Source organism: Paramormyrops kingsleyae, chromosome 16 (assembly GCF_048594095.1).
Source record: "Paramormyrops kingsleyae isolate MSU_618 chromosome 16, PKINGS_0.4, whole genome shotgun sequence".
NCBI classification, from domain to species: Eukaryota; Metazoa; Chordata; class Actinopteri; order Osteoglossiformes; family Mormyridae; genus Paramormyrops; species Paramormyrops kingsleyae.
This window is the reverse complement of record NC_132812.1, coordinates 22,238,579-22,361,360: the sequence shown is the minus strand read 5'-3', so window position 1 is coordinate 22,361,360 and position 122,782 is coordinate 22,238,579. Positions and strand designations below refer to the sequence as shown.

The window sequence follows — 122,782 nt, the reverse complement described above, 5'->3', positions numbered from 1 at the left end:
CATGTAAAACTAGCACGATGTTACTTTGCTGGCTTAAAAAATATATTTAAATTGTGCTGACTTTATGCATTTTTGATAAAAAAGTTATTTTCCCAATAAGAAAATCAAATGTGTATATTTCATTTGCATGCAAGTGCCTCTGTATTAACTTCCTTGACTCTATTCCGGATTGCATGCTGGGGAAAATTCTGAATTACAAATTTATTTTCGCCAAATTAATCTTATTTGTAAAGAGTAACTTGTTTGTATTGCTCAAACCACTGCCGATTTGTTTTATTTTTCCAAACTAAACCAGTATTTTAAACAGTGGGAAATAAATAATGTAATGTAGATCAAAAGAATCAAGATCAGATCAGAAGAGAAGAATCAGGGCCATTTAACAGTAGTCACAAACACCTGGCCATTATTATATTAAAAATAAAGGATACATACAATTTTGCTATTCTTTTCTCCCCTTTAAAATGAATTGTTTGCCTTTCAAACAATTCTGACATGAGATTTTAATGTGTGCTTGTGGTGATTAATTCCACATTGCCTCAGGGAAGAGAGCTGAATGTTGACTGACAAGACAAATCACTGAAGGGACCAGTGGAAGAGACGACTGGCCGGCCCATATTACCCGGGGAACAATATAGAGTGTTGATTGGCTGGCCTGAATTACCAGGGGGGCACAGGGAATGCTGATTGGCTGGGCTACATTACTAGGGGGACCACAGGATCTGATGGTTAATTTTTAATAAATGCTGCAGTGATTCCCTTAGAAGGTTCCATACTATTGGGAATCTCTGAACTGTGTTAACTCTCTCCCCACAACTGTACAGTACAGAGTACAGAGGCTGTCAGTGTGGGGTCCATTAAAGCGAATTCTTCCTGACAGCTGCCTGACTTGTACGTGGACTGTTCGCTCTAGTCCATCCCTGCTTCTCAGGCAGACAACAGAGCAGATTTGACTTCACAGTAAATCCTCACTACCCTCCATCACGTCTTGATGATAATCTAATAGGAAAAAGTATTTATCAGTACTACTGTTTACACAGAGCAAGTGCGTTACTCACTCGCCTCCTGGGGAATGTCATTCGGAGTCAACGATCGTGCGTTTAATGCAAGAGCAGCAAGAGTCCCGTGGGTGAGAATTAGTGGAGAAACTCCGCCCCCTTGTGCTTTATTTGGCTTCAGTTGTTATGTCTCCGGTGGCCTAATTACTCTTTTCCAGGTAGAATCTTGTCGGAAGCCAATGTGACCTCACAGAAGTCTTTTTGCCACTGTCAGTGCTGTTATCATTCAGGTCCAGACAAAGAGCAGGGAAAAGTGGCCAGAGAGGTTCTGAATCATCTCCCCAGGAACTGGAGGGAGTAATCCGAGACCCACCCCGAGGAGACCAACGGACTAATCTGAATGCAGCCCAGAAGAAAACAGGTGGCAAATTGTATCCTGAGAAAGCCCAGTGATGCCTAAGTACTCGGCCAGGCAGCAGCGGCTCAGATAATGGAGCCTCAGCTTGCGGTTTCCCTTTGAGGTGATTCGTGAGATTTTTCACAAGTTCTCCCCTTCACAGCACCTCTGTGAAGGTGGAAAGTTCAGCTGTCCCTTCCTCCAATTAGAATTTGGAGGAGAGCTGATCAACCGGGGTTTGCGGTGCTAATTATGATCACCTGCTTCTAGTCAGAGGCTGGTGTTCTGTTTTGGTTCTGCTCCAGTAAGCCAGACATGCCTGTCCCAAGGTCTGGAGCCCTGCTGCTTGGTTCTGATTTCCTTTGCGTCTGCCAAAATGGCCATTTTTATTTTCGTGTTCAAGTCCATGTTGTGCTGATTACTTCCCTTCCCAATTCGCTTTGGACCAAAACTTCTGCCAAGCAAATGTGAAACAGAAATCACGGCCCCAAATAAGCCTGTGCTTTCTGGAAGAAACCCTTTCTTCCCACTGGACCAGTGCTTCTCACAGATTCATGTCTTAGGCTATCGACCTCTGTAACATAACTAGACATCTAGTCTTGATGTACCATGATATGCGCCATTGCTAGTGATGGTCAAATGAAGCTTCATGAACCATTTGCTGCATTTTATGACCCCATTAGATGGCGCTCTCTGTTCAAAAAAAGGGTTTAAAGCATGCCCCAAAGCAAACCAAGAGCGCCATCTAGAGGGATCAAAAAATACAAAACAGCAAATAGTTCACAGAGTTTCTTTTGTCCATCACTATCCGTTGCATTGATCCTGTGGAGAGGGGTAACACGTGGCTGGGAGACGGATATGAATATGTGTCCTGGGATGGGATGCAGTCTGCAACCCAGCCAGACAACCCCTCAAAGCAAGTTCACAAGTGGGACAGCAGACGGCCGCAGCACAGAGATCCGGGGAAATGCAGGGCTGAAAAGGCTGGGAATCTAAGGCAGCCTTACCTGCGTGGGATGCCTCCTTAACTCAAATCCAATCATATTGCCCGTGACTGCCTGCTCAGTCATGTTCATCCTTCTCTGATACACTGTTTTTCCTCATAAGCAAACCTATTATACTGTATGCTATTTAATACAGTTAGTAACCTTCACAATTTCTTAGATTTTCCGTATTTTCTTTCATGCCTTTCTTCCCTTTTCCCATTTATACTATTGTGCAATTTATCACAGGGACATCTGAGGAATCACTGTCAGGGATGCTGTTGTGCTGTGATATAAATCCAGGCTGATTCTCCAACAGGATATATAAAGTAACAGGGCACAGGACACTTGGGTAAAAAACATGTATAAATATGAATATGTAAATATAAATATTGATATGGAGATATGTATGTATCTGGAAGAATGAATACTGATTAATTGTGTACAGCATACAGCATGTAATAGGATTGGTACAAAAATGGCGACAAGTGCTTAAGCAGTGGGGAAGAAATTGTTCCTGAAGCGGGAGGTGTGTGTTCATATCGACTGCTGCCGCTCGCCAGACACCCGATTCAACTCCTTGCACCTCCTTGTGCTAATTACCACACAGGGTGAAAACTGGCAGTGTAGGGCGGCTAGTTTGGCTGCTAGTAGGGCGGCTAGTTGGGCGGCTAGTTGGGCTGCTAGTTGGGCTGCTAGTAGGGCTGCTAGTTGGGCTGCTAGTAGGGCGGCTAGTAGGGCTGCTAGTTGGGCGGCTAGTTGGGCTGCTAGTAGGGCGGCTAGTAGGGCTGCTAGTTGGGCGGCTAGTTGGGCGGCTAGTTGGGCTGCTAGTTGGGCTGCTATTAGGGCGGCTAGTAGGGTGGCTAGTTGGGCGGCTAGTTTGGCTGCTATTAGGGTGGCTAGTTGGGCTGCTAGTTGGGCGGCTAATTGGGCTGCTATTAGGGCGGCTAGTTGGGCTGCTAGTTGGGCGGCTAGTTGGGCTGCTAGTAGGGCGGCTAGTTGGGTGGCTAGTTGGGCGGCTAGTTGGGCGGCTAGTTGGGTGGCTAGTAGGGCGGCTAGTTGGGCGGCTAGTTGGGTGGCTAGTTGGGCGGCTAGTTGGGCGGCTAGTTGGGTGGCTAGTAGGGCGGCTAGTTGGGCGGCTAGTTGGGTGGCTAGTAGGGCGGCTAGTTGGGCGGCTAGTTGGGCTGCTAGTTGGGCGGCTAGTTGGGCGGCTAGTTTGGCTGCTATTAGGGTGGCTAGTTGGGCTGCTAGTTGGGCGGCTAGTTGGGCTGCTATTAGGGCGGCTAGTTGGGCTGCTAGTTGGGCGGCTAGTTGGGCTGCTAGTAGGGCGGCTAGTTGGGCTGCTAGTAGGGCGGCTAGTTGGGCTGCTAGTAGGGCGGCTAGTTGGGCTGCTAGTTGGGCGGCTAGTTGGGCAGCTAGTTGGGCGGCTAGTTGGGCTGCTAGTTGGGCTGCTATTAGGGCGGCTAGTAGGGCGGCTAGTTGGGCGGCTAGTTGGGCGGCTAGTTTGGCTGCTATTAGGGTGGCTAGTTGGGCTGCTAGTTGGGCGGCTAGTTGGGCTGCTATTAGGGCGGCTAGTTGGGCTGCTAGTTGGGCGGCTAGTTGGGCTGCTAGTAGGGCGGCTAGTTGGGCTGCTAGTAGGGCGGCTAGTTGGGCGGCTAGTTGGGCTGCTAGTAGGGCGGCTAGTAGGGCTGCTAGTTGGGCGGCTAGTTGGGCTGCTAGTTGGGCGGCTATTAGGGCGGCTAGTAGGGCGGCTAGTTGGGCTGCTAGTTGGGCGGCTAGTTGGGCTGCTAGTTGGGCGGCTAGTTGGGTGGCTATTAGGGCGGCTAGTAGGGCGGCTAGTTGGGCGGCTAGTTGGGCTGCTAGTTGGGCGGCTAGTTGGGTGGCTAGTAGGGCGGCTAGTTGGGCGGCTAGTAGGGCGGCTAGTTGGGCGGCTAGGGTCCCCCGTGCTGCGGCTCGCCTTCCTGAGGCAGCTTGTGTTGAAGATGTTATGGATCTCCTGCAGCTGTGTGCTCCTGATCCTCCATGATCCACCTGCAGGGCTTTGTGATCTTGAGCAGAGCAGCTGCCGTACCAGGATGTGACCCTCCCTGTGAGGATGGACTCCATAGCACACCTGTAGAAGGTGCTCAGAACTGTTGTGTACGTCCCAGCCTTCTTCAGGGGCACCGATGGGCCTTCCTGAGCGCTGCTGCAGCGTGATAACACCACCTAAGACTGACACCAAGGAACTTCAGGCTACTGACCTACTCCACAGCACCCCCTCAGTGTAGATGAGGCTATAGACCAGGGGTGTCAAACTCCAGTCCAGAGCCCTATGCATTTTTGTGTTTCCCCTCATTTAACACACCGGATTCAACTCCTTGCACCTCCTTGTGCTAATTACCACACAGCTCTTGAGCTGAATCATACGTGGTGGAACAGGGAAAGAACTAAGCTACACAGGGCTCCGGCTGTCCAGGACTGGAGTTTGACACCCCTGCTATAGAACGTCACCGGCCTTCTGAAGTCCATGATCAGCTCCTTCATTTTGTGGACATTGAGGGTAAAGTTGTTGTCACCACTCTGCCAGGAGTGTCACCTCCTTCTTGTAAATGTTACCAGTTCACACTTCATCCAGCAGACAGTTTTAAGCAAAGCAACATACAACTAAAAGCAGGGTCAGACAGACCCTGGAGTAACAGTTAAGGGCCTTAATCAAGAGCCCGGCAGTACAATTACACAGCCAACTCTGGGATTTGAGCCAGCAACCTTCTGATTATTGACACTGCTTCCACACCCAATGAGCCAAACACTGCACCCCAGTTTCCAGTGATTGTTGTAGTGTTCGGGGTTGATTATAGCTAACTACCCCACCTCTGTATCCCCCCCCCACCCCCCCGAAACACCACCCAGGGCTCAGGATCCAAACTGAGCCCCCGACAGGGAGTTAGTGTGACCCATAGGTTCAGAAATCAGCAGTCAGCATGGTGTGTGTTTACAGGGCGGGTGCTCGGACAAGCTGACGGCACGTGGCCTTTTCCTAGTCCCAGTCTCGGAAGATCACTGACCGGCATGGTTCTGCTCTAACCTGTTAATCAAATTGACAGTAATGGGAAAATCTAATCTACATTTTCCGTTACCATTCACTACAATAATAGGTTCTGGGGGCTGTGCTTTCCAGTATTAAAAATGGCATATTAACCACTGATATAATTATTTAACTGATCTACTTAATTAGCATAATAGCTTTATCAAATGATGCCCAATTAGCATGCACCATCTCATGAAAAGAAATATTCAGATCAAAGGCAGGCAAATGGAAGCTCTGCCACAGAATTCATATTTAAAAGCACTGGTTGGAAAAATAAACTCCAAGTTTTTGCACAGCTCTGGATATTTTGCACGCCAGGTCCTTGCAGCTCCTGTTCCCACATGGCACGGAATACTGAGGCTTGTGTTCCAGCAAATGTCCTCATTAGATGCTAATTAGCCAATTAAGCTACCACAACTGGTTTATTCTTGCTAAGGCAATTTGACTGCTGAGTTTTCCAGAAATGGTCCAACAGAGTTGCAGCGGTACTTTTCCACGTTTACAGCAAATCAGTTATCTGCCTGGCGAAGAAAAATCCATTTCTCAGCAAGGGCTGGCATTAAAACCCAAATACGCTACAACCTCGGCAGACTGAGAGTTAAAACCCCCCAAGTTGTAGATTTTGAACTTTATATTTGCATTTGCTTGGATAGCTGACTAATCAGCCGACACACAGTGCCTGCCACAGCATTAGCTTGATCTTACAGAGTAATGACAGGAACAGACATGACGATGGACAGCAGTGACAACAGGACCTGCCCCACAAACAAAACGCCGCTGCCAGTTACTTCAAGATCGCTCAACCGGGACCTTTTCAAACAAGTATTTTCAGCGCTCATGCTCCTTCTCAGAAACTGACCCTGTCTCAGGGGAGGCAGATATCCATCCATCCACCTGCCAATCAGCAACTTATCCAGCACAAGGACGTGGTAATCCTGGAGAACTGGACAGGATGCCGGTCAATCACCTGGTGCGCACACATACACACACGCGCACACATACACACGTACACGCACACACAAACACACACACATATGTACACGCACACACACACACACAAATGTACAATGTTGTGCCTTGTCCTTTTCTCAGCATCTTCCTCAACATACCCACGTACCATGGAAAGCCACAACGGCATCACTTATTGCTAGATGCAGAAATAAACCAAACCTCTTAACTATAATCCATTCAAGCTCCTTCGATTACAATCAACACACAGTTCACAGTTAGCATGCAGTTAAAAGTTCCTGTCTTCGATACTTTCATTCTTCGTATGTATTCATGCATGCATCCAAATTCGACGAAGGTTCTGCCACCCAGACAGATTTACTGGTTTTGTATGTTAGTCTGGCCCTGTCCTCTGATAGCTTGCTCCGACACCTCCCCCGTGCAGATGATTGCAGAGCTACTGAGGCAGAACAGCCATGAGGGAGAACAAAAGTGCCAAAGATGGCAGCAGAGAGCAGCCGGCGACGGCGAACGGGGGAAGCTGGTCCGAGCAGCTCAGCTACCCTCCATTAGCGCTACCCTCTGCTGGGAGGGAACAGCAGGCACATTAAGAGCCGTACAGTTAATTTAGGGGGTCAGCTTGGGCCGTGTGCTGCTGGTTATACTTGCACAACCTTTAGGGACTCCCTCTGAGGCTATGGGCTGAAAGGTGTGACCTCATTTCCACAAGGTACGCCGTCGAACCTTGAGGCGCTGCTGCTTCCAGTTTGGCCCAATAGTCGTGCGATGACTGGCGAGACTTTGTTTAAACCCCAGAGGAGCGGCACAGCAGACCTCAGCCGTCTGATCATTATTAAGGCACACAGCAATTATTCCGCATCAGGAAGGCTGTACCACTGGGAGACGGGCACCTGTTGCTAAGTTACACTTCATGCAAGCATCGTGGTCGCAGTGCATATACAAGGCTTAATTGGCAGCTCTGAAGTTTGCATTATACAGGATACAAATAGATGGAAATCTCCCCATTTCCTCCATTTGTGAGCCTAATCATGTTATTAACTTATATGTTTTTGTTCTCTGGCACAAAACTGGGATTGGAGCAGATTGATTAGTAATTGGGTGATCAGAACCACGGAAGGCAGAGACTAGCCGGGGGGAGCCAACTCTGCGGCCAAAAATACGCTCTTTCATCCTCACACAGTGGAACAAGGCCTCCAGTAACAGATACTATTCCCAGTCTCAGATAAAGAAGAGAGAAAAATCAATGTCATTTACAAATCCATGTGCTTTTGTGTCGCGCAATTCCCGCACGGGATCTCAAAGGAGCCCACAGACAAGCAAACACCACTTAAATATCATGAAAATGATTTAAAACTAAGGAAGGGCTATGCTATGGAACTGTGCGCATGACATCATCAATTACAGGGCAACCAAAGAGGTGATGTCACCGTCATAATTTGTTAGCATTAACGTTTCTTGATTTTACTGTCAAGTTTGTTTTATGTCACCTTAATTTGTGACTCTTTATTTACATAGAAACCTCTAGTTTACTTTTTTTGCCACTGTTTCTCAAAAAAAATGCACATGAATTTTTCATATATTTTTTATTTTGTCATTTCTACAATGTACATTTTCAGTATTACTGGCACCCTAACCAAGAGAAGCAGTCTGAAGATGGATGGATGGATATTTACAGGAATTGCTTAATAAATGTTCATCTGATGTAACCTGTGGGGGGCGCTATATCCAGGGACTTGGGAGGAACTGAGAGAGCTTCTAAAATGTCAGAAAAATGATGGCCAAAATTTCTTTAATAATTCTTTAAAAGCTGGATGCCCTGGTCATTAATAAGGAGAACACGCTTTTATTTACTATTCATTCATTTTTATCATTCATATGCCACTTTTCATTGCCTTGTCAGAATTATTTGCATATAATTAAAAGGTGACTACATTCTCCAAATATTGCTCCAAGAATAAAATACAGCATTTTAATTGCCATGACAGTCTTGCTCTTTAAGACCTTAATTAAAATCAATAAAACAACGTGCCTTCTCCTCAACCGTAGAAATAATGTACACATTCTTTCTGGCTTTCCTGTTATGAGACCTAAACTCATATTCCTTATCTTGCCATAAGCACAGACATTGAGGAGGGCTATCTATTAGACTCACAGCTAAGCTAAGTGCTTACCCGTCCTGCATGAACTATAACTTACAACAGCTATACACTGTCCATCTCCATCATGCAGATTCACCATGCAGCCTGTCTAAACCCCGACAGCACAATCCACACAGTTCGAAATATAAGCAGCCTGTGAGCACGATGGTTGCACAGTTACCAACTTTGGTCAGCTGGCTGGAGTGAGATTTTCAGTTCAAGACAAGTTTGCACACATATGCACACGCATTTACATTTTTGTAACAGTTTTATTACCATGCTAATAGTCAATATACCGCCCCAATGCTTTCGATGTAGCTAATGTTAGGTTTATAATGGAATAACATGGATTTCCCACAAGATTTCTTGCATGAGAGTGAGAGTCTGAGAGCCAGACGTGGTTCCGACGTAAAACCTGAGTAATTCGTAACTGATGTACAGCCCAAAATGACTTGTTTTGCTGTTCACTGTTCTCTGTTGTGTCACCACTTTTTTCCATGTGTATCACCAAACCAGAGTTGGTTTTGGTGCTTCAGGTGAAGCCAAAATCTAAATTCCTTCCTGTGATCCATTGGGATTGTTAGCTTTCGGGACTGTGCCAAGATAACCCCCCCCCCCTCCAGTGTGGCCCACAGAGGCTTGAACCGCCTGATGGATGACAGGGGTGTGAAAAGGTTCTCTTTTGGGGTGGGGGGGCTTTCGCAATTTCCCTGAAAATTGACTGTCTAAATAAAGCGTCACAGCTCACATACTCTCTGCGTGGGAAATCAATAGGAGAGACGTGAGCGGGTGCATGAGTAATCTGATTGGCCCGCCAAGCGCCCAGCCGCACAATGGACATAAATTGCTTGTGCTCGCTTTTCACTTCACCTCATAATAGGGCCGCTCGTTATATTCAGAATTTCGCCCTAATTTCTTCGCTGTGGTGTCACCCTGATTTATCCTAATTGCGTTTTAGTCTGGCTGATGGTACAAAGGCTTTGACTGACAGAACGGGAAAAGCCCCACCACTCAAATACCTTCCCTTATAACAGAAATATCACCTGTAACAAAGATGAGTCAAAACAGTCCCAACATGCTCCATTTAAAAATACTCTTTCCTTAAAGTAGGATTAAAGGGCTTCTTGAGATTTATGCCACTTGTTATGTTTACTTAACACACCCATTTAACTTCAGCAGCGCAGATGTGAGGGCTGTGGGTCTGGCTTTTGATTGGACGGTTTGCTTTCAGTTCCAGGCTTTTCCCTCAGCCTTCATGCCGAACCTCAGCTGCTCGTATCGACGTGGCTCTTGGCTGGTCGGCAAAGAACGGGGACCAGGGAACGAGAGAAGGGGATGTGAGAAAGCAGGAGTGGGGAAGACTTGGGGAAAAGAGCGGCAGCGTGGGAAGATGGGATGAGGGGGCTTCTATATGGCAGAAGGGTAGCAGGTTTAGGTAGAAACATCTCTCCAGGCTGTTTGCTGAGATTTAATGAAAGACATCAGTTAAGGGTCGGGGTCATGGGGGGACAGTCGTGGGCCATTGTGCCCCCCAGATGCCACCCACCAAAGATAGTGTCACGATCGGGCTCCGGTGATCCGAGAAGCAGGGAAACGGAGCCAGGAAGTCGAGTACAAACGGGGTTTTAATGCTCGAGAGACAGACAGGCAGGGACATCGACGGACACTACAATGACAAGTCTGGGGAAGACTGACTCAGACGAGGACTAAATACACAAGACAAGCTAGACTTAACAGGACACAGGCGATCACAATTAGGGCTGAACACGAGGTAACGAGGTGGGCGTGGCACACATCGGGAGCGGACGGAGCGGGGCGTGACAGATAGTGTCTTTTACCTTATTTTAATTTAGCTTCTTAATAAAGTGGCTACAGATGCTAATTGGAGGCAGTTTCATCTTTAATTCATTCATCATTATTTTGCCTGCTGAGGGTCACATGGCAACATGCACAGCCAATCAGACCACATGTCTTTTTCCATGACCACAGACTCTAGCTCATTTTGGGAATCTGCTGAGAAATATAATCCCTCCGGCGTGTCCCGTGTCTTTCCCGGAGTCTCTGCTCCATGGGGAGCGTCCAGGACCATAGCTAGGAATTCTGGGCCCACATGCAAAATGTCACCAGGGGCCCCCATGCTGGTGGTAGATTAAGGGCCCCCCATGCTGTTGGTAGATTATGGGGCCCCCATGCTGGTGGTAGATTATGGGGTCCCCATGCTGGTGGTAGATTATGGGCCCCCCATGCTGGTGGTAGATTATGGGGCCCCCATGCTGGTGGTAGATTATGGGGCCCCCATGCAGGGGGTAGATTATGGGGTCCCTGTGCAATGCTGGTATGTATGTCCCTCTGGTGGCCCTTAGTGTGCCTGAATCAGCTTCCATGGTGGGCATCCAGGCGGCATCCTTATCAGACACCTGAACTACCTCTGCTGGCTGCCTGTGATCCAGAGGAGCAGTGGTTCGGTCTCCCGGCCCCTTTGAATCGCTGAGCTCTCATCCAGTCACGGAGAGTGACTCCAGCAAGCCTGCGGAGAAACATCATTTGGGCAGCTTGTACCTGTGACCTTGTTCTTTCTGGCATTATCCACGGCTCATGACCACAGGTGAGGACAGGGGTGCAGATTAAATTTGTTATCAATGCTATTTCGGTTCTGTTATTACGTTTGGAGGTTGGAGACAAATTTATTCACAACTATGAGAAACACATTAAAGAGCAGTGGTATAAATTCACAGGGGTGGAAAGTTCAGGCCCAGAAAGTGCAAATCCAGGCCAAGGTTTTGTTTCAACCAACCAGCTGAGTCCTCTGTGACTGTGACTCTTTATACAGTCGTGGCCAAAAGTTTAGAGAATGACACAAGTATTGGTTTTCTCAAAGTTTGCTGCTTTAGTGTTTGTAGATCTTTTTGTCAAATGTTTCTAGGGTATACTGACGTATAATTACAAGCATTTCATAAGTGTCAAAAGTTTTTATTGACAATTACATTAAGTTTATGCAAAGAGTGAATATTTGCAGTGCTGGCCCTTCTTTTTCAAGACCTCTGCAATTCACCCTGATTGATGCTGTCAATCAACTTCTGGGCCAAAAAATGACTGATGGCAGCCCATTCTTGCATAATCAATGCTTGGAGTTTGTCAGAATTTGTGGGTTTTTGTTTGTCCACCCGCCTCTTGAGGATTGACCACAAGTTGTCAATGGGATTAAGGTCTGAGGAGTTTCCTGGCCATGGACCCAAAACGTCGATGTTTTGTTCCCCGAGCCACTTAGTTATCACTTTTGCCTTATGCCCGGTGCTCCATCATGCTGGAAAAGGCGCATTGTTCATCACCAAACTGTTCTTGGATGGTTGTGAGAAGTTGCTCTTAGAGGATGTTTTGGTGCCATTCTTTATTCATGGCTGTGTTCTTTGGTTGGTTGAAACAAAATCTTGGTCCGAATTTGTACTTTCCAGACCTGAACTTTCCACTTCTATAAATTCAGAACCATTTGACAGCTAAAGTCACCAGAAACAGGACACTAAAATTATGCCAGTAAATTCCACAAGATATATAAAATTATTTTGATAACTTAAGGTAAACGTGACTTAAACTCCCCAGGTGAGTCCTGATGAGGTAATACTTAAGTTCCTGGTTAAAAACCAGCCCTGACCCCAATGGACTCTACACCAGTTCTGCTTGTGAACCTGATCCTGACAGACATGCTGCCACAATCTTGAAAAAGGTGAATGAACATTTCCAGCTTTCATAATGTCTATGCCTTTCATTCTGAATAACACCACCCAAATCTAGAAACCACACCACAGAAGATGAAACAGCTTGATTTGCATCTTGCCGAATCCGCCTTTCCCACCCATCTCTCAGTTGCGTCCCCCAATGCTGCTGAGATTGCTGTGAGGGCTTTTGGATGCCGGTATATTACATTTTACCCTCTGAATTGTGATCAATGTGCATCACACATGAATTAAAGATGCAGCCCTAATGTGGCGTCACATTTCTCTGTACTGAGGCCCGAGGCTTCGAAAATCAACACTGTCCAATGCAGACAAGGGAGGAGATTGGACACAACTTTCATTTCTGATCATGTGACTGTGAATGTTTTGGAAAATATCAGACGACGTACTCAAATAATCACAGGCAAATGTGTGTCGCACATGAACCATAATCTGGTTTTACAATCTACAAAATCTATATCTGCATCTATCTGTATCATAGATCTCAGAGCATTGCGTGGCTCTGTGGGTTACATCCCTGTGATCGGAATGGCGTTGGTTCAAATCCTGTGGTTGGCAGAGTGATTTTACTGTTGGGTATCAGAGCAAGGCCTTTCACTATAATTGCTTTAGGGACAAGCTTCCTTTTTTGTGAATTTTATGTCACTTTGGAAAAATGCATCTTCTAAATAAATGCATGCAAATATGTCCGTTTAGAAGTTTACGGCGTTAGCCCTCTGCAATACAGACACTACACAATGTAAGGGCTGCAAGTCAAAGAGAAAGTTATGGGTTGTTTTCTTTTTCAAATTACTCTGTGCTTCGCACTATAAGCAAGCCTCTGAGCAAGCAGCTATCTTAGTAGTTAGTGAATCAATGTTCAGAGTAAGATTCAGCAAGCAAAGGCTATGGGAGCTTGTGATGGATCACAAGTCCCCTTGATGGTGATGATGACTTCAGCAGAAAAGAGTGAGTGGAACAAAGTTATCACTAGTGCTGGAAGACACAAGTACACAGGTACCAAGGCACAGCTGACTAGCCAGCTTGGTTTGGGTGGATCCAATAGTAACCACTAAACAAGGATGTGGATGTTGAATAAAATATAAAAACAATTCTGTGTATGATGTGCACAGTATACTCTCACTGTTGAAGGACTGTTTATGATTTCTAAGACTGCTTGTATTGTGTAACTCGTGTTGGACTATGAAATGGTTAGAGATGATGTCATGACGGTGCCTCTGCACTGATAAGGAGATTTACCTGCAAGGTGTCGGGTGGCTTAAGACGGGAAGCTTAAGAAAACACAGGAGGGAACATAATGTTGCTGATAAAAAAACGTAAGTATCATCCCTCATCACTGCTGCGTCCAAAGATCAGAGACCCAACAGCAAATCATGCAGAAAATTGGCCAATTGCATGTAAGTCCAATGCTGTCAATAAATACAGTTTGTTATTATTATATATGAAAGCTCCCGATTGGACGGAGCCAATGCTAAGGCCTTCCTACGTTTCAGGACAATGAAAAGCTAGGCATGTGTGGCTGACTGTCCCCTGCTTTTCTTGACATAATTAGGTCCCGTGTCCTGTAGCAGATCATGTCCATCAGCCATTCTGCAGATACTGGATTGCTGAGTTACAGGGGAAGAAGGTCGTTCTGGACTCATTGCTTGAGGAGCTCACATCAACACAGGTGAAGTACACAATTGAATCCGAATCTAGTGATCGGTACCAATCCCCCCCCCCCCACCAAAGCCGCCCCCCCCCGCCCACCTGCAAATTTTTTCGGATGCAGTTGACCTTGTGTTGCTAATGGAATTTGGCCCTCTGTGAAAAATAGTTGCGGGTCCCTGTTGTGCTAGCATGCTGCAGGTACATTGGACTGCTGTGTACTCAAAACATTGATGCACACGGACAATCTACATAAATGCCGAAATTGCAATGTGTGAATATGGAACAACTGGCAGTGTGGTGCGCGTTCTGTACAGAGGGCTTGGTGTTGGTAAAAACAAAATGGGGGTGTGGCCTAGATCCCCCATGATACCTGCCGGGGCCCGTGCTCACGTGTCCTGCCATGTGAGCGGCGTTAGGGAAAGACGGCGATTCTTTGTGAAGCCCTGCTTTCCAGCTGCCGACCCCTAATGACTATGTGCCACATCGCATCATCGCTGGTCTGGCTGCACGCCGACGGCCCGCTTTCCTCAGCCCACAGCTTCTCTCACGGACTTTCAGCGGACAGGTCCGGTCCTCGCCACATTGTCAGCAGCTCAATATCCGCACATTTCAGTTTTGGAGTTTTTGTAAAAATGTCCTGTTAGGTGTCCCTGGCCACACCTGCAGTGTTGGGGGTTATAATCTGGCCTCTGCTCCGTGTGGGTCATGTTTTCCAGCTTCCTGATCTTCTATGGGCTTTTTCTGGGTTTCTGAGGGTTTTATCCCACAGCCTGGGGGGGGGGGGAGGTCACTAGAGAATATGGGCCCAATGACAGCATATTGTCTTAGGCCCCCAACCCTGACCAATCCAATTATGTTCCAGAATTTTCAGGGCCTCTGTCACTCCCCCCCCCCCCCCATTATGGGGCTCCTGCCCACAGCCCAGGATCATGCTGGCATCCTCAATTTGCCCACAGTGTGTGTGTGTGTTTGTATGTGTATTTGTGTGCGCAACCAAATGTCCCCACAATGTGATACAAACCTGTTTTCTAAACTCAATTTTATAAAAATCTGTGACTGCAATCAAAAAACTAAAAATACCAAAATACTTGTATTTGAGTTGGTTACTTATGGTTAAGGTTAGGGATGGGTAGGGGTTAAGGTGTCGTAATTGGGATTAGGGTTTTTCCCATAGAAATGAATGGATGGTCCTCACAAACGTACGAATACAAGCGTGTGTGTGTGTGTGTGTGTGTGTGTGTGTGGGGGGGGGGGGCTGCCCATCGATGGGGGGGGGGGGGGGAAATGGAGGTGCGGGGGCTGGTCCTGATACACCAAACCAGTATATCCCTGGTATTCCTGAAAGGTCACTAAATAATAAAGTCTTCTTGTTTCTGGATGGTCCACAGAGACAAGAACAGTACATTTCAAACCTGCCTGTGAAATGCCAAAGTATCAGAATGCTGGAGAGTAAAATATTGTGAAATATCATGTTTGTTTTTACGGTGTCCTATGCGTGTGAAGTGGAAAAGGCTAGAGAAAAAGCACATTAAAATCGCACATCGCACACTGAGTCTGTGTCCCTCTGGCATTTTATCCAGCCCTGTTTACACACGTGTGTCAGTGTCCGTGCCAACTGTCCCACTGTGACAACAGCGCTTGGAAAGATTGTTTTTTCACAAGATAGCCGTCCGCGGCCTGGCTGCTTGCTGTGTGGCGGCTGCCCATCGACGGTGTGACACTGACACGCTCCCCGTGTGTCCCGCTCACACTGCCGCTGCTTCACGGGCCCAAACTGAGCGTGTGCAGCTCTCTGTCACATGGGTATAAACAAAGGAGTCAGGCCAGAAACGAGGAGAGCAGGGAAAGCGTGCGAGAAACATCACGAAGCCAAGGAGGCTCAGGATCTGAAACCTGTCGGAAGATTTGAGCATCACCATTAAATATTCACCCATCTATCACTCCATATTCTATACTGTGCCTCCAGTAAGGGCGCAGTGGTCCAGGAGTATATCCCAGCGTGCACAGGGAATGATGTCAGCCCATAGGAGGACCTGCACTCACGCAGTACGAGCAATGACAGCAGTTCACATAACCACAGGCGACTTTAAAATTTGATTTACATTTTTTTTTGGATTGTGGAAGGAAACCTAGCAAACACAAGAGAACGTGGGCACTCCACATGCAGCTCTGAGGATGGGATTCAAACCCCCCCAGCCCTGGCAACATGAGGCTATAACGCCACTTGCCTTTAAAGTCCGTCATTGCGCTTTCTGAAACCAGTCCCAACACATTTCTCGACAAGCTTCTGGTTCGAGTTGCCGCGGCACTGTTTATCGACCAGCCCGTTTGAGTTATTTTGGGCTCTGGAGTGTGATTAAATATTGGTTTTGTTCGCAGTGAGTTTGCAGCTGGATACACACAGATACTGCAGCAGGATGCTAGAACACCTTTTAATCAGGTTGTACGTGAGCACTGAGACCGTACCTCTTAGTGAAAAAACACGACATCACATCAGCGTTCTCACGGACGACATTGCTGTACCTTTTTGATCGCACCCGATCGAGCCAATGGGACGGAGGCAGCAAGCGAGCGACAGGCTTACGCACACACAGTCGGCACAGCTGGGTGCCGGCGTGCTGACGTGGAGCCTCGCCGGGAGCCGGGCACATCCAGGGCGCCACACTGCCCGGCGTGGCGGCGTCACCACGGAAACACCTGAGGCTCTGAAGCTAAAATAAAACTGGGCAAGTGCCCACACGTGTCAAGAGAGAGGGGATGGACGAGGTGGTGGGTGTCAGCCTGTCCCACACCCCCCCCCCTCCCCCGCCCCCCAGTCCCCTGGGACCCCCTCATGAGCCTGCCAGGAGCAGCTGGAGCCAGACAGCAACATATGGCTTGGGTGACCACTGCAGGATGCCCTCGGCAGCCCCCCCCACCAGGCGGGCCTGATGCAATACATAGCTCACCTGATAATCAAGAGCTCTCTCTGAGCCACGTGCATGCCCCCCCCTCCCCCAGTCTGATCTCATTTCTGAAGCAGGAGCAAAGGAAGGTGGGCCTAAAAGCCATGACAGAACGAAAGAGCGCCGTCTGTAAACGGCGACGACGGCTTCAGGTCTCTCACGCGGAATGGTCACATTGCAAGGAGACGACAGACCCGTGACGTGGAGGCGGACAAACCGCATCACAAAATCATTTCCTTACTTCTCGCAGGACCTCGTATCCTGTGCATGGAAGCAATGAGCCAGAGGCAAATCCCAAGTAACTAGTCAGAATACATACTGGGGTGGGATACACACACACACACACACACACATAGACCGAGGTTTGGTATTATATCTCTGTGGGGACTCTCCATTCATTTATATGAGGAAAACTCTAATTCCAACATAACGACCTTACCCCTACCCAGCCCTAACCTTAACGATAAGTAACCAAACAAAATACAAGACTTTTGACATTTTTACTTTTTTGATTGCATTCACAGATCTTTGTGGGGACCTGGAAAATAGTCCCCACAACTTCAGAAATTATTACATTATGGTAGCCATTTAGTCTCCACAATGTAATATAACCCTAATCCCCCCACACACACTCCAGCACACATAGGTGCACTGTAAAGGAAGGGAAACCATTCCAAGGGCTCCTGAGTGAACGAGGCCCTAAAAGGGCCCAATATGATGTTTTAATGGGGCCCGAAATCTCTAGCAGGGCCCCAGTATACACACATTGTCTAAGGGCGAATCACATAACTGCATAATGGAATGGATCACACAGAAAGCAAAGTGTACACATCTGGAGCAACAAGGCACCAAGCCAACCAGTCTCTAAATCTGTCATTAAATGATTATATTTATATTTGTTTATAGTGTGCTTCCTCATGCAGTTTCCAAAAGCACTTGTTCAGGCTCTTCAGAAAACCACGATCCCCACAAAGGGGATTAAGATTGACAGTTTTCTAGTTATAAATACTGAAATATTAGTATTCTCCACTGAAAAGCACACACCTTTACTGGAAAGCTAAATCTGATGGGGGGGGGGGGGGCACTCCTGGTTATGTGCTCCGGTCCAGCCCAGTAGAGGTTATGGAGATTACAACACACTGCGCATCACCCCTGACCTGTGGCTGAAGCAGCATGATCACCTATGGATGATTTGTCAAGGGACACTCAGACCAACCCTCATTGGCCACAAAGGACGAGGGCAGCAGACCATTAAACAGAAATTCTCAGGGCACTGCCCATTTCCCCATAGCTTGTAAATGAGACACATTGGAAAACAGGCGAATCAGATCACTGTGTCCTTGATAGATGCCAATGCCAAGCGTAAAACAGGAAGTACAGTGTTCATCTGTGAGGCCTGTTCCTGTGATAATGAAAAGAAACGTACAATAAAGAGTGTCAACAGTAAAAAGTGTAGCTGAAAATGATTAACTGTATAATGAAAAACAGATCAAAAGCGATTAAAGACAGTAAGACCACAAAGGCAGTAAGACCACAAAGACAGTAAGACCACAAAGGCACTAAGACCACAAAGGCAGTAAGACCACAAAGACAGTAAGACCACAAAGGCAGTAAGACCAGCAGCACCAGGCTACTGTGATGCAGAATTCTTACTTTCAGGAATAAGCATTAGATGCAGCACCTTGAAACAGTCGTAGGCAAACTGGAAGTTATGTTCAAATGATCTTCATTTTAATTGGTACCAGTCCTAGCTGATGTGGCACCCTAAATGAGCATCACTGCCGGTGCCCCATGTCCAAGGCAAATTGAACTTGGCTGGCAAGTTGGAACCCCCCCCCTCAGGAGTCAGTGCCCTAGGCGGCTGCCTATGTCACCTATAGTATTGATTTTAGCTGAAAACTACGGTATTATGTCTATGTTGGCTTAGCCATTTCAAAAGTTTCCATGAAATCATCTCAGTATTTGCTGCAACTACCCTATATACTCATGTGTCTGTCAGCCACTATTGTACAATGTTTGGGTAATCAGTACCCCATCACGTTATTTATCTGATTAAGCTAATTAATTCATGTGAGCTGGTGGTAAATTTAACAGACATATGGAATGTCTGGGGTGCCCCTGCGGAGAGCTTTGGGAAATGAAGCGGTGTTCATCTAGCGATCAGGATATCAGTAATGTTTTGGAGAACAGAAGAAATCCCTGCCATTTGTTACTATTATTTTATTATTGTTCCTTTGCATGTATTCTAATGTTAAATTGTTTTTCTGAGCAAATTTACACTTACTACCCAGATAAGATAACATTAAGCATTGTCTCTGACTGCGTAAGGCTTTTGCACTGTATTGTATATTAATATAAATAAATGAACATCAATGACATTGTGTAACTGCAAATGAGATTCATATTTACAAATTACCCATGTCATCCACAAGGATCAAGGATTTTTATTTGTCATTCTGCAAGTGGGTCACACAAGTACAAGGAAATTTAGTAACAGATTCCGGAACATAAATAACTTACAATCATAGCATTTTCATGCACATTTAGGCTTACATACGTAAATAATTCTTATAAAAAAATGCATATGGAATATATATGTGTGTACTGCACTCAGTCATCAGTAAATAACTGAAATATATGAGAAAGAGTATTGCAATGAGCAATAATAGCAGTCCAAAATAAAAGGGGTAACACATTACTTGAGGGGCACAAATACTTATTAGTAACTCAGTTACTTCTGAAGTACAAATAATAGTCACTACATGAGATAAAAAAAAAGATGCATCACGACTCATTAATGATGAAGAAACATGAGATCAGTATGTAATTAAGACTTAGTTTGTGGATAATCAATACATAAGTAAGAGCATAATTACATTATTTTATACACACGTTTTTATAGAATCACCATTTTCTTTCCAGGGGGTAGCATAATGTTTAAAGGCACGGTTAAATGCACACTACTAAGACTGCCAGTGTAAGTATGGGCCACTTGTCATAGGAAGACTGGGGGGTTGGTAGAAATTCCAGCCCCCCTGATAAAATGTCACCTAATAAATTCATAACTTTACATATTTTGGGGCTGCCTGAATCTGCCAAGGTATCCTTGCCCCTACTGTGCCCCAATATGTAGCTATTGTAAATAGGCAAAAAGGTCTTTGTCTAGAGCAGGGGTAGCCAATCTTATCCACAAAGGGCCGGTGTGTATGCAGGTTTTTGGGAAAACCTTTTGGGTCAGCTGTTCAAACCCAGGTGTGAGGACTCTTCAGCCAATCAGTCCTCTAATTAGTAATTTAATTAGGGAGTTGCAGCGAAAACCTGCATACACACCGGCCCTTTGCGGATAAGATTGGCCATCGTATTTAAATGAACAATGTAGCCGGGACAGAACATACTTTATCAGCCAAGATGAATCCTCCACTGATGGCTAATATCGCATTCTAGCTGTACATGCTAAAACATGCTAAAACATTTCCCATCTTTTCTTCTGTGCTGAAACACATAATGAGGTAGAACCTCTCTGTTATGGGCCTAAATTCATTTGGCACCCGGAGCAGTAAACCCGGGCCGGTGTTAATCCCAAATGATCTCGGTGAAGTAAAGCAGGATAAAAATTTAATTGTCGCGTTTGACGCAGGGCGGCGTCAGCTGAGATGTTTCCCCTCCGCTGTCACTCGAGCACGCTGGCAGGGCGCGCTGCTGTTGACAACAGACTGTATTCCTCTATTCCTCGGCGGCGTTTAATGCCAGGAAATCGCTTTCCGTGCCATTCTGAATAGGCAAATTAAGAGCAGCAGTGCCTGCCACAGAATAGCCGTCCTGCTTTGTCTGTCGAACAAAAACAAGCGCTGACGAGCACACAAAACATGCAGAGCGGTCATTTTCAGTGGGTCAGGTCATAGATAAATAAGTTATTGTTTATATATTACCAATTATATTTACTGTTTTATCAGTATATTTACATTCATGAATCACAATCCATTTTCCCTGACTGATTGTATCAGTGATTGATTAATTCTCACTCTCTGTAGGCCCTTTAGCCCTCCTGTTCACACTGTCTGCAGTGTGTTTCATTTACTGTGGAAAGTGTTGAATCTTCTTCTGTTCATCATAGTTGTGTTCTGTCTAATGCTGTTTATGGGATACTCGAGAGAGGTCCGGGTGACAGCCTGCGTTAAACTGTCAGGTTACAGAGTGAATTTCTGGGGAGAAAAATGTTCCTAACCACTGAATTATGGTATAAACTGTGCACTAAATGATGTATCACATAGTATTTTAAGTTACATCATTTGTCAATGCTCACAAATACACATGCTGCTTCAACCTAAAATTTATCTCCAAATGATTCCATTCATGGTAAATCAATTACCTAAATATGGTAACCAGAGCTGAAGATCAAGTGTCCAAAACTCACTCAGTCTGCAAGATCATTTTTTTGAGAAGATTTCTGTGCACTTTGTGAGTTTTGGACATTTAATGAAAGTTCTTTGTCGGATTACATGAGGAATGGGTAAGATTTGATCCCCAATGCTGTGACACATGACGAGGAAGCCTGACTGTAGGTCTGTGGCAGTCTCATCTCAAAAAACAACAAATAATGGAGTGAGTTTGGGAAATTTGCTCTCCACTTAAAGATATTTGATATCAGTTAAATAAATCTGGAATATGCTGAATTTGTCACATGCCAGTAGGATGATATATTATTGTTATTTAGTTCAGTAAAAATATTTTAATGATGAACAAATCAATTTCAACAATGACTATTTCTTGAAAACAGTTTTAAGCCACCGTGCTGGCCTGGAACATTAATAAAGATGATCAGACATGTGACGTTTTTGTTACACAAAAGATTACAGAATTGAGGACACTTAATTAAACGACAGTTGTTCTCTATAAGTACCACCTGAACATACTTCCTCATTTCCTAATGGAAAAATGAATTTTGTCCCTATTAAGGATAGTAGACGATTTGGTATGTGGATGAAACCTGCGACAGCATTTACGGTCCTGAGGGGCACCTGGGGAAATCTGTGTCCCCCTCCTCGCATCAGGGAAGGAAGATGACTAAGGGTGAAGCAAGATGTAAAGGGTGGGTGGTCCCCTCAAGGAGAGGGACGAAAAAAGCTCAGTCCAAAAAGAACGCCACAGATAGGAGGATGAAAAATTCATGTGCATCTCGATGACAGCTGCAGAGCACAATCAGCAAGAGGGAGAAGGCAAAAGATTGAGGAAGTGTTCTGACGCCATCCATCCACCTGGTCACTGTGCCCTTCGTTGTACCTGAAAGTTATCGTGCAAGCAATACTGTTATTATACTACTTTTGTAAAATTCTACAAGTGGTGAAGCCACGTCACGCAGGTGCACTGCTAGGATAACATCTTTCTGTCTAATGTTAAATGCTCGTCAGTATAATTCAGCTATTCTATGTAAATAAGACCTTCATATTAGATAATGTTGCATTTGTGCTGAACAGTGGTTTTTCTGTAGCTAGTTTGTGGGGCTTAGGTCTGAGTGAAGAGTTAGCAAGTTTACTAAATCATACTCTGGCATAAGAGCCACAAACCATAATCTAAGAATCGTAGGTAAAATTCAGACAAAGATCAAGAATCACTCAAAACAATGTGCATACCAAATGCATTATTTATTATTACCCAAAGTAATATACAACTGAGAAACAGACAGTCCCTGGAACAATTAGGTTTAAGGGCCTTGCCAAAAGACCCAACAGAGAATCTACTCTGCTAGCTCTGCAATATGATTGCATTTTATTAGAAGCTAATAGCATGCCGTCCTGGTTGTAAAGAACGTGAGAGCTTTGGTCATAACATTACACAGAATCCCAGAATTCACAGCTAAAATCAAAGCACTCAGTCAGCAGCATCTCACGGGGAAGCTGACGGAGGGTCATTGCTACTTGGTTAATTTAATTTCAAAACATTGTTAAAAATATTGTAATTTGCAATGTTTGCATTATATTGTTGAAAGCTATTAAGCGCACGTTTAATGGTTTTTAGGCTTCTGATCTTAGAGCCATTTGCCAAATAGTTTTTAAATGTAGTTTCTTTGTTCATAAACATTAACTTTCTGTTTTAAAAGCAATGTCATAAACTGTGAATTAAAATGTGTTGTTGGACGTAGTGGAGTGAAATTAATAAACATTACCCATTGCTGTCATCATTGCAGAACACATAAAAAGGAAACAATATCATGACCTGTGTAGGGGGGGCCCAAACATGGGGGGGGGGGGGTCCTTTGATCAAAAAAAGCCTAAGAACCACTGCAGTAGAGCAACCCCAAAAAAACGGCACATGCCTGTAAAATGGTGCAGAGGCTTGAGTGCATGTTTTCTTAATGAACCGTCTTGATGGCTCTGTCGTGGCGTGGGTGTGTTTTACTGGAAGGAGTTCGATCTGCTCCTCACCATAGAGGGCATGTTGAAGGCCACAAAGAACAAACCCTCCTGAATGATGTTGATCTTACAGACCATTTCTATTTTTATGGGAGCTGAGTCTTCAAATGCTCTCTCTCCTTACATCACAAACTTCATAAGTGATTCCATAAATTAGCTATGTGCTCTTAGGAAAACTAACAAATCTTGTCTATGGAATTCAGAATTCATTAAAATTATTAATTATAAGTCCCAATTATTCATAGGCTGTAGAAAACGGCTTTTTCGTTATGCAGGTGGATTTAATTTACAAAAGTAATTCAGGGTGAACAACAGAGTCTCAACTTGGGACTGAATCTGCAACATTCTGGTTACAAGCACTTTGGTACCTGAAGTGCACAGAAAAACATTTTTTTTAATTCCACATACAAGAGCACGGAGGCTGAACTGACGCACTGCTAGTGACGCCCAACACGCAGTGTAGCCTTGAGCTCTCCGTGTCGTCCTCACTAAAGTGAGACCTTGTCTGGCTGCCCCAACAGACGCTCCCGGGGCCGCGGACCGTGACGTCAGCAAAACAGGCTCATCAAACATAAATGAGTCTTGCCGCTGTGCCGCATAATGCCAGCAATGACATATAAGCAGGGGAAGCACATAGAGTCGGTGCCCAAAGCTAGTTAGCCATAAATAATGCATCTGGCTATTAAATAGCTAGGTGTTTAATGAGAGCTCCTCTCATACACAGCATCCATTGTGCATGCACAAGCCACTGCACTGAGAGAAAGATGAGAACAAAACAATGGTATTTCTATTGAATTAAAACTTCATTTGAGTGAGCTTCCTTTGTGCCATATATTGAACGGATGTCTAGGAGGTGCTCTTTCAGCTCATTTTCTTCTTTGGTGCGTTTCCTGGAAGTATATACTGTAGCTCTTGGCAGACCAAGGCAACGCAGTGGCAGGGATGAGACAAGGCTACACAGTTTCAACAAGATGGCTCTTTAATGATAGCTCTTAAAAGGTCTAACACAAATGGAAATCACACTCTGAACCACAATTAACGGGGAAACACAAGGAGGTCTACACTGGGCCCCCCTCAAAGGTCGACCATCCCAGTGATCACACCCAGTCCCAATCTCAGTTCTGAAACAAGTCCTAGTGGTCCGGTTGCAGCCACCAGTGCAGATGATGGGGGGAGCTGCCCTCTCGTGAGTACTGGCAAGGCTGATGAGACCGGGAGGCTGGCAGACGCTGGGCTGCTGGTGGGTCCTGGCATTGCAGGTCCCAATTGGCACCTTCCCCTTCCCCTTACACAGCTTAGAGAGATCCTGCTGCCCCTCCTGTTCCCCATATCGAGTGGCCTGGCACAGCAGCTCCAAGTCCAGATGATACTGGCCACACTGCTCCTCCAGCTCATGGCATTCCTCAGCCAGCTGGGCTTCCAGAGTGAGGCATGCCCCCTCATGGTAAAGTAGTGTATCCTCCTTGGCCTCCTGCCCCAAGCTAACAAGCTAGCTGCTCAGGCAGCTTCTCCAGGGAGCACCACCCCTTCTCCGGTCCTCCAAGCTGCGACACACCTCCCCCTAGCCAAGTAGCGAAGCTTCGGCTAACAGCCTACTGCCTCTGGCTGTCGCGCGCTTGCTCCTAGCTGGTCAGTTTGTCGCACAGCTGCTCCAACTCATGCCACTCCTGCTTTGCGGGACTCACGCAGCCACTCTTTGTCTTGCCGGTCCGCCTCCCACTGCTCGTCCAACTCGCAAAGCTCCCGATTCAGCTGGGCCTCCCATCTACGGCACGCCTCTTCGCGGCCGAGCAGAACAGCCTCAGCCTGCTGCCTCTGCTGGTTGCGGTTGTAGCTGGGGTCACACTGAGGCTCATCGCAGCTGGAGAGTCAGAAGCCCTCGATGGGTGGTGAGTGTTCGGAGTCCGCAGTAGTCCCTGCCTTCTTTAGTCACCGACATCGTCTCAGATCGGTGACCAGTATGCTGGCAGGAATAACTCGAGGACACACTGCATGAATCCAGAGCACTTCAGAAGAATAGGACAACACCTCCCTCACAGTACTACTGCTATCTCATCTGCAGGGTTGCCAGCTCTCACACATCTGGCGCGGACACTCATGTTTTCAGAGATGCTATAGCAAATCTGAATTATTCCATTATAAACCTAAAATTAGCTACATCAGTTTGTAAATCTTTCAGACTGTTTACAAGGTAATTAAACTGTTACATACATGTAAATGCATGTACAGAATTGTCTCGAATTGAAAATCTCACACCAGCCAGATGGCCAAAGTTGACAACCCCGCGTCTGTCAACAGGCTTGGGCAGAAGCCAGTTCCCCCTCTTGCTGCAGCCCCAGCAGATGAGCTTTTTCTTCTGTGCTGGTCTTGCTGTGAAACCGCCACTTCTCCACGGCCGCCTGCAGGTCTGCCAGGCTGGAGCAGGACTGCCAAACGATGGTATGAAGACCAGGCTCCAGCAGGATTGCTTCAGGCATCCTATTTCTGACACCACCAATGTATTACAGCAGCCACAACATGGCGAGTTTCAACAAGATCACTTCTTAATAACAGCCCTTCAAAAGACCAAAAACAAACACCAAAACAAATAATATAATTGGAAAACACAAGGAGATCTGATACGCTGTATGGCACACACACGGTAACTATTTACAGAGGGCACAGAAACACGCAAGTAACTGGCACAAATCTGGGCACACACAGGTAAAAACACTTAAATAAACCAAAGACACAGCACAACTATTTACAACAATAATTACACAAGGGGCTATTTACACGGTTCGCGAGCTAACAGGCCCTGCTATACGCACCCATCTCACCGGCTTTAATACGAAACTGGCTGTCCTGCACACTGAATAGTAAAACAACAAATATAACTGACACGTATGCAAAATAAATAAATAAATAGTTGATTTAAGAATTATTGCCCTCTTCACTTGGGATTTTTTAAATTGAATCTCAGACATGTTCAAGACAAAAAGCAGATGCCAGTGATCAGGAAGCTCTCTTAGGCTACCTCTGTACTCTGCATTAGGTTAGTTGTAAAAATCAGATCACCAGATGCATTTCCTTTAGGCCAAGTTTCTCCTATTTTTCCTCTTTGCGCGATTCAGACTGATAAACTCGCCTGTATATATCGCGCATATGATTAAAATAGAACGACGGACCATGAGGGCTGGGGAGTGTCTTGATTCGAGTTGCTTGGATACTGGTTTGGCTACGGTAAAAATAACCAACGTCGGTTTTTACACTCTTTTTAGACATTAATCTCAGGCACACGTCACGAGCTAAACCCATGTAGATTCCTGTGTATTTAAATCATAATCTCAAGCTGAGATGTTCTCCAAAGAGACCTGCTAAATCTGGAGCAAACTTGGTGGTCTCCTAACCGAGCAGACCCAGATGGGTCGCACTGTATTTCATGTTTGCGATGGGAGGCATGATAAGTGGCTTTTAAATAACAAATATTTGCGAACCCCTTCGGACATTTTGCCATTAATCGGACTGGACGAGCTATTATTGAAATGTGTGTCTTAAGGAAACAAAAACAATTACAAAAGCACTCATTTACCTTAAATAGCAGGTCGTTAATAACGTCGCCAGATAATAATACAACAGCACTAAACGATAGTGTGAACGCTACGGTGCCATTAGCTACAGCCAGCTAGCATGTTCATTCGGTGCAGCTTTTTAAAAGCGGCGTTTGCGGTTTTGCTGGACTTCCGGGTATCTTCGTTCAACGTATGAAAACAGACGGGAGGCTGTCGTTTCTGCTTCGTACAGCTCTCCCATTCCTTAGGCTATATGAGGCACAACTTACAAAAAGAAATATTTATAGGAAAAAATGAGTCATGAAAAATTCATAAATATCTGAGCAAAGGATACCTCACAGATTATTTATTGGAAAGAAGCTGGCTTTGTAATTAAATCGCGAATGGTTTGAATACACTCCAAAGAAATGTAACGCTACAAAGAATCGCATGGAATTCCCCGGGCCAAATATAGGCCTATAAAAACATAATTGCGTTTCATTTATTTTTAAGAGTTTAGGATATTGGTTAACAGCTGTCACTGCATCTGAAAATTGGAGAGTGTGAAGATTTCTTTCTTGTGGCCTCAGGTAATGAGGTGCATTTCAATAAAATGAGGCTATTTAGAGTTCTGAGGTTACACATGAAGGGGTTTTGAATCCTTTGTTGCTATTAGGCAAATAATCTGGAAAAAAAAACAATTAAGGAGTCTGTGACTCACCCTCAACCTGAAATAATGCTCGGAAAACAATAAAAAAATTAAATTCCAGAGGATTGTTGTGAGTCAAACGTGGTCCGTACCTCTAGATGGAATATCCAGGGGTCACCCTGTCTTAAACTGATAATCATACTGCTTGTCCACATCCAAGACTGATGATTGGCTAGTGCTGTGTGGCCAATCAGCACTGAGAGAGCTGGCCCATCAGGGGTCAACAGGTTCACAGACAGTGCCCCAGGGCAGTGCTGTCCTCAGAGCCTAAGTTACATGGGCTCCACACTGTTATGCCACATGGTGCCATGATGTAACTCGTATTAAACTGCTCTTGTGAACTTCTGTCTTTCATCTCATTTGTGGTCTTTTTGTTTCATCTGTATGTCTCCTACAAGTCCATGGAAAAAAATACAGAAAAAGACAATGGGTTTCTGTTTCCATGGAAATGGACCAGTGAAGGAACAGAATGCCTGTAAAGGGCCATTTGGGTTGTACCACTGCAAACGCTACTGAAAGTGAACTCCTTCAGCAGAAGTGACAAGACCTGTGAATTGGGAGAAGTTTTAGTTTGCTTTCGGTGAAACACAAACTTTTGACCTTGTACTACAAAAATACGCAAGATGGATGGATGGATGGATGGTTGGATGAAACTAAAATAAAACATCAAACACACTTGGTAATGTAAATAAGGTTTAAAATCTAACAGACTTAGAGCTCAAAGATATACATTCAGATGGTGTGTAATGATGCTGAAGAGGGGGCCTTGAAGCCCACTGTGTGCCGGATTACTTTGTGCTGTTTATAACAGGGAAAACAGGAGCTATGCAGTGAATGGGAAGGGGGTTAAACCTTGTCAATCACTGGCAGCGTGCGCTAATCCCACCGCCCTCCTCTGTGTCCCATCACTTATGCAACTTGCAGATCAACATCCGCAAGCAGTTTTTGCTCGGCGACATCTGGCCAGTGTGACAACACATCCCTCCCCTCGTCGTGCTCGTTAATTGCAGAAAGCGGGTTGGCTCTGTGTTCTGAGGCCCCACTTCGCTGGTGCCTGTGTTCACAGCACCGGGCTGTGATATGGTTAAGGCCCGTGTGTGGATTTATTTAAAGCAACAATCCTGCTTTGAGTGGACAATTGCTGTTGACAGTCTGGGAGATAATGATGTTTCCTTATGTCTGCGGTCAGTGATGCAATTACAGTAAGACACCATGCATGTGTTTCCATTCATGGAAAACTTTCAGGGTCAAGACTCGTGAGCTCGAGAAGCTTAACAGACCTAAAACAATCAGAAGTACCATCCTGTGAACCACACATCCATTTTCCATACTACTTGTATATGAAGTAGGCATATACTACCTCTGCTGACATTAGTACTCTGTTACTTTGCTGCAAATTACATTTTAATGCATATTGCTTCTCGGGCTAACTAGAAGCTGCATTCTGTGAAAAAGCATTCTGTTTTTCCCATCTGGATTATTTAGCAGGGTCACCGCCCAGATTTCGTGAAGCATGCAACGTGATATTGGACCATCCTGATCTGAGATGTGAAGCAGATTGTCTTCTGCTTGAAATGAAATATGAAATCAGTCTGTGATTGAAGGGTGAGAAGGTGACAGGAGCGAAAGGAATGCAAAGTGCACGGTTCTCAACAGAAAATGCTTTTGTGTGTATGTACTGTATGAGTGCGAAACAAAATCCACATTTACGTGCCATTTTGAGCGGTGCACCTCCATTTCCAGACCGTGTGGCCAATGACAGGAGAATAGCCAAATAAAGTACTCTAAAGCACTTTACCGATTGAAAGTAATTCTAGAACTTTCCAAGACATCTGGCAGTCAGTGTAATGGTGAAGGTGCGGGACACCTGGGCGAAAAACTACTATTTCAAAAATTGAAAGTGAACTCAAAAGTTACTTAATACCAGTGAATTTAAGATAATAGTTTAATGCATAAATAACTTATTTATTGACTTATTCTAGAGTCATTTGTAGCAGGAACTTCACAGTGTTGACTACCCCTGTGCAATCACCACCTGTGTCTGCCTCTCATCGCAGAAGAACCGGATACCAAGTCGATGGGTGTCCTGCTCATTACCTCACAGTGTTTCAGGTTCTTCCAGAAGCACAGAGCTCCATCCATCTCTGCTTCATTTTCTCCTTTCTGTTATGCAGAACCAATACTGTGATCTTCAGCTTCCACATCCTTTTCTCAACATGCCTGTTATGCATGGAACTAATTTCCAGTTCAGGTGGTAATTTGGTCATATAAAATGTAACCTGGCAGATATAAATACTGTACAATTAAATATTTGCATGGTTGCCTTGGGCTTTTCCTAAAGGTGTGGTTTATCACCATAAATTTCAATAAGAGCATTAAGAAGGAGAGCATTAGAACATATGACCTACCAAACTAGCAACAATTTTATAAACTTGAAAGGTGATTTTTTTTATTTTCCTCAAATGTTAAAAATAGCATTAGCTATTGAGGTAGCTGTTGTGGGGTTTGCAAACAGTGATACAAAACTAATTTTATATTGGTTCATAGCTGAGTGGTTACTAAAAATGAAATCTGTTGGAGAGCTTGTGCATGGTGTTCCTTCAGTTTTTATGGTTATTTAATTTTAAATGTTCTGTGAATAAAAATAACTTTGCGTTTAAATGTATTTTAAAACGTGCAGAATGCGAGAAAACATGCAGGCGAAAATCTTGCATTGTCGTCATCCTGTGCGAAAAGAGAGAAAGTCTGACATACGTTGGCAGTTGATAGAGAATTAAAACATTATTCAGTGTGATCAGTGCAAACATACCACATTTTCAGTGCTGGTATAAATAGTCTGACTTGTGCTACTCTGTCAAAACCCTGCAATCCTGAGACTTCATTTAATACAGGCCTCGGGAGTTGCAAAAACACACCAATTTGTCACATTCTGTCTGAAAAATATGGTCGCAGTGGCATCACTGCATTAAAAGCTAATTACGGAGTACTCAATACTGGGACGCCTCGGGGTGGGTCAGCGAGAACTTCATTATTCAGGCTCCCGGCATGCCTTGCAACGCCGCGTTAGCATGTCTGATCTGTAGTTTAATGTGTCGGATGTCTTACCATGGTCTGTGTATTTGTGTGCGTGTGTGTTTGTGTCCAGATATATGTTACATTGTGGGGATCCAGTGACCCCACAATGTAATAAAAACCTGTTATTTTGACATTGTGGGGGGCATTTTTCAGGTCCTCACAAAGATCTGCAAATGTAATCAAAATACTAGAAATGCCAAAAATATCATATTTTGTTTGGCTACTTACGGTTAAGGTTAGGGCTGGTTAGGGGTTAAGGTCGTCATGTTGGGATTAGAGTTTTCCCCATAGAAATGAATAGAGTCCCCACAAAGATATAATTAGAAACCCTACAGCGAAAACGGTCTCCTGGAGCCATACCTACACCAAAGGCTTCCCCACAGAGGGGGTGCTCCACCTGCTGCTGGCACTTCAGGTCCTCCTCGGCCTTACCCCACACGGTCAGTGGGGTGGTGTCGCTCTGGGTGCAACACTGAAGCGGTATTTCACCATTGGAAGAGACCACAGGGAGACACTGGTGGGTTGGCAGAGAGGGGAGAGCGAGTCTAGGTGTGCTTGTCATAGATCTCTTCAATTGTGCATGGTGGGGTCACCTACAATTTCGCCGAGCCATTCAGGGAGAGCCGGCCCTCCATGCCTTTATCAAGGCATAAACACCATGAGCACATTCAGCTGCGAGGGACCACCGTCACCCTGTGGCAGTGCAGGAGATCCAGGAGATGGTGGCAGCAGGTGTCATTGAGCAGAGCAGTAGTGTATGGGCTACACAGGCAGTCCTGGTTAAGGGGAAGGAAGGGCTCTGGGTTGGGGTTTGTGTGCCCTGAACACTGACCTTAAAGTGTTTGCATCCACTTCCCCCAGTTGATGATGCACTAAATCACGTCACCTGATCAATGTAGTTCAGCTCCATAAACCTCCAAAGTGATACTGGCAGGTCCAACTGGGCCCACATGCCCAACCCAAGACTGCATTCACCATTGCTCAGGGTCTGTGGCACTTCCGGGTTTGGCCATAAGTAATGCCCTGGCCACATTCCAAAGGATGATGCAGCAAGTCCCACAGAACCAGGGCACCATCCACCTGGGCAATGTGCTCGCCCACATTGACCAGTGATCAGCAACTTGCGCACCATGTTCCCTGCCATCCACGACACAGACTTGCAGTTCAACCCCCGGAAATGCTCCCTCTTGCAGTACAAGACGCAGTTCCTGGTTCATGTAGTCAACGAACGGTGAAGACTCATGTTCATGAGGGACTCATGTTCCCTACAGTTCATATGAGATAGTGCCAGCTCTCCAAACCGCTCCACTGTGGTCCGAAGCCTCCATGAGATTTTTTTTAAATGATATGACGAGAAACTTGGAAGAAATAGTAAAAAAAAAATATATATATATATCGATTTAATTTTTCCAACATTTTTATTTTCCGTGAACATTATAGTTAATTGCCCACAGACGGAAATATATAACTGTTAATTTGTTTGACGGGACACGGCGTCCTTTCCCCTTTTACTCCTATCAAAACATATAAATTTAGTCATCCGTATTTCAAACAACAGGTCTCTTAACAATAACAGTAAAATCTCATATTAAATTTGGGATTGTACCTGAGTAACTACTCAACGCTGTGATACCCAAACGACAGTCTGTCCTAAACTGGGCAGCAATTTGGTTCAGTAACCAAAGCTCCACGTAATACTTGCCGTATAAATTCTAATTACAAGTGAAATTAATCAAATATCTATTTCGACTTGATTAAATTGTTATTGGTGTGTTAATTATGACAAGGTAACACCTGTGTTCAGTGATCCTTCCCACTGAGGGTGTCGTCTCGGTTGCGATCAGTAATTGCCAGCGCCCTTGTCATACTTGGGGTTTCAGCTGCTGTGTGAAAGAGTCACATTGCTCCAAAATGGCAGGTATCGGGAGTGGTGGCAAGATTAGCCTGTGTCGGGACTCGCTAAATGTAGACAGCAGAATGTGGCAGACAGATCAACAGAGAATAGGACTGTCTGCTCAGAGTCGAAGTTTGCAAGAGTGGACTGAGTACGAAAAGGAAATATCCGGTGAACGCTAGAAAATCTTGTCTTATGTTGCATTGCACGAAAAGATGAACATACTTTAAAGTAACAAATTCCTAATTTTGGTAACAATTTAAATGTTCATAGATGGAATCTAATGGCTGCACTGTCAAGTACATTTGGCATAACGTGGTCGGTATCTGAAGTCTTCTCATTACTCACATCCCTTTGGCTGCCCTGATCTATTCTAGCCGTAAGTCTCGAGCATGATAGGTGGTCCTCAGAAAACCGTATGTCAATTAGCCACAAGACTGCTCAACGGGATGGGCTTTTCGCAGCTTCAAAAAGCATGAAATTTCTATCAATATCCACGAGTGCTCTGAGCTGACCGGGCCCAGCTTTCCAAAACATGCTTCAGCCATTTGGAAAATAAGGTGATTAGCAATGATCTCACTTGGATGGCATTCGATACAACCGTGGTGATTTTATATCGGTCTCTCGCTTGCCGTGCGACAGTTTTCTCGTGTCTCCACTGCTGCTGGGCGAACGTGCGCAAGCGGCTAAAAGGACAAGGCCGTTCAATAGAAGGTGGATAACCCCCCCCCCACGAAGTGTAGAAGCGGGGTGATGGAGCCTATATAGACTTCTTAGCAGGGAGATGGAATCAAATACTCCCAACAGCATCTGTTCATTTACAAAAGAACATGTACATTTTTGGGAATGTTGCAAAGACAGTTATGACGGCTACTGTTACATACTGTATCTAACCACTGACTTGAAAAAACGATACGGTTTGAGTTTGGCACTGAGAAAACCGTACGCGCCCTTAAATATAAGCTGAATGTCACTGGTAATTAAGTCGTGGAAGCATCGTCAGTTTTAACCATAATGGTATTTAAAACAAATAACATTGTCAGTTTCCAAATTAACAATTTGTGCAAACTGTTCATTGTTTTAAAACATAATATGAAACTTTAATGACATCCCCTCATGTCATAATTTAATTACATCAATTAAAAACATCAACAATAAATGCATTGACGTTGATTTCTGTTGAAGCAATCGCTGCAAAAGTTAATTACTTCCAAAGAAAGATTTAAACTGAATTCTAATATGCATTTATTAAAAAGGGACAGGGTACATAACTTCATTACATTTCATCATCCGTGCAATAATATATTATTATTAACAAAGGCCATAGCTGCTGAACCTGTGCCACGCTTAAATCGAAGGAAGCGTTGTCCTTGCATATTAATGAAAATGCGAGAAAAATTAACCACGTTTCAACATTTAGGACACCGCTGCTTTCGCAAAAAGGACAAAAAAAATCTGTATTAATCAACGCTTCGGTAAACATTAAAGAGAAACTTAAGTCAGATTATTTGAGGTTTCGAATGATATCAATTGTTCTCAGAACAGCTGTAATTTTATTTCTGAGCTTTCGTCCGTTGAACCGTATAACATTCTCAATAGATAAGCTTTAGCCATGAGGAAAAAAGAAAAATGAATCCCAGGAAAATAACTTCAAATTAGTGTCTCAAAGCGTTCGATCGCGCTGATACTCAGGTTCGAGAGTTTTCTGTCCAAGTCAGCACTTCACACTGGATCCCTGGTGCCGTCAGTTTCCTCACTGGATCGCCAAGCTGGATCGGCAGCGGCACTCGGTCGTCGAGGGGAAATCCCGGGATCCAGAAGTGGCATGAGCTAATACGCGCCCACTATGACAGCCTCGACCTCTTTGGATGGTCTCCTGTCCGTTACCAGAAAGTTGATCATTCCCTCCGATTTTATTAATAAGTTGCATCCCAGGAAGAAGATGCCGAACACCACCGTCAGGGAGAGGACACACATGACAGCGATTTGCACAACCCTCATGATGAACAGACTTCGCTCATCTGGTGCAGCTGCAACAAAGCCGTCATCGGTCACTATAGATGAGAAGTTACAACATTTGAAAATCCCGTCGCTCCTGTTGGAAAACAGCCCAGTGTCCGTTTCATTGAACGCTGTAGAATTCATCTTTGCTCACTTTCATGAAGCCAAAGACAGAAACAGGTGGGTACGTACTTTAAAAACAACTCATGAAATCCACATTCTAATACTGGCTGAACTGCAGTAAATCATCAACTGAAACATAAGCATAGATGTTTCTTACGTTCACGTGAGACCCGGAGAACTTCGTGCGGTGGAGCGCGCGCGGCCAACTTTTGCATCATCCCGGCCAGCGCGTGGCTATATACCTGGCCGGGTGAAACCATTGCAGCTGAGAGGAGCCTGCATCACGTTTTCAGACACGCCGGTCCGTGTAAACAGCGCCCCTCTCAGAACAAAGCAGTGCGCGAAACCCCATCCCTCCGATTGTCTTCAGGCTGGTCATTTTTGTAAAATTTCAAAAATGTACATCTTGGAAAGCCAAAATAAATCAAATATTGAAATGTTCATGCATAGTAGTAAATTTAATATAAATATAAAATACAAAAATATAAAATAATATAAAACACAATACAGTTGACAAGCGGAACTGAAGTATGTCTTACAGTAGTTGAAAAAAATTGCTATTTCTGACAGAGGAAACTAAATACCAAGTTCAAACCCCCCGTCACTTTAGCTGCGGAATATCCCCGCTAATGTGAAAATTTGCGAATAATACTTGTCCCGCCCCCCCTCAGCCCATAACAACCTGCTAGCCTGAACGATAGCATAAAGTCTATTTATTACCAGTTTACAAACAAGCAGTACTGCACTTGTACGCTTTGTATGTCAAATTACTTTGGCATTTTCCATCTAGACCTTTTTATAAATCCTCTAAGTCTAAATGATGCCCCTGTAGCCTATGTGCAAAGTTACTACTGTACGCACTGGGAGCACTATGTTTTGGAACCGTTATTAACTTTTAAATAAACATATAGTAGCCCTATGCAATTACACTGACAAATATTGCATGACACTAATTGGCCCACTGATATATTATGTAATTTTCTGTGATCCAAATTATTTTCAGTAGGCCTATTGTTTATATATTTTGGCTTATGCAACTTGGCAAGTTCCTGCGATCTTTAGGCAACCTCCAAAAATGTAATTGTTCACGGCCAACTCGCGAATAACCGAAACCTCGAATGTCAGATTCGCGAATCTGGAGAGGTGATTGTATCCTATATTTTACTCCCGGCAAAAAAACACCCAAAAAGGTGGTGGTCATAAGCGACCAAGCACTGATGCAATTTCGCTGAACATACATTACAGAAGAAAATATATACACAGCTGATCTAAAGATCACGAAAATGAGCGTGTCATTGCCGGGCCTGAAAGCAAGACGTCCTGAAGAAGACCCATCAACACACCTACAGAACAGATTAATAATGCTCTACTGACATCTGGTGGAGAAAACATTTCATAGCGGTGCTATTGTTTTTTATAGGACCATATAGTTCAGGGGTGGGCAATCTTATCCGCAAAGGGCCGGTATGTATGCGGGTTTTCGCTGCAACTCCCTAATTAGATTACTAATTAGAGGACTGATTGGATGAAGAGTCCTCACACCTGGGTTTTAACAGCTGACCTATAGGTTATCCCAAAAAACTGCACACACCGGCCCTATGTGGATAACATTGCCCACCCCTGATATAGTTGCTTCTTATTGACACCTATTAATTTCTGAACCTGCATGTTAGTGATTTATGTCGCGGACAGCTTCGCTTAATACAACACATCATGGTGAAAGTGAAGCCTTTAAGTATTTATGTATTTTATATCAAATTTGTTCTCTGTGGATCCAGATTATTCCATTTCTGCTGCATCTTATTCCAGTAAAAAAAAAAAAAAAACATTTTGGCATTTGTGCAAAAATGCAGTGCATGTTGGTCAAAGTAACTGCATGTTACTGCACTGGAATATTTTTAATTTCACAGTGACCAATTACATTATTATTACATCCATGAAGATGGCATGACCCCTGTTTTGTTCTCATGCTTCCTTTATTTTTAAGTGGTTTAAATCACGTGTTCTTTGTTCTCGCTAGCTCTGTTTAATGGACCAGGAATCGGATATAAATGCTAAATGAACAAAATCAGTGCTCTGGAAACTTTATAATAGCGACACGTCATTGATCCCTTGTGGGGAAATTCTGTCCGTGACACACAGACAAATACAGTATAAAAGTAAGAGGAAGCTTGGCAGTGAAGGGCAGCCGCCCGCGGCAGCGCCCGTCGGGCTGGGGGTTAAGGGCCTTGCTTAAGGGGGTAAACGACAACCTTCCAATCCCAGGCACAGGGATTTAGCCCCCCATGCCACACACTGCCGTTTACAAATGTTTTTAATGACTAGCGTACTAATCTTTCAATATGTCTCATGGGGTGGTGTGTTCATCAGTAGGTTAAGGGTCTCTGTATGTGTCCAGAAGGTTATGGGTTCTAATCCTGTGATTGGCAGAGGAAACATATCACCATTGAACTTTTTAGCAAGTCTTTAATCCTAAGTGCTACAGGGCACTGGATGCTAACTGACCCTGTGCTCTGATCCCAGTCTTTCCTCACTTTTAAGTCCCCTTGGACAAAGCTTCTGCTACATAAATAAATAAACATTATTTAGTGTCTGGGTGTTGACAATAGCTGCTGATCACATAACTCCTAGTTTTGCTTCATGATGCGCATGCAAATACATATTATTTTCACTTCTGGCAACATGGAAGAATTATGTAATTAATGATTCATTTAAAAATTATACACAAAAAATGTGTCACGGTCACGTCCCAGACGGCCTGAAGGGGGCCCTCGTGTGCCCACTTAAAAATTAGCGTTGGCAGTCGGTAAGGTGATTTTTTTGGAAGATAAACCACACAAATGAACGGACTCAGGCTGTACTTCTCAGATAAAAAAGAACGGATATGCAGACTTAATGGGAATATTGTATTTCCCATTGTCCATTTGAAGTTGTGTAGAACATCATGTCCTACTGTGTTACACCTGAACATGTACTCTGGTGACATTAAACCGAAGACTGAAATTTTAATTCTCATTCATTGGAAGGCAGAAAATTTAGATGCTGCCTAATAAAAATGTCATATCAGATTAACAGGATAAAGACTATGAAGCTGCATATGGTACTAAGTCATTGTGATTGATAGAAAATAGGAACAGTCTGCTGGTGTTTTTTTTATTTCTTCATATGAGAGAACGGATACATGTCAGATACACTTAGCAGCAAATCTAAAGAAGAAGCTATAGTTGATGAATCCGAATGGATTCTCTGTGCGGCTTTGGCCGCCACTATCTGTCCATGTGTTTGAAAAGGCTGGCTAGAGTTCCCCACAACCGTCAGAAAGATGTCAGTTTTTTTTTACCTGACTCATCAGAAGTGATATTTCAGTAGGATGTACAAGTTGGTATCTCATTAAAACACCTAGGCATGACTTATTGGTGGATATCTGCACGATAGCTGTACGGGTGCATCAAGCGAGTCGCCAGAAATAAATTCCGTGGTGGGTACTCTATATTTATTGCCGCCTGGCAGAGGGGGCTCCTCCTCCCGTGAAATTTTGCTTACCTTGGGGGGCCATATCCATGGATTCCGGCAACCGGGGGGCTGAAGCACGAGGTGGGGCTTCAAACTCATAATTTTACTGTATGCCTAATCCGTAATAAAACAATTCTGGGCGCGGGTGGGGGTTCCAAACCCGAAATTTTATTTAGTGGCTACCTGCCTTAAGTATTCGTGCGTCTGACCTCAGTTTTGCTACCTTTTTGATCGGCATGGTAGGACAGGAAATATGTGCCTTCTGCCCCCTGGTGGCTGTTAAGGCTAAGCGCCATCCCTGCCCACAGTGAATAATTTAAGCCGTAACCTGCTAATCCAGTCACCAGAGCAAGCATTGGGGTCATTATTCCCTCAGTGGGTATTAAATCACCACTAATAAAACATCCATACGAAAACGCTGACGTACGGCTGACGTAGGAGCAATTGCTGTTTCAGTGACACAATTTTGTGTATTACTCACAGCCCTGACCGGGATAAGGGGTTAGACGACTGATCTATGGATTGTTGTGTTTTAATCCCCTAATGAATTAAATTCAAAAGGAAATAATCGGATAATAGTTTTTTTATTGACAGGGGTAGTTCGAATGAAATTAATAACTGATGGATTCAACTGAAGCCAAGTTGGGACATGAGGCGATTTATATGCATATAAATTTTTGGTATTTTATAACTTCCTTCCATGCATGTACTGAAAGTATTTTTTCGGTTTCTGTTTTGAGGTAGGCTAGTGCGGGTGGGCTCAATGACCTTCCCTAATATGCAAATCTCGCCATTTGGCCAGTCAGAGTTGTCATTTTACTATCTGAACACAAATGACTGAAAAAAATTCCCGGAGGAGCCCAGGAACCCCACTATTCATGTCAACTGGAAATGAATCGGTCTGTAGATGTACTGTAGGCTACATAAAAAGGACAGATGTGTTTTTTTTCTGACAGCTACTTGGAATTAACTTCGGAAGGAAATCGCCATTTAGACATCGTTTCACTAGTTCTGCAAAAAAAATGAAGTATACTGTGCCAATAGACTGGACGCATCTTAGACTGCACCCTACGTACCCACATATTTGGATGGATCACGGAGTTTAAGGACGCATCATAATTTAGAAACAAATACATTTACCAGACGCCAGTTCTGCTCTGGTGCGGCATTGATTGGCAAAGGTGGAAACCAATAAAGCGCCGGAGAAGGCGTACAGATGAGCTGCTTTCTGCTTTCGGAGCACAGGAGGGCATGTCTCCGGCTTCTAGTTCAATTCCATCAGAAATCAAGGGGGACGTCAAGGCAAAAATTGCCTCCACTCCAGACTGCACAGACAACATCGATCACACACCGGTTTGCAGAAGAGAAGACGGACTGCAAGGTATTTTCGCCAGCTTCTTTTAACAGCATGCCTCTGTAATGAAACAGTATATCCCCCGCTGTATACCCGTTAGTATAGCGCACGCATTTAATTTGATGTGTTTACTATTTTTTGTTGCATTCGTTGTAAATTCTGTCATTTTTAGTTTATTGAATTTAAACGTATGCAACACGTCGGAAGACGGTACAGTAATTCATCGTCGTGTTTCTCAAATATCCTGTTAAGCGAGTACTGAAGCCTAGTGTAACTCTATAAGCGGTATTATAAATTGTACAGTTGTATGGACGGGAGTTAGCGGTAGTGCAGGTTTAGTGGGGATTGCATGCATGGTTATTTACAGGTTTTTGATGTTTGCATTGGCTGAGTGTTGTAAAATTGATGTCGAATGTCTCCGGGTTCACGAGTAACCGTATTATTTCATGGGTAATAAAAGTCATGACAAGGCTGTTGGAGCGCCATTGTATCCTGCAGCTTTAAGTTTGGACCGGAGGGGCTTTTCTGCAAGCGTGCATTGTCTGTGCATAGTTTATTCGGCTTTTTTATAATGTCAGTCTTATTACTGGCGTTGAGATTTTGGTATTCGGCAGTGAAAATCAGGCCTTATCGAAGACTGCATATGTTGGATGACAGGCAGACTGACTTGATGATAATGCACCTTTCATGGTTTAATTACCAGCGGATACAAGCAAAAAGGGCAAAATTGTCCTCGTGTTTCATCGGGTTTAAACATCGCTCCCTCTTTCATCCCGAGAAGTTATTAAATTCCACAGTGCAGGCATGTTTACCTGCGGTCTGTAATATCTTAATGGTGGAGATAATAACATTAAAGGGGGTGGGTGAAGTGCAGTTACTGTATGAGAATACTGTAACCAAACGTAGTTATCATTTGTGAAACAAGAGGGGAAATTAACGCTAGTCAAAAAAAAGTCACGGATCTCTTAAAGTTCATTTTCAAATCGTGTCCGCTCTTATATTAACACCCTCCGCACGGTGGTGTGAGGAAAAGGGGATACTGGCGTAATTCCCTTGGCCAGTTCAGACTCCTAAAACAAGTCGATGAGACTCGCAAGCTTCCCGCAGCGTTAACGGGGGTTGAAACTGGAGAAGTGATGGCCCTGGATCGGTCTGAGGGGGAATTAAAAGCCTGCAAGTGGGCAGCATCCCGTCGTCGCTCTCCATCTTATTCATCGCTCCATTGCATGACGTAGTTCAGTCGCTTCACCGTTATCCAGGGCAGCTCAAAGGACAGACACTAATACGATCTCGGGTATCTTTTATGGTACGGTAATATCAGCCTTATCCATCAATAATCAGATTTGAACCTACAGCCTTGTAGAGCCAAGTCCAGGGTGTAACAGTTGTGTCCTGCCAGCTTGCCTCATGAACTGACTGGGACACAGCATTCCCAGTTATAGGCACTCGGTATTCCTGTTGCCAGGGATACCCAGATGAGAGGTAGCTAAAGATTAAACGCCTAGTTTTATTCCTTTCTGCCATCACCTGTGTGTTTTTCTGTTGATCTGGGAAATTCCCCATCACTCTGGGCAGAAGCATATTGTTACAGCACCGACCCTGCAAAAGATGGATTCGCACAGAATTTCATTACTGTTCCAGTGATCTTATACAGAAGCAGTTTCTCATTTCTAAAGAAATACTTAATAGCTAGTTATTAATTACCTTGGCTACAGAAAATGTCTGTTTTTGTCACTATAACAGCTTTTTCAATCGCCTGTGCTGTTGAGTATGGACAAGACGGATAACTTTATATAATAATTTGTATTTTTTTTATCTGGCTTTAATTTGGTTGTTTAGTAAGGACTGCTGGTCAGTCTCTCCTCGTGGTCCTGAAATCCAGACTAAAGCACACGGGAGGTTGTGTGTTTGCAGTTATCGCTCCATCTGCATATCCAGCTGCCCCAACATTATGTTTACATACGTGTAGAGCCCATCTTAAAACACACTGTTCTTTGGCTATTAACACTGCATTGTTAGTTGCACAGTAAATGGGTATGTGTGTTATTTCAATTATACAGTACTTTGTTCAACTGCCATTGTGTGAAATGTGCTTCATAAATGAATTAAACTTAAAATCCAATGCTTTAGTGCGGGGTAGTAGTAAATGGGTGGTCTCCAATCTTGCAGATGGTCTTGTTTAGTCCTTCTCAGGAGACTACACCAGCAGGTCTGGTGGTAACCAAACTGGCGCAGATCACACTGCAGGTAGCAGGGTGGCTTTGGGGGCCCTGGCCACCTACCTGTGATGGCCTCCTCTCCATCGTGCTCCTGCGATGGTCTCCTCTCCATCGTGCTCCTGCGATGGTCTCCTCTCCATCGTGCTCCTGCGATGGTCTCCTCTCCATCGTGCTCCTGCGATGGTCTCCTCTCCATCTTCTCCATCATGCTCCTGTGATGGCCTCCTCTCCATCATGCTCCTGCGATGGTCTCCTCTCCATCTTCTCCATCGTGCTCCTGTGATGGCCTCCTCTCCATCATGCTCCTGTGATGGCCTCCTCTCCATCGTGCTCCTGCGATGGTCTCCTCTCCATCGTGCTCCTGCGATGGTCTCCTCTCCATCTTCTCCATCATGCTCCTGTGATGGCCTCCTCTCCATCGTGCTCCTGCGATGGTCTCCTCTCCATCTTCTCCATCGTGCTCCTGTGATGGCCTCCTCTCCATCATGCTCCTGCGATAGGGCTGGGCAAAACGATTATTTTCCTAATCGATGAATCTAGCGATTAATTTTTCGATGCATCGATGAATCTAACGATTAATTTTTTCAATCCGATTCGATTTCGATTTGATTCGATTATCGATTATTTCCCCATTATTTGACTTGTATAGCAATTTCACATTTACTAATTTATGTATATCAATGAAAAACACAAATTTCTTAATTTGAAGACCTTTTAATGAACAAAATTGCAAAATAAAGTTGTAGTAGTCGTACCATCTTATATTAGAGATAGCATTTAACAAGAAATAAAATGTGCAAACATATATAAAATTAAGGAAAAGTTAACAAAACATTTAAAATAAATAGCAACAATTGTGTCCTTAAACAAAATGTAACATTCACTTTGCTTTCTGCAAAAAGTGCTCTTCATTCACAAAAAATCCATTTTGTTCCTGTTTCTCACATTTCTGTGTGCGCGAGTTCAATCATGTTAATTACATGAAGTAGTTATGCATTGGAGTGGTTTTCGGTTTTCGGTTAAAATAGCCCCATACTGTAGAACTGCGTGTTCGGGTGGAGTGGTTTGGGTCGACCGCGACTGCCTCACTCATGTTGCCGCTACCCGCTGCCGCCATGTCTGTTTTGAAAATGACGACGCATCGACGCAGATTTTTTTACGTCGACGTATTTTACGCGTCGACGTAATCGATTACGTCGACGCGTTGTCCCAACCCTATCCTGCGATGGCCTCCTCTCCATTGTGCTCCTGCGATGGTCTCCTCTCCATCGTGCTCCTGCGATGGTCTCCTCTCCATCTTCTCCATCGTGCTCCTGCGATGGCCTCCTCTCCATCATGCTCCTGCGATGGCCTCCTCTCCATCGTGCTCCTGCGATGGTCTCCTCTCCATCGTGCTCCTGTGATGGTCTCCTCTCCATCTTCTCCATCGTGCTCCTGCGATGGCCTCCTCTCCATCATGCTCCTGCGATGGCCTCCTCTCCATCGTGCTCCTGCGATGGTCTCCTCTCCATCGTGCTCCTGTGATGGTCTCCTCTCCATCTTCTCCATCGTGCTCCTGCGATGGCCTCCTCTCCATCATGCTCCTGCGATGGCCTCCTCTCCATCGTGCTCCTGCGATGGTCTCCTCTCCATCTTCTCCATCATGCTCCTGCGATGGCCTCCTCTCCATCGTGCTCCTGCGATGGTCTCTTCTCGATGGAGATATCAGAGGCATGAATATCTGTCAGGGTGGACTCTGTACAGGCTCACCAAAGCAGACAGAGCTCAGTGCTTCTCGGTGGCTTTCAGGCAGAGAATCTCACTGCATGGAGGAGGGGTAGTGGGGGTGGGGGGGGGGGGGTGCTGTGAGTATGAGCTGATTACCACCAGGTCTCGTAAATGTGTCGTTGAGATGCGTTTGTTGTTGGTGAGCAGATGTGTTTGTACGGCTCTCAGTACGTACTGGTCCACAAGGGAATCCTCAAGTGCTCAGTGTGGGCTGTTGGGCCTAATTTTTACCACCCTGTATTTTTTTGAGAGAGAGAGAGAGAGAGAGAGAGCCAGTGTGACTGGCAGTGAAGAACAGAGTGAGAAGCAGGATGCACACTGGGGAAGAGTGATAAAGAGAAGATGTTGCCTTAAACCTCCACGAGGAGCTTCGGACATATTTAAGATTTGAGGAGGAGCAGTTCTGGAGGAGGGGGGGGGGGGGGGACAAGCATCTGTGCCTCTTAAGTCCCCTTTATCTCCTGGTTCTTGGTTGTTTGGAGACCAGACACTAGGTGTCCACAGAAACTTTATAGTCCTCTGGTAGCTGAGCTCGTTAGTATAATTTATCTCCTGTTAGGGGCACTATAAACCTGGACTGCCTTAATCTTTAACCTAAAGCTTCAGCTTCAGGTTTCAGGAACAGTAGCTTCCAGCACATCACAGCGTTCTTCACCTGACGGCCTAGAGGTGTCACTCATTTTATACTTCTGTTCCCATCGTCTTTCAACAGTTTTTAACATCCTAAGACTGCTGATTTGTGTTATTCATCAGCAGAGGCTGCTCCGCTGGCTGTCACATTAGAGAGGCATCTTTACTAATTGAGATATGCAGGACAATAAATTCATTGGGCTGTTTATTACCTTGGTCACCCCTTTTTTCCTTTTTCTAATTGGTCTCATAAAAGCTCTCAGGAATAAATATTGTACTGGAAACCATAAAGCTTCTTGAGAGGTTCATCATTTTAAATTGGTGGTAGAGGGACAGTGTGTTTTATGTTAATGGACGTTTCAGAGGCACATCCAGCTCCTTTGGGGTCTCGTCTTCATCAAGGTGTGTCTGCGGCAGGCAGTGACTCACTGGCTTCCCTCGGCTTTGTCTGGCTAATTCGGCGCGGCATGTAGGGCGGAACGCGTATGCGCTCCCCCCAGGAGGATCGGGCCGGGTTCTGCAGGAGTTCACCAGCCTTGGCATGGCTTACGCATCTTCTTGAACCCGAAGGCAGGGAACGGCACCACGCAAAACGCCGTGGGCGCCGGCAGTCAGAAGTGACAGGCCGCTTCACAGAAACGGCCGTGCGTTACCGTCTCCGGCAGTGAGGGAAATGAGGCCAGGGAAAGCAAGCGGCCGTTGGGTGGGATTATCGCACGATGTCAGTCACCTGCAGGTTTGACTTACCCTCCTTCTTGTCCGGTTGTCCTAGACAGTGATTAACCACGCGCAGTAATCTGACCAACCGTGTGCCTTTCAAAGCCTCTTCTCTGCCATCACTAGCTGTCACCCAGGGCTGCTGCTATGTGGCCTAAAGCAGATATAAATTCATATTTTTATTCAGTCTAAATGCTTGAATCTCTGTGTTGAGTGATTTCTCTTGTTGCTTCTTTTTGGCTTTATTGATCTGTACCTGATTTGCTCCCCTCCATACCTGCTTTTTTCCCCATCGTCCACTCCAGGGCTATGATGCTCCTGGGATCCACAAGCTGCACAGCCCTGCCGCAGCTGCCAACGTTATCTCCGCAACACGCCTCCTCTGGAGCCTGCTCTCTTCTCCGGGCGGGTCAGCACTGACCCCCCCCCAACCCCCACACACAGGCTGCCAAGCCATGCGTCGGCTGGTCTACTGCAAGGTGGTGCTGACCACCTCGCTGGCGTGGGTGCTGGTGGATGTGCTGTTGCTGCTCTACTTCAGCGAGTGCAACAAATGCGACGAGCACAAGGACCGCTCCCTGCTGCCGGCCCTGCGAGGTCAGTGAGGCTACATGCCCATGATTTTTACCTTGGGTTTATGGTAAAAACCTGAAAATCCCATGCCCAGACCACCAGCAATCTTTCAACAAGATCAGCATGAAGAAAAGCAAAGAAACTGCAATATAAGTCATATATATGAACTCACAATTTATGTGCAGTGAATGTATGGTTTCCATATCAAGGGCCATTATTTGGTCTTCCAGGTGTTGCTGGACAGTGGACCAAAATGTAAACAACCTTGTTTTAAACCACACTGCGGCATGTGACCATGGTACTGACCAAGCAGGAAAACACTCACTTACTGTAGTAACTTGGCTAAGAGCTATTACAGTTTTACAGCTGAGGTTGACTCTAGGGTTCCTACCTAATCCATGTCAAGGACACTTTGAGCTACTTTATCTCTTACAAACAGCATTACATCTGAAAGGGTCCTGTGTTCAGCTGAATAGTTCAGTTCTTCTTGAGCTGTTTCCTTGATTGAAAGACTCATCCACCTTTTTCACAATAACATTAGTGGCACATGAATGATTATAGGAGACTGACCAATCAGCACACAGCAAGACCTCAGTGATTAAGTGAAATCTGAGTCCTCTTCATTGAAATTATGTCCTAGAGCATGCTGGGAGTTGTAGTCCTCCATTATTGTGACACATCAGCTTTGTTGAAATGACTTTGTGGTTGTTGGGGGCGGTGGCATAGTGAAATACACGTTCCACTTAGGATACTGAGACAAGCCGAGTCTGTCCAAGCTGGCTCTCTCTGGCTTTGCTGTTGCTGATGTGACATCCTGTTGGTCTGAAGGACAGGGGACGTGTCTGCCTGAGACATGTGACATGCTGCCTGGGAACATGGTCGGGTTCTCTGTGGCCTTGGTGCTGCTGATGTCAGGAGTGGGACTCAGATCTGTCACTTTCCAGTCACTTTCCAGTTCTTTCTCCCTTCTCTGAGATTATCGCTCGGAGATATTTCCCCCCCTAGCGTTTGAAATGGCGTGAAGTCCTTAAAACACCAAAACACAGTTTTTTGAATACTGTCACTCCAAATTCGCTATAGTTACAGTCATTTTGCCCCAATACGATAAGATAAGATGATACATATTGTTGTTTTGGGTAGCAATGCGACCTCCATGACTGTTTATTTGACTGCCTTTTTAACTACCCCCTGTCTCTAGGTTTTTCTCAATACCAAGAAAGCAAAGATCGTACTTGATAGTGATTTTAGCAAGAGTGGCCTTTTGATCTTGCCTCCCAAGAACAAATTCGGGGTGCAGTGAATCATGGGATTGGTCTAGTTTGGCGAGGATACAACCGACGTATCCTTGACAGTTGGGGTATGGCAAGAATGACATCCTGGAGTTTTTTCCAGGTACTTCTGTTCTTAGTATTGGAACTAGTCTTCAGCGATGGAAGATGATGTAAAACTGGTACACGAGAATACAAGTACGGTCAAGTACGCATATTGAGAAACCACTTTGTGTGCAGTTTACAGTACATGTTTGTGCAGATTAGGGTTAGTCCAAAATATGCAACGAGATGAACTGGTGTCTCCGAATGGCAGATTATGTTTGTGTGCATGCGGTCACCCCCCGCCATCGACTGGCCTCCCGTCCAGGGTGTCCCCAGCCCCGTGCCCTCGCAGTTGGACATTCTGGAAGACTTCTCTTTTTTGTTTTGAGCGGCGATCCTCACTGCTGGTCCGGGAGGGTCACAGGTTTGCTGTCTATAATGCCCCTCTCGCCATCTGGGGAGTATGCAGTGGTTAAGGAGGTCAGTGATTTGTGCGATTCTCTGGTCTTTCCCCCCCCCACATCCATCTGCGGCAAGTAGGATGCCATATGGTACCATAAGCAGCTTTCAAGGTTAGCATGGACGATAAAACCCGTCAGAATATGAACCAACTGGGATGTTGGGGCTCTTCATTAACGGCGATCTCCCCAGGTCCTTCGCCGGGTTGCACAGAGTCATTGCCATGCGCAGTTTTACTTTTATCCCTAAACCCAAGTTTGAACGAAAGTAAGACTGGCTTTCTGTGCTGAGACACGGTGAAGTGTAGATATGTCTCTCTAAGCTTTCTGGAATTAGATTGGCAGATGAGCCCTAAGTAGCAAGTCTACCCAGCAAAGACTGGATTAGGCAGTTGAGTCTGTTTGCTGTGCCATGTAGGACTCCTGCAATCATTTTACAGTGACCTAGATGCAGTTTTGGCAAAAGTCTCATTCTGTGTGGTAATAAGGAACTAAACTGCTTCATATTGATGGTGGAAATGCAACGCATTACATAGGTTTGTGCTGGGAGTGACGTTGGATGGCTGGTTGACTCTGTTAATCCTTCCTTTTGCGGGCCCGTCATCTCTGTCCAAGCAGGTGTCACAAGGGTTCAGAAAGGACCTGTTATTTTTGGGTTGCTGGTTGAAGCTCTTGGAAAGGCTTTGCTCCTTTGTTCTTTGAAGTTTTGCTCCATTTAACCTACAAGAAACCATCTTGTAGAATACTTAGGTGTAGCAGTGATCTCATGCCTTGTTCCTGTGTGAAGCACGTCTGTCTGCCTTGATTGTTATCTCTTTTGCAATTGGTTTATAACTTCACCTTGGGGCCTCCAAGCAAATCTTCTGAGACGACCCAGCTTAACTCGTAACTGGGTCCTTGGAGGACTTGGCTTTTTTGTCATAAGTTACTGAACAGACCTACCTGATCAGTAGACCTTGCTGAAGTACCCACGCATTAAGAAGCTACAGCTAGAAACATGAGTGCGTTAGATGAGAGTGTCTGGTGGATATTTGTAAAGTCAAACAGATGTGTTTGATGAAATAACTTCCCTATATTATACGTAGGTAACAACATGATTTGTAGGATGTGCAATTCTCTATGAGGCTCCTTACATTCATTATTTTATGGTTTAGCTTAGCACAGACTTTGGAGCGTTAGCTGTTCTCCATGTTGTGCTCTCCTCGTTATTTTGACACTGTAGGTTGTTAATTGCATGTAGCTCAGGTCCTGGTAGAGTGACCTGAATCTGAGGAGCTTGAGGGAAGCTGCCAATTAAACTCCATCAGTGTCCGCGGTGAAAGATCACTAGTATCTCCTAGTGACTAAATATTGGCTGTTGTAACGGATGATCGGTGTAACAGTGGATCGGATGGAGGCCTGGTGGATAAGAGTCGAATGTACTATACTGTAAACTCCTGCTGAATTAAGAACTTAGCAGAACCTTTTTAAAGTGCTGTATGGGTAGGGTGCTTTATAGCCAGGGCAAAAGAACATAGTATCTATACTCCCTCTGTAGGAAAAAATGGATATGATACAATCAGGGCTGTAATTCCCCTTTAAAGCATAAATTTTCCAACCATTTATCCAGTACAGGTTCATGATGAGCCTCAAGGTCATTACAAGCAGCAGAGGCCAGAAGGCAGGGGACACAGGGAACACGCGCGCACACACACACACACACACACACACACACACACACACACACACACACAGGTTTGTAATTATATCTTTGTGGGGACTTTCCATTCATTTGTATGGGGAGAACCCGTATCCCAATAATGACAAGCTTAACCTCTACCCAGCCATAACCTTAACCATAAATAACCGAATAAAATACAAGGCTTTTGACATTTTTCATTTCTTGATTGCAGTCACAGATTTTCATAAAATTCAGTTTCCCCTTGTAGGAATTGAAAAAAGGTCCCCACAATGTCAAAGTAACAGGTTTTTAATCACATAAACATACACACACACACACACACACACACACAGACTCACACGGCAGTTCATCCAACTGCATTGGGGAGAACATGAAAACCTTGCATACACAGACCCAGATGTGGATCCCAAACCCTGGAGGTTATGGACCTCAGTTCTAAGCCCTGTGCCTCTATGCCACCCCCCTCCTTTAAATCCAAGAGCAGCCTCTCTGGTCCCCACAGCGGCGTGCTTATCAAAAAGCCAGCCCCGCTTGTAGGACGCTGATGCATATTCCCCTCCGACGCTCTTCATGCTCCCAGTGCGTTGATGTCCGCGCCGACGCCGTGAGCACAGCCTGTCAGACACGCTTAGGGTTTACATTGAATCAGAAATGGCCTGTCTCTCTTCATCTGAGGAGCGATCCTTATCACACGGGCAGGCCAGGGCCCATTTGCAAGCCCAAATAAGACAGGCGTAGTAGCGTGTGCAAACTGGATCAGAACCAAACCCCCAATCCTGATACAGATTTACCAGCACAGGAGTTTCTATAATTCAGTTCTAATTCCGATTCACTTATCAATTTATTCACTTTTCTAATATAGAAATACATTGCTGGCTTATAATAGCTTATTGGTATGCAAATGTCTGTCCTCGTTTTGAGGCCTTTGAGTCTGATCTTTGGTTCTGTATTGCTCTGCTGGATCTGGATACAGATCCTCAATCACTTACTTAGAAGTTCTGATTAGGATTCTCAGTACGCAAAGAGTGTCTTTCTGCTCGGGGGGCATTGGAGGTACCTGGCATTCAAGCCTCAGGGAATTATGGTGGCCTGATTTGAACACACTGCTTTGGGGGAAATGAGGAATTTACAGTCTGTCAAGATGGAATGGATTAAGTACCAGATTGTCAGACACAGGATTTAAACGGCTAGATAAATATTCCTGATCTTCTGCTTTTATCCGAAGAGTTTTCTGTAGCTACTGCTGGATAAACAGAATACTTGTTGAAACACCTTTTCCTGTGGTACAGCAGCATGTCCCAGCCTTTGCTTGAGCTGGTAAAGTTAGAGGGGCAGGTCTTCGTTATTAAAAGTGTGCCCCCCCCCTACTGAGATGGATGTCATTATTGCTAGTTTAGCAAGATCTGCCTTGACAGTAGATCTGTTTTCCTTGTTGATACAATATATTGTCAAAAGTATTGGGACAGCCATAGTAATTAGGAATGGGCCCCATAAGCCTCACCCACTGCTGGCATACAGGTGTATAATGAAGCACACAGCCATGCAACCTGCAGCATCAAACAATGGGGGCAGAATGGGGGGGGGGGGGAGTCAGAGAGAAGAGGTTAGTCTGGGGGGGTTCAGAGAGAAGAGGTTAGTCAGCCCAGCACTGTCACTGGACAACACTGGACACCTTTCTAACAAGTCAGAGCTAGATAAGATTTTAACACACTCTGAGCTATTAGTTAAGTTCTCCCCGAACGAGCTTGGTGGGCCGAATGGCCCCCTCTTGTTTGTAAATTTCTTATGTCCTTAAGTCGGTTCTCCACGTGTCTGTCCTGCTGGAGCTGCCCTGGTCAACAGCAAGTGAAGTGACTGTGAAGTGCAAACATCTGGGAGCAAGTTGCAAAGTGGCAGCCAGACAAGCTCACAGACAGGGACCTGATCAACCAACATCGATACCCAACCGGAAAGGCAGCAGATCCCACCAGCAATGTCCCAGCATCTAACGTAAAGCCGGAAGAGAACCGGCTATTATAGCAACTATGGGTTAACCAGCTTCGTATTAATACCCTTTGATTCAGAGTGAGATGATGGACAGACTGGTGTCCCAATACTTTTGACCATATAGTGTGTATTTGACTTTTAATGCTGTCCGTGGCCAACAAACTTCAGTTCTCTGTACTAAGCTTGCTTTTCTTCATACAATCACTTCCAAACCATTGTTTGGTGATTATCAGTTCCAAAGAGCAGGAGGTCAGTCAGGATGTATCTCTATTTTAGAACCGATGCTCTTTTCTAACATGATGCTCAAATGTATGACTCAGAAAGGACCCAGAATGCTATTTCAAGATTCTCAACATTCACACGCCTTTTCAGCCGTCGGCCTGTAGAAGGTGATGTAGGAAAACCAGCCAAAGGGCGCGGGGGGGGAGGGGGGGGTGGTTCATGGGAATAAGACACAAAGTCATTTAGCAGACGTTTAATGCTGGAGTACGCGGGCCGCTGGTACGGTGGGGCATGTAGGCTGCACGTGTCTGTGGTACTCTGACCCAAACAGACGAGGAAGGGGACGGGGGGGTGGTCTAGGTCTCTCGGGGGCGAGGAGTCTGTCAGCCGTCCTCGTGTCGACCTCTCACGCTCCCGCCTCATTCATCAGCGGGGGCAACATTAATCGAGCCGACAGACTTGCCCCGTCCCTGCATCTCGAAAACAAGCCCCCCAGCACTAAAAAGGCCTCGCAAATGAAGTATGAAGAGCATTCTTTGGAACAAATTGATCAGACGTGCCAAAGTGACAAATGCCTTCGCCAGGCTCCCTCAGCCCGAAATTAACTCGGAATACAAATTCTTTTGGACTCATCACATCTAAAAATGATTCTGGTACTGACTGCACACCCTACAAATTTGAGTGTTTGATTGTAATAATGATATTTCACCCCTTCTGCTTCATGTAAGAATTCTCTTTTAGCAGTTTTGGCAGCTGTTACGTGGAACTCCCGTAAGATATAATTTCATATTTGTCATATAGGGCAGTCCTGTACTTCACAGGACTGAGTGTGAATATGTGGTTATTGATAACAGGTGCAAGACCAAGTAAAGATCAAGGAAAATGAGCGTCAGAAGATTTTCAGTGTTAACAACATAAAAACAGCTTGTGGAATAATCCATTCATTGGCACTTTTCATCTGGTCTGTAGGAGTGTAGCTGGATAATCCTGCGTAAACCCTCAATATTTGCATTGCAGCGGTGATGTCACGCACACAGGAGGGCCCAGGAGAGATGGGGAAGGCGGTGGTGGTCCCCAAGGAGAATCAGGAGAAGATGAAGGAGATGTTTAAAATCAACCAGTTTAACCTCATGGCCAGCGACATGATCCCCCTCAACAGGAGTCTGCCGGACGTCAGACTGGATGGGTGAGGACCACGCTGTCGCCGTCCAGCGAGTTGCCCCTGATCTGTCCTCCGAAGTTCCACTTTTGTTTCCGTGGCAACCGATGACCTCATATGACCCGGCTGCCAGCGGCGGCCCTTGCGTTTCGGTTCTGTACCGGCCGAGGTGACGTTACATGCTCACTACAAGTATTTGGGCCCCTGTCAGCTGCAAGACGAAGGTGTACCCGGATGACCTGCCCAACACCAGCGTTGTCATAGTGTTCCACAACGAGGCCTGGAGCACGCTGCTGCGGACGGTCCACAGCGCCATCAACCGCTCGCCACGCCACCTGCTGCTGGAGATCCTGCTAGTGGACGACGCCAGTGAGAGAGGTATTTCCCAGCTCCGTCTTAAAGAGGTATCTCTCCACTCAGTCCCCATTTATTGCTGAGGAACCCTTCCAGTGCGGTCTCGTCCGGTTCTGCCTAAGAAGGTGGTTGTTATCTCACTGCAACCTGGTCCTGTTTCACAAGGTACATTCTAGCTGGAACCCATTCGGGCTCTTTTAAGGGAGGGTTGGGGTTAAGGTCGCGATTCGGGCCCCACGGGGACTGGATTAGCTGTTATTGCAGGTCCTGTAAGCACCCTACACTTGATTTTTCAGCAAGGTCACGCCTAGTCCTGTCCAGGGCAGCTGCCTTACAGCAAAACCCCCAAGTGAATAAGGCGGCTAACCTTGCATCAGCCTAAGAAGGCGGCTTTGTAAATGCATGAACATGTAAAATAGCCAGTCTGACAAAAAAAAAATCAATCCGGAGAAGTGTGGGTGTGGGGGCCTGGTGGGGGGGGGGGGCAGATTGTGGGGGTATCAATTTCTCAACAACCTTCAGCTAGGGATGAGCAAAGCAGATGGACGAAATAAACATTAAGCAGTCAGAGAAATATGAGCGGGACGTGAGGGAGATTGAAATTTAGCCAGCCGACAGGTACGACTGTCACCTGCACTGCAGAGCGTGTTTATATAAAAAGGCTTTTGGTGGCTTTGATCTGATGCCAAGAGATGAAAACAGTGGTGGGGGGAGGAAGGGGGCAGTTGTTCAGGGGAGAAGGTGGAATGAATTATAAATGCAGCCATTCAGCGTGGCACAGCAAGGCCCGGGCAGAGAGATCCATTTCACTACCGGCAGACTTCCTGAAGGAGAAGCTGGACCAGCACGTACGGACCCTGGAGGTGCCGGTGCGGGTGCTACGCATGGAGAAGCGTTCCGGGCTGATTCGCGCCAGGCTGCGGGGGGCGGCGGCCGCACGGGGTCAGGTGATCACCTTCCTGGATGCCCACTGCGAGTGCACCACTGGCTGGCTGGAGCCACTGCTGGCCAGGATCAAAGAGGACAGGTGAGGTGCTTCTCCGCCCCGCGTGGACAGATGGGAGCCCATTCCTCATGGAGTGCCGAGGGAGGCAAAAGTTTATGTTGCAATTTATGGCAAGATCGTAAACCGAAGGGTACGGTTATTAGCCAACGCTTATCCAGAACGCAAAAACCAGCTGGTCTGCGCGGTTAAAGGTGTCGGACATGCCGGCTGTAATTCCGCCTCTGCGCCTCCGTCGTTCGTTATCTGTATTCCTCCCGTCCTCTTCAGCGCCTCGATCAGCTTTCGGCAGCATGACGAGTCCATCAGTAGCTTCAGACAGTGTGAGGGCAGAGAGACGTCCACTCCCGTTAACGCCTGCACTCTCCTGACATTGATTTTGTGCACTGCCCCCCCCCCCGATAATGCTCCTGTCTCTGGGATGCTGGGGACACCGTGGCTGTTTTACGGCGTCTCACGCTGATTGAGACGGAAGGTGATGGAACGAGGAGGGGAAAAAAAAAAAGACAAAAACGATCTTCTGCCATGGATGCTAATCTGACGGCTCCCTCCCTCGGGGGAGACATGCTTAACGTAGCCTGAAGCTCTCGTCTTTTGGACATGATGTAAAAGAAATTCTGCTTTCTTGTGCCGCTCACCGATGGTGATCATGGAGTCTGGAATAAACATTTTCTCCTGCTCTGTGTAATGTAGCTGCAGTAAGGCAGGTTTCATCCTGCATTGATCTTGCGTTTGTTGGTTTACCGGACACCAAAAAGATCATTTAAATATGTACACTGCTCAAAAAAATTAAAGGAACACTTTGAAAACACATCAGATCTCAATGGGAAAAAAATCATGCTGGATATCTATACTGATATGGACTAGGTAATGTGTTAGGAATGAAAGGATGCCACATTGTTTGATGGAAATGAAAATTATCAACCTACAAAGGGCTGAATTCAAAGACACCCCAAAAATCAAAGTGAAAAAATGATGCGGCAGGCTAGTCCATTCTGCCGAAATTTCATTGCAGCAACTCAAAATCATACTCAGTAGTTTGTATGGCCCCCATGTGCTTGTATGCACGCCTGATAATGTTGGGGCATCCTCCTAATGAGACAACGGATGGTGTCCTGGGGGATCTCCTCCCAGATCTGGACCAGGGCATCACTGAGCTCCTGGACAGTCTGAGGTGCAACCTGGCGCCGTCGGATGGACTGAAACATAATGTCCCAGAGGTGTTCCATTGGATTTAGGTCAGGCGAGCATGGGGGCCAGTCAACGGTATCCATTCCTTCATCCTCCAGGAACTGCCTGCATACTCTCGCCACATGAGGCCGGGCATTGTCGCGCACCAGGAGGAACCCAGGACCCACTGCACCAGCGTAGGGTCTGACAATGGGTCCATGGATTTCATCCCGATACCCAATGGCAGTCAAGGTGTTGTTGTCTAGCCAGTAGCGGTCTGTGCGTCCCTCCATGGATATGCCTCCCCTGACCATCACTGACCCACCACCAAACCGGTCATGCTGAACAATGTTACATGCAGCATAACGTTCTCCACGACTTTTTTAGACCCTTTCACATCTGACACAGTGCCAGGCAGTGAGCACAGGGTTCACTAGAGGACGTCGGGCCCTCAAGCCACCCTCATGAAGTCTGTTTCTGATTGTTTGGTCAGAGGCATTCGCACCACTGGCCTGCTGGAGGTCATTTTGTAGGGCTCTGGCAGTGCTCCTCCTGTTCCTCCTTGCACAAAGGAGCAGATACTGGTCCTGCTGATGGGTTAAGGACCTTCTATGGCCCTGTCCAGCTCTCCTAGAGTAACTGCTTGTATCCTGGAATCACCTCCATGCCCTTGAGACTGTGCTGGGAGACACAACAAACCTTCTGGTAATTGACATGTATTGATGCGCCATCCTGGAGGAGTTGGACTGTGCTGTGCAACCTCTGTAGGGTGCAGGTATCACCTCATGCTACCAGTAGTGACACTGACTGTAGCCAAATGCAAAACTAGTGAAAAAACAGTCAGAAAAGATGAGGAGGGAAAAATGTCAGTGGCCCCCACCTGTTAAACCAGACCACTCCTGTTTTGGGGGTCGTCTCATTGCTGCCCCTCTAGTGCACCTGTTGTTAATTTCATTAACACCAAAGCAGCTGAAACTGATTAACAACCCCCTCTGCTACTGACCACGTCAATATCACAGAAGTTTAATTGACTTGATGCTATACTCTGATTAGAAAGTGTTCCTTTAATTTTTTTGAGCAGTGTACTTTGCAAATGGAACAAGCCCTAAATAAAATAAAATAAAATAAAATGAAGAAATTTACCATGCATGTATGGTCTGACCTAATGACTTTTAATCTTCTGCATTACTAGCAATTTAGTGTAAGTGTCTGCTCCGTTAGTGCATATAAAGCGGAGGAGCTTTATATGCACTAACGGAGCAGACATTGTATGAAGGCTCCCGAATTATAAAGAATCCTCTATTAAACTGTGTAAAAAAAGATTTAATAATGAAATATATCAAATACAAAAATTAAAAACATCTAACCGTATGACTCTCTGCCTGATTCTCATACTGAGTAATATACCTGCATCACATGACTTATGTTCCATTACAAATCAAAAATTTTATTCTAACGAAGTAATAACTCGTGCAACAAATAACTTTTTCAAATTTAGATACATTTACATTTAGGTTTAGAGTTTGAATGCAGTGTTTTCTTTTTGTTGCCGGAAATAGCAGTTTGTTAAAGCCGCCTTCACGACAGTGGTCGTCTTGTGGCCCTCGTTGTCGCAGGACGGCGGTGGTGTGTCCCATCATCGACGTCATCAGCGACGACACGTTTGAGTACATGGCGGGATCCGACATGACCTATGGCGGCTTCAACTGGAAGCTGAACTTCAGATGGTACCCCGTACCTCAGAGGGAGATGGACCGGAGGAAAGGGGATCGGACGCTTCCTGTCAGGCAAGGGGGCGACTGGGATGCGTGTTCCGGGGCGCAAAAAAGCAAGAGGATGGTCCAGACTGAGGCTTATCGGAGGGCATTTAGATGAAATAATATATAACGTTCAAAGAATTGCCTTTATTGTAAGAAAACAAAGCTTCTGCACCTACAGCAGGCAGGATTATTGCACTCAAACACTACTTGTTTAATATAATGGGAACCAATAAAATAATCAATAAGAGACGGGATATTCCAGCCTGATTTACTGTGGACAAATAATCCAGCCCATTGTGGGTTTTAAAGCCACATGTCCTCAAGCACGACCATCTGACAAACCACAGACCCTTTTCCTATGGGGCTGCGTTGAAGCTATTTGATGTCAATGGTCTTGTGAAGGGTTTCAGGCTGACTGGAGGAGTGACTGAAGGCCTAAGAAGTCGCCAGAAGTTTGCATGGTTCAAACACAAGGAATAAACCACAGTCATTATACTTAGTGCTGAGTAAAGTGCTTAACTTGGCTTCTTGATTTAATACCCAGCTAAATAAAGGGTAATGCTGGGTTCTAAATAGGTAGTGATGTTGAATGTGGCTGCTGTAGTCTGAAATAAGCACAGGATTATCTCCTCATCTGCTGAAGAAACTGCGCTGTAAATGTGTCTGCGATGCAGTCAGATGTCCCTGTTCGCCAGAGACTGCATTTGTTTCAGTCTCATTGTTGCAGGCATCTGTCTGATGCATTTGCTGTCGTTTTAATGTTCTAATTTCGGGAGACGAAAACAAACAAGTGAGACATCAGCACAACTGACATTGCTAATGCTGGCATCTTTGGAGCCATAAGACGTACGGCCAGTAACTCAGCACGGGCGTCTTGGGAGCTCTTTGTCATGAATTCGGAGAACGGAGGAGATGGATTGTGTTAAATGAATGGCTTAGCAATCAAACTGGGTTTATAAAGAGGCAGTAAGGGGTGGTTGCGGTCCACATTCTAAGAGTCTTTGCCCTTGTCTGTAATCGCTGTTAGCCAGTGTGAAATATCTCGATGGCAGATCCATGGCTTATGGGGGTTAGAAGGTGAACCGTTTTGGGATGAGGTGAATCGAGTGACATACAAAACAACTGCTTTGCTGTCTAACCTAAACCTAGCAAATGTCTCAGAATTAAACACTTTAGCTTGAACCCAAAACTTTCCTGCTAAAAAAACTTGCAAAATACCAGCTTATTCTGGTAGCTGTTTTTACCTAACATGATCTTTGTAAGTCATGTCCCAGCTCCTGCTGCTCTTTGATGGTTTTGCTGGGTGGGTCACCAGTTGGTTATCCTGGTGTGGCCAGCCTATCAAGCTGGGCATGCTGGTATAAAAAGCTAAACCAGCTAGAATACCCACTATAAGCTGGTATGACCAGCTAAACCATCAAACCATCACGTGAAAACATGCCATAAACTAGTCACCTATCATAAATTGGTTTAAGCTGGTCACGCTGGTTTTTCCAGCAGGGTTCCCACAGTGGAAAGTGTGATTGTCATTGTAGGCCTTTGTCCTACCCGGTAAACTTGAATCACACAGAATTTCACCCATGAAATGAGGCTCGTCAGAGGGCAGAACAAAAATTATTGGTTCAGAAAGATAACCAATCAGATTGTAGAGGAGGTGGGTCCAAGCGACTAAGGAAGCGGGACCACAATATCTGATAAGTTGGTCCCATCTCCTCTACAATTTGATTGGTTCAGAGAGATAGCCAATTATTTTTGTGTTCTGCCCTCAGAATGTTTTAGTGTAAGTAAAACTCCCATGAGCTGAAATGAGGACCCACAACAGTTAAGGAACCTAAACCCTGGGTTGTGAACTTTTTGTTGGAAATTTCTGTTCCTTCAGCCATGAACTTATTGATCTGAAGTGCTTCTGGTTCTTGTATTTTCCTTCGTTATGAAGTGTTGTGACATTTTTCATGCGTCGTTTCCTCCTGCAGGACCCCGACTATGGCGGGGGGGCTGTTCTCTATTGACAGATCGTACTTCGAAGAGATCGGGACGTATGACCCAGGAATGGATATCTGGGGGGGAGAGAACTTAGAAATATCTTTCAGGGTAAATCTGAAACCTCTGTGATTTCTGTAAAACACAACCCAGCTGCTTTTGCCTTTGATGAAATGCAGCAGAATGTTAAGCTTTCAGTGACTGCAGTACCTACGTTCCTGTCATAGGTGAACCCCAACCATTCTCACATTTATGTTTCATCTCCAATGCTCGCGATTAAAATAAGGGCTACATCAGTAATTAATTAGTTATATTTTATGTGTCAGTGGTGGATAGAAATATCTGGAATGGATGGATGTTTCTAAGGAGAGATTGAAGAAATGCTAGTCTAGTTAAGTAGTTGGAGATGTTATGGACTGCAGTTACATATTATGTAAAAGTCCTTTCAGCTAATCATGCAGTGTTGCCCAGTCCAGTCCTCGGTGATCCCCAGACAGTCCAAGTTTTTGCTCCAGTAGGGAGATGGGAAGAAGCATAAATGTGGACTGGAAGTCTGGAAGTGACCTTAGAGGGAGCAAAAACATGAACTGACTGTGGGTCCCCAAGGACTGGATTGCGAAACACTGGGGTAATGCATAAATACGAATGATTAATCAGTATTAAAGATGAGGGCATCAGGGAAGTCCACAGCAGCTTGGACAGCATCTCTCACTACAGCTGTCCTGCAGATCTGGCAGTGCGGGGGCTCGCTGGAGATCATCACATGTTCACACGTGGGTCACGTGTTTCGCAAAGCCACTCCGTACAGCTTTCCTGGGGGCACAGGCCAGGTCATCAACAAGAACAACCGGCGTCTGGCTGAGGTCTGGATGGATGACTTCAAGGACTTCTTCTATGTCATCTCCCCAGGTAGCGCCACCTGCTGCACCTGCTGGTTGTTCCATGCTGTAGCATGTCAAAATTTGTAGCATATTTGTTTATATAATATTTTTACCCACCCTGCGTTCTACTTTACTGTATATAATTTGTCATATTGCTTAATTTGTCACCACACAAGCCAGTTCCAAAATTAATTAACCTCTTTTGAGTACACTTGACTCTATAAAAAGATAACTGCAGATTGACTTAGTTTTGAACTTAGATCTCTGAGAAAAATGTCGTCTTAAGTCTTAAATACACTTTATTACTCTGTGTGCATCTGCTGAATCTTTAATAGGAACGTCTCGCTGACTTGGCTCACTGATATCCGCTTACTGATAATGAGTCGTGACTTCAGTCCCATTGAATCCATCTTGCAGTATTTTGAGTGTGTCACTGAAAGCAACTTTTTTTTCCCCACCCAAGTTCACTCCGCCCCCAGTGACCTAACAAAGAATGTCATCTCATGGCTGTGGAGGTTCTGCATTTTGTTACAGTTAAACTTTCCCTGCCGGATGACACGCCGGTTCCCTGTTGTTAGGTGTCTTCTTCGGATCTGGTAATGATGCTAGGACCTCGCTTTGCCTGTGTCAACCTCGACGTTGTTGTCCTTTGGAAAGTTTGCTAGCAGCGTTGCTGTCGGGGGAAATGTAGGTGACGTCAACAGATGCTCTAGGTGGGTGAGCTTAGCTACGTGGTTCTCAGGCTCTGCACCAAGCTGGGCCTTGCGTCTCATCGTTTGCACACGTGGCTGTCTGTAATGAACTAATGAGTCTCCAATGATGTACAGAGCATTCACAGTTGCTCTCCAGAAATGTTTTTTTCCCAGATTATTTTTCAGTAATTTAGAGGAAACTGTACTCATTTTTGTTTTTGCACTATATGTACATAATATCTCCTGTGCAGAGGAGGGTGGTTTTGGGTTGTCTGGGCTAATGCTGCCCATGGGATGTTTCGAATAGAATGAGTCAGGAAGTTGCAGGGGTCTGTGTGAGCTGTGAGTGGCCAGTTTGAGTGCCAGACACCCACTCATTGGCTACTGTGGCTCATGTATATTTTGACGGGGTTTCACAGAATCTCTGATTGGCTACTGTGGCTCATGTATATTTTGACAGGGTTTCACAGAATCTCTGATTGGCTACTGTGGCTCATGTATATTTTTACTGGGTTTCATGGAACCTCTGATTAGCTACTATGACTCATGGATATTTTGACTGGGTTTCACAGAACCTCTTTGTTCCTTTTCAGCCTGCCTAATAATGCCGGCTTGACCTTGGTGGGGTTTCTTATTTGCTACGGTGCTTCTTGAGTAAATATCCCCCCAGGGGAGACCAGCCTGTGTCTGTTTGTTTATTAACTAGGGGTGAGGAAAGTTCATGCTTCTTGGAGCAACATCCAGTGGCAGGATATTTTCAGGGTGAACAAAGACCTGTCCTAAATCTCAGTCAAGGTGACTGACAGAAGTGCTGGAACATGCTTAGGAATGACAGATTATAGTCACACCCCTTTATTCAGACACATTTACATACATTATACAAAAAAAAAAGATTTAAGTAGAAAATTAATAAAATCTTTTATACAGATATTGTTTCATTTATAGAGATATTTTACTTTGTTCATTATTAAAATATCCACCATATGGTGTGATGATTAATCATTTCTGAGCAATTCCTGGAAGAAGTAGGTCTTGCTTAAACATAAGATGTATGGAATTCCTGTCATATAGTTTTGATTTAGAGATTTTAATTATAAGTGGAATACATTTTTCAAATGTATATACAAATTTTATAGGTCCATTTTTTTTTGTTCTGGCCTGAGACTGGCTGGAAGCAAGAATGTAAGTGGCAAGGGTTCCCCCTGCTGTGCATTTCTAGTATTGCAATTAGGACACCTTCGTTTTGTTGGCAGGAAATGTTACGGATCTATCGGTTGTTTAGCCCTCTGATAGAAAATGCTGGAGATTTAATCTGTTGCAGAGGGTGAGGAGGGGTTGCTGTTCAACAGTGAATTCCTGTTAGTGTTTTCGCTGCAGAAATGTCTCTTAAAGAGGAGGAGACTTTGAGTATTATTTGTCGCTGAAATATTCTTGTTTACTCATAACCTGAATTTAGCTGATTTATGAGGTGGTAAAATTTAACCTGAGTCACTAAATATGCCTGCATACTGGATAAGAACTGTGAGTTGCTTTGAACTGGCTACATGATGCTCTGTTTCGTATAGTCGTCCTGTCCTCTCTTTGGATCATCTATGCAGCTTTATTTGTATTTTAAAGGGGCACAATCAGAAGAAGGTCCTTGTCTGTCCTCAGAGTGATGTCGCTGTTTCTGCATAATCATTTAGTACTTTTACTGTAGTGAAATTAAATGGCCGTCGGGGGGCACTGTTTTGTGAGCAATCTTTTCATAAAGGTGTCGTCCACGCAGGTGTGGCACGGGTGGACTATGGGGACGTCTCCTCCCGCAAGGCCCTCCGGGAGGCGCTGCAGTGCAAGCCCTTTTCCTGGTACCTGGAGAACATCTACCCAGACTCCCAGATCCCCAGGAGATACTTTTCGCTTGGTGAAGTACGGATTCGATTGGCTGCCGTGTGCTGGGCTCCATTGCAGTTTGACATACTAACTATTCGATACTTAAAAGTCAAATACAACATGTGCTATTATCCTCATATAATATCATATAAAAAATTGTAAAAATCAGCACTTCTGGCAGAAGGTTTCACTGCGAGACAGGCTGCTTCCAGGCTCAATGTTTCTAAGACAGCAGTACACAGGAACAAGGTGAAGCAGGAGACACTGGGAATGACCAAAAACCAGGCAGGTAGAGAGCCGAAGCAACTTTCTAATGGCAGAGATGACCGTTACCTTATCCAACAGTTTCTCGTGAATCGGAGGATGACATAAAGTGACCTTCAAAAGGAATGGGAAGCATTAAGTGCAGGTGTGAAGTGCACTGCTAGGACAGTATGTATCAGGCTCTTAGAAACAGGACTGAAGTCCTGTCATTTTTTCCAGAGCTGTTTACATATTTATATTTACTGTGTTACACATTGTACAACATGCAGCGTCATACATCTGATGTTCATATAGGAGCAGGGCTGCTTTAATGCATGGCTTTTCACAGGCGGAAGCATCGATGAACAGTGGTCTGAAATAGGGCCCCCCATGGAAAGCCGCCACTGTGGGGGGCCGCTAACAACTGAAATAGCCCAGGGGCCCGAGACCGTGTCAGCTTGCCTCTGTATGGGACTTTCACATGAAAGATGCGACGCTCGCGTAATTGTGGTGTATATGAATATTAATGAGAATGACAAGTATAACTCTCATATGCGGCAGCCACATGTACATCGGACAGCCAAGGAACTATCATCTGTACAAATAGGCAAAAACGCTGAGCTATAACTCGCGTACATCTCGCCGGGTACAAATATCTGTTAAGTGGCAAAACAGAGTGAAGCTGGTGAGTGGATAATCTGATATAAGGTATAGCTGGGACCAGGCTTAGGATGGTGACAGGCGACATTGCACTGCACTGACGGTTTCGGAGTATAACGGAGCAGTAATGAGGCGGCTGCAGAGCAGCAGAGGGGATCTGACTGGATGATTGACTGGATGATTGACAGCGGAGGCACCTATGGCAGGGAAGCCCTCTCTGTGTAGCAGGCTGCTTCACTGCAGAAATGCACATTAAGATGCTGTCCAAGGGTCCAACAAAGCGACGTGAGCAAGCGACCGCTGTGCCCACCACACCCATCCCCATGTCCGACACGTGGGCCGCTGAACATCCGTACGCTTGCAATTCGAAATTGTATCTTATAACTTATACAACCTCGAAAAGAAAAGAAAAATGCTCCCATTTGTAACAGTTAAATGAAAAGCACAATGAACGTATCAAACTCTGTAGCGATGATCCCAGGACTTCATCTCACTCTTAACTCCGTTCATCTGACGTTCCCAGATTCGGAATGTCGAGACGAACCAGTGCGTGGACAACATGGGGAGGAAAGAAAACGAGAAGGTGGGCTTCTTCAACTGCCACGGCATGGGGGGCAACCAGGTGAGGCAAGGGGGGGGGGGGGGCAGGGTCTCCCCATGGCTTTGTTCTTCCCCTAGATGTGGATGCTGGGATCAAGGCGTCTGACAGAGGTGTCCATTCTCTGAACCTTTGCAGGTGTTTTCCTACACGGCGGACAAGGAGATCCGCACAGATGACCTGTGCCTGGACGTGTCCCGCCTCAATGGGCCCGTCGTGATGCTCAAATGCCACCTCATGAAGGGGAACCAGATGTTCGAGTATGATGCGGAGGTAGGAACATCAGTCTCACTGGAGGGGTCTCATTCCACTCCTGAGAGCTCAGAAGGGGAGTGTATCACGTCCACCCCAGACGATCTGCTAACAAGGGAGTTCGGGTCTGGATGGGATAAAAGCCACCTCAGACCCACCCAGTCATACCGGTCTAATTTTTCACAAGATTCGGAGCCTCATGTCTGCGAAGGGAACATCCTCACAGATTCATGAGTTCATTATCTGCTGCTGTATTTTCAGTAACTTAAAACAGAAACATAATAAACTGCGATCCTGGTCACCAGCAGACTGACCATCAAATGGCATCGCTGCCATAGTCGTTAAAATGGGAATGTGGTGGGAACAGAAGGGTTTCGACCACTAGATGGGGCTGTTGGAGGACTTCAGTTTATCCAGATGAGGCATAATAATTATTTGCTCCACAGACAATATGGGTTTGTCAGCATGTAAAGGAAATGGTCTTATTGTTCTATATATGGTTTAGAATAATTATCATGGAATCAATAGTCATACACCAAAGTGCATCAGATGAGCAAGACTATTCATCATTTATCAACTTTAAGCAAAAATTGCTTTGTGTTTTTTTTGTGTCTTTATATAAAGTATGTGGGCAGGTGGGAATATGACTTCAGGGTAAGTGTCATTGTTTGCTGTTTGAAATTGTGTAGCCTGCATTTCAGTTAGCCTCAGTGGGACCTGGTTTGTCTTTAGCAGAGGTAGAGATTTCAAGTCCAGACAGTACAAGTCCAGACCAAGATTTTGTTTCAACCCACCAGTTGAGTAGTTGAAATCTCCACCTCTGGGGTTTAGCAGTGTGTCGATTGTTCATTAGACTCTTCCATCTCATTGATAAGGATTGGCAAAGAGAATAAATTAGTCCTTTAAGTATAAAAAACGTATAAAAGTGGTTAAATATTGTACACTTAATGGCAGTAGATATATTTCAAGGTTCTCTCTGTGTAAATGAGACTTTATGTTTTATGGTTCCAAGTTGCTCTACAGAGAATATAAGTGCAGTGATGTAGTGCAGTGCTGCAGTGAGACCTCCTGGTCACAGTTCCTTAATCGTTTAGCATTAAGACGTCTTAGCATCGCAACATTTATCACGACTGCAGGGAGGAAGTCATTAATAGCATCTCCTGCTATTAATGATCACTACAAACCCAGCTCATCTGACCCCAGTTCGTGTCCCTTCTTTGATGCTGTGCTGGGGGGGGGATACACACCATCTCACTGGCTTGTCTCCTCGTGTCTGCGGACCCAGAAGGGCACATTCCTTCACGTCATTACCCAGTCCTGCCTGACCATTGGCAGGCTGCAGGACGGCAGCTATGGTCCCACCGTGGAGTACTGCGATGACAGCCCCCTGCAGAGCTGGCTCCTACGCAACTCCACACCGCAGGAAGTCTTTAGGAGGCTCTATTACAGCCCCACAGACTATTTCCTGTAGCTCTGCAGGTCAGTACCACAGCATATAATCTGGTAGTTTAGTCACTAGCTGTTGCCACTAGCAGAGGGACCATTCCAGAAAGCATTCATCAATTCTAATCCAAATCAGGAAATGGAACTGGAGTTGGGATTGGAAAAAAAACTATGTGGAACAGATTTGGAATTGAATTCGAATTTCGGGGGGATTTAAATTTCAACTCCAGTTCCATTTCCTGATCTGTATTGGAATTGATGAATGCATTCCGTCCCCTAACCCGGTCCTTAGCTGCATAATCTGCTACGCTGTAGCCGAGCTATTAGAGCTTCCCCACCAACTTAGTTTCTGCTTTGAATGGTCTTTGTTTCCATTTTTTGAGGAATTCTTTGTGGTTCTTGTGTATTTAAAAAGCACAAAATGCCTGATAGATCTCAGCTCTCCCATGAGGCTGCAGCAGTGGTGTGCTGAGATGTTTAGTACTCGTTGCTGGTGACCTTTCGGCAACAGAAACCAGGCACGCCGACATGTCTAACAATAACGGGCCCCGCCACGCCAGTCGGGGCCGTGTCTGCACGCCGCTCGCCAGACCTTTATGTAGCCTCCGCAACAAATTAGATTGCACTTGACATTTATTTTTCCTGTTGAAGTGGTTCATTCGGACTTCACCAGCTCATCCCTGCGGTTTTTAGCACGCTTGAGGCCCAAAGAGACGGGCTATTTTTAGGGGCCAGATTTGGGAGACGGACCTCTGAAGCATGCCATCACACCGGCACGTCCTGGAGGAAAGTGGAACCGTGGGACCGTGTTGCATGTGATTTTCAGAATGGCCTCTGTCACTCATGTTTATGCCCCGCCCCCCCGCATCCGTTTGCTGACATGAACTCGCCCGCAAACTGGCCCATTAGGAATCAGCAGCCCATCCATCCTTCACTAGTGCCTGGACGTGCCTCTCTGTGTGCCAGGTCCATACTCCCCCCATTTATCCTGACCTGTCAGGATCGGGCCCTGCCCTGCCCCCTTCATTGTGTTATTTCTCAGTTTGGCCAGCAGGTGTCACTGGCTATGCCGTTTTGTGTTAGTTCACGTCATATACATTTCTTTGTATTTTCTGTGCTGCTTATATATTTCTGTATTTCCGTCATAGTTCCTTGTTTTTGCTCCCCGTGTTTCCCTTTTTGTAGTATATCTGTTACCTTTATTTTAGTCTCTCCTGCCGTTTGATCCTTTGTGCGTTGATTATCCTCACTTGTGCTCCTGTGTTATTAGTGCTCGTTAAATGCCCACACCTGTCTCTTATTTAGCCTCGTTGTTATTGTTCATTGAGTGCCTGCCCCATTACTCTTCTCAGCCAGTCAGTCATTGTGTTTAGTTGCATTTCTTTGTTCTTTTGTTTGCTCCTGCTTTTGCTGTATTTGTTACCTGATGGTGTAGTTTGTTCCTTTGCTGCTCCCTTCTTCAATTCATTGTTTTCTACCTGCCTGTCTGTGTTTTAGAACCATCGTCGTTCCTTTTGTTTCTTGTTTCGTTTTGCTTTACTTTAAGTCCCTTGTTTTGTTTGAGCCTCAGCATGGATCGTCCCTCCGTGTTCTCCATGCCTGTCCATAACGCCGACCTGTGTCTGGTCCTCCTTTCATGCTGTCATCCCCAAACCTCCTTGTCCATTTAGCAGTTGCCATGTCGAGTTTCAAGCCTTTCCGTTTCTCTCCCCCCCCCCCACCCACCTGGCTTAGCCATCTGTACATCCGCAGTCCTGAAACCTGTGCTTGAGTGCCTCACTAAACTCGTGTCGTCTTCTTGATGGTTTCAGGTTATAAAACACAGAAGTCAGTCCTCCATTTTTAATGTAACATTTTGAGGCAGATGTTTGCAAATATTGCATAATATACATATCATATCGTATAAATGCTGTACCTTGGTATGGGGGCAGAGTGGATGAACTGAGGATAAACAGTGAGGTCATCTGCTTTTAATGAAGAGGCTACAATCGCCCCCCTCCTCCCCCCAACACTCCCCGAGACAAACACCCGATTAGCCTCTCACTGGGACGGTGAAGCATTGGTGATGGCGACTGTGTCCAGGAGCAGCAAAGCGGTAATGAGAGAAGAACAGGGGGCCCAGAAAATTTTGAACATTTTCATTAAATGTGAATTGAGTTTCCTTCTGGCATGTTTTTGTGTAGCAGGGGTCTCAGCCGAAATGAATTAGGCTGTTACAGCAAGGTCAGAAATGGGACAGCCATTGCTGACTGACAGAGCTCCTAGCCTGGGTAAGCTGCCCCATGTGAAGTCCTGCTTCATCGTACACTATAAACTGTTTGTCTTTATTCAAAATTCATCTACAATTCATTTAGCCAACAGACATAAACTGATTTGTAGTAAACAGCCTTTGAAAATGAAGGCATCCATTATCAATTACATTATTTTCATTGAGCATTTCTGTCCTTTAGTGATCCAGGGTGTAAGTCAAGGCTGGTCTATTTACTCCGAAAGCTATTCTCAGATAGTCTCTGTGTTAGTTGTCTACAATCCCCAATTCCTGTTCTCTGATAGTCTGCGTGTCAGTTGTCTACAATCTCTGATTCTTGTTCTCAGCAGTTGTCCATGTAACCTGATTCCTGTTCCTTTTTAAACAGGGATGTGTTGTTTCTAGAAAGCAAATATGCTTGTTACACTTTGGCATGAATAACCCCCCCCCCCCCCCCCCCCCCCTTTAAATGGATGTTGCCCATCTGCAAACGGAGAGAAATCATTTCATCCAGCAGTGCTGCTGTTGTCCATCTGCTTCTCACCCTGGAGCAGGACCAGTAATATACACCTTCAGGACTATTAAGAGGAAAATGGATACCAAGTACAGTATTTAGTATTTTAATCCCCTTCCTCACATGGGCAATATTTATTATGCTCTGTTAATTAATACAAACAAGCTTGCACTGTGAAATAAGATCCCTTTACTTGAGGGTAATTATGCTCATTATCTGCATTGTCATGAAAGCTCTGATTCACAAGGGCGCGGCAGCCTGAGCGAATCGGAAGCCCTGCAGGGGTCCAGGGCTGCGGAGCGACCCAGAGTTTGCATTGGAAGGGGGGAAATGGCACCGCTTTAACCGTCCTGTCGTTTGTCATTTTGTCGCCATGTTCCTGTGCCGGAAACGAGGCCCATCGTCTCTGCCGTGGTGGTTCTGAGCTCACCCTTGGCAAGGGCACCAGCACTATGGCGGGAAAACTGTCCATTAATGTGAGAACGAACCAAGAAGCTCCCACTCGATGTCAGAAAGAGGGTCCGGGGAAGAGTTCTTGTGTGGCTCTGTTGCTTGTAGTAGTATTCAAGCAGCTGTAAATAAATAAGGGTCCAGTAATTGACCCATCCTGTTAATTTGGCCCATAGTTTGATAATCACTGCTCTAATGTACTTAACCTTGCATGGCCCAACAAACATCAACATAAAAAGCGTCTGGAAAGTGTTAAAGGTCAGTGTGTGCTCAGGTGCCTGCATCGGAGCTCTTTGCCATTGATTCCGTCGCTGTCGTATTTGGTTTCTGAATGGAGAAGAAGAACAGATCCAGGATGAATGGCTACTTGTAAATGACCTCCTTAACCCATGCGTCTTTCTGTCCGGCCCCGCAGAGGATGACTCTGCTGCACGTCAACAGCAACCAGTGCTTGGACATGCCGTCGGAAGAGGACAAGATGGCTCCCACAGTGCGGGACTGCACAGGGAGCCGCTCACAGCAGTGGCTTCTGAGGAACATGACCCTGATTGGCTGACTTCATCTGAGTGTCTCTGTCAGCCTCCAATCAGGCTCTCTGCTTCTGTAATACCCATGGCTGGCCCACTTCACCACTGTTTCTGTCTGGCGTGCAGAACATCCCCTTCCTGCTCTTTCCTTCTCCACTGCACTCTCCACTGTATTCCTCTCCACTCCATCTTCTGTAGTGTGTGCACATTGTCCAACTCTGACTGTCTCTGATATGTCTACATTGTCGATAACTTGTCCAGTACTGTCTTCACTGTGTGTACATTGCCTAGATTGACTTCCTGTATGTCTTCCTTCACCCTCTCTATACGTGATGTATAGACAGGTCATTCAGAATCTGCTTCCCCTGGCTTGCAGTGCAATTAAAGGTTTTCCTGAGAGATGGCTGATTGACCGGGAGTTCCACCATTTTCCCTCCTCCTTCCACTTTTCCCATTACTGAGGACAGTCCTGCTCTCTGTGAGAGCTTCCCTACTTTTGAGGAGTTATGTGACTCTGCCGCTGACACCAGGAGTCATGCATGTCTGTCGGACTGTCTGTTTACCTAGCAGTAGTACTGTGAGGAAGCAGCTTAACTGGATTGGTTCATTTTTCGTAGAAGGCATGATGTTTCCGGTAAACATCTCAGAGAGTTACTGCACAAATTGTCAAACTTGCCTATAACACAACGTATCTTACCCAACCAGTAATCCTCTCCGAGTAAAACCAAGTCATTTACTGTTTTCCTTCAATTTGTTTATCAACAGATGTTTATCCAAAGGAACTTGCATGACATACAGTTTGAACTATTTACCAAGATATAGTTCATGTCTCTTCCAAGCAATTTGTTTTACTGTTGTCAAAGGTACCCCAGAAGGGCACCTCCGTCTGCATGGGGCTGTTTTTCTTCATGTCTGACATTCTTGGCCCCCAAGCTGCATATACTCTCACTTTATTCTTAAATGCCATTTTGTGGGTATCTCGGGGGCCATTTTCACATGTTTGGGTATTTTCCTTGTACTTCCTGTTCTACCCTTTTGTTTACTTCCTGTGTCCAATTTAGAAATGCTGGATAACAAAGGACTAACCAAGCTGCGCTTTTTTTTTAAATTGAAGAAAGCATGTAAACTATGGTATCGAGTAAAGCATACTTCATATATACTGTGATTGCCCTTGCGTTAAAAACTTAAGTAAATAGTTAATGCTACCAAGCAAAGTCAAAATGTTGCATTTTCAGCATTAGCATTATGGTTGCAAGGTTGAGACATTATTAAACAACTGTGTTATCTAAAATAGGTTTGCTGCAAGTGTCAAAGTGCATTGGTGGGTAACACTGTGGCCTGAGCTTTCCAGGCCTCCGTTTCTGTTCCCTGTATAGGTATGGAGTTTGTCCCTGTTTGCATGGGTCTACTCCTGCCATCCAAAGACATGTGACTGAGGTGAACAGGTGTCTCAGAATTGCCTGTAGAGAGTGTCTGAGCATGTGCCCCGCGGTGGACCTGCATCCTGTCCAAGGCGTGCCCTACATCATGCCCTCTCCTTCCTGGGCTTGTCTTCAGGCGTGCTGTGACCCTTCATTGGGTAAGCGTCCACCTTCCAGTCTGTTCTCCAGTACAGGGCTGCCGGACTTTAGGCAATTATAGGAAATGCGTGCATGGTTCATGCATGGGCGATTCTATACAACGGAGTGTGGAAATGCTAAAATCAATTTAGCGTACTTTATTGATTTCCCTAGCATTTCTTACAACCAATAATAATTTTACTCAATGAAAGGTTATAGAGCTATTGCCCCATGTTTAAGAGGCTTGTTATATAAGGAAAAATGTAAATGATATGTTTTGGTATTTTTGTTAGATGTGTTAGATTATTATTTTTGTATTAGAGGTTATCGGTACGGAAACCCCTTCTGAGTTTTAAGTAGAAGATTCTGAAGAATATCAGTAGGGACCTGATGTCAGAATCCAGTGTTACTGAATGAAGTCACTGGAGATTTTCCATTCTGTAAAAGTACAATGGCTTTATGATTTATAGCGGAACCGTCATGTGCAGTGAGTGCAGTTCATTCAGCTCCCATGTACGTAACGTATTGGTACAAAATTTTAATAAAGAGGTTTGAAAATGTGTGCAATTTAAGAATAGCTGGTTTGGGATGTATATGTGTTCTAACTGTTGTTCTGAAAGTGTTGTGTAACATATCTGTGACTTATTTGTATATTTTTTAAAATACAATAAAATGAGAATTTGCGTAAAACAGTCGCACATATTATTTTTGGATGATTAAAAAATATTATTAGCTTTACAAAGGTGACCGATGTTCTCATGGTTCCCACCACATCTGGGGGTAGGTTCTCCGGCACTGATTGCATCCACGTCTGAATCCCTCCGTGACAAACGCTCCGCGATCGCAATACTCTTGACTGATTGCCCCACATTCTCGCACTTAAAAGGTGCCGTTTCAATAATGGCTAAGCGAAACCAATATCTTGCTCTTAATGGACAAACAAACAACTCAGCGGGTCATTCTGGATTCTTGTCGCTGAAGAAGGTGCTTTCCGGGCAAATGTGACAATGATACAAAGGTCGCGTTTGCATGCCTGTAAAAGGTGTGTGCTGTTCTGTATCTTTTTTTTCAGTCAACTTGACTTAATTTGTGGGTCATTTTTTCATGAGCACGTTTTAATAAATAGGACTACACGAACAGGCGCTTATCCGCTTGTCCAGTTAATGGAAGTGTGGTATGAACATGTCCTCTCACCTCTCAGACATGGTCCCTTAAGTCGCTGCAAAATTGCCCTTAACGTGTCAAATCTCTGCCACTTACCAAAGGCCTGATGATGATTTAATATTTTAACTTCTACAAAATATCCACGGTGAATCCTCTGTGAATATATGACCAGTTACGTCCCAGGTAAAATGAACCATTTTGGGTTATAAACTTGATTTTATTTCATAATTCTGATTTATTGATTCAACAATTGCATGCTAAACTTGATCTCTATTGTGCCTGTCAGAACGATTAAAGATATTCCTTTCTGTGCCTTTATGGAAGCTCCAGTTGAACTTTGACCATATAAAAGGGCTGTTTTGTTCAGCTTGATTAACAATTTATCTAGCTCTTCTGGCCTCATTATCTTCGCCTGAGGAGGGAACTGTTCCTTAATTTTGCTACCTTGGAGACCGTTGCTCTGTTATCTGTTGCCGCAGTCCAGGACAGCCTGGGTTTGGGGACAATAATTTAGTATTTTAATTTCTCTCCCAGTCCTAATAATGCTCATCACCTCAGAAGTATGATGAATTCCTTCCCAGCTGTTTCCCGCTCTGTCCGGCCGCCCGCGTCTCACATCGGATCTCTGCTGAGGTGCTCCTGCACAAGGTAAGCATGTGAATTAATTTTAATGGAAATAGACAGGCAATTTAAAGTCCATCTCTTTAGCTGTCAGTTTCAGGCAGAGCTGCAGTGTTGGGGCCTGCGTTCCACACTCGTGTCTTCCTGTGATCAGCGGGGGATGTGATCTCCATAAACATTTGTGTATCTCTTCAAGACGAGCGCAACAGCACAATTACAAGGTCCTGGCAGCCTGCCCGTCACCTGCTGGGCTGGAGGCCTGCATCTTCCGCGCGGGCAGGATGTGGCTCGGACCAGCCAGGTCCGCGCTGTGTGAGCCGTCGGGCCGTGGGTCGATACAGGCCACACGCTTGGATAAGATGAGTCGAAACACGAGTCCATTACGCAGAAGGTGAGTATTAAAAATAACTGCTAATGGGTTTCTTATCTGAGTCTCTTGTATGCAGGTTCCAAGTTAACTTTTCAGAGGGCTTCCATGTCGTCCCACCCAAACGACAGCAAGTCTTACTCCTCGTTATGTCACCCTGCTGAGCGTAAGAAGTCAGCCACAGTTGTTTGTTTGGGTTCTCTAACTTTTATGGTTTTTGCTGGTAGAATGATGTCCACCTGTGCATCCATTCTCCCGCAGTCTGAAAATATGCATTTAGTGTGTGTGTGTGTGTGTGTGTGTGTGTGCGTTATGTATATATTACATTGTAGGGTCCAAATACCCCCACAATGTGATAAAAACCTGTGATTTTGATGTTGTGGGGACCATTTTTTCAAAAAGTTAAAAATACCAAAAGTTTTGTTTGGTTACTTATGGTTAAGCTTAGGGCTGGGTATGGGGCTAAGGTCATCATGTTGGGATTAGAGTTTTCCCCAAAGTAATGAATGGAGAGCCCCCACAAAGATATAATTACAAACCTGTGTGTGTGTGTGTGTGTGTGTGTGTGTGACCTACAAAGGCCAATTTACTTGGGGGCCCTGGGTGTAGGGTAGGCTGGCCGTGGCTATACCATCAGAACAACCAACTGTCACATGCATGGTTCAGTCTTCACACACACACACACACACACACACTCTGCTTTGGATGAAATCAACTGTACTGACCTTGGTCATTATAAGAGAAATGTGCTGGAAGGCAGCGTGATCGCTCATTTTGGGTGTGATCAGGAATTGTGTCTCTTTTTTATCTCTGTTTCCTGGTAGCTGATTGAAGCGTCATTCGTCAGAAGGTCTTTCGGCATCGGGTCAACACAGCTGCCTTTTACCAGTAGCTGTGACAATGACGGTTATGTCAATCTGAAAAATATCCCCCCCCCCCCCCATTCTATTCTACAGTCCTGTTAGACGCTTCACATCTGCCCCTTGGAAGGACCTGGCAAACATCAGCCTCTTTGCAAACAGAGCCAGAGAAGAGCCATTAAATTCAGGTCCTCGCTTTGATTATTACCTGAGTTCGATATTAAATGTGGTACATTGCATTCCGGCGCTATTGCTTTTGCGGTCACTGAAATAACTTGGAGGGAGCAGGCTGTTCTTCATTCTCTTTGTATGGTGCACAGGAAGCCGTGTGGCGTTTAGTGGGTTAGCAAGCTCTGTCCGGAAGGTCATGGGTTCAAATCCCATGGCTGCCAGAATCATTTCTCTGTTGGACCCTTGATCAAGGCTCTTAACCCGACTGTTTCTGTGGTGCTGGATGCTGCCTGGCCCTGCAATCAGACCCCAAGCTTTCCTCACTTGTGTGTTGCTTTGGACAAAAGCTTCTGCTAAATAAATAAATGTGCAATTGCTTTTGCTCTCTTTCTCCTTACACAAGTCTGACTTTAATACTTCTTCATGACTGCTCCTTTGTGGGCTATAATAACTCTAAGACAGTGTTTCCCAATCCGGTCCTCCGGGTCCCCCAGACAGTCCATGTTTTTGCTCCCTCCCAGAAAGTTCACATTCTGGTGGGGAGCAAAAATGTGGACTGTCAGGGAGGGAGCAAAAATGTGGCCTGTCAAGGAGGGAGCAAAAACGTGTACTGTCTGGGAGGGAGCAAAAACGTGGACTGTCTGGGAGGGAGCAAAAACGTGGACTGTCTGGGAGGGAGCAAAAACATGGACTGTCTGGGAGGGAGCAAAAACGTGGACTGTCTGTGAGAGAGCAAAAATGTGGCCTGTCAGGGAGGGAGCAAAAACATGGACTGTCTGGGAGGGAACAAAAACGTGGACTGTCTGGGAGGGAGCAAAAACGTGGACTGTCTGTGAGGGAGCAAAAATGTGACCTGTCAGGGAGGGAGCAAAAACGTGGACTGTCTGTGAGGGAGCAAAAATGTGGCCTGTCAGGGAGGGAGCAAAAACGTGGACTTCTGGGGGTCCCCGAGGACCGGTTTGGGAAAATATAAGAAATAAAAATGCACGGCTCTCTTTGCTTTATGTAAAAAGGCAGGCCTTTACGAAAGCACCAACATATTATATTACATAGTAATTTACCTTACGATAGCCTATGGCAATCAGAGGTCTGTTAGTATTGTGTGTGTGTGTGTGTGTGTGCGTGTATATGCCACACACACACATATATAGATGGATAGATGTTGTTTTGGAAGTTTTAAGGATACTGGTTTCCAGCTTCATTAGAAACACATTTCCGTCACAGACATTGTGAGCTGATAAAGGTGTGCAGTCAAATTGTGAAAATCGACCACATCCATCGGTAGCGAGGTGAGAATGGAGCAAACTCATTAAGTGGCTTGGAATCCCCTGCCTGAACTCTCCAACCCTGAGCGCTGACCCCAGTGGGAGCGATTATTTAGATTAAGCATTTTCAAGTGATTGGCTTAATATTCTGCAGCTAGACTTCGAGTGTCATCTGTACTGATTTGAACTGCACAGTAAATGCATTTCCTGCAAGTCTCCCTGATTAGATTAGTATATTGATTTCAGTCCCCCTATCAGATCTCACCCAGACCATATTTATAAGGCTGAATACACAGATGCATAAAAATAGTTTCATTGCTGCATAATGGGAAAATCTAATGTAGGCATATTTAGTTCTCTGTTGTCGCTTAATTAGGCTTGATTTAAAGTGTTTGCCGGCTTGAGTACTGCGCCAGCGTGTCTGTTCACCATGGCAGTGATTCTATAGTACTGAATTCAGCATCTTAAAACCAGAAAGCAATAGGCTGGACTGGTATATTGAAAAAACAGCTTTATTATTCCCAGTTTAATCTAACCAAGTCTGCTGTCATTTGTTAATATAAACACTGGTAGCAAACCACATGACTTTGTGATCCTGGGCATACCTTCTGAGAGTGCAAGTGAACATTATTTTTCACAAGGAAGTTAACTATATATTTCCTCCAGTGGAAATTTCAGTTGAAAGCAGTGGGTCATATCAGCTGGCATTAAATTGGATTCTGGATGGCTAAACTGTTCTGCATTATTCACCAGTATGTCTACTGGTATAGCTACTGGTGCATCACTAGTATTTCCAAACCAGATCCACAGATATACTGAGGAATAAGCTCAGTAAAGATGGCCAAAAACCAATTTGAAACCAGTTTACTGTAATTCTGCTGGAATGCCCTACTGGAAATACAGCGGTGCTTTTTGAGAGATGGTCTAAATTGTGTATTCATTGTTAAGTATAGTCTGTACAATGAAGCCATTTCTCTGCCGGATGCTGTAGATGTCTCCCAAGATAGCAATCTTGCTCTGGGCTTGCTTTAACAAGCAGAATTCCCTGGAACACATTGCACTGCTAAATGTCCAGGAGAGTCACTTTGAGACTGACGTGGGTGTTAATATGAATTAAGAAGTACTGAGTTAGTTATTTTGCTTTACTGCGATTGATCATAAACGACCACTTCCACAGTCAACCTTTAGAGTAGGGTGATCTTCCTACAGTTGCTAAGCGATGGTAGACCAAGGATTTCTGGTATTCCTGGGGTCACCTGAGACCCCGATTGTGATTGTGTTCCTTCAGCTCCCCGGCGATGCAATTAGATAACCCACAGTGTAGAAATGGGGATAGCATTTAATGGCACAGGTAGCCCACAGCTTGCAAGCGGACGTACGGCGGAGCCCTACTCATTAACGGGGATGAGGGAAAAACGGTTAGTGACCTTTTCTCACCCTTGCCTCGTTATGTAAGCTAAGTCTGTTTTGCCAAGCCATTTTTGGTCCGTTTTCAATTGGCTTTCTGTGTTGCATGAACGCAATTAAGACACTACGGTGGCATTTTCTATAGCGCCTGGAAGGAGACAGGATTGGCTGCATGGATTTCAGCATTTTAAAGCTCATCCTTGGAGGCCCCAGAAGGGGGAGAAGAGACACACACATTATCTGCGAGTATTGACAATGTATCGATCTGGTCACTTTGCGTTTGAAAGCTAATTAAAAAAAGAAAAATACAATGCCTGCAAAATCTAGTAGACATCTTTATCCAAGTACTTTAAGGTACTGAATTACAGGAAACTGTAATGAATCTTCAGGTACTATGGGCCGTACCAGTCCCTACCTCATTCTCCATTTATAACTCAGATGCAAATGAGGTTCAAAACTCAAATGTAGTTAAAAATTAAACAGACAAAAAAAAACAATGACATATATCAAGGCCTGTAAGATACTCCAAGGAGTTAACAGAAAGCCACCCTGTGTGGGAATGTGTGTGTGTGTGTGTGTACCCTGTGTGTATGTGTGTGTCATCCCAGAAACTGTGTTAAGGAAATACCTATCGTGAATAAGTGTTTCATATTGGTGTCCAAAACATTATGCAGGTTAAAGGAGTAATAAATGCATTATTATAGGAGCAATGGGTTTAGCTTCACATGGGAAGGATGTGCTGCATTGTTTTTAATTTATATACTTGATTACTAGAGAGTATCCAAAAATTTTCTGCTGAAGGGAGGTTTTTAGTGCATGTGCTCGCTTTTCTGTACTGTACACTGGGTCAGTCTTAGGAATAAAGTGTTTCTCTCATGAAACATAGCTGGCAATTTATGCGCGCCAGTGGAGAAAATGATGCTGCTGGACCCTCAAACAGAAATATCTTTCTCCGGAACAGAGGAAAAAAGCAATCTAACGACAAAACAGATGGGGGTGCAGAGGGCTGGTGGATGGAGAGGAACCTGGTTAGAACAAACTAGGAGTGGTAAAATAGAAAATTGATGATACATTCATCATTGTCCACCAGGGCTGCTATGTGCCTGGAAATTTCTTTCTGTTGCAAAGAGGGACTTGGAGACCAAACAGGTCTTCTAACAAAGGCCTCTGCTGTCTGTGATTTTTTACCCGCTAAAGCCGAACAAAACAGCCTATGGGTAAATCTGATTAGGGACGGATTTCTTAAATGAAAAAAATTACCGATACTCTTAAATATACAATTTCATGCATTATGTCCATTTGCACCGAAACGGGATTAGTTTACCAGGGGACTCCATTTCTCTAGCACACTGTCCAAGGATTTTCAATAATCATGCGTCTAGTCTGGAAGGTTAAGGAACATCCAGTCACGGAAAAAATGAAGAGACCATGGCACAATTTCTTGTTTCACTCATTTCTCAGTTTATGGGTGTGTGTCTGTGAGTGAGATATATATATATATATATATATATATATATATATATATACACTGTAAAAAATTTCACTGTAAATTTACAGCATAATACTGGCAGCAGAGTTGCCAGCCATTTTCTGTATTTTTACAGCAAACATACTGTATTTGATATTTACAGTACAATACTGCAATTACAAAATACAGAATGTTACTGTAGAAGTGTAAAATTTACAGTAATACTGTAATATATAATGCAGTACATTGCTGCTATTTTACAGAATTATGCTGTGTTGCATACTGCAAATGTCTTTTTTCAGAAGCAATATTTTTTGCATACCTCAATTGAGAAAATGAAGAAAACTTACTTCTTATTAAACATTTATTTTTTAGAATGCTGTTTAAAATAGTTTACATTTTACCATCTTTAAACTATGTTTAGATATCTTTAACATCATTTTTCTTTCACTAAGCACAATACAGCTATGTTTAGCTATCCTTCAATCTATTTTTCTTTCACTTAGCATGGTATAGTGATTCAGAACTTAAATAAAATGATACAACAAAACAAAGGACAGCACCACTTTTAAGCTTGAACTGGAAAAAGAAAATTGTGTCCTTTATATGCCTTACACAAAATCCCATTCAAAGTCCATCAACTTTCGAAGCAGTGAGGAAACATGAGGATTCACAGCATTGTTCTTTTTTTGGACAACTTTGCCAGTTTTTTTGGATACCACTTTTCCCTGCTTGGCTTTGGATCCCCGTTCTGGGTTGATGTCAATGAAGCGCCTAAAGTTAAAAAAAGACAAAAGTATAATTTAAAATAAAGATAGTTTAAAATAACATTTAAAAACTTAAACAATGCACACACAATGTACTGTATCCTTCTGTAACTTGTGTATGCATTAAATTCTCTCACCTTTGCACAAACTCAAGGGTGCATGCGGCTTCTTCTTGATATTGGAGGTTAAAGTTGTAATATGAAGTAAATAGAGCTGAGAGTCCAGATGCAAAGCTGGCTTGTACTCCCTCACAGACAATCTGACTTTCAATGCCTAGCATCCACTTCTGGTTGCTTAGAGTCTGTCCTGAAAAAGAAAAAAAACAATACATGTCACTTTCAGTGTCATTTACTTGACCATATTATACAACCATTTGAGGATACTTAGCAATTAACATTATGATTATTCTAGAATAGGGTTGCAACAGTACACCCATTTAATGGTTTACCTTTGTATAAATATGCCAGTGAGAAGGCACATATCACCACCTTCAATAGAGGTTGACTTTGAGAAATATCAAAGTCAACTGCATGAAAACAGTGACACATTAAAATGTTATAAATTCACATTGGAAGAAACATTTTAACTGAGATGTCTTTTAATTCCAGTTAAGATGGAACAGACATTTGCCTTGCTCTTTAGCTTAACAACTTTAGCTTACCTAGATTTTAAAGTTTAATGAAATGTTCTAACGTCGCGTCTTCCCTCTGAAAGTAACAGCGCTTGACGACAGATAGAATTCTAGACATGCAAGATAAATTTGTGTGACGACAACACTTGTGTGAAGATAACCACCGATTTATTCGAAGAACATAACTAAAAGGTTCGGACACAACTAAATGTTAGCATAGCAACATTTTTGTTTAGCACGGCTAACAAACGATAACCGTATGCTCGTCAAAATGCCCCAAATAATAAAACTGTTTAAACTGGAAAAGAAAATTTACCGTGTCCAAATGAAGGTAATATTTTCTTGGTCGTACTTTTTGGCGACTGCCCGCCAACTTTTTCCACCACATCAGACTCAAGTGCTTCACGGTTAACCAACGGAGTCCTGTTCCGAAATGGGAAAAAAGAATATAGAAGCACATCGGTCGAAAAGGGAGTATGTTAAACTACGTCGAATTTAATTTACCGTTACATGAGATGTTTAGACGGTCAGCTCCAGCGCGAAGAAATCGGTCGAAAAGGGAGTATGTTAAACTACGTCGAATTTAACTCACCGTTACATTAGACGTTTAAATGGTCAGCTCGAGCGCGAAGAAAAATCAATCCCAGAATGCTTTGAGTATACAGCACATTGCTGTATTTGCAATGGATCGGTTTGAAAACACAAGTGTGCTGTAGATTTACAGCCTGGCTTCTGAGTTCTGTAAAAAGTGCAGTATTTTACTGTATTATGAAAATACAGTAAAATACTGTAGCTAAATTTACAGCAATTGGTTACAGTGTATATATATATTTTCCAAGGGCATAATTTTGGGTTGAGCACTGTGGGGGTGTTGAGGTCTCCATTTATGGGGGTCCAGGGGGTTGAATTGGCTGGTTTACGCAAATGGTTGTACTGGACTTGAATTACGTAGATGAAAAGCCGTCGCATTTTAATGGATAACTTGACCAGGCGGGAAGTCTGACTCATTTTCAGCCCAATAGTTTTATGTCCAGTTCCTGCCCATTTTGTCCCTGTTCTGGGGGAACTGGTAAAAGATGCCACAGTTCCAGTCTAATTACCCCGATAAATTACTGACGGTTCAAGAAGAAAATAAATAACACAGCATCTGGAACTGTTTAAGCAGTCTGACTTTTTCAGCCCCGCCTGGTATCTTTTCACCGTCCATCGTTTGTGAAACTTCCAGTGTTTAGCAATAGCAAGTGATTAGCTGTGGCACCTGCGCAACAGGGCAACGTGCTCCAGCGATTAGAGCCGCGTGTGCTGCGCATTTGCATGTTTTTCTGTGCAGAGCAGCTATGGTCTTTTGTGTGTGTACGTGTGTGTGTGAGCGGGTATACCTATCTTTATGGGGACACAATGTCCCCATAACGTGATAAATATCCATTTTTTTTCCCCTTATGGGGACCGGTTTCCTGGTCCCCATAAGGGAATGAAAAAACTAAAAATGCAAAAACTCTTGTATTTTGTTTGGTTACTTATGGTTATGGTTAGGGCAGGGTAGGGGTTAAGGTTGTCATAGTTAGCGTTAGCATTTTTCCCATTAAAATGAATGAGCGGTCCCCATAAGGATATGTTTACCCTACGTGTGTGTGTGTGTGTGTGTGTGTGTGTGTGAGAGAGAGAGAGAGAGAGAGAAAACTTGCTGGTTAAAATTCTACAGTATTGTTGTAAAATTCTAAACAAAATTATTTTGCTTCCAACCAGCTCAATTTTAAACCTGTCAAATTATTTTGTTTCCGACTGACACAACAGCTAAGTGGCCCACTGGGAAACCCCTGAGTCTCTTGATTGGCCAGTTCGGGGCTGAACTCACCATTACCACCCCCCCACCCCCCACAGCCCTCCACATTGCCCTGGAAACCTGGGAGCTCTGCCATGTGCTCACATAATATACTCTCTTCTACTGGGCGATGTGTCTCACACAACCAGTGCAGAATACTGTTGTGATAATAACACTACTGGCTATAGGAGAGGTCATAGTGGCCAACCCCCCAACATAATGTGAAGCCTTGTGTAATCACACACCACCCCCACAGTTACCCACCCCCCTCAAAAAAGGCAAGATGAGGCCAGTTCCCACTACAGAGTCCCTGATTACTATTGAGTAGTGACATTTTGAACCAAGACTCAAATCAAGGGATACTTCAGCTGTGTTCATAGAGGTAGTACAAAGAAGCCTGAATTATTCTAATCCAATAAACCTGTCTTGATGTTCCTTAGCTAACTAATGATTTTCTCTATGTTGGATCATTGTGTGCATTGTACAGGCACTAGAGGACGAAGAAATGATGACCTACTCGAATCACGTCATTCTTTCTAGCAGAAATTCTGCATTAGTGATCTTGTAGCTCACATGAGCAGTGGTCTCCTGGGCGTGCCGTTTCACATCTGGCTCGAAGGAGAGCTCATTTCAGGTGGGCAGGTAGCAGAGCTCTCGAGGACGAGCACTCGAAGCGTTTACGGGGATCGCAGGTCTCTGACACGGCCCTGCCTTGACGCTAAAGAGCCCGGCGCTTCAACTCAACAGCTCCATTAAGACATCCAACGAAAAAAATTGTTAGCGGCCTTTAGATAATAGGGGTCAGCCGGGCGACACGGGATGATGCCCTTCTGGGTGAGCATCTGGAGAATGAATAAATAATAAAAATATGAATCTGCGCTTTGTTCCCAATGTCAGGCAGCAGAAGCTAACAGCCGGGGCAGCACGTAGTCTTATCACGGGCTGGTCAAACATAACGAGAGCAGATGCAGAGGCTGAGAGATCCCTGTAGCCTGTTAGCGCTAGATAGCGTGCAGCTATTTAGGGCAAGGGCAGAATCACCTCTGCTTGATGATAAAACAGCAAACCCAACATGCTGCCCCCCCCCCCGCCCCCACATCACCACCACAGAAATGATCTACAGAAAGCAGATTATTTAAGGCCTCAAGAGCCTCACCTGTCTAACCAGAGAGCAGATAGTTGGGCTGCATGGCGTGAACTGAAGGTCTGCGCTTCAGGTCCCAGGAGGAGCCGTAATGCTATCCCCCTACAAGCTCCGTATTAGTAGGTTCCGTTAAAATAGCCAATTAGGAAAAGGTATCATTCGCGTCATAAATGTACCAGCTAAGTAGAGAAACAGCCAGTTACCCGGCAGGTTACAATCCTGGTACTGGGCCAAAGATGACTTTAGTGCCAGGAGGCCTTTCCTGTGTGTCAGGCGTTGGACTTGAACTGGTCCGGCCAAAACCTGGTCTTTGCAGCCTCAGGAGCCTCCATATCTCTTTGTTCAGCTCCAGAAGCAGCCATGAGCTCAGCGTTCCTGGCTGGAAGGGGTCTCTCTGCTGTGCCGAGGCCGACGGGGCCTGTCTGTACGCCGCTCTTCACCTCGCTCTCTGCGTCTTGCTGCCTTTCTGTTGGGTTCGGCTCTTGCAGACCCTCAGAGGACCCCGGGTCCTGCCGGAACCTGCCCCGGGTTCAGGCCAGCGGCTTCCTGCCTCTGAGGGGAACTCTCTGGTGACGCCCCGTGGTTACAGGAAGGCTGGGGTGGCCTGTCACTGCATGGCACTGAGTGCCTGTTGGGGCTGCAGAGGCATGTTGTCACATGTTTCTGTGAAACATGCTAATCACGTGGAATGATGGGGGGGGGGGGGGCAGGGCAGACCCCAGATGGCACCTCACTGTATGTGCAATGGGCTATTCCTACTGCCATACCCAACAGGACCCGTCCACCCAGGCCAGGCCAGTAGCATGGGATAGCCTAGGCATGCATCTCCTGGGATCCCCACACCATCCCATCGCTGGATATTCATGCATCATGCACTCAGCTCAGGTTTGCTTCGCCGCTTCACCGCATCTTACGTCGTTTAATCCTCTCACTCTTTCATTCCAGCCTGCTTGTTAAGCTTACACCCCCCCAACTACGGGCTATTTCACCTTTGGCTGCTCTATCCTGATGGGCACCTTTGCTGCAGTAGCATGAGCCTCCCTGGAAGAGGGATGACTTTTATTACCAGCTATAGAATCTTCAGTAAGTTCTAAACCCCCTATGTAGGGGAGTTGCCTGGCAAATGTCTCCTATATAGCTCCGTTAATGGTTGCCAGAGCTGGGTCGAATGGGCAGGTAGATCCACGCAGGAGCAGGAACAAAGAGTACTGGGCTGCTCATTTATATCAGGCGTTAGGCTGCATTCAGGCAGATCTGATGTTGTAGGGCCTTCAGTCCTGGGGTATCAGAGTACAGGGATTAATGACCTGGGGGGTGGCACGGTGGCAGATTGGTTAGCATTGTTGCCTCACACCTCTGGGACCAGGACCCTGGATTGTTTCCTGCCTTGCACCCATAGCTTCCAGGTTAGGCGCTAGACCTCCTATGACCCTGGATAATTACAGACCCAGTTACAGAAAGTGGATGGATGGGTTAATTACTGGTCCCAAACATAATACAATATAGTTGATAGTAGGGTTCATTAAGTTTATGTAGAAGATTATGGAGTAAAAAATGAATGAAAATCCTGTCGCATGAATACAACCGTCCTTATTAGCTTATAAGCTTGCAGCCTGACTGTTTAAGTCACTCAAAAACATGTCTTGAAAGAAAATAAGTGTGGATAGTTAATATGTGACAATTTAGTTAATATAAATAAAAGTGAGCAAATTGCATTCGGTCTACATTTCTCCCTGTGGATTAAGTAGGCCGGTATTTTAAAATTACTTTTGAACATTTCAAGCAGGTCTCCGAGGCCTTGCTTCTGCTCCACTTCCCGTCGTGCACCGCATGGTCCAGGCTGAGGTCGAACCGGGGACAGAGTTGCCTCAGAGTCACTTTCTGTACTGCTGAAATGTCAGTTCCTTTTATTGCATGGTTTTTGGGGAATGTGGTGTTTTTTGGACATTCCCGTGACAGCCTAAGTATTGTGAGGTCGCTCTAGAGACACAGAGAAGACCAGCAGTAGAAGTGATGCTCGATTACGTACAACGTTGCAGCAGCATGCAGGTGCACATATTAAATGGACAAATGTCATGTGATACAATGGTGTGGTATGTGGCATTAGTTCCAGGTCAGGAGGCTTCTTCATTAATTACATTTATAAAAGCTTTGAGGACTGAATGGACCACAACATCATCAGCTCTCCATCAGACACAAATACAGCATCCTCTATAGCAGTGTTTCCGAACCTGGTCCTTGGGGAACCACAGACGGTCCATGTTTTTCCTCCCTCCCAGCTCCCTGCCAGACAGTCCACATTTCTGCTCCCTCCCAGCTCCCTACTGGAGCAAAAATGTGGCCTGTATGCGGGCCCCCAAGGCCCAGATTTGGAAACACTGATCTATAGCGCCTTGACAAAGCAAATTTGGACAAAAGGCTGACCAATATGCTTTTAAAGTCATAGAATAAAGATGTGTTTATTCATAAACGGCCATGCTTTGACTTTCTGCATGACAGCGTATGTTTATTTACGAATGATGTTTACTAGCTAGGTGTGCATGGCCTCCCCTGGGCATTCTGGGATAGGCTCCGTGCCCACCGCGACTGCACACTGCACTTACAGAAGATGGATGGATTTACTAATAAGGGCAGATTAGTGATGATTTTATTGACCAGCCAGAACACTGTAGTCTCCAATCACCTATGGATTTATCTCTAATTGTATATGCCTGCTGTTCCTCATCGCAGGTTGTTAACAAGGCCTGCTGGAGTGTGAGTGCTTCAGTGTTGGTAAGTGGCTCCACACCTTTTTACATCTTAGATGATGCAAATACGCTGCAAACTGAGGTATAATCAGTTTTTTCAGGTCAGTTTCTTTACTTATATAATTTGGGTTTTACCTCAATGATAATATATGAAAGGTTATTATGTTTTATTTTTCTGTCATTATTATTTTTACACCTATTTTATAATAGCCATAAACATTAGTACAGTTAGGGGATTTACAGTTGCCTGAGTTGAACAAATAATAATGATACATAAGAACGGTCTTGGAAATGTATGTGTTTCTTGTCTCATATGGAAAAGTGACCCTTTAATTAATACTGTATCATAATAAACGCAAAGGCATCAATGACCAGGCAGAGAGTTAGCCAAAAAACATCTGGGTTCTCCGCATCCTGCTTAGTGGGTCGGCTGCTTTACTGAATTTTTGATAATCTAAGCAATGATGATGATAAATCAATAATAAATGATATATAACGGCTTGCCAGGGGAGCAATAAACACCCTTGTACAGTCCTATCCGGCCATTATTACTGTAACGCGCGGAGGCGTTTGCAACCTGAATATCCTCCCCTCAAATTAGACATTCAACGGAACACATCAAAAGAACTTTGATCGTCATTTTACTTTAAAATAAGTCTAAACAAACTATTTGCAATTTAAAAGGCAGCACCCGTCGGTAAGGGCCGTCCCCCCTCGCCTTTGCGCACACAGGCATCGTCTCTCACATGCAGCCTTTAAATCCGTGTCCCCCCAGTAGGTATCGCTGGGCCAAGCGCAGCAGAGCATCTTTGGCAGGCAGTGCGCAGAAGCCGTGTAGGGGGGGGAAAGCACGGCAGACGAGAAAGCAGCCTATTTTACATCTCCCTCACCTGCAAGCGGAACAGCGGGCGAGTCTGATGCATCATATTCATCGACTGGTAGAACTGGAGCAGAAATAAACCTTAAATACAGTGTCGATTGTTGACCAGCGGAAGCCAAATTCATTGGCGCGCGAGAGCGTAGGCTTGTTAAGCTTCTTCAAAACCAACGTGCAAGATCTGCCCCTTCATGAGCGGAGCCATTTATCCAAAAGTGTCGCGTATAATGTGTTTCCTCGGCCGGCGATGAGCTTTGATGAAGCCCCGAGACGCTCGCAACTTTGAGCTTAAGGTGCGGACTTTGACTTGACGCGGAGCGGCGGAAACTCCCGTGTCAAACCCGCATCGGTGAGACCTGGGAAGATCTGATGAGCGATCAGCGGGACATCCAAGAAGATACCGCTACCGAGCTCGAACCACGGGTTGCGCTTCGGGCCAGCAGATGATATATGTCAGATTGCCTGTAATCTTACGATGGTGAGATTTTTATTGTAATCCATGACAGTAAAAACACCTATGCGTGTCCGTTTGGCTGGGCGCATCGGCTTGGATTTTTTTACTAACTGCTGTAGGAAAAGAGTGGACCCTTATCGATCACTGTATATTTTTGGAAGTAGCAGTTACGCTACTCTCTTTTTTACACACCAGTAAAACGCATGCAATAAAAAAAACACCCGCAGCAAGTCAAATCACGGCACGGAAGGGAGAGGGATTGCGCGTTGAATCCTTACGATCATTCCCTTAAGACTGTTGTCAGCGTATTATGTCTGCACTTCGAAAGAAATTTGGGGACGATTATCAGGTAGTGACCACCTCATCGAGCGGTTCTGGGTTCAACCAGCCGGCCGCGGAGAAGAAGAAGAAGAGGCAGCGCTTCGTGGACAAGAACGGACGATGTAACGTCCAGCACGGAAACCTGGGGGGCGAAACGAGCAGATACCTCTCGGACTTATTCACCACCCTTGTAGATCTTAAATGGCGCTGGAATTTGTTCATTTTCATCCTTACTTACACGGTGGCGTGGCTCTTCATGGCTTCCATGTGGTGGGTCATCGCCTACATAAGAGGAGATCTCAACAGAGCCCACGATGACAAGTATACGCCATGCGTGGCCAATGTGTATAACTTTCCATCGGCGTTTTTGTTCTTTATCGAGACAGAGGCTACTATAGGCTACGGCTACAGGTATATTACGGACAAATGTCCAGAGGGGATCATTTTGTTCCTTTTCCAGTCAATTCTCGGATCAATCGTAGATGCTTTTTTAATTGGCTGCATGTTCATAAAAATGTCGCAGCCCAAGAAAAGGGCAGAGACTTTGATGTTTAGTGAACATGCAGCTATTTCCATGCGAGATGGGAAACTAACTCTGATGTTTCGAGTCGGCAACCTGCGCAATAGCCATATGGTCTCTGCGCAAATTCGCTGCAAACTGCTGAAAGTAAGTCTTACTGCAATATAAACCCCCTAGCAGTTAATTCACAATTAACAAGAACGCTCCTAAATGAATTCATTACCAGAATTAAAAATGATGCCTATGTCATTATTAATTATTCCTGTGTACTTGTGCATTTTTGATTATGCAATGAAAAGTATCTTTGTTGTATTCCAAATATTGGTTTCAGTGAAAACTGGATTATGTATATGTAGGCTATATAAAAACTTAAGGTATTTTTTTCACCCCATATGTAGAATTGTAATTCTAATTCTAATTAATTGTATATCTTAATATATGAATTTCTTCTTGATTATTTTACAGCAGTACAGTAATGGTTCATGATTTCAAGATGGCAAGCAAGAAACTATCATACACTGCAATGGTTTATTTAATTTATTTTGTTTTTTTCCGGAGTCGTTAGGCTATTACCCTGCGGCACCATCTTAATAAATCGTAATTAGAAAAGACTTCTATTCAGTTAACGCCCATGATTCTTAGAAAAAAACTGCATCTGATGTGAACTTAATAGGATTTGCACCGCGAGTCTCGGAATGATTGATGACTGACAAGATGTAAACAGCCGTTGAGACGGCGCTTGATCATGTGCGCTTCTCTGCATGCCCGCGCAGTCCCGCCAGACGCCCGAAGGCGAGTTCCTGCCGCTGGACCAGCTGGAGTTGGACGTGGGTTTCAGCACCGGCGCCGACCAGCTGTTTCTGGTGTCGCCGCTGACCATCTGTCACGTGATCGACAGCCGAAGCCCCTTCTACGAGCTGTCACAGCGCTCCATGCAGACCGAGCAGTTCGAGATCGTCGTCATCTTAGAGGGGATCGTGGAGACCACAGGTCAGTCCGTCCTGCGCGATCGTGTTCCTGCAGAAGTGCACGAACACAAGAAACAACATGAAACTGTAAAAACACTCAAAAGCACTATATGATAAATTAAATAAATGAGCTGAATGGCCTCTACGAATGAGACAAAATTACTCTTGAGCAAATTGAATGGCTCCAGAGGTTTATACACTATCATATTCAGTGTATGTTGGTCAAAATGAAATTATCTTAGGAGGATGAAATTAGAGCAGCGTGTCTTTGTGTGAACTCCGTAAGACCTTCCTTAGGTGCTTGGCCGTTGCATGGCGTTTATTCGTGACCTTAGAACACATCTGTCAGGATCGTTGGGCTGACGGTGTCTCAAAAGTAATACAGATCCAGTTTTAAACGATTTCGTTACAACACAAACAAAACCAGCCTTTTTGTGAGGATTACATTGTGTGTGTCCTTGTATGGTTAGTAAGGGAGAACTGATTTGGGCTCTAGGTTCTTTTTGCAAAAATAAGGTGGTAGTCCGCCTTAAGAATTTTCTTTGTTTCGTTCCAGTATCTGGCTGGGGGTGATACACACTTAGATTTTCAGTTTGCCTAGGAGAGGAAAATGGCTGAAATATTGGGGATTTTCCTGTGTACAAACACTGCAGATCCTTACATAAGAGGAGTGAATAATTTACACAGCGTGCTGTTTTCTGATACCGTTATCGACAGTACATTAGACTTAACAAATGGACAGGCGGTAGATGGAATCCCAGCATAAAAGTGCCCACCTTTCTCTGATTGAATCATCCATTTTACTCACCAGGACGGCAAAAAGTCTCGCCCCCCTCCTGCTTCATAAAGATAAGCAGGCCTTGTGCAGAGATGTCCCTTTAAGGCATTGCAAAGATTATGAAAAAATAAGAAATTTTATTAAGCCGAATGTAATTTTGACCGTTATGTGTTTTGGTGGCGGCTGACTGTTGTTCCGTGTCCCAGCTATAATCCGACCGTTATGAGGTAATCTTTCTCACTTGAAAGCGTGCTGAATTTTTTAACTTATATCCTCTATTTATAGATCTGCCCAGTGCAACGATACTTGGCTGTTTAACCAAACTATGGATTAAGGCTATCATCAAAGTTGACGTGCCTTGTTGTCTGCTTAAATAGTGCTGCTGTGATGAAGTAGATCAAATGCCTTCTGTTGATAGCCTTCTCACTTGGTCAGGAGACCTAGCATGGAAATGGAGTCCTTACAGGAAATCAAGCAGGGCCTACCTTAGGTTCATTGTGATGAAAGAGAAAATCACAGTGTTTGTTTTGCAGCGTATTAGCAGAATGAGTTAAGCACTCATTTTACATGCATATGTTTTGTAACAAAATTGATGGACGGTGATGATCGTTGAAGAAATTATTTGACAAGTGTTCATCTTATTTCATTCTTTTTTGGGGGAAAGCTAAGATTATAGCCAACTTGTCTTATTGTCAAACAAGTGAGATGCGTTTATTTTTACTGGTGAAAATGTGATGGAAAGCGAACCGGGAGACTCTGGGTGCTGGTTGTGAAGAAACAGCGACAGCCTCACCCTGACTGAAAAGAGGGGGAATCACGCAGAGGGGCTTACGGGACCGTCAACATGATGTCATGCTACAAAAATCCCTCAGATCACCGGCAAGTGGCATGCCAGCTATAGGGCCTGTTTCTTTAATAGCCCCCAGACCTGTCAGGTGGAGGGTACTGTTATGTAAGCTGTCCGTGATGTGGAGTGTTTTAAGCTGGGAGTCGATATTTTGGCTACACGATGAGAACAGCAGAGTGGACTCGAGTTCCACCGGCATTCAGGCGACATTTTCCGACTGGCTCTTGTACAGCATGCCATCATTAAACTCAGCAGCACATAGACGTTGGTCTGATATTGAGTGTGAACTGAAAGGGTTTAAGAGTGTGTTGGAATGAAGGCTTAGCGCTAACATGACCACTATCCAGATTTGAAGGTCCAAACTCTGCCTGCTCGTTGCTTGTATTCTCTCCCTGGGTTCCTGTGAGTAATTTTCTTCACTTTCTCATTCCGACAGAATGGTAAAGATTTGACATTTAACTAATGCCCTAACTGTCCTAGGTTGGCTTACCTCAGTTGGGCTGGCCTGCTCGTAAATACTTTGTCTGTGACCTCAACTTCAGATCTCACCCTTTAAGCTGTGCTGAATTTCATGACGACGGACTTCCCTAGTGACCTCGAGTCTAGTGGAGGTTATAGATAATAGATAATAGATAGATATTTAACTCTACCCAGAGCTTTAGGGACTTGAAATATTTTACTCACTTATCCACTGATGTACATCAAAGTTATTGCTCTCAGCTTATTAATTTAAAAACCAGTGTTCAGAGTGTGAAACATTTAAGATGCATTTATTTCACCAAATGAAATGACTCCCTTTTTATTTGGTGAAATATAGATTTTCTTGGTTTATACATACTGTAGATGTCGAGGAAGGTGAATTTAAAATGAAGGAGGGGGCAATCAGATGTGAGTTTTGCATTATTTAGTGAAGCCGCTCGATTTGTTGGCCAGTTGAATTAGGAGAGGGATTGAGAGTATGAACCACTAGTATGAAAACAGTGTATCTGTAAATCTGATGAACAGTCTCTGTCCCTAGATACTTTCTTGACTATTGTAACTCTGTTTCCATGGAAACCATTTTTTTTTCGCTTCTCCTCAGCCCTCATTTAAGATCACGGTACTGAGCGCTTAAAATATGTATACCGAATAGGAACAGATATGGCAGAAAGCCTGTAAAACTCAAAAACGTCAACATAACTGACAGTATAGACGCCAATGGATGGTCGACATGCTGGCACAGCGGGTAACACTGCTGCCTCACACAGCCAGGGTGGGGGTCCACATCTTATCTCTGCCTTGTATGTGTGTGTGTGGGTGTGTGCGTGTGGACTAGGTTTATATTACATTGTGGGAACCAAATGTGCCTTGTGATGGACTGGCACCCCCCCAGGGATGTACCCCAGCCCTGTGCCCTGTGATAGACTGGCATCCCACCAGGGATGTACCCCAGCCCTGTGCCCTGTGATAGACTGGCATCCCTCCCAGGGTGTACCCCAGCCCTGTGCCCTGTGATAGACTGGCATCCCTCCCAGGGATGTACCCCAGCCCTGTGCCCTGTGATAGACTGGCATCCCACCAGGGATGTACCCCAGCCCTGTGCCCTGTGATAGACTGGCATCCCACCAGGGATGTACCCCAGCCCTGTGCCCTGTGATAGACTGGCATCCCACCAGGGATGTACCCCAGCCCTGTGCCCTGTGATAGACTGGCATCCCTCCCAGGGATGTACCCCAGCCCTGTGCCCTGTGATAGACTGGCATCCCTCCCAGGGTGTACCTCAGACCCTGTACCCTGTGATAGACTGGCATCCCTCCCGGGGTGTACCTCAGACCCTGTACCCTGTGATAGACTGGCATCTTGCCCGGGGTGTACCCCAACCCTGTGCCCTGTACCCTGTGATAGACTGGCATCCCTCCCGGGGTGTACCCCAGCCCTGTGCCCTGTGATAGACTGGCATCCCTCCCGGGGTGTACCCCAGCCCTGTGCCCTGTGGTAGACTGGCATCCCTCCCAGGGTGTACCCCAGCCCTGTGCCCTGTGGTAGACTGGCATCCCTTCCGGGGTGTACCCCGGCCCTGTGCTTCCTGCCTTCTTAATGCCTGCTTAGGATAAGCAGCTCAGAAAGAGATGGAGGGACATCAATAAACTACAAGCCTGGGTTGCATAAAAATCCTCATTCAATGGAATGATTGGGTAAGTTCTCTAAAGCGCACTGAAATTAGCAAAAACTAGTGGTATGTACTAATGGTATTCTGGCAGCTTCAAACTGATCTTCATTTGAATCATTACTCGAAAGTCATGTCCCCGTCTCCGCATTGCACGCAGCTGTCTGTCATGGTAAGTTATGCAGAATATCTTTCCACTCATACAGTGAGTTTGACTATGGTGTCCGGTCATCATTTCGGGGCCTAAATTTTGGTAAGATTCTGGTGCAGGTTTTAACACCTACATTCAGATATAGGCTAGGGAAAGTGAACTGACCGGGAGGGAAAATGGCAGACGTCCTCTCGCCAGTGTTACAGACATTCAGTCGCTCACAATCGTACCACAGCTCTTCAGCATGCCCGTCGCCACTAATTACGGACGGCTAACCTGTAATTTCTTACTTAAGTTATTTAACCTTCCCGTAGAATTGGCAGAGCAGCCTCATTTGACTTCCAAGGAAAGGAAAAACAGAAAACAAACAAGCGCAAATAGCAGTTGTGTTATTATTTCCACAGAAAACTCAAGCTAGCGATTCCCGTAGCGTAACACCGCTAGCTGATTCCTCGTACATTTCTGTTTGATAACATATTGTGCTTGAAAAATTCTCGACTTTTTTTTTTTTTTTAAGAATGTGCCTATCCATTAACGATTTGGGAGAACACAGAGACCACTGTTATGTAGAATGTGATTTGGGCTGCCTGAAATGCTTCATGCACTACAGCGTGGAGTCGCAGCCGCAGCCACGATCTTACGAGCGAAACGGGAACGTCTCCTGGGATGTGCAGCGTCGCAGTTTCCGCTCGTGCAGGTTTAATCTCGGCAGTGCCCCCCCCCCCCACCCCCACCCCATAAGTCTCTCCTCCAGGTGCTGAGTGTGTGTAGCAGCCTGTTACAAGGTGCATTTAGGGGTAATGTGTGCAGTTTTTTAGGAGCCATTTACATAATTGCTGCGAGTGAATCGCCAGCTCTCTCTATGGCCGCTGTGAGTGTGCATTTGAATCGTTGAACTTGGCCATTTTTCGGTCCATTTTAACAAACCGGGTTCTGCATTTTGGCCCAGAGGATGGGGATCACCATCCAGCAATATTCACCATGTTTCTTTCCTAAAAAGTTTACACCTTGCTTTTAGCAAGCAAGCCCACTCCTTATTTTTCAATAATTTTTGCATACTTGGGGGTGTTGGGCAGCCAATTGACCTTGGACCCCCAGAATTTTTTGGTTCCTCTCCTCTGTTGTTATCTGGCTTTCTTTCTTTCTGGCTCGCTTTCTTTCTTCGTCTTCCCTGTTTTCGTATTATTCTGTCTTAATGAAGTAATGTATCACGACACACCCATGTAAAGCACCTCAGGGCGACTCTGTTGCAAAAGGCACTATAAGTATATAAAAATATATATAAGACACTGATCTTTTCAATTCTCCAGGCAGGGAGCTGGGAGGGAACAAAAACATGGACCGACTGTAGGTCCCTGAGGATCGGACTGGCAAACACGGCCCTAAATGAGAGAGAGGCAGGTAACACCAGCCATCAAACAGCAGGAGGAACATACAGGCTCCATGGCCAATTTATCCGCAGCCAGTGTGCGCCTCCTCTGTTTTGCGAAGGGTAGAATTTCCCTCTTGGTGTGCAGCCGCTGTGTCTTCATGCTGCGATGCGGGTAGGTGGCATGGGAGCCAGGAGCTGTGCCTTTAGATTGATTTCGTAAGCGCTGTTTGTTTATCTGCGCCTCCCAACTTGCATCAGAATACGTGTGAATCGTATGCATGTCGGCAGAGGAGAGTCCACAGTTCACTTTCCCTTCGCCGGTTTTCGCGATCTCCCTCCGTATTCCACGTTAACGTGACGAATGCTGTTAATAGTCTAGTTCCCTGCAAACCAAAGGATCTTTAAAAAGAAACACACCTCCGTCGGAGGCCGTTTAATAATAATAATCTTCACTAGGACTAACCCATTGGGAGACCTATCTCTTTCATTCTTTTTATTTTTTTTTGCTGTGTGCATTGCGATGATGGATGCAGCACGTGGCTCCTTGTGTTGCTGCAATTACCAGCAGCGTCGCAGGAGCTGCGATGGCTGTCTCTTTTCCTCCTGACCTTTACTACCTGCTGTCCTGCCAAGTGTAATAGACTCACAGATCTTTAGGTGATTTGTAAGGTTGCCTGTTGGGTGTGAGGGATTATGTCGGGAGCGATGTGTCCCTGCTGGTTTGCAGAAGAGTCCCCAGTAGCCGATTCTGGCCAGGTATGGGTGTTTATTTTGGCGTAAGAGTGTCTGAGGACCACTAGGCCTCTGGAGAGGGCCAGTTGCAGAAATCCGAGGGCCGCTTACCCACAGGGTAATAATGGTGCATCTGGTAGAGCGGCCGTGGGTCAGGTTGTGCTGCGGTCGATTTGCATTTGGGGAACTAGGCCATTAAGAAATGCAGTGTCACTATATATCCACAGAAAACAGGGAGTTCTGAAGACCTTTCATTAAAAAATGGTAGAACAAGCCTCAGAGTTAGTTGCTGGACGTGTCTCGAAGAACGATGGACTCCAAATGAGGACAGAAGAGTACAGACATTGGCCCAATTGGTAAGAGTGCAAGGTGACTTCTCAGGAACCTTCTGTGACTAGGAATCGTGCATTACAAGAATAATCAACTAAGCTCTCCAGCTATGATGTCAACGATTAACTACGTGGTTTCGGTGAACGGTGGTGCTCCTGAGGGTGAGGGCTGTAATTACCTGACTATAGGGATTTTTGTATGTCTGTGCTGGGGGGTAATAAATCATTGTCAGTAAGAGGCACAATCAAGGAGTCAGAGTTTAGAGCAACACAACCTTGGTCAAACGGGGGATATTTGTAGCCATTATGCAGCAGCCATGTTCCGCGGTGATTTATAAACGCCCGGTCAACACTGACACCTCTAGATATTCTTCCAGTGCTGTCCTCCCCGCCGTAGAGCACATATAATTAAAAATGGGCATTTTTAATACTTTGGCTTCCAGCGCTTTGGCTTTCAACAGTTTTATTTTGGGAACAAGGGAACGCTGGGTTGCATCACACTTATTGTTACTGAATAGAGCGAAAAAAAGAGGAGCACTTCAGGATGGACAAACATTGTAAAGAATTCACAACAATAGTGAAGGGAGGTTTGGCCTAAGGGCTTCAGATTTGGGTGGGGGGGGGGGGTGACCTGGAGGTTTCATATTGGCCCTGAGCAGCATCAGAGGGGACTGGGATGTCTGTAGGAAAAGGAGGAGTGGGCTGAAGTGCAGAAGAGCTCAACAGAGACGCTCACCCCCTCAGTAGAGCCTCTGACAGTTGACATCATCCTACAGGATGTCTGGAGAGGATTGATCTGCAGGGAGTCGCTTGGTTCTAAATCCATAAACGAGGAGAAAGACACAGCCATCTTCTAAATGCTCCCTGGCTTGTGTGGGAGTTCAGGTTGTGGATTCTTACGATTCACCACGTCCAAGATGTAAAGCCGAGGATGTTTTGAGTTTCCTCCTAGGGGAAAATCTCCCATCTGTGCCGGAGACCTTCTCTCACGAGAGGGGTGTAGATCCTGAGGGTAGAGCCCAGTTGGAGCACACAGCATCCCTGTCCCATACTGTCTGGGGCATTCTGGGCCTGAGGCCTCTGCCAGAGAAGAGCGGAGCTCTCATAGACACAAAGAAACCAGGCTGTCTAGCACAGGAAGCAGTATGTACAGTCTGGTGCTGGATGTAACGATTCCAGTCCGTGCTCTTCGTCGGAACAGTGTGAAATCCATTCTTGTTCACAATTATTGGTTCCGAGAACAGGCCCTTTTAAAAGGCACCGATCGTTCAGGGTCCTAATTAAAATCCTTTGCAGTGAAAATGAAAGCCTATAAAAGCAGAGAGGCATCCCCCAAAGTTGCTGGGAGAGGAGGCAGACTTTAACGAGGCTTGTAGTGCCACGCATCGGACAAATCTCTCACGTAGAGTGGGAGTGATAGGGCAAAATCCATACTGACTGTGATAGATCAGTGAATCACTAGTGCTGGGAAGAGAATTGAAGTGAATTTGCATAGTGTTATTTTCATTTTAACAGGGCTATTTCTGTAAGGTGTTTTCAACCCACATTATGTTCGACAGTACATTTTGAATATGCACACTTAAAAAACATAAATATGAAGGTTCAGTTCTCTCCTTTTTCGCCTAATAAATCAAATTCACACATTGTGGATGCATGCTGCATTGCACTGTTCCCCGGAGACTGGACTAGGGAAGATTTTTCAACCAATAGTGGAAAACCCCCGTGGGATTTTGGGAGGCATCACGTGACACTGCAGGCCCCCAGAGATTCTGCAGTGTCATTCCTGCAGTGAGGGGTTCAGTTTAATCCCTCCGTCATTGGTCCTTTCACTACATTACCACATCCAATGTGACATGAATAGCGTCCATATGCATCTGAAGCAAATGAGATTAGGGACCACGCCCTACAGGATTTAAAATCTTCTTTCTCTTCTGGCTCAGTTCCTCAAATGTGACGGGACCTCATAGTATGTGATATGTGACAGGAAGTGATGTCAGCAAAACGCTCCAGCCAGGAGAGCCTGGGGGTAGTGAGATCTTAACACTGGACCTCTAAGGGACGGCTGTTGGGTTCTGGTTTTTCATCTCCTCGCTCTCCAGCACCCCGTTATGTCAGCAGCAGTAGATCTGATTGTGTTATTTTGTTGTACAGAAACTTATGCAGCAGAACAGTCATTAATTGCTGCCGGATTTTCTCTTTGCCGTCAAGAGGCACGGCGCAAATAGCTGATATCTCTCAGTCAGTGCTTTCAGAAACCAAAAATTATTATTTTTCAGCTGCCTGCCCTTCTTTATAACATGATGGCAATCTCCAGTTATCTGAATATACAGTGAGCTCTCCCAGGCTGTGTACTGTTAATTACACCCTTCTGTGTACCTACAAGCATTACTTTACTGAAATATCTCTATCCTGAGTGACTGATTTGTTTCATTCTGATATGATCAAGCTGAGTAAACATCATGTCTTTATGTTCTATCCCCATTCTTTCCAGAGCATTCCTGTCCCATAAATCTAACGGATTTCAAATCACCCAGGAGTCAGTGATATCTAATCTGTTTAGGGTGTTGGGAACATCTGGAACATTCTCTCTCCTCTGTTTTTCCGTCCTCCCTCTGCGATATTACAGACCCTTTTCCCATCTTTCCAGACCTGTCCATGACCAAAGCCCGGTCCATGTCCTTGCCCAACGCTACATCAATGCTCTACCTGTAGGGCCTGTGACTGACCTTCCCTCCCCATCATCAACCCCTCCCCCACAAAGTGGGATGTTTGTGGTTTGCTTCACCCTGGTTGCACTAACCCCTTCCCCCCCCCATTCCAGGCACCCAGCACTTCATGTGTATTCAGACTCACCAACAGAAGCAGTTGAATGTAACCCCAGCTCATATCGTGCCCAATTCTCTGCTTCCTCTGCAGACAAAGAAAGCTCAGACGACAGCTCGTAAAGAGATTCTCTGTCATTTGTATAAGAGATACAAATTGTGCGTGATTTTTGGCTTTAAATGAAAAATGAAACATTTCATTGAATGTTTTACAGACAGTATATAATTATTTTTGTGTCTTTGTACGGAGCAGTGGTAGTAAGATGATAGACAGGTGGTTGTGGAACAGTTTTGGTTTCCTTTGATGCATTTTTCAGCTCTTCTTCGCCATCTTCCTTCTGTTAACTTCCATCGCCTGTAGACCCTCCTTTCCGTGGCTGACCGCTCTCAGAACTGGGCCAGCAGGCACTCTGCCACGTTATCGTGTTTTCTGGTGCCGGGCTGTCCGTGGCCCCAGCCAGGGCCGGCCGGAGCTCGTCCTAAACATCGTGCGAGGGGGAGGCACCAAGGTCACCCTGCGGCGTATGGGGACAGGTGCGTGCCCTAACAAGCAGAGGTGGTTCCTGTTGAAGCGTGCCTTTGACCTGGCCCCGAGCATTGTGGGTAATTTACACCAGGAAGACGGCTGGCTTTCGCACTGCTTCTGCGTTGCTGTGAGATTGCTCAGTCCTGTGCCTACAGCTGACCCAGATAATTAAACCCTGCTGACCTTGATCAGGCTAATTGCCTGGTTTGGGTTTTTATAGGGTCGGGGGGAGGAGCCAGGGGAGGGTTTGTCAGAAATAAGAAAGGGAAAGGCTCTGGGAAAACACAGCCAAGAACTTGAGGGTTTTTAGTAATATTTTCCCTGTTTGTTTTTAAGAGACACAGCCATTTTGTATTGATTTTTCTTAATAAAGTCCCAAAATAACCTTAGGGTTAACCTGCACTACTGTTCTGCCCTCAGAACTCAGCCCTGTAACATGCTGTGTTTTATTTAATGCCGCAGCCGCGTACATCAGTATAGCCTGGTGGGTGGAGTTTCTGCCCCAAGCCTCCAGAGTTAGGGGTTTGAGTCCCTCCTCTGCAGTACTGTGTGGTCTTTGCAGGTTTCTTCTGTGCCAATGTGTTTCCGCATGCAGTCCATGCTAACCGGCGTCGCTGAGTCACCCGTAGTGCATGTATGTTTGCAGTGGACTGACGTCCGGTCCAGGGTGTCCCCTGCCTTGTGTTCTGTGCTGCTTGGGATGGGACCCATTTGTTTCTGTGACCCAGAGAAATAGTTCCTTGTGTGTCTGTCAGGCGGGGAAGGCTGCTGGTCCTTGGGCCACCCATTAGCAAAGTGACATTCCCGCGCCCCACCCACGGGCCGGCCAGCTGGGATTTTGATGCTCACGCATTTTGGAAATATTCCCACCAAATTTCCCATACGAGGGCTGGACAGACAGTGCGGCGTTTGCCTAAATCCGTCACTGCCAACCAAGGTCGCTCTGTGTGTCGATACTAACCGAGCGCTGAAATGTCTGAAGCTGGTTGCTAGTGTAAGATAAGCTGATGGAAATGGGCAGCTTGCGGCGCCTCTCGCAGGCCGCTTCCCCGCTTGACACCTGTTTTCTCGTTTTGGCCCTCTATCAGCTTCTGCTGTGCCCCCCTCCCCAGCCACAGCGAGCGGCACTAGGGTCACACAGATGACTTTAACCATCCCTGGGGTGGCCACCTGCTCACTCGGGGGCTGATTTCACACATGGAGCACGTCACAGCATGAATCCGCCCCTGTCAGGGCCTGCTGGCTTTGCGGGGGGGGGGGGGGGCACATGCTGAGTGTGTGTGTAACAGGTTAGATGAAATAAACGCCTCTATCTGGAAAACCTAATATCTCAGAGATTTTTCTTTTTAAAGAGATGGAAAATCCCACCCACCTCCATTCGTGTTTGAGTGGCTGTTTAATGGTTAATAATAAGCTGGTTAATAATCACTCATTTCATGATTATAAATCAAGAATCAGCTGGATGTCTGTATAAAAATTACAGTACAAACATGTGAGCTCACTTGTGTGTTTACTGTATATATACATTACATTGGGGGAACCAAATGCCCCCACAATGTGATAAACACAATGTGACACTGTGGTCCCCACAAGAGGAAATCTAGTTTAATAAAAATCTGTGACTGCAATAAAAAAAACTAAAAATGCTAAAAGACATATTTTGTTTGGTTAGGGCTGGGTTAGGGGTTAAGGTTACCATTGTTGGAATAAGGTTTTTGGCCATAGAAAAAATGGAGTCCCCACAAAGATATGAGTACAGGTGTGTGTGTGTGTGTGTGTGCGTGCGCGCACATCAATGATGTCAGTCAGTAGGGGTATACGAATATACAAAGTTCACGGTTTGGTACAAACTTCAGTTTTGGGTTCACAATTTAGTTGAAAATTTAGTACAGCAGGGGAAACTGAATTTGTTTAGATTTTTTTCTATTAAAACTGCAGACACAATTAGGAACAGTTGTAAACCAGAGGTGATGTGTCTGACGATGTGTCTGAATAATTAATATTAAGAGATGCTTATTTGCACGTTGTAAAAATAAATATGTAAAATAAACTTAATCAAAAATATAACGTAACATCAAAAATATCCTACCAATCATAATGAACTAAATCCCATCTGAATCCCAAATTCTCTACTACCGAGTATGGACGGGAATCTGTGGTGATGAACTCCCCCGTAGTGATTATCGTTATTTTAGACTGGACTTAATTTCCTGGCAAATGTGCCTTAAATGCCGCTGGGAGACTAACTTACCGGAGATGTTTCTACCTCCGGTCGTACACACACTTGGATGATGTCGTCTCAAATGAATTAGCATGTTGGAAGTGTTTCTAGCAACATATCCGAGTTTGGGTTTAACAGATCCAACAGACAGTCTTGTTCTACTCAACTACTCTGTTTACAGTGCTTCCAGTGTAATTTATTTGGAAATGTTCCTAAACACCGATTATGACTGACTGTAACCAGCACAAGCCGTAACCAGCTCACAGCCACAATTAGCATAATACTTTCCGTCTTGAACATCTACTTGTGAATTTAGGTTCTGCCCATGTGAATATTTTTATTCGTTTCATTGTGTGTACCAAACTGAAAACGATGTAGGAACGGTACACAATGAATATGTGTCCCATCGCAGCCCCATCAGACAGGTTTCGTGAGATATTTCCATTTCTTAATGTTTGGCAGACGAAGAGAGGACCGACCCTAATGTAGACAAGCCGTCCATCTTCATGCTGAAGTAGTAAGAAATGATTCTCAATTGTACTGACCTTGCAGTTTCTGTCATGACGGTAAAAAGCGTGCAAACGCTTGGAGGCAGGTTGCAGCGATGCAGTGTGTTCAGGCATCAGGCATCTGTATGCAGAGGACATTCAGGAAACTGTGACGAACCCGGCTCCATTGTGGCTCTAAACTCCATTGTGGCTCTGAACTCCACTGTGACTCTCTCTCGGTCATGGTATCACTAAACCCACTGAGCTTTAAAATGCCATTAAGCTCACAGTCCACAGACTTCTGGGAAGGGGGAGCTTTGGCTTTCGTTGCGTAGATTTTTAACCCTTTTTATACCACATTTGTGACACTAATTCCACACAGGGGAGAGTCAGAGACACCCTTCTTTCAGCAAGAAGGTCGCCTGACCCAGGCTTCTGAGAGACACAAGCCCTTAATCTGTCACCCACGTGTTTGACACTCGTGCATTTCTGTGATGTATGTGCAATGATGAGATAATATTCAGAGATTAATGTTTCACTATTAGCAAAATTATTAGTAGGGCTAGTGATATAGTCAAGTTCTAGTCTTTTCTGTCAAGCAGAGATAGCTATCCGTTAGTTCTGCAAGATGGTTTGTGCTTCCAAATTGTTAATGGCTCCCCGATGGAAAAAGACCTTCAGTTGGTTTTTGTTGTCGGTGCCTAGCATTGGCAAACATATGTGAGCGATGGACCCATTTCTGGTGTACCTGTAGGCATGGAAACGTGTTCTGTATATCGGGCCGGCTGTGTGTGCGTCGCTCAGCCTTTCGTCGATGAGAGAAATGTAGCAGCTTCACCTCCTCTGCAGTTGTACCCGCGGGGAGCACTGAGACGGAGAAGCGCCTGAGTGCCCACTGATGACGCCGGTTCTCCTTTCCGGAACCTTCCTGCGTGCACCTGAGGAGACCAGCACGCATTCGCATTTTGGTGTGCTTTGGGCTTTCTGGGGGAAAAAAAACAAAGCTGAGACAATTACAGGGGCACGTTTGAAGAGAAACGTGAAGCGTAAGCAATGTTTGTGAGCTGGTAAAGAGTGGCTGTCACAGGTGCAGGACAGAACTCGGGGAAATGGGGCTTTAATAAGGGTCCTGAGCACAGAGCACATTGTCAGGCAGGCGGACGGCCCACCCAGAGCGGCACACGCCAGGCGGTCAGGCTTCTGCCTGTCAGTCCTTTTCTTTTCAGCAGACGAGTCTCAGAGTACCTAGTGCTGACAGGACTTGGGCTGCTGACTGTGAGCTACAGGGCCCAAGTGCAGAAGAGAAAAGACAGAGTGAAGAACTCAGCTAATAGGAACCGAGACAGAACAATGCCAGAAACCAAATCAGAACCAAAACCAATTGAAGTGATCCAAAAAGCCAGCCTAAGAGAAGCAAATGCATAGGTTAAACTTAATCTCAGGACTAAAAATGGAGACAGTGCATAGAATAAGTGTTGATTCAATGATTTGACGTGTGGTTGATTAGACATTGAGAGCATCTGGAGGTGGGTGGGGCCGTGGGGAACGACCACATGCGCGGCAGGTAACTGGATTCTGGACTGGGTGTGACCAAAGAGGGGCGCACTGAGATTCTGTAAAGCAAGTGTTTCCCAGTTCGGTCCTCGGGGCCCTCAGATGCTCCACATTTACGCTACCTGGAGCTGTCTGACGATCGGGTTGAGAAGGAAAAAGCTGGCTTTCTACAGTAATGACCTTAAACATCCCCTGTAAGGCTGGGTAAAATTGTTCTAAGAAATGATTTATGATTATAATATAACTGTATAATTATTTGTAAACAGACTGGTGTACTGAGTAAATTAAGACTTCAGAATACCTTTCTTATATATTGTTTGTGTGTCTGCCATTTGGCATAGTACTAGTATCCATTATTAAAAGGATGAAACTGTAATCCATGTAACTAATGATAAATCTGGCCTATTTCTAAGGTTTTTGATGAGATTGAAGGGTCAATTGAAACACTAGCTCATGGATAAAAAAGCTAAATGCAGATATTGGGAACATTAGTGGCCTGACTTCATGTCGACCGGGACTCTTTGATCCTCTGTCCATAATTACGCCTTTGGGGCTGCTGCCTGCACTGCATTTACAGGCTGCTGTGCTATCTGAGCTCTGAAAGTGAGCTGCACTCAGCCTCCATATAGGTTTGTATGTTCGGGCAGACAGTGGTTCCCATAGAAACCCACAGTTCTTGTCAGGTATGACTTTCCAGGATTACATAAGGCAGTTTTAGAACACTCACGCCACGCCATTATTTCTGGTTTTATTTTAATGGATGGAGTTTATTGTTGCTGCTAATCCTGCTATGTTTTAAAATAGGATTCAGGCCATCCACACGAACATGAGACGATGCTGTAGTAACCTCAATATTATTAGTAAACCTGGATGACTTTAATGTTCATAGGTCATACCCAAAGCAATTTTTTTTTTTTGGGGAGGGGGGGAGGGGCGGGATCTGGTCCATTACCCTTTGCCAGTGGTGTAACATCAGGAACACATTTAGAACCAGTACCCAATGTGGTCTTTTAAGTTGATTAGTTAATTAGTTCATTAAGCGCTGTCGCTGCCCGCCGCCCTCGAACACCCAGCGAGCCGGTGAAAGAGGGAATTTGCAGTCGCCGTGGGCTACAGCTCACCAGGCTTTTGTTCCGGCAGATGTTCCCCTTAAACTCTGATTAGCCCATTAGGCTAATAGAACGTTTCCCCTCGGTTGAGACAAGCCGTTGACGAGGTTCTCGTGGAGCGTGGGGGTGCTGAAAATTTCGCAGTACAGAGAGGGGGAACGCCACCATGCGCAGATGTGCTGTACAGATTTCACATAAAGCAGACTCCAGAACAAACATTAATGTCTCTGAGTGTGTGTGTCTGTGTGTGTGTGTGTGGGGGGGGGGGGTTGGGGGAGGATTCAAACCTGCTTAAATACCCAGCAGAAGACGCTGTGGCCATGGCAGGTCAGATTAGAAGACAGATGTTATTTATCAAACTGAAAGATTATTTCCAGCCTTCTGCTTATGAGAATTAAGCAGAAATAGGAGGATACTGATATTTGGCAATAGCTTATAATGAATAATCTTATCTTCCCACTGCACGGGACAAATCTCACAAGAGACAAAGGGAATGTCCATCTGTTCGTTGTAGACTTTTATTCTTTAAATTCATTGAATTACTGTAATAAATTTCATAATAATCAGTGTTGTGCAAAGTTCATAATTTATGAATTGTGTCCCATTTCATAGATGAATTGGAATTTGAAAAGAATTGGCCACACCTCACAGGATTTTGAAAGGAAATGGAATTGCAGGAAGAAAAATTAATTCATTTCAGTTCAAACAAATTCAATGCAATAACACATGAATGTCATTCGATAGAGTAAAACATTAATAATTATATAATACATTTACTTTCTAGATGGTAGAAACTGTATATACTGACCTTGTACGTGTAGCGAGAACAAGGAGACAAGGAGAGCAGTGAAGTAATACTTTAGATTTGCATGATTTTAAGGGAAGAATTGTATATAACTATTAGCCTATTCTAACAATATATTTTTTGTATGTGTATTATCATTTGTGAGGAGTCTGCAGTAGCTTTTCTGAGTGTCTGCGGGATGTCAGATGGACAGGCTTGCGACAGGGTCATTGTATGGCTGTATGAAGTGCTCTTCCACCATGGTACACAAAATGACAGCTAAATTATTTATTGTATAAGTGACACTTCAAATGTTCCATTCTTTCATTCCGAATAACACGACATTTTTCAAACAATGTTACAGTATGTGTTGTGTGTATGTAACCATGTTTATTTCTAATTCATATTGAAATATTAAGCTGTATTCTTACAGCTGCAACCACACTATGTATATGAATTTATGTGGATTCAATTCCATTTTAATTCTGCTTCCTTAAATTCAAATTCTCCATCTTGATTTCAACTATAATTCAAATTCATGAATTGAATTAGAGTTTCGGGGCCATTCTTAATTCAGTGAATGCTACACAACACTAATAATAATCTAATTGACACTAGGTTAGATTCCTTAACTGTTATGATTTTTGTTGGGAGCTTGACATATTGTCTGCATTTCTGTAACCATTCCATCCATTCCTTTTCCATAACTACTTATCCAGTATGATGTCACCGTGAGTCTGAGGCAGGGGCCCCCCGGCTGCCTGCCCATTCCAGGTCATATTCACTTACACTTTGGGCAATTTAGAGTCACATACATGTGACTCTGACACTGCATGTCTTTGGGAGGAAACTGGAGCACACACTGAGCTGGGAGTATGAATCGAACGTGCAACTCTGGAGGTGTCAGGCTACAGTATTACCCACCCACGGCAGCCTCACTATTCTGGCAGAAAATCATGTCAGAAGATAGCAGGTCTTCCAGTTTATACGTTGCCTTGGCGACGGGAGTGATGTCACACCTGATTGGGCCACGGCCCTGCTTGCCCAGGTTGGCATTTTACACCTGCTAGGGTTTGGGCGTAAATGCGATGAAACTGCCTTAAACCTTCAACTTTCCTCACCAGAATTAGACCTTGTCGTAGGCGTTGACTCTCTCGCAAGTGGTGTAACGTCGAGCAGGGCAGCAAAATTACAGCCTGTTCACCATCCCTCATATAAGTTTGTTGGGAAAGGTCGCATGTAATGTGAGCTGCGGAAGAGCGACGCCCAGAAGAATGCGCCGAAATGGCAAACCAAAGGCACAGTTTACTGCCGCATCATCCATCTGCCTTCCAATGGCTGTACCTCCAAGGAAAACGACATTAGTGTTGTATTTTGAGTTAGCGAAGAGGAGGGAATCGATATTTATGTCCTGAAAACTCAATTACTGGCTTTTTTCGGGGTATTTGGCAGGATGGCGCCACTGTGTGTATTAAGTGAGAACTGTTGACCGTGTCACCTGGACCCCCTCAGAAAGGGGGCTGGCACACAAACAGTGATCCTTGGAGCTGTTGAGTGAGTTAGCCTGAGAATCTGCCCCTCTGTTATTGCACTGGGGGTTGGGGGGCTTCTTTCTATGAGCCTTTCCTTACTCCAGCGCCGCAGAATGGTTGTGACTCCATGACAGTTTGTAGATCCCTGGTGGATAATTTCCTTTCTTAATGGGCCACCAGCTGAGATGAAAGTCTCAGACCTCTGGTGGGCAGTGAATAAAGTAGGGAGGATGAGGAGGGTACTGAAGATGAAGGTAGTAAGTACAAGGAGGGTAGTGAAGATGAGGTAGACCGGGAGTATGAGGAGGGTAGGCAGGATGAGTAGGATAGGGAGGACAAGGAGGGTACGGAGGATGGGGAAGGTAGAGAGTACAAGGAGGGTAGACGAGATGAGAGGAAAGGGAGAAGATAAGGAAGGTAGGGAGAATGAGGAAGGGAGGGAGGATGAGGAGGGACGAGAAGACGAAGAGGTTAGGGAGGATGAGGAGGGTAAACGCAAAACCGCAAACATGAGTGTTTGCAGCAGGATTTCTCCTGACTGTAGAGTGTGAGGTGGTGGAGGGGGTTATGGTTGGTGTGTGTGTAGATGTCAGAGACGAGTGCATCCATGCATGTTACAGTCATGTAAGACTTAGCACTGTTTTTCTCGCCCAAAAAATGCCCCCCTTTCCCTTACTCTATTCTATCCTTTTCCACCACATTTTTTTCACTCCTCCCCACCATCTCATTAAATCCATCTTTACCCCCCTCCCCAAATGAAGTCCCTGTTCTTTCCTCCCACCGTCATTTCACATGGTTCTGTTCACAATCCCACCCGGGTCTCAGGAAGAAGTTCCTCATTGTTCTTTGCTCATTGTTCTTTACATTTTTTTGTCAGCTAAGTAATTCTTCTAATTAGAACCATTTCTATAATGAAGCTTACAGAAGTTGGGCCTTACTTGCCTTGAGCTCATTAAATAAACCTAATCCAAGGACTTTAAGGCGGTTTGCCATTGCAAGATGCCAGTGTGTTTTATCCCAGTTTCCATTTATGGGATACCATAAAAATAGACCAGACATCAAATCAATTTAATCCCTTATGCAGCAGAATGTTTTACTTTTGAGATTACTGACCCATCCTGAACAGTACATTTCACTTCCAAGAAATGTTAGCCATTTTTGAAGGGATATTTTTATACATTTTAGGCAGAACTCGGGCAGTTTAGTAGTACAGAACTGACATCTCAGAGATGACAAGGAGGGTAGGGAGGATGAGGATGGTAGAGAGGACGCGTCCTAAAATATCGCGAGACATCAGGCAGGACAAAATGAAAATATGCAAGAAAAGAAAAAATATGCATTATTTTCTGAATGTTTTAGATGTTTTATCATTTTTAAAAACTATCCACTATGACATTCAGGGTGAGCTCTTTGCCTTTTAATGGTTATGCATTTAAACCTGTTTATGTAGAAGAAGGTCTTCTGTACCTTTTTTACGCACGGTACCCAAGCCGTGTCGGAATCACCCTTCCTGGACTCAGGACCAACTGGGACCTGGCCCAGAATCCCGTTTCCCATCCTTTGTGAACGGCAGCAGCAGCGACCGTGTCCCGACGTCAAAGGGCTGCACTACTGCGCTGCCCTCCGTCGAATTGCAGAAAGCAGGGCATCACGCCCAGCTCCGCCCCTCAGGAAAGGAGGCCACACAGCAGCATGCCGACGTGGCTGAGTCGGACTGGGCCATCAAGACGATTCTATTCAGAGGCGGATCCAGACGATATGGGCTTTGCATTGGTGGGGGAGCCGTAAGGCTGTTCACGTCACGCAACTGCGACGTGGCCTGACAGGGCCTGGTCACTCTGCCCGGGCTTATCTAAACCCGGACATAAAACCACAGATGGAACATTTCTGGGCATAATGCGCAGTGAAGTCATACCTCTGCCTTGCATTATTCCATTTCTGTCAAAGACAAATCACTAAAACATGTACAATTCTATGTCTGTTCGCATTTTCACCAGTAGCTTTTCTAAATGAAAATTTAACAGGGAAAGCTCTGAGAATGACTGATAGCTCACAGTCCAAATTAAATGCACAGATACCGTGTAAAGGTCTTATGTAACAAAAATCCTGATTGTTTAATCTTTCATCTTACTGTGTCTCAGTATGTGTGTAATACTGGAGCGAGTCAGTGATGTACATTTGGCAAGATCAGAAATTAAGTACAATTAATTTGATACATTTAATATAGCAGTACCCCACTGTCCCATTGCGCTTTGTTCAAAAAGAGGAAATATTTAGTTTTACTGTGTATAGCTATTATCCACAGACATTACTGTTTTTGAATTATTCTTATGTGTAATACATGTATAACTAATGTGTCTATATATCAGATTTAAGACTGGCATCCTGTGCTGAGTGTCTCCAGCCTGTAGCCTGCGTTCCTATGTTAGCCTAGAGGCTCACTGCATCCCACCGTTCATTTGAAGATATGGAAGACGGATGATTGGATGGATGCAGTTTTTTGAATTACAACGGAGTTACAATATATAAATTCTTTTATGTACACTCTTTACGAGTTGGAACATTTTCCCCCGGTAATCCTGCGTATATTAGCTGACCTTATTCAATCTTACTATAATTAGTAATATACAGTATGTTATGGTTGTAATGCTAATGCGGATGTTAGCTACCTCATGCGCAAACATGCTGCCATCCGCAGCCGTGCTCGTGTCTCAGGGTACCTACTTGCTGAGCCTGTATGGGAATTTCTCAGTTCAGCACTGGCACCTGTGGATATGGAGATAGATAGTATGGGGTTCCATGTCACCATCTGTCTACCGCACTGAAGCCCCTGTACTGCCATCTTATGACTGACTTTTCCTTCTCACTAATCGATTGGCTGCTTCAGTCTGATCGGGCGCCCGAAATACAATCTTGAAGAGCTGAAGTGCATTTTGCAGTAGCAAGCTAGCAAAATACGTACATTAGATCATGTTTATGACATAGACCAAGCATGTGCATTAGCTATTACATTACAGTTGGTTCCTCCGTAAATGATAATGGCAATTAAATGGCCTTCCAGACATATGATGTTGTCTGTTAGGAAACCATGCATTTCCTGCACAGGAGTCTGTAATATAAGTTCATAACTGCCGTATTATCTCTGTGCTTTCCGTCTGCACATTGGCGTCTGACAAAAATGTAATATTGCTGGAACCTTCCAGAAGACTCAGGTGATTAATGTTATATACAGGCCAAGAGGACAAACCACAGCACCTCTGTCTTTAGAACCAAAAATAAACACGCACACGCACACACACACACACACACACACACACACACACAAAAGTGTTCCTGTTGCTCGAATGGCAAGAAGCAGAGTGCACCTCATCCTTCATCCTTCTTTGAGGGGGTGTTGTTTTGTTGTTTCGCCGTTGACATTTCACACAGGCGGGTTAAGAACAGACATGGAAATATGTAAATGAGGCCTTCTGTAGTGAGGCCAAGGTGCAAGTCGGATCAGGGTGTAGCCTGACCCATGAGAGATGGAGGTGAAGCTATCTGACTATGGTAAGAGCTGTGCCTTCCCACATCTTTTGCATGTGGTGGAAAGTGTGCTAATATCAATATGACCATGTGGTATTTTCTGAGAGAATTTATAAAGCACTGTTAGGGGAGGACCTGTGTAGGTGCTCTGAGAATTGTTGAATTTGTATAAAACATGGAAAAATTACACAATGAAAAAAACATTTATTCCATTCAAAATATAGATATACCAGTTTGCTAAACGTCAGTGGTGTTTGGTGGAATATAAGTTATGCAGGAAGGTCGCTGTGTGCCTTTGACCCCATTCATGCAATTGTCTTTGGGCTACCCTGTACTCATGTTTTGATTTTATTGCTTATAGTCAGAGGACAAGAAGCTCACCTGTGTCTCATTAGTGTTTAACAGAATCACATTTCCTCCTTTGCTTGGGAAAAGGTTGATTAATATTGTCTCGACGTCCAACATGCCCCTTCATGCTGAGCACGCTTGGCTGGGCCCCGGCCTGTTATGACGACCTTCTGTCATTGTTGTTCTGCAGGCATGACTTGCCAGGCACGGACGTCCTACACCGAAGATGAGGTTCTGTGGGGTCACCGCTTCTTCCCAGTCATTTCCCTGGAGGAAGGTTTCTTCAAGGTGGACTACTCCCAGTTTCATGCCACGTTTGAGGTCCCGACGCCTCCATACAGCGTGAAGGAGCAGGAGGAGGCTCTGCTCCTCTCCTCCCCACTCACGGCACCCTCCCTGAGCAACAGCGGGGACCGGGACACCTCCCTGGACGGCTTGGAGTCGCTGGGGGACGTGGCGGCGGAGAGCACCACCAAGCTGCCCTCCAAGCTGCAGAAGATGACGGGTCGCGACGGGCTGCCGCGCAAACTCCTGCGCATGAGCTCCACGGCCTCGGAGATGACCTACAGCCTGGGCGAGCTGCCCGTCAAGCTGCAGCGCATTAGCTCTGTGCCCGGCGTCTTGGAGGAGAGGCAGGGTGGCAAGGCGGGGCGCGTCAGCATCGAGCCCATCAGCCAGTCCGTGGCGGACCTGCCCCCCAAGCTGCAGAAGCTGGCCGGCAGCGGGGGAGGGGTGGGGGCCGTGGCGGTCGGGGGACGCATGGATGGACACCTGCCCCCAAAACTCAGGAAAATGAATTCGGACAGGTTTACGTAGAGAACCCAAATCGCCCAGTTCCCCTTCCAATGACTTTGCAATTTGCTAACAACTACATTCTTATATTTAAGAACACTAACTATATAAATATATGAAATATGTACACATATACTCTATATAAAGTAGGGTAATGGATTTTAGTACTACACGCAGCCTGGGTGTAAGTTACACACAGCTTTGATAAGAGACCTCAGACCTCAACTTTCAGGTTGTTGTATGATAGCTACGGAGAAGCAGCATGTATTTCACTAAGTGCATGTAATGCCGCATTTCTTTGTATGTTTTTTTTCTGGCATGGCATTTAACTATAGATTATATATAAATATAAATATATATATATATATATACAAAATGGTTTTAAAGAAAATATAAAAATAAATAGGCTTAACTGCTGAAACTGGTCCATCAAGTGGAAAACATTCATACTTAACAGGTTGATGAGCGAGCGGCGAGCGGGAAGGTGCATTACATCCAATTTGCGCTGATTAGTTTATTTAATGTCAACTTGTGTTATCCAAAATGTTATTTTGAATGCATGCTACACTTATTGAATTAGTTAGACCAAGGCAATGGAGCCGGATGATTAGCCTTAACTAAACAAATTATTTTCACTATTGATTTGCACTTGTGTTTAGCTATTAAATATACAGGGGTTGAAATTTGTCTTGAGTGAGATACATTGCATTTTTTAATGCCTGGGAAAAAAATCAACGGCTGGATGATACCCCCCCCCCCTGAAAAAAACATTAACAAGGGGCAATCACAATTTATAACATAAAATCAGTTCACTTATTTCTGATTCAATAGATGGCTTCCCACATATGGAAAACTAATGGAGTACAGAAGTAGTAGTGGTTTAATGGGAATGACTTATTGCATAATGCACATATCAGCTCAGATTTATTTATGACATTGTTCCTGTCCAGAGCCCTGTGATTTGGGCAGGTTTACGTTTAACTCCTTGGTGAACAGACCTTCTACAGGAAGGTGTTTGAGAAAACAATGGTTGCCGTACTCCAGCTCCCTGTGGGTAGGTGGTAATGCTATTTTTACACACACATCCAACTTTGCAAGAGCGTGAAGAAGATATTAAGCTTGTAGATAATCACACACATAATATACTGACTGACAATAATATATGTTTTGTGAGATAATTATGTTTTCTCTCTCTCTCTAAGATAAAATGGTGTTTCGAAACCACTTTAACAAGAAAATAAGATTAAGTTTAAGATTTCAAAGACCTTTATCTCTATCTTAAGTTACAAAGTAAATCCCGCCAAAACCAGGGAGGATCATTAGGACCTTGTCACCATCACTGCTCTAAGAGACAGAACCATCACATTTCATTGAAAAAAAGAGATCTTTCTCAGGGATGCCACTTTCCATTTTTTTTCCGCACATGTCAGCACGGTGGATGGATGGACACTGAGGATCAATACGAACACTCGCCTGAAATAATTATAGCAGACTTCCAGCTATGATACTGTAAGTGGATTGAGAAGTGTGTTAACAGGTTATCCGCCCACATGCTACAGAACAATGCGGCTTGAGGGAACATGCTCTCTGGGATTTTATTAGCATGTTACCATTTCCTTCTGTCTTCATGAAGCCCAAAGGTCCTGTTAATCTGTTAGACAGTATTTGTTTTTATTAATTTGTTCAGTGGGTTTTAGGTAAAATGTGTGGTGGATAAGGAAGTGGGTTGTGGTTTTCTGCGGGTCATTGTAAGTCAGGAAAGTGCCATGTGTGGGCATAACGGGGGGTTGGCATGGTTAGTGTAAGGTCCAACTTTATGTCTGGAATTAGGGACACTCTTAGGGTAAGGGCTCTGGAATTGGTTAGCATTTATTAGGTCAGGTCTAAGTTTAGGCTTTGTATTAGGATTCAATGCATGTCAATGCATTGGCATCCAAACCAATGTCCAGTTGGTGAATGTGCACATGATTGAAGTATTCAGTAAGGCCGTTTCTAGAAACATTAATTCTTTAAATGCAGGTTCGTAGAGGTAGCGCCAGACGTGGGCACGAGGTGGATATTTGCTTGTATGGGGTTTGTACAGAGGCAGTCCGCTAGGCTCAAATGATACGAGATAAGAGGCCCCTGGGAGACAGCAATGTTTCTTTCTGCATCAACAATTTTCCAACCTCGGTGAGACTTGCAGACCACTGGATGTCAATGCTAGTTTATCTTCGGTTGTGCTCTCCCACACTGATTATGCACCTTATGAAAGGAAGAAGGTCAGCGCTGTCTCTCATCAGGCTCATACGCTAAATTAGATGGGGGATCATCTTCACTGGAGAATGTGTCAGGATCTGCTTCTCCAGGACCTTCTGCGGGTGGATTAAGAAGACAACATACTGTTTTTTTCCCCAACAACCAAGAGCTGCATGTCTTCTTCCTTATATTGATGCCATAGCTCACTGGCAGCTCGGTTCGTGGCTGGCAGGTCCTGCCTCTGGGGTGAGAGCCGACTGCGGTACATCGCTGGTAAGGCAGGTTAAGGAATCCACTGGCAGAATCTCTAACCAACGTGGGTCTTAGAAAACTGAATCAATTTACAGCAAAAAATTAATGTGATATAGTGTAGACATAAAATGGATATTGAAAGGCAGCTCAAATACAAAATAAAGGTCTTTATCCCCTTTTATACTAAATAAGATCCTCTCCAATAAGGTACAGTGTATATGTCTTCTGAGTGAATTTGCATATAAAGGGTGATGTCCAGATGGTGATGACAGTGCCTGATGATGGATTCCCACAGTGGAGAGTGTGAACCCAATTGACCATCATCCCCTCCAAATGCTAGTTCAATCCCTTCTTTATCACTTTAATGGTGTCAGTTAAAACTCCCATTTTCTCATTAACTTCCCTAATAATCATAATCCACTCAAAATCTCTATATTCTGAGAACATTTGGGCTTCCTTAGTGGTGTTCCTTATGGTAGGAATGCAGGAAACCAGCCACAGGGCAATATTTATGTGCAGTTTGTCTGTCCTGGTAATATTCTTAGCAGAAATGCATTGATTCAATTCAGCACCAGCATATCGCACTGGTCCTCAGTAATATTGTATCACACAGAGGCACGGTATGAGTAATGAAAGATATTATAAATTTAATACATTTGTGCAAGGTGCTGTTGAAAACCCAAAGGATTGTTAAAGTAAAAAAAAGATCATACATTCACAAAACTGGCTTTATTAATGGTGAACCTGAATGCCACTCCTGGGAGCCTTGGCCAATAGGATAAAGAGTTATATTTGTTGATGGTGGACTGGGAGACTGAGGTAACAGTCTCACTGTGGCTATTTACCCTCTCAAAACACCATACTAACCGAAACCCATTCTGAATTATTGTTCTTGACGTTGTTCGTGTTTCCTCTGTTTGTTTCACATGTGCTGTTAATGTCTTACATTAATTCAGCGAATGGGAAAAGTTTTTTGCATAGTTAAGCTTCTAGTGCTGCAGTGGCATGACAAACTGCTATTTCACATCTTTGCTGGATCAGCACAAGCAGCACATACACAAAATGTGTTGTCTGTTTATTTTCAGGGTGGGGGGGCTGAGCACTGTATCCCACACCAAATCTATTACTTTACTGTGCTCATCAGGGTTAGTCGGATCAAAAAACCTGGACCGTGGTTAACTCTGATCTATATTTATAGTAGAATAATCAATGACACAATGAACAGGAAAATAGATTTCATTACATTTTAATTATTGTTACTCCTGTCTAGCCTGAGTGAACAAAAAAACGGTGAAGGATCACAGGCTCGCCTGCGTGTGGCATTAAAAATAATTTGCTCTAGGTTTTAATAAAACTAATTTCAGATTGCGACAAGCGTGAGAAGCGTGGACGTGCTCGTAGGAAGAAACAAACAGGGTATGAATATACAGTCTTAATTAGGGCAATTTGTCTGAGGAAATGCAGGGCCGTGACATATAATTGTCTCATAACCGGAGTTTAATTCATTAAATTATCTCTGTTTGAGCAGCCATGGGTGACGTGTATACCACAATCTGATTAAAGACCGCACACAACGCAGGATAAGGTCACACCTGTAATTAGCGCAGCAAAAACATAGGTGGGTGAAGTTCCAAGAGTTAATACTTCACTTTGAGGGCTGCAAATCTTTATTGTCGCATTGTTGTCACAGCACCGACCCCAAATAGAGGCTGCTGGTCGGTCTCTCTACAACAGCAGCCATTATAGGGTAATTAGCCAAAGTAATTTATTCAGATGAACAAAATAGTGCAGAAAACAACATACAACAATAACAATACATTCTGCTTTTCCTTCTATTACCCATGATACTGTATATCAGAGGCCCTCGGACAAATAACAGATATTGTTTTGCAATAAGTCACTCACGATTATGATCTGATACTTTGTTTCCACAATACATAGAGCTGTGTCTACAGGGCTGGGCTAAATACATGCGATTCATTACTGAATTTAGATGTTTCTTTGTGTATATGACAGTTCATCAGACACATGGCAAATGCTAAATTTAATATTCCACGGAGCCAATTCCTTAGCCGTCCTAAAAAAACTTTTTTAGCATTCAAATAAGTTTATTTTGGAAGGTCCTTGAACTGCATGATAGATATGCAACTGGCCCAAATTAAATGGAATTAATACTAAATAATATGAATGATGAATTATGTCCATCGGTGTATAAAATCTAGTCTTGATCAATGGCATTTTGGTGACCTGAGATGAATGAATGCATTTATTTCACTACATTCACGTTGTATTTTAGGTCACATATGAACACTGGGCTTGATTTAACCCAAAGGAAAAGTGATTTGAAATGAACCTGTTTTATGAACCAACAAAGGTTGACCATTGTTAACCTGTCTACCTTTAGTCAATCAAATATCAAGTGACACAAATACATATGACAACATCACTTAAACATCAGTACATCTGCTTTAGCATTCTTCGAAGTTCTTCAAAATACGCAGAAACTATTTAAGTAACACAGTGCACATACGTTGTCAGAAAAAACTGCCAATTTATACCTTTGAGGGTACAATTAATTGGCACTGGGGGCTGTACACTCAAGGGTCTGCCAATTGTACCCTAGCTGTAGGTTAATGTACTTGTAGTTTAATTTAAGGTACAGAAATGGACTCCGGGGAACATTTTTGTACCATTAGGGGTAAACTAAAGTTGTTTGTGTCTTGGGGAACAAAACTGCACTAGAACTGTACCCTTTTATCTTAAAGTGTAGCAGTTTTTCCATTCTTAGTGAGTCCTCAGCATCCTCAATCCTTTGCTTACATTGTGACTGGGTTTGTGAGTATAGTTTTCTTCAGGTCCCATACATTGATGTGGGAGTAGGGAAGTATCGATCACCATCCTCTGTTCTCATTTAATTGGTGAACGTGTGTGGGAGTGTGTGTGTGTGTGTGTGTGATAAAAAAAAAAACATAAAAAAAAAAAAAAAAAGGTTCACAAACTTAATCTGACTTGATTGTCAGGGAAAAGCAGCTGGAGCAGCACTCCACGTTATTTTCGGTTTTTTGAGGACTGCAGGTTCTGACTTCCTTGTGAAGGTGCTTCCAGGGTTAGGCGCCCACTTTCACAGAAATGTTATTTACATCCACTTCTTAGAATCGGTAAGGAGGGAGAAAGAACGACATGAAACACGGATCCAGGTGGCGGAGGCATGAAATTGATCTGGAAAAAGTCTAAATAAAAAAATGTTGCTTGTTTTCCTCCCAGCAACACCGTGACCCAAATTCAGGCCTCATCTGATGGCTGACATTGCACCCAGATGGATTATTATTATTATTTTTTACATAGTTTCATGTCAAAACAAGACCATCAAAGTATGCCACAGTTATCCCCTTGAATAAATCAAATTAATTAAATTTGCAGTTTATTTGATCTTTGGGCTACTGTCCCTTAAATACTCTTGCATTTTTCGGAATTGAGTGGTCAATTAGTATTTATAAAAGTCTGACAAATGTTTAGGCTATTAGTATGCAATTATACTAAATATACTAAATCCAACAGCAATTACACTCTCTCTGTGTCTGTGCCCGACAATGGACTCATATCCCATCCAGAGTGTTCCCCTGAGTTATGCCCAATGCTCCTTGGCAGTGGTGGTGGAAGCCAACATAGTGCCCCCCAGGAAAGCTCCATCCCCCCCGCCCAGAAGAGGCTGTTGCCCATCTTGCCCTTGCCAGGATCTGTTGCTGCTCCCTGCTATAGACTCCAGGATCCTATCCTGGCTAAGCAGTATGGATGGATGGAAGGGCAATAATCCAGCAGCCTTAAATGTTAGCGAGGTAAGGCTTGCAGGAGCAGACCAGTGACTCAGACACCTGAATTACACATTCTAGCTTTGTGCTTCAGGGAGTCGCCTACTAGGGTTATTCATTACAGAGACAAGAGTGCTTTTCAATATGTTTTTCTAGCGGCAAGGCCAAACAAATGCAAATCTACCACCATTGCAGAGGAGTCTCTCTCTCTCTCTCTCTCTCACACACACACAGGCACAGCACTTTCTGTGGGGGAACAGGTAGTGATCACATGACAGGCAGGCCAGTAAGGCCCCGAACCCACCTGACAGCTTCCAGCAGTATGCACACAAGCTGCCGTCTTGTGTCAGCCGTGTGTCTCTGCCTGTCTGCTGCTGTTATATTCAACCTTTTCTGGCATTTCTGCTCCAGCCTGAGGAATACTAGTGACTGTGTTGGGGGAGGGGTAGCGGAGGCTACTGGTGCCCATACACACGTCACCTTAGTATGTGAATCAAAAACAGTCGGCTGTTACCACGATTACCGAAGACGGAATACAGCACATCAGACCGACGCACAATTCACTCACAGCCACCCACACGTGGAATGATAGCATTATGTTTTAACCGCAGGTTATAATCATTCACCGGCAAGGTCTATTCAAACTGACATGCGCTAACAAAAGGGCGACTGTAAACTCGAAGTCCACTCTCAGCACTTACCGACAACAGGCTGGAAATAGAGATCAAGAGATCTTTAACATTGCCTATTAACGACAAGCATATTAACAACAAAAAAACAAAGTTGAAGAGAGGGGATAAACACAGAAATAAAACTAAATAAATAATTTACAATCACTTTTCAGCTTATTCCGATTTGAAAATGCACTTGCCAATATATGTGAATATAAAATAACAGTATGCACTGGTCCATTCTGAGTTTAGCATCCATGAATAACGTGACCTTTATGTGATTCAGCTGTAAGATGAGGAGCTCAGGTGTGATTTTTTTCCCCCCTCTTCGTTTCCCAAATGGGCTGGTTGATACTGCAAACGGGCATGAGAACGTGTTCTGACGTCAACGTTTCACCGCACGCGAGCGCAGCTGTAGGTAAGGAAAAGTTGGACCGTTCGGCAACGCTCGACTATTTTCGGCTCTGCTCGAGTCGTATACTCGCCTGTCAGTCTTCCGTACTCCCCACGTGAATTATGTGGCGGATGTTCACAGAACCGTGCACGCGCCTTGCAGATGGAGATAGGACGGAGAACATATCAGAACTTCTTTCTGGTCCTTGGAGTTTAGTAATACAAAGTTACTTTGCGGACATGCTGGATCGATTAAAGTAGCGAACTGCCAGAAACTAATTTAAAACCATTGCTTTTTATAGCTGATACAACTGTTTGTATTCATGCCCGATTCACTCGTTCTAAACTCTTTCTAAAAGTTTGCTGCTACTTTTAAAAATAACTCTCAAGTAGAGAATTAAACTTTGGGGGTGGGAGGATTGTGTAGTAATCATGTAAAACGCCTTTAAAATCAACGCATTCTCGCAGCAGGTTGATGAAGTTAACAGCTACTGATGATCAGGATGCTCGCGACAGGAGTCGACTCGGCCTCAGCTCTAGTACATCCTTAGCGCACTTGCGACACCTTTTCAAAGTCAAATAAAAGAAGGTTAGTTATATATATATTAAGGTTAGTTTTAGTTTTATCCTATGGCTCTATTACATAATAATTTCAGCCTGATTAGCCAGGCTAGTCAACTTCAAATGTTATACGCTCTCTTGCTGTGTTGACGTTTAACACTACAATTTGTCGGTATCAGCACTTTAGAAGGGCTTGAGTGCTATCTGTCTGTCTTGGTTATTCGAGTTGCCTAGTTTTGAACATATCGGCCACAGAAATGTCGGGTGTGTTGGCATTCTTTCTGTGCTGATTAAAGCGCCAGAAAATACATTTGAAAAATCCAACAGCAGTGTGCCCTACCAAAAATCATGACCCACTTATTTAATATAATCCACAGATTCTGCAGTGAGCAGTGTAATGTACTGTACGAACAGTTTTTTTCTACCGAACTCCACACACCAGTCGTATCACTGCGCAGAAGACAGGAGCACGAGCTGCCCGCGATATCTTCTCGCGGGGGGGATCACGCGTTATAGCAGGACTGAACGTCTGGCTGCAGTGTAACATTAGCTTTTTCTTCTTTTTTCTTGTTGATTTTTTTTCTTGAAATGGTTCAAGTACTTATATATCTGTATATACCAATGCATGGCAGATGCTGTTTGTGCAAAGTTGGTGCAATCTTGAGATTTTTTATTGATTGATTTATTTTGGAGAGCCCAATCACAAAAATTGATGTAGAGAAGCCAATTGTTTAGTGCTTATTTTATATTTTACATTTTATATTTGAAGAGCCTTTGTACTGCATTAATTGCCAGTGAAATTAAAAAACTCACAGATGCCTTTTTCATTCTTTTTGAAAACCAAGGGAAGGTAAAATACATTGTGATCTACAGTACAGTAAACTACAGTTTTATTGGGGGGGGGGGGGGGGTGGACAATTCAGAAAAACTATTTTTAAATACTATTCTAAATACTTTTATTTTTTTAATCCATTAATGCAGATATTTTCTCTGAGCAATTCAAGTACCTCATTTTAAGCAACCTCTGTATCACCTGAACATTATCTTTGCTACTGTACAGCCTGCTACACTCTTCTCACAAAGCTTTATGTGGTAAGATTGAGAAGGAATGACCTTGTCTTCTGCCCTGGGAAGGGGTGGTTTTCTCAGCTGTAAAATAACACTGAAGTAACTGATCTGCAGCAGGAGACAGGGGACGGCATCCGATGGGGCATCAGGTGAAAATACATGATGGAAGGCTGTCCTCAGGAGTTCCAGGGACTCGAGTCATGTGGTTGGGTAGATAACCCTCATTTCCCATGGGGGGGTTATAACCTATTAATCGAGCCTAACACAGATAGCAGGGGAGTACGGGCCTTAAAACCAAACAGGGAACCACTGAGATGTGACATCTGATTTTATACTCCACCCCTGCTCCGTAGGCAGTATCCTGATCTCTCCTGGGAGGGGGGGGGGGGGCAAGTGCATGTCTTTTTACCTCACGCATCTCGAATCCCACCTCCATTCGCACCTCAAATCATGCATCCCAGAATTCCCATGTGTGCCAAAAGGTGCCTCTGTGACGGAGAAGAGACGGAGGCTTAGGTCGGCGTGTAAAACACTTACTTAGACATTTACATGGGAACTGCATTTGTAATGAAATGCTGCAGTTCACAGTCCCAGAGGTGGAGCTGCTGTTACCCTATTAGAAATGTATGTAAACATACTTTATATTTCTTTGGGAAGCATCCATCTATGCTTAATGACATCGCCCCTTTGGCTATGTGCAGATGTAAATTTCTCTAAATTAGAGATAAGGATGCATATGTATATGGATAATAAAATATCCCTGTAAAATGAAGCTATATTCTGATTTATTCACTGTTCTCCAAATGCATGAATGAAAGTGACTCTTTCAGTAAGTGTGAATTGCCTCTTCCCCAGTATAAAGACAAAAAAATAAGCCCTTGGGTCTCAAGCCTGATTCTGTCAGGAGCAAACACACGTCCATTTGCCTCGCACTGAGGAAAGGTCCCCAGATTCCTGACAACATTGACAGGCTCAGTGTACACAAAGTCTGCCATGGTTCTGATGGGCCTCCTATCTGTCGGCCAGGCTGTCGTAACTGACCTCTCTTTGGGGACATCCTGCATTTCACGGTCCAGCTCGCTGCTGGAGGCTAATGCTAACCTGACTTCGTGCTGGGGGTTGACATGTGTGATGCTAAATTTTCACCTCATATGTATAAATTTAGTTACAGGCTTACATTCTATTTATCAAAACATAATTATTGCTATTAAAAGTGATTACGATGTAGTCTGTGGTTAAATAGGTTTAAAGCTGGTCATTTCTTTGCCCCAGAAGTGAGGTTATGAAATTTACAAATTTCTAGAAAATATTTTAAATAAATTTCTTCACAAAATGCAGCTTTAAAGAGCCTCAGTGACCACTGTCTTCTCAAAATGTCTCATGTCTATTATCCTACTACTAGTAGGAACGTCAGCCACGAAAATGAGCTTATTAGTTAGATTGATAATTAGCTATTAATAAATGGAAGGAAATGGTGTGTGAGTGTGCCCTGTGGTTGGTACCCGTCCTGGGTAGTTCCCTGCCTTGTGATGGGTTGGTACCCATCCTGGGTAGTTCCCTGCCTTGGGCCCTGTGGTTGGTACCCATCCTGGGTTGTTCCCTGCCTTGTGCCCTGTGGTTGGTACCCGTCCTGGGTTGTTCCCTGCCTTGTGCCCTGTGGTTGGTACCCATCCTGGGTTGTTCCCTGCCTTGGGCCCTGTGGTTGGTACCCGTCCTGGGTTGTTCCCTGCCTTGGGCCCTGTGGTTGGTACCCGTCCTGGGTTGTTCCCTGCCTTGGGCCCTGTGGTTGGTACCCGTCCTGGGTAGTTCCCTGCCTTGTGCCCTGTGGTTGGTACCCATCCTGGGTAGTTCCCTGCCTTGTGCCCTGTGGTTGGTACCCGTCCTGGGTAGTTCCCTGCCTTGGGCCCTGTGGTTGGTACCCGTCCTGGGTTGTTCCCTGCCTTGTGCCCTGTGGTTGGTACCCGTCCTGGGTAGTTCCCTGCCTTGGGCCCTGTGGTTGGTACCCGTCCTGGGTTGTTCCCTGCCTTGTGCCCTGTGGTTGGTACCCGTCCTGGGTAGTTCCCTGCCTTGGGCCCTGTGGTTGGTACCCGTCCTGGGTTGTTCCCTGCCTTGTGCCCTGTGGTTGGTACCCGTCCTGGGTTGTTCCCTGCCTTGGGCCCTGTGGTTGGTACCCGTCCTGGGTTGTTCCCTGCCTTGGGCCCTGTGGTTGGTACCCGTCCTGGGTAGTTCCCTGCCTTGGCCCTGTAGCCTCCATGATAGGCTCCAGACCCCTCACAGACCTGAACAGTATAAGTGCATAAGATGGATGGATAGGTAAATGGAAGGAAATCATTGAAATGGATTCTGGACATTGTGAATTAAAGAAGTATTAAATATTAATCTGCTGCTGGGGATGCTATGTGGTTCAGCAGGTTAGGATGGTGTCCTGATCATAAGGTTGCTGGTTCAATTCCCAGTATGGGCAGAGTGGTTTCACCACTGGGTTCCTGAGCAGGGCCCTTACCCTTGTCTTGCTCCAGGGATTGGCTGACCTTGTGTTCTCAGTTGTGTATCACTTCGCATTAGAGATACACCAATCGCAATTTTCTTGGCTGATTCCGATTACTGATTTTTGTCGATTCTGATTTTCTTTAAGAAATTGTGATTGACGGCATATACAAACAAAAATCAGTTTTGTTCAATGCAAAGTTCTATTTTCATAATAAAACAAAATTGTTGAACTTTGCAAATTGCAATTTCCCCCAAACTGCACTAAGTTACAGGGTCTCCTCTTACTGAAGCAAAGTGCGCTGTAAGAGGTACAAATAACAATTAACTGAAAATGAGCTGCTGTACACCCAACTTTACCAGACAAGAACAGGTGCATCAGATTTAAATAACAAAACAAATGTCAGCTTCCAGTATGTTTAAATTCACCAAATAACACAACACTGACCCTTTTCTCTTTTTTCTTTACTTAAAAAAGTCCATAGGTTACAAACCTCCAAATAAAACTGAAGTGTACTATACTCTTCCAAATAATAATAGGTGCAGGGTAATATAATTAATACCAACATCGCATGTTATGCACATACAATTCTTACATTACTAGTAAGCTAGATTTTGGATAAAATATTAAAAATTTTTACATTATATTTTGCTAAATATAATGTAATACCCCAAAAACTAATTACAAATCATATAAGCCACGATTGCTATGCATGAATTTCCCGAATGTTGTAATTGCATACATTTAAGTCTCACTAGCACACGTTTGTAGACATCTTTTGAAACTTCACCAGTTTTTGAGTTACATACCTCATACACTAAACATGTTGAACTTGCTGCAAATTCAGAGCAAAGTGCACCCATTGGTCCATTTCAGTAGATAGTCTTTAGGTGTGTGATGTCATAGTGATGTTCGAGTAAATGAGTTTGTACCTACAGAAAACTGTCAGACTGAACAAGGGAGGATGGTGTAGCACCCTACTCCAGACTGTGTTCAGGTCTGTAGCTCCGTTCGTCTGCTATCTCAAAAATAGGGCCTTGATGAATGAGAATTGTCAAGAAATCAAGTACCAGCTGCAATCACTGTGTGATCTCCCAGCCTCGGTCACGGTCTCTAACAAATAAAATGAAAAATATTAAAATGCGATCGCTTGGCTTGTGAGATAGGTATATGTAATGCATAAACGTACATGCACAAGCGTACATGGACAAAAGCGACGTGGAGCCCACTGAGATGCAGAACGTGTCCCAGATG

The 122,782-nt window shown here is 44.7% G+C and overlaps 3 protein-coding genes and 3 long non-coding RNA genes across 16 annotated transcripts; 3 read left to right on the top strand and 3 right to left on the bottom strand.

The window, feature by feature from the left end:
* Positions 1 to 24,249: 24,249 nt before the first annotated feature.
* Positions 24,250 to 26,965, bottom strand: LOC111858326 (uncharacterized). Its single transcript, XR_002841559.2, has 2 exons — positions 26,860 to 26,965; positions 24,250 to 25,843 (listed from the first exon to the last, which is right to left on the bottom strand). It is a non-coding gene; the product is annotated as an uncharacterized lncRNA (long non-coding RNA).
* A 6,602-nt stretch (positions 26,966 to 33,567) lies between these two features.
* Positions 33,568 to 34,976, bottom strand: LOC111858327 (protein reprimo A). 3 transcript variants are annotated; one of them, XM_023839994.2, is made up of 2 exons: positions 34,778 to 34,976; positions 33,568 to 34,526 (listed from the first exon to the last, which is right to left on the bottom strand). In XM_023839994.2, the coding sequence occupies exons 1-2, from the start codon at positions 34,878 to 34,880 to the stop codon at positions 34,327 to 34,329; spliced, it is 303 nt and encodes a 100-aa protein (XP_023695762.2). In that variant the 5' UTR covers positions 34,881 to 34,976; the 3' UTR covers positions 33,568 to 34,326. The 3 variants fall into 3 exon arrangements, with proteins under 3 accessions (XP_023695762.2, XP_023695759.2, XP_023695760.1); XM_023839991.2 differs by having other exon boundaries at positions 33,568 to 34,550; positions 34,778 to 34,971; XM_023839992.2 differs by having other exon boundaries at positions 33,568 to 34,650; positions 34,778 to 34,962.
* Positions 34,977 to 38,891: 3,915 nt separating this feature from the next.
* Positions 38,892 to 72,512, top strand: LOC111858322 (polypeptide N-acetylgalactosaminyltransferase 13-like). 4 transcript variants are annotated; one of them, XR_011982929.1, is made up of 14 exons: positions 38,894 to 39,514; positions 45,126 to 45,417; positions 52,071 to 52,239; positions 52,424 to 52,590; positions 53,386 to 53,593; positions 56,356 to 56,526; positions 58,473 to 58,590; positions 59,208 to 59,388; positions 61,821 to 61,960; positions 63,351 to 63,449; positions 63,564 to 63,698; positions 68,748 to 70,438; positions 72,164 to 72,230; positions 72,400 to 72,512. XR_011982929.1 is itself a non-coding variant. In XM_072700355.1 (12 exons), exons 1-12 carry the CDS (start codon positions 39,350 to 39,352, stop codon positions 65,146 to 65,148), a joined length of 2,031 nt encoding a protein of 676 aa, XP_072556456.1. In that variant the 5' UTR covers positions 38,892 to 39,349; the 3' UTR covers positions 65,149 to 67,815. The 4 variants fall into 4 exon arrangements, 2 of the variants coding, with proteins under 2 accessions (XP_072556456.1, XP_072556457.1); XR_011982930.1 differs by having other exon boundaries at positions 72,117 to 72,230; XM_072700355.1 differs by lacking the exons at positions 68,748 to 70,438; positions 72,164 to 72,230; positions 72,400 to 72,512 and adding an exon at positions 64,963 to 67,815 and having other exon boundaries at positions 38,892 to 39,514.
* Positions 72,513 to 78,091: 5,579 nt separating this feature from the next.
* LOC140578862 (uncharacterized) lies at positions 78,092 to 79,948 on the bottom strand. 5 transcript variants are annotated; one of them, XR_011983148.1, is made up of 5 exons: positions 79,644 to 79,758; positions 79,456 to 79,562; positions 79,170 to 79,249; positions 78,646 to 78,814; positions 78,092 to 78,515 (listed from the first exon to the last, which is right to left on the bottom strand). It is a non-coding gene; the product is annotated as an uncharacterized lncRNA (long non-coding RNA). The 5 variants fall into 5 exon arrangements; XR_011983146.1 differs by having other exon boundaries at positions 79,170 to 79,562; XR_011983147.1 differs by having other exon boundaries at positions 78,646 to 79,249.
* A 5,672-nt stretch (positions 79,949 to 85,620) lies between these two features.
* Positions 85,621 to 110,717, top strand: LOC111858309 (G protein-activated inward rectifier potassium channel 1-like). The gene is made up of 3 exons (XM_023839966.2): positions 85,621 to 87,171; positions 87,798 to 88,014; positions 109,447 to 110,717. The coding sequence occupies exons 1-3, from the start codon at positions 86,494 to 86,496 to the stop codon at positions 110,070 to 110,072; spliced, it is 1,521 nt and encodes a 506-aa protein (XP_023695734.1). The 5' UTR covers positions 85,621 to 86,493; the 3' UTR covers positions 110,073 to 110,717.
* Positions 110,718 to 117,509: 6,792 nt separating this feature from the next.
* LOC111858300 (uncharacterized) lies at positions 117,510 to 118,701 on the top strand. 2 transcript variants are annotated; one of them, XR_002841554.2, is made up of 3 exons: positions 117,510 to 117,622; positions 117,880 to 118,000; positions 118,350 to 118,701. It is a non-coding gene; the product is annotated as an uncharacterized lncRNA (long non-coding RNA). The 2 variants fall into 2 exon arrangements; XR_002841555.2 differs by having other exon boundaries at positions 117,525 to 117,613.
* Positions 118,702 to 122,782: the final 4,081 nt, after the last annotated feature.

Bases quoted from the DNA above. Each gene is read 5' to 3' on its own strand.
- LOC111858327 (XM_023839991.2), bottom strand. From the start codon at position 34,880: ATGGTTTCACCCGGCCAGGTATATAGCCACGCGCTGGCCGGGATGATG. The intron at 34,551-34,777 runs GTAAGAAACATC...TCTCATCTATAG, and splicing joins TCTCCGGGTCTCACGTGAAC to TGACCGATGACGGCTTTGTT.
- LOC111858322 (XM_072700355.1), top strand. From the start codon at position 39,350: ATGAGCTGCTTTCTGCTTTCGGAGCACAGGAGGGCATGTCTCCGGCTT. The intron at 45,418-52,070 runs GTCAGTGAGGCT...TTTGCATTGCAG, and splicing joins CCTGCTGCCGGCCCTGCGAG to CGGTGATGTCACGCACACAG. The intron at 63,699-64,962 runs GTAGGAACATCA...CTGCGGACCCAG, and splicing joins TGTTCGAGTATGATGCGGAG to AAGGGCACATTCCTTCACGT.
- LOC111858309 (XM_023839966.2), top strand. From the start codon at position 86,494: ATGTCTGCACTTCGAAAGAAATTTGGGGACGATTATCAGGTAGTGACC. The intron at 87,172-87,797 runs GTAAGTCTTACT...ATGCCCGCGCAG, and splicing joins TTCGCTGCAAACTGCTGAAA to TCCCGCCAGACGCCCGAAGG. The intron at 88,015-109,446 runs GTCAGTCCGTCC...GTTGTTCTGCAG, and splicing joins GGGGATCGTGGAGACCACAG to GCATGACTTGCCAGGCACGG.